The 144179-nt window shown below is 31.7% G+C and overlaps 13 protein-coding genes and 3 pseudogenes across 22 annotated transcripts; 9 read left to right on the top strand and 7 right to left on the bottom strand.

Moving 5' to 3' along the window:
* Window positions 1-499: 499 nt before the first annotated feature.
* LOC100798571 (hydroxyproline O-galactosyltransferase GALT2) lies at window positions 500-7136 on the bottom strand. The gene is made up of 7 exons (XM_003546022.5): window positions 5824-7136; window positions 4491-4723; window positions 3651-3941; window positions 2206-2334; window positions 1840-2013; window positions 955-1062; window positions 500-827 (listed from the first exon to the last, which is right to left on the bottom strand). Exons 1-7 carry the CDS (start codon window positions 6743-6745, stop codon window positions 618-620), a joined length of 2067 nt encoding a protein of 688 aa, XP_003546070.1. The 5' UTR covers window positions 6746-7136; the 3' UTR covers window positions 500-617.
* A 3443-nt stretch (window positions 7137-10579) lies between these two features.
* LOC100798042 (ubiquitin-like protein) lies at window positions 10580-11325 on the top strand. Its single transcript, NM_001349917.1, has 2 exons — window positions 10580-10923; window positions 11100-11325. Exon 1 carries the CDS (start codon window positions 10695-10697, stop codon window positions 10914-10916), a length of 222 nt encoding a protein of 73 aa, NP_001336846.1. The 5' UTR covers window positions 10580-10694; the 3' UTR covers window positions 10917-10923; window positions 11100-11325.
* LOC100803895 (BTB/POZ domain-containing protein At5g03250-like) lies at window positions 11094-15350 on the bottom strand (annotated as a pseudogene). Its single transcript, XR_003264795.2, has one exon. The product of XR_003264795.2 is annotated as a BTB/POZ domain-containing protein At5g03250-like (transcript).
* Window positions 15351-16825: 1475 nt separating this feature from the next.
* Window positions 16826-28573, top strand: LOC102660785 (protein PLASTID TRANSCRIPTIONALLY ACTIVE 12, chloroplastic-like; annotated as a pseudogene). Its single transcript, XR_005888864.1, has 8 exons — window positions 16826-17056; window positions 17272-17652; window positions 17684-17948; window positions 25172-25293; window positions 25924-25992; window positions 27354-27407; window positions 27523-27588; window positions 27852-28573. The product of XR_005888864.1 is annotated as a protein PLASTID TRANSCRIPTIONALLY ACTIVE 12, chloroplastic-like (transcript).
* Window positions 28574-53543: 24970 nt separating this feature from the next.
* LOC102660653 (cinnamoyl-CoA reductase 1-like) lies at window positions 53544-53906 on the top strand. Its single transcript, XM_006598261.1, has one exon. It carries the CDS (start codon window positions 53544-53546, stop codon window positions 53904-53906), a length of 363 nt encoding a protein of 120 aa, XP_006598324.1.
* Window positions 53907-64577: 10671 nt separating this feature from the next.
* LOC100796447 (auxin response factor 6) lies at window positions 64578-71377 on the top strand. 3 transcript variants are annotated; one of them, XM_003546018.5, is made up of 14 exons: window positions 64578-65432; window positions 65830-65942; window positions 66361-66459; window positions 66595-66651; window positions 66747-66902; window positions 67000-67084; window positions 67214-67304; window positions 67677-67841; window positions 67926-68048; window positions 68660-68735; window positions 68905-69052; window positions 69209-70356; window positions 70448-70638; window positions 70921-71377. In XM_003546018.5, the coding sequence occupies exons 1-14, from the start codon at window positions 65390-65392 to the stop codon at window positions 71117-71119; spliced, it is 2694 nt and encodes an 897-aa protein (XP_003546066.1). In that variant the 5' UTR covers window positions 64578-65389; the 3' UTR covers window positions 71120-71377. The 3 variants fall into 3 exon arrangements, with proteins under 3 accessions (XP_003546066.1, XP_006597509.1, XP_006597510.1); XM_006597446.4 differs by having other exon boundaries at window positions 69206-70356; XM_006597447.4 differs by lacking the exon at window positions 65830-65942 and having other exon boundaries at window positions 69206-70356.
* Window positions 71378-79407: 8030 nt separating this feature from the next.
* Window positions 79408-80844, top strand: LOC100795924 (60S ribosomal protein L38). Its single transcript, XM_003546017.5, has 3 exons — window positions 79408-79595; window positions 80120-80303; window positions 80596-80844. Exons 1-3 carry the CDS (start codon window positions 79593-79595, stop codon window positions 80616-80618), a joined length of 210 nt encoding a protein of 69 aa, XP_003546065.1. The 5' UTR covers window positions 79408-79592; the 3' UTR covers window positions 80619-80844.
* Window positions 80845-81935: 1091 nt separating this feature from the next.
* Window positions 81936-85546, bottom strand: LOC100802835 (pentatricopeptide repeat-containing protein At1g09900). Its single transcript, XM_003547146.5, has one exon. It carries the CDS (start codon window positions 85315-85317, stop codon window positions 82936-82938), a length of 2382 nt encoding a protein of 793 aa, XP_003547194.1. The 5' UTR covers window positions 85318-85546; the 3' UTR covers window positions 81936-82935.
* A 1530-nt stretch (window positions 85547-87076) lies between these two features.
* LOC100795398 (uncharacterized) lies at window positions 87077-90028 on the bottom strand. 2 transcript variants are annotated; one of them, XM_003546016.5, is made up of 3 exons: window positions 89402-90028; window positions 88560-88625; window positions 87077-87713 (listed from the first exon to the last, which is right to left on the bottom strand). In XM_003546016.5, exons 1-3 carry the CDS (start codon window positions 89573-89575, stop codon window positions 87213-87215), a joined length of 741 nt encoding a protein of 246 aa, XP_003546064.1. In that variant the 5' UTR covers window positions 89576-90028; the 3' UTR covers window positions 87077-87212. The 2 variants fall into 2 exon arrangements, with proteins under 2 accessions (XP_003546064.1, XP_006597508.1); XM_006597445.4 differs by lacking the exon at window positions 89402-90028 and adding an exon at window positions 89047-89143.
* A 1492-nt stretch (window positions 90029-91520) lies between these two features.
* LOC100794862 (MBL-fold metallohydrolase superfamily protein) lies at window positions 91521-96952 on the bottom strand. The gene is made up of 10 exons (NM_001255897.3): window positions 96647-96952; window positions 96423-96567; window positions 94713-94840; window positions 93727-93874; window positions 93533-93638; window positions 93126-93184; window positions 92490-92525; window positions 92287-92396; window positions 92052-92118; window positions 91521-91940 (listed from the first exon to the last, which is right to left on the bottom strand). Exons 1-9 carry the CDS (start codon window positions 96823-96825, stop codon window positions 92061-92063), a joined length of 969 nt encoding a protein of 322 aa, NP_001242826.2. The 5' UTR covers window positions 96826-96952; the 3' UTR covers window positions 91521-91940; window positions 92052-92060.
* A 1132-nt stretch (window positions 96953-98084) lies between these two features.
* On the bottom strand, window positions 98085-102049 carry LOC100794342 (serine carboxypeptidase-like 19-like). Of its 4 annotated transcripts, NM_001255874.2 has the most exon segments (14): window positions 98174-98353; window positions 98597-98642; window positions 98742-98855; window positions 98954-99072; window positions 99173-99244; window positions 99453-99602; window positions 99714-99800; window positions 99892-99990; window positions 100697-100734; window positions 100907-101009; window positions 101122-101244; window positions 101364-101440; window positions 101546-101691; window positions 101810-102013. In NM_001255874.2, coding segments are annotated over 14 exon segments (1458 nt in total). In that variant the 5' UTR covers window positions 102010-102013; the 3' UTR covers window positions 98174-98269.
* An 8351-nt stretch (window positions 102050-110400) lies between these two features.
* On the top strand, window positions 110401-115939 carry LOC100801771 (ABC transporter B family member 9). The gene is made up of 12 exons (XM_041010102.1): window positions 110401-110652; window positions 110863-110917; window positions 111079-111254; window positions 111665-111886; window positions 111973-112211; window positions 112352-112877; window positions 112980-113253; window positions 113353-113986; window positions 114070-114298; window positions 114383-114649; window positions 114736-114999; window positions 115110-115939. The coding sequence occupies exons 1-12, from the start codon at window positions 110401-110403 to the stop codon at window positions 115752-115754; spliced, it is 3783 nt and encodes a 1260-aa protein (XP_040866036.1). The 3' UTR covers window positions 115755-115939.
* A 6693-nt stretch (window positions 115940-122632) lies between these two features.
* Window positions 122633-127051, top strand: LOC100801225 (protein SRG1). The gene is made up of 4 exons (XM_003547143.1): window positions 122633-122893; window positions 123009-123253; window positions 123929-124250; window positions 126761-127051. The coding sequence occupies exons 1-4, from the start codon at window positions 122633-122635 to the stop codon at window positions 127049-127051; spliced, it is 1119 nt and encodes a 372-aa protein (XP_003547191.1).
* Window positions 127052-130721: 3670 nt separating this feature from the next.
* Window positions 130722-134601, top strand: LOC100793824 (serine hydroxymethyltransferase 3, chloroplastic-like; annotated as a pseudogene). The gene is made up of 12 exons (XR_418307.3): window positions 130722-130845; window positions 130972-131223; window positions 131638-131833; window positions 131949-132123; window positions 132213-132330; window positions 132422-132534; window positions 132653-132775; window positions 132946-133050; window positions 133194-133280; window positions 133703-133810; window positions 133926-133998; window positions 134139-134601. The product of XR_418307.3 is annotated as a serine hydroxymethyltransferase 3, chloroplastic-like (transcript).
* A 2037-nt stretch (window positions 134602-136638) lies between these two features.
* Window positions 136639-138714, top strand: LOC100793288 (eukaryotic translation initiation factor 4E-1). The gene is made up of 5 exons (XM_003546012.5): window positions 136639-137038; window positions 137164-137329; window positions 137820-137945; window positions 138282-138347; window positions 138453-138714. Exons 1-5 carry the CDS (start codon window positions 136746-136748, stop codon window positions 138501-138503), a joined length of 702 nt encoding a protein of 233 aa, XP_003546060.1. The 5' UTR covers window positions 136639-136745; the 3' UTR covers window positions 138504-138714.
* A 1031-nt stretch (window positions 138715-139745) lies between these two features.
* Window positions 139746-143367, bottom strand: LOC100800689 (transcription factor GTE12). The gene is made up of 11 exons (XM_003547142.5): window positions 143211-143367; window positions 141853-142705; window positions 141594-141654; window positions 141377-141523; window positions 141234-141298; window positions 141094-141151; window positions 140919-141002; window positions 140700-140821; window positions 140539-140605; window positions 140187-140308; window positions 139746-140106 (listed from the first exon to the last, which is right to left on the bottom strand). Exons 2-11 carry the CDS (start codon window positions 142570-142572, stop codon window positions 139855-139857), a joined length of 1698 nt encoding a protein of 565 aa, XP_003547190.1. The 5' UTR covers window positions 142573-142705; window positions 143211-143367; the 3' UTR covers window positions 139746-139854.
* Window positions 143368-144179: the final 812 nt, after the last annotated feature.

The following is a 144179-nucleotide window of genomic DNA, read 5'->3' as shown; positions in this document are numbered from 1 at the left end:
GTTCTGATTTCTTACATGTTTTTGTAACAGCTGATGCTTTAGGAACGATGCTCCTTCGTTTGTAGTTCTTTTAATCTTTCATACTGATAAAAGAAAAATGTTTTTTAACCTTTTTGGCAAGGTGGGCCAAATACATTTACGAAAGCTCAATGATTATTAAAAACAAAAACGGGAAGAAATGTGAGGACCAAAATCCAATAATTGCCTTGATGAAAAACAAAGCTTCATCACTTATAGGTTAAAAGCTTGGAGCGAGTTAACGATTCACATATCGTATGTTGTGTACCTTTAACCTTAATGCAAAGTTTTAATGATCACGAACACAATTTCTTTTGTTTTACTTTAGTTTTAAATACAATATCAAGATACTATACAAACCAAACTTAAAGACTCACGGTTTAATTTGATTAGTAAAATTCATTGATCGTAAAATACATTTTGGTTTGGCATGCAAAATTCATGGACAGTAAATTCACCTCCAAAACCAAACTAGACCAGATGAACAGCCAATGCTAAATTCTATTTCTTTCATATTGAATGTGTAATGCATTTTGTAACTTTCTCCAATACTAATCTATGTGAAGTAGGTACAAGAATGACAATGATACAATGGCAAATCATCTGAAGTTGCAACATCTTGCACGACCTCTTGTCAACTTGTCCCATAGACAGACCATTTGCCTTGGTGATTGATAATGTGCAGTGAAGTAGCCCTCCATGCATCCATACTGACAAAACTTCCAGTTGTGAGAGTACTGAACGGCGGCCACCGTGTTGTTAAATCTCTCAACCCACATTCCCATGCTTACATCCTCCATTTTAAAGAGCTGCAACCAGAAACAAATATTTCACCAATCAATATTATGTACTGATAAAGCAAACTCAAACTGGAAAGCTGTTATAGAATATGTATATAGGATGAAAGGTCAAGGGATAAAGTTTCCAGTAACAAACCCGCAGTCTCCTCTCCTTGTGTTGAGATATGATGAAAGTAACAATGTCTCTGGAAATTATGTATGCAGGGCCATTTGCGTAAGGAGGATATACTGATTCAGGCCACTCCTGTGCCAATTAATATAATCCGTTAGATAAGAGAAGGGAGGTTGAGAAATTATTAGATAGTATAGGCATATCATGGTCTACACTAATTTTTACATGATACATAATCAAGTGCGATTAATTTTTTTGTTGTAAACTGAAAAGATTGAGTACATGTCATAAACATTTATCAGAACCATAGACATGTGGTGTTCCCAAACTAACTCAATTTCTCAGGAAGGTGGGGAATATAGATAGTATATTCTTTGCATTCTATTTTGATAGTCACCAACTAGAAGACAAGGACAAACATGAAAAATGAAACTCTACTAAATAATGCAAAAATAAAATACGAAAATATTACTGCTAACAAGATTTCTCACATTAATCTATCAAATGCCCAAAAATCACATAGAACCAAAAGTAGCAATCTAACGCCATAGAGTAGTAGGGCCACGAATTCCAGTTAAAATAGAGCTTGCTACAAGTTTAAGAGTAATAGAGCTGATACATAGGTATCAACTAATCCATCTATGGTCCCAGAGAGTTGGTGATACTGGTACATAGGTATCAATGCAGAAGCCCTACATTTTGTTACCCTGCCTTTGTTTAAGACCCTATTTAGGCAAAACAAGTTTCACATGCATATAAGGGTCTGTTAAAATACACATACAACTAAATGCCTAATCCCTATTTATAAGCTTCATTAAGTGCTGAAAAACAACCATTTCAACAACCAAACAGAAATGTACACACTTGCATACTACCTACTAGTTCAACTAAATATGACAACTATCATACCTCAAAAGTAACTGCCCATTTTCCGTTTCTTAGAGGCCGATGCAAGAGATTGAGATTGCCCATATAAAGGGGCTTTTGCTCGGGTACAGCTTCAATTTCTTTTAAGACGGTATCAACCCTGATAAAAGTGTCATCATCACATTTCAAGACATATGCAGCAGTCACATTTTGAATCTGCATGAAAAAGAAAATTGTCTTATATAAATGGAGACAACAGAAAATGGACTGGGAGCCACAAGAGTTGCACATTTTGAGGGAGGTGCCAGACATTAGATAGACAAATGCAATTTCACTTACCCCCAACAGGTGTACAAAAATAGATAGAAGAAACACAAAAGCTAACTAAAGATTTAAAAGTGAACTCACCCCAAACTCACAGATAGCCATGGTTTTAAGCACAACAAGCTCATAGCGGTCCATAAAGGGCAAAATGACAATGTCACCAAAGTAAGCAGCTTCCTTCCTCAGCACCACATTTACTTCCTTCCTTGGATTCTTCATGTTGATGTTTAAAAATTAGAACAGGTACAAAACACAGAAAAATCAGCCATATCATTTGAATAAGAATAATTATAATAGAGAAAAACAGAAAAATAAAATACACAGAAAGCCCTTGAATTCCAAACAATTACATAACTGGTTGTGGTTAAATTGAAAAAAACTATTTTCTCTTCACAAATTGAATTATATTTCATAGAACTCTGATATATCTACATTTATTAACATTATTGTGTTACTCAGTCCAAAGGGAATTTTCTTTATAATAACCAATACAGGAGTATTACAAATATAAGAAGTAATTTGCACAAGCAACAAAAGGTACCCTTAAACCAACCAATGTAGTTACTAAAGGTGTATCCAAAACACCAATGGCATGCAAATATAAACTATTTATATCAGCTGTAAGAAATGATGAAGATTGGAAAAATCAAACTTGTCTGAATCTTAATGCGAAGAGCTTTATGGAACCCAAAATAGTTAAGGTGATAACTAGTCTTAGCTTCCTTAGCAATACACTTAAATCGGTGGGTTCCATTGCCAATGTAGATCATAAATTGACTAGCTGTTCTATGAAGATAAATGCATGTAGTACCTAAGAAAACCTGATTCTAGAGCACATTTCATCTTCTTTTTTACTTTAAGTAGCAACCAAATTCTACTCGCATGTCTGCATAAGCTTTTTGGCCATCAAATTGAAGGTTACACAAAATAGCCCCACTTAAAGGTCAACTAAAAATTTGACATTGCCCCCTCAGGATTTAAATCCATACTTTTACCCCAAAACTTCAATACCCCAGAAAGCTTGTGTTTCTCTTCTCCATGAAAGCAGTTCTATGAAATTCTTGGTATGATGTAGAATAACCCAAGAGTGATTGATCTCTTGACAGGGTGACTCCCTTAATAAACAAACCAAAAGTACTCATTTTACAGAGTGTTCCTCCAACTAAAATATCAGAAACTCATTCTCTTTAAAAGAAGGAAATCCCATATCACACAAGTGTCTCAAATGTTTACTTTGAAGTAAATTAAACATCCTAGTAAAGTAAATTATTCCTATTCTGAGGTGGAATATGATTATTCAAAATAGAATAAAATACCTAAATAAGAAATAACAATAAATTATCCCAAATCAATAACCATTATTGTGACAATGAAAACCTAAATAAAATAACAAAGCTATATAATCCAATCTGCATCATGGTATCATGCATTTCTTCATGCTCACACCAGATTAAAAAATGGTTGTGTTTCTCCTTCATGAGTCACTTTTATGCTTCTATGCCGAATAAAAATAAAGCCAGCAGCCTTACCAATGCAACAAAGAATCGTACTACCACATCTGAAGACTTGACTGCAGCTGCTTGCATCCATGTTTTACGAACTGCCATACGTTCTGCAAAGTGATTTGAGGCAGAAAGAACTCCAATAAAAAGTTTAACAGCATGTTTAGGTAGAGCACTGGCTTTCCAGGTCTCCGACATTTCCAGTACTCTTTGAGGAGAGAAACTTGGATGTGAAGTAGGGAGAGAAGTAGCAAAAACTGAATGAACATCAAGGTCCCCTTTGACTACCAATCCTGTAGCATCTTCAAGTGTAAAGCCCTGATGATAATGTGGAAAAGAAAAATCAGCTGGACAAAATTCGTAACCAAAGCAGCATGCATTATAGAATACAGCAATTAATTCCAATTATCCTTGAAGTTTAAGCCAAGGGTGGCCCTTTGACAAATGGTAAGAGGGATATCACCATCAGTATAAATTATAATATGGCTGAGGGCACACCATAGACCAAAATTCTCTGTTTATAGAACCCACATAAATGCAAGAGGAATTCACAATCATGAAATTCATATGTTTCTGAAGTCTGTTAGAATATTAAATATTACTATTTATGCTAGAATATATAGTCAACTATGTATTATGCCAATTAGCTGGTAATTAGGCCACAAGTTTGTTGCTGATGATTAGGCTGTAACTTAGTTTCTAGTTATCTCCTAATTACCACCTTGATTGCTCCGGTGATTGACTGTAATCAAGCTATGAATAACATTTATCATGATTCATGAATAAGCTAATCACACAATTTTACTCAATCAAGATATTCAGTGGAAACATAAGATGAAATCATCTATCATGTCTCAATTAACTTACTGTTCGATATGGAAATGAAGTCATATGGCGCCCCCCAACATTAATATGGTATCCATCAACACCAGCACGTAAAGTAAGGACAAACATTCTACCCTCTGCAAAAGGAAATGGCCAGGTCACTTCTGGCTTCTGCTTACGTCCTATAAACCGCTTGAACCATGATGTTGTCTTGGATTCTTTTGAGTCTACAATGTCATTCCGCATCCATTTTTCACATCGCCTATACCCATCAACTGCTAGGCATGATCAAAAGATTTACTTATATATCAAATATCAAATTAACATTCACAAAGAAGATCAAAGAATTAAAGGATTACAAAACTCCATTATCATTATTTTAGACCTGATGCCATTCTATACAAAATTATTATCCCACTCCATTGTAAAATAGTCATACAGTCAAAAATTATTTTCTGTGTGCTTCCTCCATACTATTATTTATTATATATTAATAAACATCAAAATGATACCCATATTGCAAAATTCCTATTTTTTTTGTTTTAATCCTAATCTACAAGGATTAAATTCCGACTTTTTAATGTTCAATTATTTCAGTGTAATTATCATTCGAACAATGCAAGAATCACGTTCTGTAGGATTTTAATCATCATGCTCTGTAGGATTTGAACCTACGACATCGGGTTTTGGAGACCTGCGTTCTACCTAAAGAAGTTATATTAGTCTTCTATCCTTGTCCATCTAGTCATATACTTTCTTGTGATTCTACAAACTGATCTAGCTGCAGAATCATGTTGGGCATAAACTGCCAGCTAAAATATGTTGTCATGTCAACATAGTCCTAACATCCTGATTTTACATCAATGAAATCTGGAAATGGAACCTTGTATCTCTAAAATCTACTCAAGCAAAGACAATTTTGCATCTGGTGTGATTCTTAGTGTGTGTTTGGATTTGATCAATGTATACCCCAAAACAGCTTTTCAGCCAAAACCTCTTGCTGCAACATTTTGATTAAAGGCTTTTTAGAACACAAAACAAGCTAATTCAAACTTGCACTACCATATATTAATCATATAATATATGACAAGAATAAGCATTACATTTGCTGTATTTATATTAATTAATAGCATACAACAAACAAACAATAAATTTTCTTTTGCTAATCAAGTAATCATATAAACAACAAGGCACTCCTTATTTTCATGCTCATTTTGTCTTCTTTTTTCTTCTTATTCCATCAGTTCCAAGATTACTAAAACTATTTACTTTTCTGTTTTCTTCCCATCCTACATCACGACAATGGAACTATCCTGCAGAACTTTTTCCCTATATAGAATGCTCAAAATGAATATGAAACTTGATAAAATCGTACCAAGCATTTCTTCAGCATTCTCAGATGGCAAACCATCACATCTTTGAGCTGTTCCCCAGTGCATCCGATAACAGGTATTATGCTCAATAACTGGCCGTTTGCTCCAATCCCCTCTTAACCTAGGATTCAAGTGAAGAATCTTAGGAGGATCTTCCCCTTCCACTGACTTTAGCCCTTGTAATTCAACCACAAACTGTGAAACCGAAACCAATGCCAATCCATCACCTTTCCTTGACCTTGCAAGCATGGGAGCATACTCCTTGTGAGCATAATGGGGTGTCCCCACCACAGTGATTGAGGAACCAGCAGCAAGACCACAAGGAATAAACATCAAGCCATCCCCCTTCAACAAATCTGCCCTGCTCATCGATATCCAAGAAGGACACGACTCGGTCCTTCCTTCAATTATAGAGCTTTCTCCAACCTCCTTCTCACCAGCCTGCTCCAATTCTTTCCAAGCCTTCAACCCCAATGTCCAAGCCTCATCTGCCATTCTCTCGAGCACAGACAAATCACCAGTCCGGTTCCGTTGCCGCAAGATTTCCCCGGTAATCCTACCATATCCATCCGAAATCTGCTTCATAGATTCAGGGCCATGATCTTCCTCCTTCATTGGTTCCTCCTTTGGCCTCAAGGGAGCATCCTGGTCCCTACCATCCACTAACCTCCAATGAAATGCATCTTTATAAACAGAACTAACAAAGGGTTTGCTCAAATCTGCATCTTCAGCATCCCCAATAGTTGCTACCTTATCCGATCCAATTCCATTGTAAGTCTCATCCCCACTTAACGATGACACAACTTTCATAAACTGTGAAAAGTTACACGATATAAAAACCAAGTATAACACCCCAACACCAAACAAAAAATGAGACAACCTAAACCTCCTCGAACTGGGAGGTTCAGTTTTCAATCTCTTCATCTTCAAAAAAAAAAAAATACGTAGTCTACAACAAGCCCCTCAAGCAACCACAAAACGTGAAGGAAAAAACCCACCAATCCAAAGAAAGTGACGTGGCAATGTGTTGGTGGGTTTTGAGGGAAAGAATGAAAAGAATCAAACTTTCATGTAAATCTAATCAACCAATGGCGAAATGATTCAAGCCATTGCCATGGGAGGCACAGTGGTTCATCATGTGGGAAGCAGCATCTGCAGAAAATGGTGATGGGGTGAAATGTAACGACCCAGATCTTCGATGGTGAAAACAGAGGAGTGGAACGAACTGTACAAGGGGGGAAAATAAATAATTTTTTAATTCTTTAGTACTGGATGTGTATCTGCAAATTATGGTTAATGTTTTGTGTAGAAGACAAAATTTTGATGGAGTTTCACAAGCGTTGTTAGTATTATTTTTTTATATTAAAACTAGTGTAAATAAAGGCAAGTTTGGACTTATGAAACCTATTTTATATGAAAGATGTAATTGTGTTATGTGTATGGAAGTTAAAATAAATTGTTAAATAATTTATAATAATTGACTATAAAAGTGTTTAAAAGAAAAATGAAGCTATTCCTTTTATAATATTTTTAAATTTTACATCAGCAATTCACATAATACTACAAGATTCTATTATACGAGTTATCGAAATAAAATTTTAGTTTTAATTAGAAAACAATATTATAAAGCTGCATTTAAGGTTTTTTTTTTTTTTTTACATAGATAAGTACATGATAATTGATAACTTTTTTTTGAATGAAGGGAATGAAAGGCTCACACACCCATGAGGGGACAGATGAATTTGAAAGGCTGGATTGGGAGTTGGGACAGCAAATTAAATAACTTTAACTTTATACAGTTGCAATTAAGGTTTGAGTAAGGCTGTAATGGGTCATACTTATTCAAAATTAATCTTGCAAGAAGAAAAATTATTTTTAAAAGATAAAAGTTTAACTTCAGTTGATTTTGATTAACTTTAAAATTTTAAAAACATACTTCATAGTGTTTGTTTTACTAAAAAAAATTATTTTATATCTTTTGGAGCCTATGAAAATTTGAAGCTTTGTGAACGATTTTTCAAATAAACTCTTATATTTTGAGAGAAAATAGTAGATATATGTAAAGGACATTTTTTTTTCTTACAAAGCTTAACAATATTGCATAGTAATTTTGTAAAAAAATTACAATAGAGCATAAAAGTTAACAAAATTATAATAGAAGAGCCTATTTATATAGTAATTTTAATAACTTTTAAAATAAAAAAATAGGATAAATTTTAATTTGATTCTTTATTTTTTTATTTTGTTAAGTTTGTCTCTTATATTTTAAATTTTTTAGTTTAGTTCTTTATATTTTGTAAGTAGTTCAAAATTGTTTCGTTTGTTAATCTAAAGTTAGTGATGGTGAAAATTTAAAGATACTTGATAGTTAAAAATCACCACAAACATTATTATTTATGAAATATTTTTATAGTATAATTAATATAGTAATAATTTTTAAATGTTATTATAATATATAAAAAAAATTTAAAACTCCAATTCCAAATATCACAAGCCCTAATTTCATATCCATAAATCACAAACAAAACCCCTAATTTCAAAAATTACAACACAAATTTCATCTATTTCAACCACAATGTTTATAAACTATTTTTATAGTATAATTAATATCGTGACGATTTTTAATCGTTCCCATAATATATACAAAATTTAAAACTCTAATTCCAAATATTAGAAGCCCCAACTCTCAATTCCATATCAGTATACACAATCAAAACCTCTAATTCCAAAAATTACAACACAAATTTCTTCTATTTCAACCACACTATCAAATCATAAAATATTTAATGGTGATTTCCTCCGATGCTTTATTACATGCATAAGTAAAAAATTTAGGTAAATACAAAATAGTAGATAATTTTTTTTATAAAAAACTTTGACATTAACGAGGTTAGTACACTGTAAAGTCAGGATAGCAGTTAGCTATCGAGTGATACTCCCAGAACCAAGACAGAGCTATCTGGAAATTCACCGAGAATGGAGTGTACACTGTAAAGTCAGGATACCAGTAGCTATCAACAACCAGCAAGGGAATGAAGCTAATAAATTTGCTATTTCAAGGAGTTTTTGGAAAAACATATGGAAGGTCAATGTCTCTCCAAAGTGTATAAACTTGATGTGGAGGATATGCAAAAACATAGTACACCTATGAGGAAAAATCTCCAAAAGAAAATCCAAAATATTAACATGATTTGCCCTTGTTGTGGTGAGGAGGAGGAGTCCATAGAGCACTGTTTTCTAACATGCCCTGAGGTGCAGAGTATTTGGTTTGCAAGCCGGGTGAAGGGTGGAGGAAGAATCCAACATGTCCAGTTTAATCAATGGCTCTCCAACTGCTTTGAAACAGAAGATGGGAAATTTCTGCAGATGATAAATATGAAAATGGTCAAGGAGGGGGAGGACACAAGCAGATTTGGAGACCACCAACCCAAGAAGAAGCTATAAAGATTAATGTTGAAGAAGGTAGAGGCATAGGGATGGGGATGGCTTGTAGAGACCACGAAGCTAGGGAATATTTTAGCAACAACCACAAAGTTCATTGACCAAGGTTTCTCTCCAAAAGTAGCTGAAGCTTTAAGTGCAAGATGGGTCGTACAATTGGCTTTGGATCTTTGCTTTGACAGGTTTTCCATTGAAACTGATTGCTTACAACTCACTTAAGATTGGAGTGCTGGCCAAAAGACCCCACATCCTATTTCCAGGATTTGGTCCAGGACTATAAAGTTCTTAATAGAGGAGTTGCCAATTTCAAAGTTTCTTTTGTAAAAAGACTCTTCTCCCTTTTAGATAATGTGTGGATAGATGAAGCACCTCATCAGGTGAACTCCATAATCCTTTCTGATGTAAATGCTTTTTGTCAAATTTAAGATATTCACATAAAAAGAAAACGGGATCAGTACACCCCTAGCATAGCATGTATTGAGAATTTCAAACTGCGAGAGATGACTATAGTTTAACTTTTAATGGAGGTTGATAAACCCTTGGTAATTATCATGGGTTTTATCGTGTGTAGCTTTTGTGTTTTTTAGAGTTATTGGAAATTGTTAGTAATATGCGTGCTATAAATGATTTTTTATTTTATTTTTTGTTTTACCTTTCTAACAATTACAAGCAATGCATTTAAGAGGGTTTTAAGCCAAAGGAAAGAGAGAAAATAACTCTTGTTTAATCCTTTTTTCTTGTAGTGTGGTGAGCATAATTCTTTCTTATAACTTGTTAATTTATTTAATTATACAATTAATATAAATTGATTTTATGTGTTATACAAATATTTTTATTAAACTTGATGAATCGCAAACAAATATCAATCCATAAGTCATATAGTCATAGTTTAATAGAAATTTAGGTGTGATTTTTTACTTTGTTAATTTTGTTGAGCTCTAGAGACTAAAATGTGTTTTTTTTTTAAAATTTAAAGAATTAAAAATGAATTTATTCTAAATTTTAGAAACTAAATACATAAGTCTTTATGAAAAAATTAATACTTGAGTGAGTTGCAAAAAGAGAAAGAAAAATATACAATCTACTCAAATGAAACAAAATTAGTGTTACTTTTATCTTTGAATCTAGATGATGGAACTTCCAAGTTATGAAATGACATACACATTTTGTTGATGAGACTTTAATATATGAATATATTATTTATATATGTATGTATTTTAACTTAATTTAATTTCATAGGAATTTAAAATATCTATAGAATATAGGAAAAATGAATGTTATAAGATGTCAAACTTGGTTGATACGCAATGAGAGGCGGTGAAAATAACTATAAATACGATCTTTCTTATTGGAATACCCTCTGAAAACTGAAAAGTAAAGGCGAAAGACTTTAGGTTTGGAATTGGGAATTAGGGTTGTTCGCGTCACGAAGATGATCGAGGTGGTGTTGAACGATCGATTGGGGAAGAAGGTGCGCGTGAAGTGCAACGACGATGACACCATCGGCGACCTGAAGAAGCTGGTGGCGGCTCAGACGGGCACAAGAGCCGACAAGATCCGCATCCAGAAGTGGTACACCATATACAAGGATCACATCACTCTCAAGGATTACGAGATCCACGACGGCATGGGTCTCGAACTCTACTACAACTAAACACAAGGTCTATACCCATCTCAATTCTTCTTTTTATAGATACTAGCTAGGGTTTTGTTTTTTAGGGTTCCCAAATTTTGATTTGTTTTTCGGCAATAATCAATGGTTTGTAACGATTATGCTTCTTTTAATTCTTCGAGTTAGACAATAATAGCGTCAAATTTTCGTTTTTTGTTGTTTCAGGTGTGTTTTATGCATGATATATTACTATGATCTGGGAATGGGATGAGGCGCCAAATGTAATTTTGACTTGCGAAAGTCCCTATGATTTGAATAATGTACATCCCCGAATGATATTGGGTATTACATACCGATGACACCCTAAGTTGCTTTGTTATATATAACCTATCTGATGACTTGTTGCTAAGCTTCATTAATCTGATCGGTGGAAGTGTTTGATCATGTCCAATTGCTTTTTTAATTATTTGATTTTCGTTACTTTATTTTAATTCACTCTCAATGGATGTTAGAGCTTAGGACATGAATCGCAAGTTCACATGGCTGTACCAGTTCAATGCATCTGAAATTATACGCTCTATTAATTTAAAAGGGTGGTGGGATTGTATTTTCCACGTGGTTTAATTTGCATTAGATTGATGATCTACGTTGTAAATATATCAGCATCATTACTAAAATTGCTTTAGGAAAGGCTAATTGTAACTGTATTGTTTTATCTGCATTGAAAACAAATATAAGATACAAGTTGAAGTTCATACATGACTCGCTTTGTATTTTTTTTAAACTAATAGGGACATTTCATATTCATTACACATGAATCCTTGTATTGAAGTCAAAATAACATGTTTATCGGACCCGCTTCTCTTAAGGGCCTGAGCTTCTACTCTTGTAGCTGTTCGTGGATGGGTGATTCTTTATACTGATGTTCAGTTTCAAACATTTTAGATATGCATGGCATTTGATTACGCAAAGTCTACGACGTGACCAATAATTGACTCATTAATAAGCTCATTTCAATATTTTTCAAAAGATAATTTTGAACAAGCTCAGAGTTCATTACAAACTGGCTGGTTCTTTATTACACTAGTACTAACTAGACCAAACGCGAATGCCAACTTCTCACTGAGTGGATAAAGGATCCTTCTATAAGTTCCTCTTAAATTTCATACTCTCGTGAACTGTGTTAACTGTGTTATCCAACTGCAGCCAGGTGTTTTCATTACTCGATTATCTCCCACTCTGCACTTTGTTGGTTGCATGTAGCCCATTCCGGTCTTTGTTGGTTTCATTACTCGATCCTAGCGTGTTTTATCCTTACTTGTCCTCAAACACGCTTAATTGTAGAATTTTTATGTAATAAGGTACCGAAAAGTAGATGTATCTTGTTTTCATAGATAGTATCAATTAATTCTTTTAAATTATCTTCAGTTATGCAGTTCCATACCTTCATAGTCTTTGGATTCTTCTCATTCTAGTGTGATTTGATTGAGATGTTACAATAAAAATAAAGAACCATCTCAATATAACTATGGCTAAGGAAGTAGGCAGTTATTTTCAAATATCACTAATACTACTTTGGTTCATTCTTCCTCCATTTCAATTCTTTTTCAGAAGTTTTGATATCTATATACAACATCTAGTAAACAAAAAACGTAACACAGGATGTATATAACCAATTTTTTTGGGCAAGCTAGGATATCCAAAATGATCTAACCTTAAGGTATACATCTATTGCATGGTATATACCATCATCAAGTGCCTGAAACTTAGTCAAGTTCAAATTAGTATCTGAAACCACCTCAGCAAGATATCCATCAACCAAATTTGCCACCATTGTCATAGGTGTCAATGCATCAGCTCCAGCTATCAGTGCCCCCTGTTCAAATATACATGGAGTAGCTGATACGGATGCAGGCTGGTATATAGACATAATATGATCAAGAATCCTCTGAATGCAGTCTATATCATATAGTGTCGCTACCGAGTATCCCATATTTGGAATGAGAAGATCCACAAGCGTAGCCTGGTCTAGTTTAGCTCCTACCCTTTTCTCTAAATTTTCTTTACATGATAAGCTTGCACTCAATATCATGGCTGTGCGGAGTAGCCTAAGCAGATGCTTTGAGGATGTGACCCATCTCTTATTAGGAAGCAACTCCACAATTTCCTCCAGTAGAGCCCTTTGGTCTGCTTCAGAAGTATTAGGAATGGTAGCATGGCTTGTATCAGTGAAGCTTGATGGCATTCATCAAGGGGAGAAACCTTCTAAGATAATAATATATGAGAAATGCAGCAACAATCTCGGATTTCATTCCTTTTGCTTCATTGACTATAATCAGTCGCGTTTATATAGGGGGTGGCTTAACAAAGACACATCATAAAACCACCAACCATCACGTTGAGATGGTTTCTCAGAAGAAATTCCATTCCACATTGCATGGTGGTCTGCTTGATTTTGCTTGCAATTACGTCCGGGCACAGGCCAGTTGAATAAGTTTGGATCTGAACAAGCCTTCATAGCCAAGGAATCAATGCATCTTGAAACTATATGGAGATCTTCTGCAAAGAGTTGCACTTCCTCACATGTTTCAAGGGCTTTTATGGAATCTGGCCAATTGCTGAAAATTTCATTGAGAAAGGCCTCAGTCTGTGCAACAAGATTCCCTTCACCATAGTTTTCAGTCATTTGGAGGTACTCCGCAGCACATCTGAGGCTGACTACATTTAATGATGTGATTTCTAATTTTACACCATAGCAAAACCTGGTTATATCCTCAAATATTTTTGGCTCCACCAGGAACATCATGAAGTTGCAAAGCACAACTTGATCCATCCTCTTTTGAGGATTCTGCAATGAGTTTCTTCAGTAGGCCACTTCTAGAAAGCAATGGAAACTGCATCAAAATCATAAACGTAGAAACAAACTAAGGACCAACTTTAAAAGACATTCAAAGTCATAGAAGTTGAAGAGATGGGGAAAAAAATTCAAAAATAGGATGCATGAGATATGTTAGATGCAGTTCTTTAGAGGCTTTTGATATTATTCTCCTATATTGATTTTAATACAAACCTAAAGCATCTAAGCAACTGTATCTAAGTTTTGTCTTATGTTAGATCAAAACAAGCAACTTGTGGAGGAGAAAAAAGATTTCGCCGACTTCAATGGTAACATCACTTGGTAGTCCTGTTGTACAAACCCTGAATACAAAACAATAATTAGGATCAATGATCCAAAAATTAGGGGAATTTGCAAATAAAGTGATGAAAAAAACCCTCACCGTCCCACCATCCCAAAAGATGAAGGGATACAAGGTTACATTTTTATGAGGGAACATTAACAAATAACAATAAAATGAAGATCCATGGCATAATAAGGACCCATTAGAGCATTGATTTAGAAAGAGATGAATGATCACCAAGTTTGGCCTTCCCGACGAAAAGGTTCAGACTTTGATCCCAGCTTCATGAATGCCATATATATTTAGTTATGATATGTATACGCATTTAATTGAAATAGGATAACATTGTTGTTTGAAGATTGATAAAATGAGACATGGGAAATAAAGGTGAGAGTGATGATGCTCCACACACACAAGAAGCGAGTCTAAAGCCTAGTAACTGAAAAAGCGCGACGAAAACGGTTGACATGGCTATCTCCAAATTCTGCTTATGTTGTCTTTCTCTCTCTCTCACTCCATCTGGTTCTCTTTCATCCGATAATTTGTTAGCAATATAGCATGCATAATAATATCTTTTTTTGGAATGTTACTTACATGCAAGTCAAATTTACTAAATACAAGATATTGAATACAAGTTACTAATGTGCTGTAATACCAGAATAATCTTTTGTCAGTTTTTTTTTTTTGGCCGAGTTTCAAATTAGTTAGATTTTTTTTTTTCCTTGATGAACCGGGTTAAAAAAAAAAGAAGATAAATTCACAAAAAAAATACATGCAACTATGCAAGACAATGAAGACACTCCTCACAAATTCTCGTACGCGGCAACTATGAACTGGGGTAACAATGACATACATTAGGTAATTAGCAAAAAAAAAAAAAACATGCATAAGGTGGGACATTGTTGTTTGCTGGGAGTGCAGCAAGGAAGGTTATTTTCAAGGTATTCATTTTAAGGTGAAAATTATCTCATCCAATTATAAAAATAATAATTTGAGTTTCAATTTAACTTGACTTTGCTTTTGGTTAACAAATAAATAAATTTCACTAAATAAGAATAAAGTCTCAAAATAATGCATGTATTTTCTAATGACTGACTTTTCAATTAAGGAGAAACATTTATTATATAAAAAGTCAAATATATAATAAGTATTAAAAACTTAATTTAAAGTATTTTTTCACTGCAACTTAATTTAAAGTACTAATCACAACTTAATCTAAATATAAATCACAAGTCAAATTGAATTCAAATTCTCTAAAAATACAACTACATAATAAATTAATTGAATAATATAACAACTTTTAGATTAGGAAATTTAGGTTTGATTGAGGGATAAAATAGAAAGAAAAAGAATTAATACGGGTTTAGCATGCTTATAGTTTGGTTTAGTTTAGTTGAATTTTGAATATGAAAAAAAAAACTCAACCAAATTTCTAAATGTGATAAGTTATTTGATTTAATTTTTCAAAAATAGTATTAACTAGATTTTATATTATTTGTGATTGGACAATAGTGTTGACATATAAAATTGACTTAACTAAGTTTTCATGCCGCCAATTTTTTTAAAAATTATCTAACATTAATTTTTCACTCAGATACTTGAAAATTTTTACGTTTTATTTTAGTACTTGCGTTAGTTTGCATCCGTTAAGTGATGACGTGACACACAGAGTATCACGTCATCACACCTACTCACTGAACACGTAGGCACAATGCGCTTCCATGTCAATAATTTTTGTTTTTTTAATTTAAAAAAATGAAAGCCAAAAGAGGGAGGCAGCATCGTCCGTGGTGGTGTGGGAGGTGGCTCTGGAGCAACTCGTGCACAGAGTTATGGAAGTAACTAAGCGGGCGCAAGAGAAGAAGATAGAGACTCTTCTATGATCCATCCAGGTTAGCTTTGCCCTCAACTCAGCTGGCGTCTCCCTCCTTCCATCGACTTGGCCCACACCTGGTCTTCCACATCTACTTCGACAATCACATGCCCATCACGTGGAAGTTCCTCAAGAAAGTCATGTTCGTCAGACTCATCCCTCTCTTCCTAGCCCTCTCCCTCCTCTCCACCCGCGTGGTCCTGTAGCGCCGCCTCCACCCTGCTGCCTACACTCTTTACATGGACCTCCTGAGCCGCCACGCCTTCTCCCTCCATATCCACTTCCCCAATTACCACAAAGTCATGGCCTTCACCTATCACTTTCTTCACTTCTCCTAACTCTATTCCTCCCACGACACTCAACACGGCGTCGTTCTCATTCACTTTCTCTTCAATCTCGTCTCTTAGTTGCTCGAAGCCTCCTTGTCCAATGAAGGTTGCTCCAGCACACCCCCCGCTTCCTCCCTGTTAATCCCAATATTGTCATCGACAACAATGATGCCTTGCGTCGAAAATCTTTTCATTCTCGATTTGCTTCGGCACTGCCTCCCGCACCACCATTAATAGTGTGCCTCCCATTTTTGGCTTCCATTTTTTAAAAATTAAAAAACATAAATTATTGACGTAAATGCTTACATGTTTAATGAGTACACGTGATGATGACGTAATACTTTAACCGTCACATTATCATTTAACAGATGCTGACTAACGTTAGATACTAAAATGAAATGTAAAGTTTTCCAAATATTTGAAAAAAAAAATATTAGATCATTTTTTAAAAACAAACTATATTTAATGTATGAAAATTTTAATTAATCCTATAAAATTAAACATTTTTTTCTTACAAGTCACTTAAAAGTAACGGAGCAGTTTAGTTTATCCATCTGAAAAAAGTAAAAAGAGAAAATCGATAAGGAACCGATCACTATGGCAGTGTTGAGTTGAGTGTCTCTCCCTGTCCGCTACTGCAACTCTCTTTTTCTCTCTGCTTTTCCAATTTTTCTCTGAAACCGCAACGCAATAATCATAAACGACGCCGTTTGAATTTCCGCGAAACCCAGATTTCAGTGGGAGCTTATGGCTTCCATTCATGCCAATGTCGTCCCCTACTTGTCCTTCAATCACTTCCAGGTTACCCTTCTAACTTCAACTTTTCACCTTATCTGCACTTTACTTTTACACTTTATAAACCCAAAAATAAAAAAATTCAATTTTGAAGTGAGTGAGGTGACGAATTACACTACACATTTTTACTTCTCCTATTCAAGTTATTTACATTACGTGTGAAATGGAGCTAATTTAATTTGTGTTATTCAATGGTTGAAACTTGAATCCTCATATAATAGACACCACCATCATCGTGCCTTGTTGGTTCTGGTATTGTGCAACATGGAGTTAGTTTGAGCAATTATAGAAGGAAGGTTCCTTGCATAAAGTGTGAAAAGAAAGATGATGAGGAAATTCAGCATGTGTCAGTTGAGCGTCCACCCTATTACAGTTACTTGGATTCCACCTCCGGCCAGCTTGAGCCGGCTTCCGGTGCCCGAGCGAGTATTCTGGGCCAAGAGTATTGGCCTGAGGGAACTGCTAGTCGTATGAGGGCTGCAAGGGCACCTGCTCCAACCGCTGAATCATCAACCTCTCCAATGTCTCCATCTTATGGAGCCAAGCCTGGAAGTAGGAGGAAGAATTACAAGACAACTCCTGTAGTATTTTGTCTCATCACATAATTGGATCAATTAAAAAACTCCTGATTTTTGCAGGCTTCAGACTGAGCAAGAGAGACTGGAAAGAGATGGTCCAATTGCATACTATTCAGAATGGGTGAACGCATGGAAAAGGGACACATCTGGCAAAGCTATTCTGAAGCATTTTGAAGAGACCGGAGAAGATGAAACTACACAGCTAATTGAAATGTTTTGCCATGGAACTGACCGAGAGTATCGCATACTGATTGGGACTGATGTTTGAATTCAAAGGGATCCTTTAGCAATGCGAATGAGGGAGGATCAAATAAAGCAAAGTACTGACTTTAAAACTTAAATATTTGTGTCATGACTGTATATTTTTTAGTTTTTAATCAATTTATGTCATATTTGTTAGAGACCCACGTTATGTATGTGCACGTTGCACATTCCTTTATATTTTATTATTTTGGAAAAATTTGTTACTTCTGAATCTGGTCCATTTTCCATCCACATTCATCCCATATCTTTGCAAAATATATTTGCAACCACCTTCAGTAACAAATCACGTACCCATCATCTCACTGATAACTTCTTATCTCACGTCTGATAACTTCTTATCTCACGTTCTGATAACAAGTTGAGAGAGCTCTGTGATGGACAGACTCTATAAATAGGATGGGGTGCTCTCAGTTTTGTATCACCAAACCCACTTCTCTATTCAGAAAAAAATACACCATCTATTCAGAGTGAGTAAGGGTCTGGAAGAACAAAACTGTCTTTGAGGTTCGTGTGTAAGCCGCTTCCCGTTCGATTTGCAATGGCTGGAGGTACGCTTGTAATTCCTTTTAATTTCCGCTGTTTGATCTAAATATGCTATTTAAATTTATTTGCATGTTTAGATCAGTGTATGTATATTTTTACATTTGGTATCAGAGCCTATTTGTACCTCTGTCTTGCTTATTGGGTCGTTCCTATGTGGAGTTTATTTTCTGAGTATATGGGTGTTATGTTTTAAGCCTCCTTAATTCAAAATAACATCAAAATTAGGAATGATGTGAGTTTTCTAATTTTTCTATGATTTAGAACGTATTTTTGGGTGTCTAAAATGTATATAATGTGTGGGTTTTTCGAAATTGAGGTAATAATATTTTTTTTTTTTTTTACCACTGCTGGAGGTTGAAGACGAAGTCTTGTGGGTTTTGTTTACTGTGTTGGAATTGTTAATATACATTTTAAATTAACAATATTAAACAAAGCACGACTTGGTCTAGTGGTAAATGTGATGTGTATTACCTCATTGTTCTGGGTTCGAATCTCGTTGCTGCCCTTGTTGTTTGTTTTCCTTTTAATTAATTAAAAGGAAGTATAAATGAAACAAAAACGCCTTATGCTGGTTTCGAACCCTCACCCTACAAGCATGAAAGGACTCCCTTTGCCGCTAAGCTACTGCAACTTAATTGTTTATTAACTGCAGTTCACGTGTATTTATAACTTCTTAAGGATAAATCATTTATGCACAAACTATTTAAAAATTGTTTGTCTCTTAAGTTATGTTGAACATGCAATATTATGTTAAATACTGGTATGCATTGGATTTAATCCTTTAAAGTTTATTACATGTTGAATGAATATACGTGCAATGTTATTTTGAATTGGTATACATGTAATTTTTATGATTCAATATTGAGCACATTTGCATTATTAAGTATGTTTATGCAAGGTTTATTTTTAAATGTTAAGTGATTAATATAATTTTATTAAATTAGAGAATAGCCACAGCATCTTTAATTGAGTAAAATTATATACTAAATTTATAATCACATTAGAAATATTAATTGTGATTAATCATATGTAATGTGATGAAATCTACCCACATGAATTTTGTTATATTTGTATGATTAATTAGGATAAAATATTAAATTATATTTCTTAATTTACCCACAGGAATTAAGGAAAAGAACATGATTTAATAGTTTTATCATAAAGTTGCATGATGAATCTAATTGAGTAGGACTTTAGCCCACAGGCAAGTTTTGTGTCACTAGATTCATATATTGAGACATGATTTGCATTGGCAAAACATGACATTTGTTTAGTCTCAAATTTTCTTAATGAGCATGTGTGTTTGTTTGCAGTTTCACAATCTATGAATATTTCTTGTGACCTTCCCATTTTGAAAGGTGATAATTATAAGGTTTGGAAGGAAAGAGTTCTCCTTCATTTGGGCTGGATGGATATTGACTATGCTATAAGGAAGGATGAGCCACCGGCTATTACTGAAACTAGCGAACCTGATGCTGTTGATCTTTATGAAAAGTGGGAGAGATCTAATCGTCTCTCCGTTATGTTCATAAAAACCAACATATCCGCTAGTATCCGGGGTTCAGTTGACCAGTATGATAAGGTCAGAGATCTGTTGAAAGCCATTGATGAACAGTTTACAACCTCTGAGAAGTCACTTGCTAGCACACTCATTATGCAATTCTCTTCCATTAAGCTTACTGGAACGAGAGGTGTGCGTGAACATATCATGCGCTTAAGGGACATAGTGGCTCAGTTGAAAACCTTGGAAGTTACCATGTCTGAATCCTTCCTGGTACATTTCATTTTGTGCACCCTACCTCAACAGTATACACCCTTCAAAATCTCCTACAACACACATAAGGATAAATGGTCTATTAATGAATTGATGACCATGTGTGTTCAAGAAGAGGAGAGATTGATAATGGAAGAAGGTGAGAAGGTAAATTTGACTACTTCTAATTCTGGAAAGGATAGGAAGAAGTCTGTAGGCACCAATAAAGGAAAGATTCCGACTCAACCAACAATTAAAAAGGAGTCAAAGTGTTTCTTCTGTAAAAAGAAAGGACACATGAAGAAGGACTGCCCCAAATTTAAAAGTTGGTTTGAGAAGAAAGGTACACCATTTGCCTTTGTTTGTTATGAATCTAATATGATTAATGTGAATCATAATACATGGTGGATTGACTCTGGTTCTACAATCCATGTTTCTAATACCTTGCAGGGTATGGAAAGCCTAAGGAAGCCAGTGGGAAGTGAGCAGTGCATCTACTCAGGGAGTAGGATGAGCTCACATGTAGAGGCCATTGGAACGTGCGTCTTAGTCTTAAGTAGTGGCTTTAAATTACATTTGGAGAAAGTTTTTTATGTTCCTAGTTTCTGTAAAAACTTAATTTCTGTTTCTAAACTTGCACCTTTGGGATTTTATTTTAATTTTACAGACTTTGGTTTTAATTTACTAAATAAATCTGAAATTATTGGTTGTGGTCAATTGGTTGATGGTCTTTATTCGATTGAATTGCAAAATGACGCTACTTCTATGCACGTTTCTGTTGGGTTAAAACGATGTATTGTGAATGAAGAATCCTCTATGTTGTGGCACCGGAGATTAGGACATATCTCTATTGAAAGAATCAAGCGATTAGTAAATGAAGGAGTACTTAGTACTTTGGATTTCGCTGATTTTGAGACTTGTGTAGATTGCATTAAGGGTAAGCAAACTAACAAGTCTAAAAAGGGTGCAAAGAGGAGTTCTAATTTATTAGAAATCATACATACAGACATATGTTGTCCAGACATGGATGCAAATAGTCCGAAATACTTCATAACCTTTATAGATGATTATTCACGATATATGTATCTCTACTTACTTCATTCTAAGAATGAAGCTTTAGATGCCTTTAAAGTTTTTAAGGCTGAAGTTGAGAAACAATGTGGAAAACAAATTAAGATCGTGAGATCAGATAGAGGTGGGGAGTACTATGGTAGATACACAGAGGATGGACAAGCACCAGGTTCATTTGCGAAATTTCTTCAAGAACATGGGATTGTTGCCCAATACACTATGCCTGGTTCTCCGGATCAGAATGGTGTGGCAGAACGAAGAAATCGAACCTTATTAGACATGGTGAGAAGCATGAGGAGTAATGTAAAGCTTCCTCAATTTTTGTGGATTGATGCTCTTAAGACGGCTGCGTATATATTAAACCGAGTTCCAACCAAGGTTGTCTCAAAGACACCTTTTGAATTATTCAAGGGTTGGAAACCAAGTTTGCGACATATACGCGTTTGGGGATGCCCGTCTGAAGTAAGAATCTATAATCCACAAGAGAAGAAACTAGACCCTAAGACTATTACTGGATATTTCATTGGATATGCTGAAAGGTCTAAAGGGTATAGGTTCTATTGTCCATCCCACAACACTAGGATTGTGGAATCAAGGAATGCAAAGTTTCTTGAAAATGACTTGATCAGTGGGAGTGATCAATTTCAGAACATTTCTTCTGAAAGGGATCACTGTGAAGCTGAACCTTCTGGGACAAGTAATAGGTTGGTAGTCATTCCCACCCCTCAAGTTAAAATGGGTGTTAGACAACCAGTGATTGAAGTTCCACAAGCTGTTGAAAGTGATCATGTAGATCGAGTTGTTTGTGAGGAACAACATGATGATATTGAACAAACTGATGAAGAACCAGTTGAACAAGTTCCTCAGCAAGATGACCAAACAACATTAAGAAGATCTACTAGAATAAAAAAGACAGCAATTCCTAGTGATTATGTAGTGTACCTACAAGAATCAGACTACAACATTGGAGCCGAAAATGATCCTGAGACGTTTTCACAAGCCATGAGTTCTAAGGAATCAAATTTGTGGTATAATGCTATGAGGGATGAGATGGATTCTATGGCATCTAACCAAGTTTGGGATCTCGTTGAGTTGCCTGTTGGTGTAAAAGCCATCGGATGTAGATGGGTCTTCAAAACAAAGAAAGACTCAGAAGGCAACATTGAGAGACATAAGGCAAGACTTGTTGCTAAAGGATTCACTCAAAGAGAAGGAATCGATTACAGAGAGACCTTTTCCCCTGTATCTAAGAAAGACTCTCTTCGAGTAATTCTGGCATTAGTAGCTCATTTTGATCTTGAGCTGCATCAAATGGATGTGAAAACGGCGTTCCTGAATGGTGATCTAGAAGAAGAGGTTTACATGAAACAACCTGAGGGATTCTTATCTAGTGTTGGTGAGCACTTAGTCTGCAAGCTTAATAAGTCCATCTATGGATTGAAACAAGCCTCCCGCCAATGGTATTTAAAATTTCATGAGGTCATTTCTTCATTTAGCTTTGAAGAGAATGTCATGGATCACTGTATATACCAGAAGGTCAGTGGGAGTAAGATTTGTTTCCTTGTATTATACGTAGATGACATTCTGCTTGCGACTAATGATAAGGGTATGCTATATGAGGTGAAACAATTTCTCTCAAAGAACTTTGATATGAAGGATATGGGAGAGGCATCTTATGTCATAGGCATAAAGATCCATAGAGAAAGATCTCGAGGCATTTTAGGCTTGTCTCAAGAAACCTATATCAACAAAGTTTTAGAGAGATTTAATATGAAAGATTGTTCACCAAGTGTAGCTCCCATTGTGAAGGGTGACAAACTTGCTTTGAGTCAATGCCCCAAAAATGATTTTGAGCGGGAACACATGAAAAATATTCCATATGCTTCAGCAGTCGGAAGCCTTATGTATGCTCAGGTTTGCACTAGACCTTATATTGCATTCGCTGTTGGAGTTTTGGGAAGATATCAAAGTAATCCAGGTATTGACCACTGGAAAGCTGCAAAGAAAGTGATGAGATATCTTCAAGGAACAAAAGATTACATGCTCATGTACAGACAAACTGATTGTCTGGAAGTGATTGGCTACTCCGACTCAGACTTTGCTGGTTGCGTTGATTCACGAAGATCAACATCTGGTTATATTTTTATGTTAGCCAGTGGAGATGTATCTTGGAGAAGTGCCAAACAAACCTTGACTGCTACTTCCACTATGGAGGCTGAGTTCGTTTCTTGTTTTGAGGCTACCTCGCATGGTGTATGGTTGAAGAGTTTCATATCTGGCCTTAGAGTTGTGGACTCTATTTCTAGGCCATTAAAGTTGTATTGTGACAACTTTGCTGCGGTGTTTATGGCTAAAAATAACAAAAGTGGAAGTCGAAGTAAGCACATCGACATCAAGTACTTAGCCATAAGAGAACGTGTTAAAGAAAAGAAAGTGGTCATTGAACACGTCAACACTGAGTTAATGATTGCTGATCCTTTAACTAAAGGCATGCCACCAAAGAATTTTAAGGATCATGTAGTACGAATGGGACTTGGTTCCATGATGTAATTTCATTGTACGTACATTTGTTATTTTCAATGAAACTCTTATTCAGTTAGATATTTTCTCATATCGTTTTGTGCACATATTTATTTATTTCGAGAAAAATCATTCGGTTTAGATATAGAATAAACATATGGTTTATTCATTAAGTTGAGAGCTAGTGTTGAGAGACTTGATATATTGTGGTACATGGAAGATACTACTCATCATCAGAGGACCTATCGCCATGACTCATATATTATGTTTCTTGTTATGGTTGATGTTGAGTTAAATGGACCAAGTGGGAGAATGTTAGAGACCCACGTTATGTGCACGTTGCACATTCCTTTATATTTTATTATTTTGGAAAAATTTGTTACTTCTGAATCTGGTCCATTTTCCATCCACATTCATCCCATATCTTTGCAAAATATATTTGCAACCACCTTCAGTAACAAATCACGTACCCATCATCTCACGTACTGATAACTTCTTATCTCACGTCTGATAACTTCCTATCTCACGTTCTGATAACAAGTTGAGAGAGCTCTGTGATGGACAGACTCTATAAATAGGATGGGGTGCTCTCAGTTTTGTATCACCAAACCCACTTCTCTATTCAGAAAAAAAATACACCATCTATTCAGAGTGAGTAAGGGTCTGGAAGAACAAAACTGTCTTTCAGGTTCGTGTGTGAGCCGCTTCCCGTTCGATTTGCAATGGCTGGAGGTACGCTTGTAATTCCTTTTAATTTCCGCTGTTTGATCTAAATATGCTATTTAAATTTATTTGCATGTTTAGATCAGTGTATGTATATTTTTACAATATTTGCCATTCTTCTTATTTTTATGATTCTAAGTTTACTTCACTTTATTTAGTGTTGTTTGTTGAAGAACCATTTAATAACTTTTTTTCCACAGGAAACAATACTATGTATTTAAAAGTATTATTGTGCTGTTATTTGGACCTAGTTTTGAATGTATTTAAGAAAAAAAAGAAAAATTAATTGAAAAAATATATTAAGAAGGATATAGTTGACTTCCATTTGTTATTATATCTACTTACTGATCATCTGCTTTTCTTCGTATGTCTGTTTTTCTTGTTCTTTCTTTTATTTTCTACATCAATTTCATAATAGTTAACTAGAAGTCTTCAGCTTCTTACATTTTGTTTTGTCCTGGACACTCCAGACTTACATTTATTTCCTGTTACTTTATTAAATGACATCTGCTTTTACCTCTAAGTATTAGTGTTAAACTAGTCACCAGTTACCCAGATATTCATGATAATTTATGCATTGGCATCTACTTATCTAATAATTATGCTCACTTTCCTGTAAATATCTGTAATTCAGAATAGTAGTTGAAAACATTTTCTTCTTTCTTGCAGTTTGGGGTGGAGATCCAGTTTACCCAACTGTGAACTATATTCAAGATCCAAATGAAGTGATTGACTACAGGGGGCCAGATTTTCATGAACCAATGCCAAATATGGTGGCTTATCTGAAGGAGGTTATTGACTCTAAGCTCTTCCTTGTTTTCTTATTATTCATTCTTTCATTAAAATGGGAGTAAATTGGAATAGTTAATCTCTTGGGATGAATATTAACATATCTCCAGGATGGAGTGCTAAAAAAAATTGGGGATAAATTTTCTTACTCTGTAAATGATGTGCTTGAATACTTTTTATCCTCGTTCATATGGTAATTGGTGGTTATTTTTATCCACCTCATAACTTTATCATTACTAAATAATATCATGGTTCTAACTTCTACAGTATCTTGTCTCACTTTTTCTTTCTAACTCAGGGAAAAAAAAGTAAGACAATTCTCCCTGTTGGTTGTAAGATGGAATTGTATCTGTTACTGTTAGATTTGTTTGTGTTCTAATCCTTTCAATTTAATTGTTATTTGTTGCTTCTATGAGGATAATCCCCGAAGCACTTGTTACAACTTACAAGTGTCATACTGTAGTTACAGTGGCCAAATTTTGTTCTCAAATATATGATGTTTTCGCCTTGTCACTGATTGTTGAAATTTTCAATTTTCAGGCTTACATAATGGCAAGACCAAATTCTTAATAAAAATTGTGATTATTTTATTTATGCCACAATTTCTGAACTTCTTTTCATTATATGATCAGCAAGGAAAACTCACTTCAAGGGAGGAATTTGACAAGATTATGGCTAAGGAAAAGACTGAACAAATTGAGGTAAGGAAGTTTGAACTTTATAATACTAATTGAGTGGATTATTTTGCAAACAGATGAGTTGCATACAGGGAGTTGCTTTCATGAAGAGATTTATTGTTTAGTTTTATATGATTTGCCTTAACTTGGGTGTTGGAAAGTGAAATGCAGACATTTGCATTGTTCAGGTCTCTTGTATAATTTAAGAGGTGCTAGCCTTTTTGGATGAGGTCTATTGTTTTATTAATAAAAGGTTATCAGTTGGAAGGCTTGATAGCTTAAAGGTTTTATAGAACAGTGATGTTTTTGTTCTATCAATTTGTTCTTCTTAGTCCTGATATCTAGACAGCCTTATAAAAAAGGAATAATGTCTTTCATAAACAATATTTCAAACTAACATGCATCAACCATTCATTGCCTTACGTGGAACTTCTGGTTTCCTTTCCTTTGCCTACTTTTATATTGCTAGCTTCTCTTCCGGCTTCTTTGAAGCTGATAAAGAGCAATTGGGATAAAGACATATTAACATAATTTGTTTTTAAATCAAAACTTGTAAAATGCAATCCCAAAATTCCTTTTTTTTTTTTTTCCTTTAGTCACTTGTGAGATAACTAACTTATTTGAAATAAAAATAAACTTAACAAAAAGATTAAAATTAAAGAAAAGTGAAAGCTGGGGACTCTACCCTCAACTAATGTTGTTGAGGGGCAAGAGGTTAGAGTTTCCATAGACCCAAGCATGGGAATTTTAGTTGGCTGTTCTGAACTGAGTTTAGTTCACATATCAAATAAGCAAAGCTTCAAACCAAATTTTGCTTTATAAATAATGACATGGTTGGAGTTGGAAGCACCAAGGAGGCAAGGAGTGTCATTTACTTGTCTTTCTGCCAATCTAATATACCAATTTTGCTTAATGGGATGGGAATTGTCATTTTATTGGTAACCTTAAATTCTCTTTATTCTTTGATTATATTTGTTAAAGTTGAGCCATAAAAGGAGGAAGAGCCATTTCAAAGTAAATATTTAGTAAGAGTAACTTTTCTCTTTATCATGCCAACCTATCATCAGATCCTTATATCTTGTCTATAGCAGGATAGATCATAGATATGTGACCTTTTTTAAATCTTTCAAAAGTTATACATGGATTTATAATTCATTGACAACAGAATTCTTATGGAGTTACTTAATATTGTGTTGGTTTTTTCACTTGAGCTTCATACTTTACTCAAAGTGTCAAGTTATAAAGAGCTTCAGATAATGAACCTCTTAAACAATTAATTTCTTCTTTGCATCCAACTCCTCCATTCAAATACTACCATTCAAATACTACCTTTAACCTGTCATTCTATTATATAATCTGATACCCTTTATTTTGCAATATGGCAGTTGACGGAGATGGATGAAGCTATGGCCAAAGCTGTTGACATTTGAGAAAATGATGTGAGCTTCTGTTCACCATCTTTATAGGATGTCATTTACAGTGGTTGTCCAGTGAGTTCTATTCCTGAATAAGTAGCATCCCCCCCCCCCCCTTGTTTCTCTCTTTATTAACCAGGATGAAGAGGATAGTGATGTTGATGAGGGAGAGGGAGAGGAAGAGAAGCTTAGTGATTATTGGAGTGTGTTGAAAAGTACTCCTGAGCTTTGCAAGTCAAAGATATTCTTGTAAATCAAACATTTCCTAGTAGTTTTGTCTCTGCTGGTGTAATCTGTTTTCTAGCTTAGTAGCTTTATATGGATCAAAGGCTTTCTGGTATCTCCTATTATTGGGATGACTATCAATCAGAAGTTTTTGAAATATATTTTTGTATTTCACATGCTTTATACTTTATCTGTAACAATGAGTAATCGGCAAAACATCCCTTCCTCTCCTTGAACATGCAGCCAAAACCAAAGAAAGAAGGTCCTTTGTCACTGGACGAGGCTATGGCAGAGTCAGAGAACTTGACTGATTTTCTGATGGACTTTGAAGAAGAAGAATGACTTGCCTCCTTGTGAAGCATTCCATGTCAAGTGGTGTATTGCATTGTAGACAGAATAGAAGGCTTGGTTGTTAGTCTTCCTTGTCAAATTCTTGAACTATCCGTAACTTCTTTTAGGCATTGCTACAGTGGATGGGGTGGTCAAGGCAATAAATATTGGCGTGCGATTCTGAATGCTACTTCAAGGGTTCTAGAAACATTAACCCAGAGTTAAGTACTTGTATCCAACACCTGTCTACATACACAATTTTGATATCTCAGTCTTCATACGGAGCTTGGCAGATAAATTAACTAGGAGAGTGACCATTCCAATGTGTTAAATATATTGGTGCTTATTGTAATTTTGGTGCAAACTAGAATCTAATATATCAAGTCACGTATCTTCTTTCTCAAGTAGTTCAAGTAACGATGTCCTCGTTTATTGTGATTTACAACCTCCCGAAGATTTTGCCCAAAGCATGTAGAAGACGTCAGATATTGTAAACTTTCGTTTGTGAAAGTAAATGAGTTGCTTGAAGTTCTTAAAAAGTAGATGAGTTGTTGTACTTGAAGTTTTTAATATACATACAATCATTCTTTTACGTATAAATAAATCTGAACTGAATATTGTGTGAAGTTTGCAAAGAGGAATATATGTGTAAGTAATCAATCATGTCTTTAACGTTCTTATTACAAAGTTTGAGAAGGTTTAGGACACGAAAGATGAAGGGATTTTTTCTTAACCTGCTCATTAGATGAAGGTATATTTCAAGGAAAAATCTGTTTAGGAATTAAATTCAAGATTTAGTGAGTAGATTATCGACAAGAATTAATGAATTATTGAGCAGAAACAAGAATTTCCGTTGCTAGTGTTTGTAAAAGAGAGATTAAATACGAAGATATTCTTTCTTTCAATATTACTGCTTGGAGTTAAAACATAGACAACAAATTTTATTACTGCAAGGAATTATAACCAAACTCAGGTATGACTATGAGATTGAGATTTGACTCCTTCAATGTAGTTGGGTGCAGCACTTTTGTTTTAAGTCGTTAGATTAATTTTATTTAATTATGGTTCATTTGAATTTTTTTATCAAATGTGGCAAGCCACATCTCAAATATAGGGCATTGGTACACCCAAATGCCAAAGTGAGAAGGTAAAACTGTAAAAGGGAAGCTTAGGATCAAGTGCACATTTCTTATTATAAAGCACGCATGTTAACATAACACCGAAACAATAACTTGTTTTGCCAAAATTTCTTCTATTAGTAGTGGAAATCAAGCTATGAAATGTGGACAACTTTTTCTAGGGGAAAGGAGAGATTCGCATGTTAATATGTAATATGTATTACCCTTTTTAATATCCATTTTCCGAAGTTTTATAAGAGTAAAAACATCATATAATGTGATTAAAAATAAGTCACTTAACCGTAAAAAAAAAATCACTTGGAAGCAAATAGGCCCAAAAGGGTTACCCCAACCATCCGGAGTGTCAACAAAAAAAGATATTTTTCTCTTAAACTTTCAATAGTTCAAAAAAAGAGGCACATGGGCCGAAAGGGTGGAACATTGAAATCTTATATACGTATTATTGGGCTTAGTTAAGTTGTACATTTTCAATGTTCTTTTGGGTAAATGATGTATATAATGCAGCCGAATCCATATTATTCAATGATTTCCTTGCGTTGCCTAGGCAAATATATGTATAAAAAATAGAAGCATCAGCATACCACTACGTAATAATTAATGAAAAATGACTAATTAATTTCACTACATTGAACAAAGGAAAGTCGATGACTCTTAACTCAATCCGAGGGTTAGGTATTGGGTGCTTATCCTCAAATTTGAAATCCTATGTGAAATCCGGGGGTCTGGAATTTTTTGTTTTTCTACGATTTTTTCATCTTTTAATGTTGTCGTAAAATTTTGTTTAGTTGCTTAGTTAGTTTGTCCGTAAATCATTTATTTTTATTAATTTAGTAAAACATAGAGCTTTTTAATAAAATATTAGCATTTATGTATTTATTTACTTTTAATTCACAGCAATTGTTATTTTACAAATCTGACAATGATATATAAAGATACAAAGACGCAATGACCATTTTTTTTAATATTGTTATACTTTCAATTTTCAAAGATGGACAAACTTAAAATTCTAATTGCGGGTCCTAATGGAACTTATTGACTTACTTTATAAATCGTATATATCACCTTGGAAGCACTGTGTGTGTTTGTGCGCGTGTATTTCGCTTTTTGCATACACCAGCAAATAACTATTTTGGCTCTCTTGGTGATAATTTCATGTTTGACTAAACCATGTGCTGCTATTGCGTTATACGAAGCACTATTGATCACATTATAAAACTTGTCACAATCAGCCAAATAAATAGAGGCCAAAATGAGCAATAATTGAAAAAATTTACACCCTCAAAAAGTGATTCCAGCTTAAGGAGATTGCAGCTATTGAGAGAGCCTTTCTCAACCTAGCTTCACTTCAATTGTCTCTTATAGGATCACATTAATAATCTCTTTATTTGTTATCAAGAATAAGCACAGCTTTTTTTCTTTTTGGATCTTAGTGACTTCCAGAGCATATTTGAGTAAAATCTAGTCCAGTTAAAACCAAATCTAATAAAAAGCCCAGGTGTGTTCTTCTCTACCCCTAGATTGCAATATTTTATTCTCTCTGGCCTACACTATCCAACTGATTCTTCTCCTAGATCTTAAAAGTGCCCTATAAACTAAAATATCATTCGTTCTAGTAATATTAAATTCCAGCAATCGGTATTCTATTGAAAAGTATTAGCAATATTATAATGAACTTTTCTAGTCATAACTCTCTACAGAATTAATAGCATCATTGATGTCTAACATTTTCTAAACCAAGAAATGTGTCCAACCCACTTGCCTTGCTTAGAATGTGGTCCCATTGATAATAGATGGATTCCTACTTGGCCTTCATATTCAAATGCATCTTTGACACAATTTCATAACATGAAAGCTTTCAAATGTATCTTAAGGGATACTCCAGTAGTTTTAAATTCATCCCCTTGTAGAATACCAATATCCTCGAAGCTATATTCAAAGGAGAAGAAAAAAAAATGTTTGACCATCCCATCTCAAGTGGTGTACAATTTTTTATTTATTTATATATTCAACACTTATTTTATTCCCAACCCCTACCCAAAACATCCTTAGTAGAGGTGCTTCAAAATTTTCCCCACTACATCTCTCACTGTTCAAGGGGAAAACACAACATTGACATCTCCTACACCATGGGAGAGACTCCTGTGGTGCATGCTCATGTAGCTACATATTGTTGATTCAATGAAATTTTGCCACTTGTAGATGTGCATGAGACAAAAAGGAGGGAAATATAATTTAGAGGTTAGGAGAGTGGAAATATTAATCTAATGACAAGGAATTTGAGATTTGACCTGAAGGACAGAATGTTTATTGTAGGGGGTTGTAGGTCCATTTTCACTAACCAAGATGATATAGAAATGATTAGCAAGTGTGGTGATGAGCAAACATATGTAGTTATTATAATTATAATTAAAACAAAAACTGTTAATGGGGTTTATTATGTTTGATCTATTGGAGACCCTATGTCACCCAAAACATGGCCAAGAAAAAATCCAAAGGGTTGCTGGCTTGCTTCCATGCTTTGCTCCCTTTGAAAAATGGCAAACAAAGAGGGTGAAAACACAAACATTTTGGTCAACATGTTTCATTCGTGTTCGTCTCTCTCTAGCAATGTTTATGCTCTTCTTTCTGGGGGGCTTACGTCTGAAAAGAGAAACTCATGGCTAAACCCACACCCCCCCTTTTGATTACTAATAATTATGCTTAGTGTGACACTATCAACCTTTCTTTATCATTAATTAGTCGCATTCATGCTACAGACCAAAATGATTAAGATATGGGTCCACATTATTATTCTCTTCCTTTTGCCTCCCCTCTTTAGCGCTGTATTGTTTTCAAGTTTGTCTACCTTCTACTTTCATTCTCTAATCACCACTTTACAAGTTTTTAATTTTCATAATTAGTACTGTAAAAATAATTATAACTAGATTTTAAATCCGCACGGATTTACTTAACTTGTAAATTTTTTATATCTCTATTTAGTCATTTTAAAATAGGTTTAAATATGTTTTTAATTCTTTAAATTTAGATAATTATTTTTATTAATTTTTCAAATTTTCGAAACACTATCTTTAGTTTTTATTTGTAAATTTTGTTCATGATTTCATAATTTTTTAGATTTTTAACCGTCAATTTTTTTAATTTACTTTTTAATTGCACTGGTATCATTGATGTTGTCTATTTAGTGATATTTGAGTTTTATTATAATTTATTGTTTTTCTAGTAATAATAGTGATGCAACATTTGTATGAAATTTATAAATAAAAATAAAAATATAATACATATTATTGACATCTATTTTTTATCTTTATGTAAAATTTCTTTTACTTTTCTCCCTTCAACTATAGAGATATTAATATAATATTATGCTGAAGTTAATATTAAATAAATCAATAAAAACATAGAAAATAAAAATGCTTACCAAAAGACAAATAGAAAGAGGTAGCGATATGTAGACCACTAAAATAGAAAAGAAAAGAAAATTACTGAAATAAAAAAAAAGAGAGACTAAAATGCTTTTAAAAAATAATGAAAAATATAAAAGATATATAATATAAATAAATATGTGTAACGCATAGGTATCAATCTAGTTTTTTCCCATGATATATACCCATTTTCTACTTTGAGCTTTATAGGATGTGGTCATACCAAATTGGTGTTAAGTACTACACATCTAAATACTGAAACGTAAATGTATAACCAAATTTCAGAAGCCACTGTAAAATTAATGTATTTGAACTTTGAAGAATTAATTATGATAAATGATACTCACCATGAATTTTTCTTAATAAAGCATGGGCCTCCACATCAAATTTTAAGGAAAGATGTGTAGCTCTTCCAACATTATAATTAGAAACTACTGAAACCAGAATAAATAAATAAAAACAGTTAGCTCAAACTTATATGGAGAAAATTCATAAGAGTTCGAAACAAATCCAATATTCAAAAACAGAGAAACCAATGATTATTGATTTATTTTTCTTCTTTTCAATCTCTCTTCTCTCCTAAATTCGACGTGATTAAGAAAAGATGGAAAGAAGATTTTTTTTTTTCAAAAGCTCAAACCAAAAATTCTAATTAAGAAACACTTGAAACAAATTTTAGCACCATAATTATATCTCAAAACAATAATACTAATAATACGCCAATTGCAACAACCGAACAACTAAAATGAAATTGGATTCATTTCGGTAGATACCCGAGGTTAAGAAATTGAAAGGTTTATTTTGAGTCTTAATATTCCAAATGATCATCATGAGCATTTCATGTGTTCCATGAAGCCAAGTGCCATTGTTTTATTTATTTATTTTATCAACGGTTTCCTTACTAATACTTGGTCGTTGCATAAGCTATAATTAGATAGATGCGTGTATTTGTTTAATGGCCAAGTGTTAAAAACGGTAATATAATATTATTATAAATTAATAGCTATAAATAGTATTAAATTTAAAGTTATTTTTTTGTTTTTAATATCATCAAATACTAATTTGCTATAATTAAATCTGATTAAGTAAATAGTTTATTAAAAAAACTACTTAAAAATATAATTTTAATGTTATTAATATATATGTACAGTAATAATAATTTTTTAATTCCTTTAATGAAAATTATCCTTCAAATCATAGTTAAAAATATAATTTTGAAAATAATAATTATTTTATATAAGGATACATTTTTATTTTAAAAATAAATTTCCTTGATTACATTATTTTTATTTTATTATTTTTCACGTATTCTATTAATAAACATGTAAAATATAGTAATTATAAACATTATAATATCTTAAACAATATATAATTTGTATTAAATCAAAATTTCAGATTCCTTTTTTAATACACCTATTAAGAAAAAAGTTAACTTTACATTTTTAAAAAAATCATTAATTTAAAAATTAATAATAAGAAGGTAAAATTAAATAATTATTTTTAAATATAATTTTAAAATTTTAAATTAATACTTCATTATTTCTTATTTTATTAATTTTCTCTATTTTTATACAAAAGATAATAATTATAGCAATAAAAAATATTATTTTAAAAATTAATAATCTTTTATTAATCTTTGATCAAATTAACTTTCATCAACTGCTATTGTTAATAGTAATTTTTTATTAGTAGCTAAATATGATCAAATCAAATCAATGATTCTTATTAATTTAAAATTTTGATCAATGACTATGAAAGTATCAAATCTCCTCTACATACATAGATGTAGATAAATATTTCGATCTAATGATCACAATATTTTCATTACATAAATTGAATCAAATCAATGATAGTAGTAAAATTAAAATCTTGATCTAATATTTCAAAGATTTCTCATTTACATATAGTGTATAAATATTATTCTTTAATTTTAAAATTCACATGTTAATTTTTTTTATTGATTAGAACGGCTAATTATTATACGATTAATGTGAATAATCTAATTAAACAAGATCAACGGTTGGTTGTTGTAAAATTAGAATTTTAATTTAACAGTTATATATATATATATATATATATATATATATATATATATATATATATATATATATATATATATATATATATATATATATTTGGAAAAGATAAAAGTTTATTGGTTTCATAGAAATGTTTCCATAAGGTTATATGTTAATGAGTTAATCCAATTGGAGTATTGGGATAAAAATCTCTTCAAGGCTATAACTAAGACGTTTCCTTTAGGATTCCATTTCAAACCAACTGCAATCATCAAAATTAGAACTTTCTATGAGTTTATTTTGATAGACTTAAACTCAATGTTCATCAAACACTTCAAAGACCCAAATGATCCATCATTAAACACCCATTCAACAATTCAAATTTTAAAGGTCATGCAACCCAGACAATTTGGACCCAATTTACATGAAATCAAAAAAAAATTGTACCTTTTGATCCTAGAGGTTACACATATTGGGATTATATGGATGTTTGAACCAAAGTATTTTGGCATCAAAATAACAAATACAAACATTCATGACTCATTTACTTCAAGACTAACACAATCTATTATTTTCCAAATTGGTTCCTCCAATGGTGAGACTTTTTTGGTCCAATTTCAGAAATTCATCCGGAGCAAGTTCAACATGGATTTGCTCAATTCAACAAGATGTTTAATTCTCAGGAATCACGAATTCTCGTAAATTTAAAATATTTTTCTAGTTTTACTTTGTCTTGGATATTTTCATGGCAATACAAGTATACCAAGACAGAAAACAACAAGCAATTTTAATCCCTGCAGCGACATGCATTTGTCAAGTGGTGGAATCATTTTGATGCTTCAAAGGTTGAACCAGATCAGGTGAAAATCTAGTTTAAAGCCCATCTAGAGTTCTTAATAGCTGTTGATCCAGAGACTTCTTTATTTCTCAATCAGAAGTTCCAACTAGCTGCTTTCCTGGCGGGATCCAACTCCAAGGAACACCTCACCAAAAACTTAAAGGAAGTTTTAAAATTACTTCAAAGTCAAGAAGAAAGGAGGTCTTCCTCAAAGAAAGAAGACACCAACTCTTCTGAAAATGATGATGATTTCTACTAAAACGAAGACGATTGTTTTGGTATTTGTTTAGATGATATATAAATCTTACCGATTTCTGTAGACATAGTTCCGATTTTGTAACCTGTACTGTTGCCACAGTACATCAAAAATTTCTATAAAAGGAGTCCTCAAGTCTATTGGGAGGCACCCTTTGAGATAGAATAGTCAGATAGATTGTAGAGAAAGAAGCTCTTGAAAACACTCTTTGTAAGTTTTTCTTTCGTTAATAAAATTTCAAGTTCTTTCTTTCATATCTCTTCTCCCTCTTGACTAATCTTGTGCGGCTTTGTCGTCACTTCAATTTCTTCTCTTCCTCCCCCTAACAGATCCAGTGTGGCTTTGCCATCGTTTCTATTTTCTTTTTAATGTTTTTGTTTTAAATCTTTGAATATTTACTTAATTTGTCTTCATACCATTTATTTTCTTCATATTCTGTCTACCTTATTTGTTTATTGTTCTTACTTCTCATTTGTTCGTTTGATCCTTCTCCGTTGATCTCTAATATCAGAGTCTGATGGAAAAGTAGGAATATAGTCCGTAAGGAAATATGTTAATTGATTTCATGGATCTGAAATTTTGTACAGTAAATATTTTCATTCATGTATAGTACATTTAATCTAAACAGTATGTGTTCGAACAATATTCTTGAAAGTACAACAGTCTGATATTTTAGTTAAATGATATTGTAGCAATAAGTCTCATGGATAAGAAAGGACAGTAAGGCTAAGGTGTATTGTTCAAATAAAATATTAAAACATAATATACTGGTGGCTATAGGAGACATGTTTAAACTGTATTGAAAAAAAAGAGTTAAAATTTTTTATTTTTCCAAATCCAAGAAACTTAGTAACATATAACTTTATGGAAACATTTATATGGAACCACATGAAGGCAAAGATACTAGAGGATGAAAAATAATATGTCTCGTCTGTTACGATCATTTTCTCGTATTTCTTTCCATACAAACTCTAGCTCAAGAAACTTAAATTTGCTCACTGAGCAAGACAATCAGACCCACGAGGTCACTCCAAAACATAATCTCTTCAATGAAAAAGTTTGATTTGAGGAGATAAACCAAAATATGGATGACTGGAGTATTTTAGAAAATCCTTAAGACACATTGTATGTTCCTGAGACAATCAAGGATAAACACAGTTTTTTATTATGTAATTAAAACTATAGAAAATAATATTCCTCTAGTACAAGACATAGGGAAAGAATTCTATTTATTATCAAAAAATTCAATCTTCGAACATAGCAGAAAATACAAATATCTACACATAGAATGTGTCCAGGTAGCAATTAAACCATTAACTGATATGGGTATAGATGCTGTTGTTTTAATGCATCTTAGAGATATTAGGCGCAATAAATTTGAAGATTCTTTAATAGAAACAGTAGAAACAAGTCTAGGACAATGACCAGTCTATTTCAATTGTTACCCAAATAAAACGGTGAGTTTGATGGATAGAAACATTATTGACTCTCTGTTCTTAAATATCCACTTTCATGAACTTGACATGAAAGAAGGATCAATTCCAACAGTCTTAATTTATAGGATTTAGTATAAGGTCATGAACATTTGTGCTTCAAGAGTCTTCTAAAACCTCAAAGAGGAGAGACAACTTTGTTTATCTCTGATATGACAAAGGCTAATGTTTCTCTCCCAAGAACCATAAAATGAGATGAGGTAACTTTTCCTGAAAAATGAGTAATGGACAAGGTCACACCATCAGTCCCCAAACCCGTTCCAACCATAGAATAAATCAAGCAGGATAATTCCAATAAGGTAGAAATAACTTTTAATAGAAGAAACTCTTTCTCATCTAGAATAGAAGCCTCAAGATCCGAGTATGAATCGACAAAAAGGTCTTTCTCGATAAGAACCTGATTAATTCTAATAGGATTATCTAGATCTGAGTCACATAACCAATTTCCTAGTATAAACCTCCAAGGATTAATTATAACTTCTAGTATACCTAGAATTACATATAATCAAGAACAAGAGGATGACCAAAAGTCAATCCAATCTCCAATATATTCGTGTATGCATGAACCTTATGTGACAAATTTAGCATTGATAAGGAGTAAGAACAATAAACTAATAAACTAATAAAATCAACCGTTGGTAGTAAATTAGAATTTCAATTCAAGGGCTGATCAAGCGTCAAACTTTCTTTATATATACTATATTAAATAAATCATTTTTGGCAAATTAAAAATTTGATACTCACAAAAATTCAAACTTCCTTCACATATAACATATAAAATAAATAGATTCTTTTATTTTACTAACATCTAAGTTCTTTTATCAACTTTTTATTTTAAAAAATTTAATAAAAAACTTTATTTTAAAATTAATTATGCGTTATTGTTGTCTTTGACTCCATCTCATCTTCAAGTTCAAAATATATTTTACGGTATTACCAATGGCCTAGATTAAAATCAGTTACATTCTCACATAATCCGTTGCAAACCCACCAATTTGTCCACCTTTATTATTGTTATATCCTGTAGATGGCTTGCGCTCGTTTATTTGCTTTTTCAATGGATAATTCAAGTGTTTTGACATTTCTATTTGTCTGATTTGAAAACTTTATTATTTTATTTTTCAAGTTCAATGTGAAAACATAGTAAAAAAAATATTAACGGTTTTTCATTTCATCTGTCTCCATTGATATAAATTTGCAGAATGGAAATTAAATTATTAGTATACATATAATAGATTTACACCAATAGTATGATATATCAAATATCATATAAATAGTATAATAAAAGGGTAATATATATTAATGAGTTAATTTTCATATATTGGGATCTGAAGAAATTGCACGAAACTAAGGCCACATGAATATAAAAGTCATTCTTGTTTTCTTGACTGCAGCTGAATTTATTCATACTTATTAAGCAATTTTCAATAATTATGAATGAACTAAATTGTTTATTTTCGTCCCTTATGATCGGGGAGGCATTAGAGACACTTCAGGGAGGTTAAAAATGAATTTCTTTTAGCAACAATATAAAGTGCAAACATTGTAATTTCTTTCAACTACCTTTTTTTTTTTACTTCGTTTTTTCTAAACCTCGTATCCTGATTTGTTGTCTATATTAAAAATAGTTTCAACCAAAGGAGAGATCTTTCCTTTCTTTTGTTTCCTTGTTTAACTCAATTTAATTCAACTAGCTGAAGTTCAGTCAATTTCACAAATATTGCAAATAAGAAAAAATTTCCAAGGATTACTGGTGTTTTTTTAGGCCGTATTGAAACGTATAGATGGCGCATTAATTAAACCGAATAACAGGATATATTTTTTTACATTTACTTATTGGATTTTAATTTAATATGATAAAGATTGGACATTAAGACGATAATTAAAAAGAAACCTATCTAAAGATATATCCATCATTCCACTCGAACAAAAGTTACGTGACCAATTAAGTTAAGTTAATACTTAAGTTACGTGACCATTTAAGTTGTTTTTTTTTCTTCTGATAATCATTTAAGTTGTTACTTACGTCTTTTAAATTTAAATCACAAAGTGGTAATTTAGTTTGTGTAACATGCATGATAAATTGCATAAAAAAACATGCATGATAAATGTTTTTTCATGTAACTAAAATATATAATAAATGAATATTTTAATATATAATTATATTACAATTAAATTTAATAAATAAACATTTTCAACATATAAATTATATTTTAACTTTATGATGAATAATTTATATTGTGACTGAAAATTATTTTTAACTATTTGATCATTTATTTTAAGATTGAAAATCAGTCTAGAAATAAAGATGAAAAGGATAAATTAAAAGATATAAGTGTTTCAGAAAGAAAAAAAACAAGTATAGATAAAGATAAAAGGAGAATGGTTTTCCATAGTTAGAAAAAAATTAAACTAATAGTTAAATCAAATTATTTTTAAATTTAAAATCAAAATTTAAAAATAAAATTGGAAGGAATAAAAAATAAAATAAAATTAAGTGTTCAATGTATATGATATGAGGACCTATTAGGGTCAACTTAGTGGCAAAGGTTAGGATAGATCCATGAGGACTTAATTAAGTTTAATCTTGGTATTATCGTCATTGTACGTACACCAAAACAATGTTGTTTTTTTTTTTTTTTTTTACATATGTGACTTAAATTCAATACCATATTAAAAGAAAATCAAATCAATGCCACTTAAATATCATTCATTGATTATTAATTACTTATCTGTATAGTTATTAATTGTAGCTTTCTTAACACACTTAGATTTCTGTAAAAAAAAAAAAAAACACTTAGATCAACTCTCAAACTAGTGATGGTAATTAAGTAATTCCTTTTCAATTACGACTCTAACATTTAAATATCTGATATTATAAATAAAATTCATACAAAATCAGAGTTTATTTTTACTGACACTTAACACTCCAAAACAAATGAGCAGATTGTATGAATCGTGATATTATTATTATTTTTTTTGTTAAAATCAGCATAATCGTGTCGTTTTTATATGGACAAATCAAAACCAAAAGTACGGATTTCTTGACATAGAATAAAATTCTCACTTCAGCACATGCAGCGCTTTTCTGAGGTTTCAATCTTAGAAGGACAATGTTTCATTAACAGTATATTTTTTATTACAAAAAAATGACAATGTAGGATCATGTCACCTGTGTATGGAACTATCTGATCACCATTGCAGGTATAGATATCATATGATTGGCATAGAAGAAAAATGTGAAACATATATATCCTATATCTCTTCTCTAACAATGAAGCATTATTTGAGAACAATTTTAATGTAGTAACAATATATATATTAATGTTATTCTTAAAATATTATTTTAAATTTTACTCCATAATTGAGTGATTTATAATATCAAACTACTTTTGTATAATTAAATTTTCAGAGATTAAACAAATAAATTATCCTCCGCATGCTTAAGCCTCAAATTTATATTTTTGATGTATAATAGTCACACTAAGATTAAATCCTATAACCTCACATATTATTCAAACTCCCCACTAATATATTTATCTATTGTAAGTAAGTCTCAAATTTATCTATTATAATTAAACAAAATACAATAGAAATTACTTAAAAGCTATCTTATTAATTTGAATAACTAAGAATTTAATGTAGCGTGTCGACAACCATTCATTAGGTAAACTTTTAAGTGTAGTTTGACGTATGATACCTATGTTTGCTAAGTGACAAGAATTCACGAGTGGAAAAGAAACTATCTTAGCGTACATATTGGAGTCACAAATTCCGCAAGATCCTCGAAATTATTGTATATTGAAAGCCACCCTCCCCCACAATTATAACATGTCATTTTTTCGTCATCTACACAACAATCAATGTCTTCCAAAAAAAAAAAAAAAAATTGGCACTAGGCGATTATCTTGAGTGTGATGTTCTCTGTGTAGTTTCTTTACATGAGTTGTCTCTTTGCTAGCCATCTTCATTTGCATTATTTGTCCCTAAAATGGTTGTACATAAGATTATATTGTACATTCGTATTTTTAGCTTTATTTATTGAATCCCAATTAGTTGTACCTGTTTATTGAAAACCATAAGTCTATAAGATGTGACTAATTTTGTCCAAGAGCCAAACGCCTATGAGATATGGCTAATTGGATCTCTAAGAAGATATTACTAGATTTTGATCAATTAAGTTCAAGCACAATACTCAAATTATGTGGATGGTTTTAAATGAGCTGCAAAACCCCGATGGAACTTACAAGAGATTTAAGTTAGATTGATTTAGGGAGAATTTCACAAACGCGCATTGTTGTATTGAGAAAGAGAATAAATTATAGAATGATAATTTTTATTATTGTTATTAATTCTTAAGATTCTCCGAGAGAGGTGATGATTTGAGATGTCATTGTGAGTTTAGGGCCAAAGTATACATGTTGATAACAAACAAATCCAAATAGCGTATTCTATGTCCGCTCATTGTTTAAGGTTATGTTTTTAATGGTGTTTTGTATGTGTGTGCTTGCACACATGTTGAATTGTATTTTCCAGATTTTGAGTATTGATTAGTTTAATAATCGTTGGGAGAAAATGGCATCATATGTAATTAATTTTACGGTTAAATGATGATGAATTGAACGAGTTAGGATAATGGACTTGAAGTACAATAGTATGCAACTGAAAATCGATGGTATGAAATCATGGGTATTTTTCTTATATCTGAAATGCAATACACCTACTTTATCATCATCTCCAAATTAGGGAAAACCAATGGCATTTTATGTGACATTTTCAACATTGACAAGAATGGGGAGTGATTATGGTGTAAAAGTAATGAGGCAGGGATGAGAGGTTCCTCACAAATCTTTAGCTAGAGATATATGAAGAAATCGAATAGTATGAAATAATGGATATTTTTATAGATGAAATACAATTCACCTTCTTTATCATCCTCAAATTAGGAAAAACCAATGGCCTTTCACGTGACATTTTCAACATTGATGAGGATGGAGAATGATCACGGTGTAAAAGAAATGAGACACGAACGAGAGGTTCCTAACAAACTTTTGGCTAGGGATATATGAATAATGCGAGAAATTTAGAAACACGGGTTATGTAAAGTATTTTTACACTTTTATCTCATCGCAAACCATTTTGAACAGTAGCTTATTAATTTTTACAATAACTATTTAAAAGTCATACTAATGATATTTTTTAATTGGTTGATGGTGAAATTTTTTTATATTGACATTATATTGGTGTTAAACTTATGAAACAATCCTTAGATGCATGTCTAATGATTTGTCCTAACACAACACTTATTAGGATATGTTTGGATTCGTAAATTAGACTAATTATAATTTAAATCATGAATATATATATATATATTTGAATGGACATGGCTTGGTTGGATGATCAGGACATTACTCACGTCATTTTGTAATCGGATTGCAAGGTCGTTGTAGATAAAATCAATTTTGAGTATGTTGATAGGTTCGAGCTAGGTGCAATCATTCTTCAATGTAAGAATTTACTTGTTCATAAACCAAACTATAGAATTCAGTTTGTTAGGAGAAAAGCAAATGATGTTACTCGCTTCCTTGCAAGGGTGGCAACTTCTCATACTAGGCTCAAGTTTTTCCAGCATATCCCCTCTTGTATTTTCTCACTTATCATGAACGAAATACCATGAGGTTATTTTTGTAAAAGAAAAAAAGAAAAAAATAGGTTTCTTTTTTGTTTTTGAAAACATATTTTGAAGAACATTTTTTTATGTTCAATTTTTACATAACAAGGGTGTATTTAAGTTTTGTTTCATCTCTCTCATGCATGATAGATATTAAGCATGTGAAATGTTATAAAAGTAACAAAATAATGAAACAGACATAGATCTAAAACTTATACAAGATCAATCAAGTGATGTATATGAGAGAAAATGATCATTTTTTACATGTACAAAACTTCTTAGCATCAAATTTGTATGAATTCAAAGAAGTAATTTTTTATTGGCTAATTAATTAAACAATTTCAAAATAACAATTTTAATGATTAACTATTAATTTTTTTTAACTATCATAATTAGAATCCTCGAATTTATAATAAACCTCAAGTTTTATAAATCACTATCCTTTATGTGTTAAGTTGACCATAAAATTAATCCTTAATTTAAGATGGAGTCACACTTAAAGTTATTTTTGTCTCTATTTAAATGTATGTTATGCGGAAATCAGATTTAAATTCTCTCACAATCATGTGTTTTCAACTTAGCCGTGTTAATTAAATAGAATTGACTTCATGTTATACAGGCAAAATTTACACGCACACCCAAACATCTCCAGCTCAATTTAAATATAAGATGGAAAAGGGTATATTAAATTCTTCCCAAACCAAGGCATAAATGGCATATATGTGCCAGAAGGAGGGAGTGAAGGAGAGTGATGGGAGTAAGGGGTTGGCATTAGGAATGTAAATGTAAACATTAGAAATTTAGATTTGACTTATGGGAAAAAAAATAGATAATTTAATTTTAACTTATTTAATTAAACGAGTCAAATTAAAAGTTTCAACTTGATTTGTTTAAAAAATTAAAACTTAAAATTGGTCTGTTTAGCTAATTTTCAACTTGACTATTCTCTATTTTTTGAGAAATTATCTTAAAAGATTTTAACATTATCAATTTAATATTCAACGAAACATTTAATACTCCGTAATAATATAATAATATAATAATGTATTAAATAAGTATTATGATATCTATGTAAACGAAGTGCTCATGAGTTATTAATGTGAAATTTATGAAATTTGGACTTAACTCATTTAAACGATTATGTTTAATTAGAAAATTAAATTTATTTATTTAATTAAATAAAAAAAACATAATAGAACTTTGATCGAAATAAGTTGAAATAGGACACACAAATAAATATAGGCTCCAGAGATGATAGAGTAGAGTCCCACCACCAATTCCAATTCCAAGGCAAGGGAAGGCTTGGCGTCAAAAATGGAAACTAGGAAATCCAGAGAGGGGAATTTGGCGGGACCCTCAAATCTAAGCCATGAGGCATGAGCTGTTGCTTTTTTGACATTTCTCGCTTTCCTTACCCCTCTCTCTTTCTACGCACTCACCGAGAAAGTGACCATGAAAATATATGAATCAAAGAAAGAGAATGTACGAAAATGAAATGGTAGCTAGCTAGCTAGCTGTTCATGATTCATGCAAATACATTTATTAAAAAGTGCATCCATCTCCACGACCTATAACCTTATCCTCCTCCACCCATCTTCCTTTTTTATAAATATTTTTCCTCGCATTTTTACTCTTCTTCTTTTGGTGTTATTTATTAGTTAAGGATAACTTTGAATATAAATAACGTACTATATAGTGTAGTTGGTCGTCTTCGTCATCGTTAATAATTAAGGACCCACTAGTTGTTGAGTTTCAATCTACTTGCAAGATTTCTCAAATTAATATTGGCCCATACAGGAATTAAGATTGTCTACTGCACTCCACGGGCCTACAGCAGCCCCATATATATTCTTGCGTTTAGATTAAATTGAAATTCATGTATCAGAATCCAGTCAGAATCTGTCTATTTGTTTGCACGTGTGAATGGTTCGTATTTCTTTGAGATTAGTGCATCAGATAAGCTTCTTCCTTATTCTGATGTTGAAGTAAGAAAGCCACTTCTGGTTTAATGAGATTCACCTGATGATGATATTATAATTGAGTTATACATACGAGATAGATACTTAATTGTATTTTTAAATTGTTAGTACTAATCTGTTTTATTGTGGAACTTATGTTTTCATTGAATTGATATATATCTTGTCATCACAGACAGAGCAATAATAATTGAAGATCAAAATCTAAAGGATCGAACTGACCACCTGTTTTCAGAGTTTGAACATTCAAATCTAAAACTATAGATATTAAGTTATATTTAATGAGAAAGCCCATTTCTATATATGGAAGCTAGGTAATTGCTTTATGGTGACTACTTTGACGTGGAAACAAATATATATTGAACGAGATTAAATTAATTAATAATGGTTGGTTAGCCGCTAGAGTTCTTAATTTGCATTATCTTAATTTTTTTCTGCTTTTCCACGTATCATCAAGATTGGCACATTTAATTATAGTAATCTGCAACAACGAAGACTTTATGGTTGCAACACAAGACCTACTACTGCGCATGCAAATGTATGGGTTTTCAAAGGTTATTCTGTTGTAGATCCTAAGATCAACAGGACCACAACGGCTTAAAGGGTGTCTGGTACTGGCTTGACACTCTTATGTAGCAACTGTCACAATCAAAAGGGATGCCCAAATTTTCGGATCTAAGCCAGCCCGTGCATCTTTGTCTCAGTCACCTTAACCAATACCAAGAACATGTTTGATTTGTCATTCAATTTGTTGTGCTGAATTTTGAGACAAAATCTAACTGAAATTGAACGCAAAAGGAAGAATGTAAATATTTTTACAAAAATTCTTTTACTACCAACGTCCGTTCGTAACGATAAACCAACCATGTTTTAAGGAATTTTGTAAATAGCACTTTAGGGTCTAAGAGGTGTTTTCTTGTGCGATTCAGAGCATGTTTGATTTCCGGTTTGTCCACCTCAAACATGCTTTTGAAGGACTACACTCAGTTTGAACATATGTTTGGATGTCCATAAAATTATTATTTATTTATTTTCTTTTATCTTTTTTATCAGTATTTATAAAAAATACTAAATTAACATTTTTTTATAAGAAAAATATGTAAGATATCATGCAAGTAAAGAAAATTTTACCTAAATAACACTTTTAATAATAATAATTTTTTAGAGCATGTATATATATAAAAATATATTTAAAATATTTATTGACATGTTTTTTTTTTTTTAATGCATTGACATATCTATTAACATATTTTTAAATATATTAAAATTTAAAATAATATAAAAAATTATTCCTATAAATTATAAAATATAAATTTAATTATCGTATAAGACCATAATACTATAGTTCTATATAAACAGAGATGAAATCTTCTCAGTGTTTCTAAATAAGTAAATACATATCCTTGTTGACTAATATCCAAAAAAAAAAAACAAATTGATCTATAACACTTTACTCAGATTTAATGCCTAAATTCTGTATCATATATCATATAAAGATATATATATCTTAATTTGTCTGTTCTTAGCTTCTATGTGAGATAGGTAGGTATGCAGCCAGCTATACACCTCGTTGAATCTATGAGGCTTTTTGACTCTTAACCAAAAGGGAAGAAAATAGTAATACTTTTAAATCAAGCCGAATCTTTCAAGGTAAAGGAGATACTTCTTTTTTTTTTTAAAAAAAAAGGGAACTAAATATTCCTGTCTACTTGTTTCATAGAATATTAAAATTGTTAATCATTCCTTCATCAATATGGAGCTTTAAAGCACAGTTTTGTATACATTTCACATGAACTAGCTAGTCTATTATTAGCCTTTTGAATACTTGTCATATACCTTTTAATTAATACAATTTTCATAATGATTTGGTCTAAAATATAAATTAACTGTGGTTTTGTATACCGTATATTTCAATATCCACATTCGATCAAACCCGAATCAACGTGCACATCAGTAGTTTTTTTATCCGTACGTCAGTAGTATTGTATACAAAGTCTCTCTAATTATAATAAACAAACGATATCTCTTTCCAAATTCTCTGTCAAAAGCTATCTTATCCGAAGTCAGTATATTGATTAATATTACAACCGTCAAGGTTAATTTGACTCGATAAATTCTACTTTCACTTATATTTTTTACGAATTTTTTCTAAAAAAAAAAGAGAGGGAAAAAAGAAAAAAGAAAAGTATGAGACAAAATGAATATTGTGATGTAATTTTTAAAAGAATAGAAGTAAAAGTAAATTATAAAAATGTGTACGAGAAACAGAATAACACCTGACTAAATAGGTTACTTGTGTATATTTTGAGATTTATTTTATTGTGCAATAAATTTCAAGGTAATTATCTACTTGCAATTTAGTATGGGATAGATTTGGGAGTCTCTCCTCGTAGGAGTTTTCATAGATGGGATTGGATTGAATTTAATTAAATTGATGACTCAATCCTCTAAATTTGACTGGTTTGGGTTGAATTTTTTTTTGAATTTTTTTTTTTTTTGTAATACTCAACCAAATCAAGGTGTGCGTGAACGGATTGAGTTGGATCAACGAGTTAGAATGTTTAAATTTATTTATTATCTTTAAAAATTTAGTATTTTTTAATAAATTAAAATTTTATTAGAATACACTTGAATTCATCTCCTACAAAACTAATATCGTATAACATGGGAGTATATATCCCCTACCCAAATTCCATTATCCATCTCTGTCATAGTATTACTCAAAATGTGTGTCTCATCTTCAATTACATTAATTTTAATTGCAAGTTACAAACTCTCACTTTAAACTTTTAATCTTTCGTCAAATCATCCTTTTGAGTTTTTTTTTTAACTTCACGGAACACAAGAAATACTAAAGAACTTGAATTCTATAGAGATGCCCAATCATTGTAGTTGTGTAAGTGTAATGTTAAGTGTTGCTCCTACTAGCCACTATTATGACTAATAGTCTATGAATAATAATATTTAATATTTTCAATTTAAATTAAACAGCAGATTCACAAGTCAATAGGTTGTAAATCAAAAGTCATGAACCGACCCTAAAGCCAATGGATTCAATGAGTTGATTTGGATTCGACTAGACAAAATATCCTATCTAAAATGCTTGAGGATTATTGAAGTTTGAAATGATTGAGAGATAATTTTTTAGCTAGTTGTAAAGAAAAGAAAAAGTATATATTCAGAATGAATAATTGGAAAAAAAATCTCAATCCCTAAATTGTACTTTTTTAATTTATAATAAAAGTGGATGTAATATGATTGATTAAACGTATAAATTAACAAAGTTGGTGGGATCCACGGATACAATATTATAGCCTTAAATATTTATGTTAACCCGAAGAAGCCGATCGACCCTAGGGTGGGGAACCTTTTATAATATGAAGCTGGATCCTTTGCCCCACCCCCAATCCTTCCAATTTCAAAATTTTATTATCTATTATGACTATCAAATTAGAACACTTGTTTTTAAAGGCACATGTCGTGGAAGTCCCCCATACCACATTTACTCGCCTAGCCAGGCTAGCCTTCTTCAGGTCTCCACCGGTCTTTTCCTTTTATCCTATGTTTGGAACGAGGATAGATACCAGAGGAGAGAAAAATAAAATAAAAAAGTGGAAAAAAATAAATATATATATATATATATATATATATATATATATATATATACACACATAATATTTTTTTCTTGCCTCCTTAAATTCAAAGTTCTTCCATGCAGTACCAATAATATTGTCCGTTAAAGAACGATTGAAGCATTAATATGTTTAAAAAGTTAATTCAGCCATCTTGAAGGCGTAATCCAAACATGAAACCTCAATCTTGGGTTTCTACTGCATTATTCCCTATCCGTACTTGTAAAGTTGCCATCGACAATGGTCCACGTTATATACAATTGAGGAAAACACAGTAGATCATGGGCATTGTCCGAAACCACACGCTTGACACCCTTCACTTTTGGAGTGCACTATTGTGTTGAACAAATTCCGTGTACTCAATTGTGATTTCTTCCATGAAGACAGACCATATGTTGGTTGCAAAAACTGAATTATGAAGGCCTAGGGCTAGCTTTGCTAAATTCCCAACGGGTTTTTTTGCCACTAATGCCCTAGACAAAAGCTATGGCTTTTGCAATTAGTTCGGTGTTTTGGTTGCTTTGCACAGTTGAAAAAAATGACATAAAAAGCATATATTATCCTTCTCTGAATGCGAAGAAGACGCGGCTGTGCAATGGATATTGATGTTTCAACTAATAATGTTTGTGTTCTCCAATTCACTTCTATTCTATGAGCTTGTACTTGATATATATGTCATAATTCAATATATATGATATCATGAAGCTGACTCCACAATGTATAATTTGTTGGCATCTATTCAATAGTCTTGGAATACTTGCATACACCGAATCTTAAGAAAATCGCGCATGTACGTACGTGGGTTACATCGGTTCTCGTATAAATATCTACCGTATAAAAGAGGATGAAAGAATATAATTTTTTTATCAATAAATATTAATTATTAGTTTATTATTTTTTTTTCTGGACAAAAGATTAAATAAGTAATTTTTTATTTCTTTTCTTTTTACTTAATCACTCAATCAATTTTATATCTCCTAAAAAATATAATTTGGTAGGACAAACTTCATTGAAGAGAACAAATTCAGCCAGATTTTTTGAAAAAAATAATTATTAATAAAATTAATAAATATTTCATATTAACTGAGAAAAAAATTAATTTGTGTACTATATTCTTAATTATTTGCATGTTGGTTATCTTTCTTCTTATATCTCTATTTTTATATGAGGTCTTGTACGTAGCACATAGTATTCGTACACCATTTTCAAAGAAAATTATAGATTTATAGTTGGAACATGCTATGACAAGATATATGTGCACCCTAGAAAAAAAAGTGGTAGTTACTTTGTTGTCGTAGATCTAGTGGATACTGCGAGACGATAATTTCCTACTAATTTTGTAAGCCGATACGAGGAAATGTACTTGAATAGATCCGAAGAGAATTACGTGATTGTGAGTGCAGTGCATTTGAATTAATTTAGTAAAAAAGTTTACTGTATATTTCTCCGCCGTTTACTTGTTGGCTATTGATTTTAAATTGCTTTTTATCCTTTGACTAAGATTCATTAAAAATGACTTATCAAAATTAATAATTTTTTATATAATATATATATATATATATATATATATATATATAATTCTTTTTAATTTAACCTTCATTATCTATTGTGCAATGCTCTGACACAATCTTTTATAGTTAGCATAAAGTTTAAAGATAACATAAAAACATGTAGATTTTCTGTATAAAAAAGGTTATACCATCGTGAAGCTAATGAAAATCATTGTATATAATAAATTTATTGATGTTTATAATAATTATATTAGTAATATATTTTATTAATTAAAATGGTAATTTTTTTACACATTAACCGTGCTTGATATTAAACTCTTAAATTAAAATAAATTTTATGTATAGGATACAAAAATATTTTATTAATTTAATTTTCTTTTATATGTTGTAATTTATTAAAAAAATTGTTATTATAACAATAACAAGATGCAATGTTTATTTAAAGCAGCTGTATATATAGAATTTTTAAAAAATATAAGAACAAAATTTAAATAAGGGTTATATATGTACAAACACAACAATATATTAATAACTACTGGTTGATAAATTATTATTTTTACAAACAACGTAATAAGGTATTGAAACATTAAATATTGAAATAAAAGGGTATGAAAACATATTGAGATTATGCGTGTAAATTGTTATTTATATTTATCTATATAAACATCTTAATCTAAAACAGAAATATCGTTTGTGGATTAAAGGGAAAAAAATATAAAGGAGAGGGAAAAGAGTAAAAAAAATGAGATGTATATAGATCTGGGTTCCTTTCGTGAAGTTTGGTATAAGAAGTATTTTAATATTTTACAAAAGGTAATGTGATTTTCTTATAATAAATAAAAACTGTTTTAAAAAATAAAATATTTTTAAAAATATTAATTTCTTAATAAGTTATAAAAACTCACTTATATAGGTAAAAATAAAAACCTCTTGTCATAATTGAATCCTATTTTTAAAATTTTCTTTTTCAAAAGAAAGTAATTTAATTTATAAAACAAATTCTATATAAAATATCGCTATCTAGGTCAACTGCAAAGGATGTAGGTATGCATCTAGTGGTCGGTGCATATTCTTTGAAAAGATATTATCATGATTTATTTTAACGTTGAAAATAAATGAAAGATTAAGACGTGTACATTTGAAAAATAACTGTAAAAGATCATTACACGGATGCAGATACTTTAACATGAATGATTTGGACAAAGTGGATGCATGGATGCCACATGTGGCAATTAGTGATGATAAAATTATACATATGAAAAAATAATTATTATAATAAAATATTTTTATTCTTAACAATAAAATTTTAATTTTTTTATTGAAATAAATATTAGAGATAAGATTTTTAAAATTATGACTGAACTTATGTTATATTATTTCAATATTTTATCTTAATTACAATAAATAATAAAACTTCTTAACATGAATGAATATTTTTGCATAACAAATTATATATTTATAATAATATAAGTTATTTCAAATATATGCTAAAGATGCTCTTAGTTTTTTTATCCTAAAATATATATTAACATGATTTATTTCATTGGTCTTACGCCTTTACCTACCAAACAAATAGATTTTTTTAATCTAAAAACATCAAAGCATTCAGGACGCCTTCTAGCATGCGTGGGGTGAGTAAGTGATGCACCGTGCGGAAGTTTTTTGGACCATTGGATGAAGGAGTTCATTCGAGAAGTGCTGGAATAGACTGCACCGGATGGAAGTTGTGCGAGACAGACCACAGGATCAATAACGGACCCCATTCATGCTCTCACTGTGAGATCTCTCATTTTTTTCAAATGAAAGGTTAAGATTTCTTGAACTTTTATCTTTATTTTTTCTTTTTTCTTTTCTTCGCACTTCCCAAATTATCCTTGTCTTTTATCCTACCGCATGACCTTTTCTAGTGTTGTGAGAAGAGGGATTTGGTTCCTACGTATTTGGCAGCGCAATACAAAGAAGTGATCAACAGAGACGCGTAGTTGACGACGACAGGGCAAGAGTTCGCGCTCATGACAGCGACCACTGTGCACAGGACGACAATCGCGAGCACGAAGATGATAGTCATGAGTATAACAAGACAACGAAGATGAAACCTCATTGTGGTGATGTGGAGTTTTTAATCCCATTCTTTGTCATGTTTTTGTTCATATCTCTTTGGTTGGTCTTTTTTGTTGTTTCAAGGGTAAATAAACATTTTTGTTTTTTAATGTGTAGAATGTTGATAAATTCGTTTCTGAAAAATAAAAATTTAAATTTTAGTCCTCAAAAATAAAAAAAGTGTGAGAAATTCATATATTTATTAACTTTTGTCTGTTATTATTAACGAAAGAGCCTATGTAACACGCGAAGACGAAAATAAGTTTCCATTAAACTAAAATGTCAATAAGTTTTCATTATATTAATTTGTTATACCTCAAATTTCATTTCATTTAAGGATAAAATATGATTTAATCTTTATCTTTTCCCTCATCTATTTTTTTATCATTACAAATATAACACTACAATAAATACTTAAAAAAATAGGAAAGCAAGTATAAATTAGAATAAATATAATAATAAACATAATATTGATTAATAATTACTTACAAGTTTGGTCTAACTTATAAAAAAACTAAGAAATTAAGTTAATCCTTACAAAACAAATGAGATGACATTATGCTTATTATTATGTTTGTTCCAACTTATGTTTGCTTTCCTATTTTTTAAGTGTTTATTGTAATGTTATGCTTATAACGATAAAAAGGGAGGGAAGATGAAGATTAAAATATATTTTACCCTTAAATCAAATGAAATTTGAGACCTGACAAATTAGTCTAATGAAAACTTACTGACATTTTTGTCCAATGAAAATTTATTGACATTTTTGTTCAACAATCATGTTGATAATCATTTTTGTGACATTTTCGTTCATTTGTGTCACACAAACTCTTTCATTAATAGTAACGGATGAAATTTAACGGATGGATAAATTTGTCGCACTTTTTTTATTTTTAGGGACTAAAATTTGAATTTTCATCTTTCGGGGGTGAATTTATCAATGTTTCACACATTCAGGAATGAAAATGACTATTTATCATAGTTTTAATCTGAATATTGATATAATCATGTTTTGTTCATGTGGGTGGAGTGCGCACGAATAATGGGTAAGAAAAAAATCTACGCCCCGTTTAAAAAATAAGAAATATTGGAGTAGTTCAGGTTAACCTAAAATTTTAAATTTATTTTTTATAGAAGATAAAGTGTGCTTCACTATACTTACTCCTTGGCAATCTCCACCTTTAGTTAAAAGCAATCTTATAAAAATTGGTTTGGTCCTGTTGATCGGACTGGTCCAATTGGGATTCGATGACCTAATTGGGTTCGTTTTGCTATTGGATCGTTCATGCATTTGGCTCGGGATGATCCGACCGATTTTAAGAAAACCCAATGACCCAACCAATTTTACAAACTGGCATGGCCTCCCTTTGCACCCTTAAGGACCACACCATCTTCTCCTTTTCTAGCGTCTTCCACATGGCATGGCCTCCCTTTGCACCCTTAAGGACCCCATAGACCCCTAAACAAACTTTCTCAAACCCACAACTCAGGGCACCCTAAACATCCTAACCACCACAAAGCCGTGGTGCTCACCTCCTCGATCTCCGTGATGGTGCTGAACTCGGGGTGGACGAGGCGGGCCACAGATGAGGTGTCGTCGACCGACGTGGAGTATTGTAAGGGAAGGGGGAAGTGGTACTCGATGGCGAATATGGAGGCAAATAGGGTTGTGTGGGTGTTCAATAGCGTGGAAGTTATGGTGGTTCTCCCGACAACGTGTTTAGGGTTGTTGTTGCAACTAGAGCTCAACACGAGCTTCGTTTTGCTACAGGAGCAAATGATGGGATCGAGGGAGACACAAGAGTATCACTGGTTGGGTGCAATGCATGTGAAGGAGATTGTTAAAGCTTATGTTTTGTTATATGAAACCCCCGTTGTTGCTAGTAGATATCTCTGCACCAATGACATCTAGCAATTTTCTAGTTATGCTACCATGGTCTCTTAATTGTATCTCGAATTCCTTGTTCACAAGTTTGTTTTTTTTTCTTAATTTAAGTTAAATTAGTGTTCAAATCTTATTATTATTAATTATTATTTTAGATTTTTGAGTATGAATAAATTTTTATTAATCAAATAATATTAGTTATATATTTATATATAATAAACACATATATAATTTTAAAATTTTTAAATATATCAAATCAATTATTGATTCAACAATTAGATTACTGACTCACTATATTAATTGGATCAATGTTCAGATTAATTTTTATATCATTGGTTAAAAAACCTCCTATATCAAATGCTTTGCAAAACTTTTAGACAATGCAACACCTACTTACCCCACACATGCTAGGAGGCATCTAGCATTCAAAATACAACAAGATGTAGATACCTAGGTGCTTTGTAAGTTTTGGTTCACTATTTACCTTTAAAAATAAAAACAGAAATATGATGTTATATTTATTAAAAGTACAAAAATTATGTCAAAACTTATAAATTTATTTTACAAACTATAGTTAATGGTAGTGAATATAGATTACAATGTCAGAAAGAAAAAGAATTATAATCTCAAGATTTGTGAATTTTTTAATTTTTCAATTCAAGTAAAAAAGTATTTTTTTACAGACGTAAAAAGTGTTTAGTTTGAGTTAATCTTGTGATTATATTTACAAATATTTTGTAAAAATATAAAGTCATAAATTAAGTAATAAAATTTATAAAATAAAAACTACAAAATAATATTTTTTGAGGTATAAATTTTCATATTTCATAAATTTAAATTGAGGATAAATGTACTTGTATTTTGACAAATTATATACTTATTCATTTTGGAGAAATTAGATCAATACGTGTCAGTTTAATTTTGTTTTGTGAAGGGCGTAACTAGGTTGAATGGTGGGAGCAATAAAACGCGTGGGATCATGGGAACTAGGCATTGCGTGTGGTTTGCTAGCTGCTCCACGTACAACTTGGACAGTGACCAATAAAAAAAAGTGCTGTAGCACTACATTGTACTGTGCACCGTCTTGTCTTGTCCCATCACCAAATCTTTTCTCCATTGGGTCCCATCATCCTTTTACTCTTCTACACTTCAACAGTCAACTCTTTTAATTACTTTTTTTTTTACCACTATAGATGCACTAATTTTTCTTTTTAACATTTACAGGTTACAATTCACAGCAACCTCTCTTATACAAAAATATAATGTAATAATTTTTAAACAATTAAAAAAATAATATAATGCATTCAGAGATATTGATATAATGTTATTCAAAACATTTTTAAAAAGTTAGTATAACAGTAAAAAATTAATGAAAAAAAAATCTTTAAAATAATTAGTCTAATTTATTCTAATATTAAATAAAATGCCGGCCACACAAAAATCACACTAACTCTTTTCTGGCAAATTCGTCGTTTTTCCCGTTGCACAATTTTTACATATTTTTAGAAAACAAATCACGTTGCGCAAAAATCACGTTTTTCCGTTTCTGGCAAATTGAAAAGCATGATAGCCATGCTTCCATACATACTGGTGAATCAGCTTTCACAAATTTTATAGGCAAATAAATGATATAATACATATTTAATTTATTAAGGTCATTATGGTTAAAAAAATCAATATTTAAAGTAATCAATGTTTAAGTGGTAAATATATTGTTTACAAAAATCTGTTTTTTTTGTTGTTGTCAGTACGAACATAACAATAGGATGAAAACTTTTAAGTGGGAGCAAATACAATATAAATTTTTATATTAGAAAACAATATGATATCATACAAAATAAGAATATTCATAGATAAAGTTTAAATTTAGTATATTCCACTGAAGATATAGGTATTATATTTCTTACTTTAGGCGCAAAAATTGTGTTAATTGAACATGGGTCAATCGATGTGACTAAGATGGACTGAATCCAACATTTTCATAACTGCCTAATTATTTGGATTTCAAGTATTTGTTATAAGGCATGTTGAGCACAACCTTGAAGAATATCCTCTATTACAAGCCATTTTCGTACAACTAGTAAAAACAAGATAAACATTTCTCAGAAAGGATATTGTACCTTTGTATTTTTATTTTTATTTTCCACCAAAAGCGGGCAGACACGTCAGAAACAACAATTGCCATGCTCTAAACGAGAAAATATCAACAAACTTTCACTCTCAATATAATCATCTTTCTAGTGAAACCTATATACTCCTAGATTGAAACTTCGAAGATATATGGAAGTAACGAAGCATTCAATAATAGAACAATAACACCTTGATCCAAAGCTCTCAACAAAAAGCTCAATTCTTTGCTTGGCAAATTTATTTGTTATTATGTTGTAATTGCTTATTCTCTCTATGAGTTGATTTCTTTGTAAATCTTCCAAACATATCTGTTTAAGAAAGCTAATTAAAAGTAACTTTATGATCAAATAATACTAGACTTAACAATTTCAAATTCTTGATAAAAGATTGGTTTTGTGCCAAAAGTGACCTTTGAAAAAAAATATCATAAATATCGTATATCTTTGAAATTTTTATTGTATCTAGAGATATGTCAAAATAGGGAAATTCACTATCAAACTATAACAATTTTGACATTATTTTCGTTATTAATAATATCCTTAATTTCATTTTTTTCTAATTTTTTGGGGCTGAAACAAATATTTTGAAAGTTATTATGATAGTCATTTTAATGGATATATCGACTATTAAGAGGTGTAATGAAACTCTGTTTCCTTTATTCTCAATGTATATATATAATCAAACTTTTTTATTTTTTAATTTAGTCGTTTTTCATTGTGACTCATTCTTAGAAATGCTGTGAGAAGCATCATCCTCCATATATTATTGGAGAAAAAAAATGAGAAAAGATGAAGGAATAATGAAGGCGTTAATGGAAATGACAATAATTTGACGAAAGTTCAATGTGGTGTAATAAAATTGATGGAAATAACCGACGATAAATTAAACTGTGAGTTGCATGGGTGACTAAATTGACCAAATTAATACTTTAAAATAAAGAAAAAAACTACAAGTGTGTGTGCGTGTCTCTCTCTTTATTCTCTAGAAAATAACTGGTTACTTTTCTCGGATACAAGTTCAATTTTCAAACCCCTCCCCCACCTCCCAAATCAATTATTAGTTAAAAGCACTTATTATAAAACAACAGCTTCTTCTTCTTCTTCGCCATATATGGTCAATGCGGCCAATAATGTATGTGGATGCAACCAGCTGGTTTCGTTGTTAAAGACAAGCCACTAATTATCATGTGGTAATTATCGATGTCGGCATTTGCTGCCCATGAAGGAATTATCATGGTAAGCATGCATGTTGATGGAAAGGTGTGCATCGACTTGCGTTTTTGGTTTCATGTTCATCTATTCAAAATCACATTGAAATATTACTTAATTCGATTTTAGATAAATCTTTAATTTTGTATCAAGAAATTAATTTTAATTTGAGACAACCTTAATTAAGTATTTGGATAAGAATAAAAAGTGTGCATCTAAAATTCTATCTGCACGTCTGATTTTTGAAATACCCCAAAGCTATGGGTATTAGCTTCTGATTCAAGTGAATTGATTTTTTTCTTTTTTTCTTTTTACAAATGAGAGAGCAAACATGCTATAAGTGACTTTTACATTAGATACAAAAATTACATAATTTTTAGTGTTAATTTACTTTCAAAATAAAAAACATTTCAATACAAATACTTCAATTTAAAATGAGTTTTAATACTCTCACCTAAACACATACTTTTTTTAGGGAACATAACACATACTTAGACCATACAAATGTGATTTTTGTTTCAAATAATGCATAATTTTGAACCATATGCAATTATTTTTTTAAGCCATGTTTAGATTTTTTTTGGATTAGCAAGTCATGTTAGTTGAAAGTGAAATAAATATAACTTTAATCTTAAGTTTAGAATTTCATTTTAAGTTTTAATATAATTTTATTTTCGAGATAGTTAAAAGCACTTATTAAAGTTTAAACTCAAATTAAATCTAAATTAATTTTGTCATCAAGCCAAGTTCGTGAACACTTATATATAGACCCAACATACTCTTGCACAATGAGCTGGCATCTCCCAAAAAAGGTAACTATGAATTTGTCAAAAAAACAGCTCTAGGATTATTAATGATGGACGTGAATCGGCCATGATATTTTATTCAATATTCAAAGCTTACAATAATCATGATGGGCATGTCGCTCCAACTTTGGCACTCACTCCTAATAACTACACCAATATTTAGAACGCAAATGGTGACTTAATTACTCAGAAGGGAATAAACTGATTGAATCTGATCAGGGTGGCAGTGCCAGGGAGGAATGAGAGTGGTCTCTACTTTCTACTCTTTGGTTGCATGTCTGCTTAGTTTGGAAGTCACCCCCAATGCAATAGTTTTTGTTTTTAAATCAAGGAGATATAAGATTATCTTGTTGATGGTGAAGCTGGAACGAAAAGAAGAAGATGGTAAATTTGAATTCTTTTATTAATAAAAATTAATGTATTATCAAATAATATTTATTGATAAAAAAATGATGATATTATTTTAGGTTCCATATCATGTATAATGAGTTTAGAATTGTTCTATTCTGTCTTAATCCTATATTAATATAGACTGGTGAGATTCAATAAAATCTTGTTATCTTTGAAAAAACAAATGATGTTAATCACACTACAAATTGTAATTACTTATAAAGAAAGAAATATATTTTTTTAAAATTAATCATACACCAAAAGTTTACAGTAAATTTTAACTAAAGGTATATAGGTAAACAAATATATAAGTGATGTGATGAAGAGAAATAAAAATAAATAAATAAATATAAAAAAGTGATTATAAAATTTATCATATAAATAATATTACTGATGAAATTGATTGAAAATATTAATAATGCAGACTTACTCAAGGAGTTTCATTTAGAAGAAATTAGGTTAAATACATTTGTATTTTAAATTTTTGTTTAACTTAGTAATTTGTATTGGACTTAAATATCTTTCATTAGATTATTTAACTTTTAATATTTTTAGGTTATGTTTGAGTCTTTCCTAATGGATCTTAATAACCTTTTGGTTTATAGTATAATGGAGAAAAATATTGATCTTGTAATTAGTTTTGACTCATTTAGGAATGAAACTTTAAAGTTTTTTAAGAGAAAATTCTCTTTAAGTTCTTAGAAATTACCTTGTTTGTATCTTTAAATTTCTTAATTCAAAATGATAAATCTTTCCTCAATTTATTCATTTTTTTTTGAAGAATTGTGATGTTATTCAATCATTTCTCATCTCAATCCATATTTTATCTTTTAATTTTCATGTCTATTTTTATTGAAAGAATATCTAAAAAATTGGTATGTGAGATGCAAAAACATGATCCATAGAGCGGTTTGTATTATGTACACGATATATGAATTTTAATCCAACTATATATATATATATATATATATATATATATATATATATATATAAAGGTCTCCCTAGATAAACGGCTAGTAGCATGTTTAAGAAATTATTATTATAATAGAATAAGAATTTTTAAAAATATAAAATTTACCAAGTTTTAATATTTTTCTGACTAAAAAAGTATTTTTTAGCACACACTGTATTAATTAAGCATAAAAGAAAGGTTGCTAATTTCTCCATAAAAAAAGCTGACCATATCGAATAGGCAAAAGGAAAAAATAAGATGCCTAATATTTATTAGAATGGTACCGCTTGCTGATACGAAACGAAAAATAAAATGCTAAGCAATTTCAACCGATCACACGGTGAGTGTAAATACAGGCGATTAGAAAAATAAAAAATATTTTGTCTCTTTTAATAATTTTTTTCATACACATAATCAGAGAATTAAACCTCCATCATCATACTTAATAAAATCAGTTATCTATCATTGTACTGTTAAGAAAAACAGCATATGATTCTGTAAGAAAAACAACACACACATATCAATTATAAATGATAATTTATTGTAAAATTGTTAGTTTTATAATAATTAATTTAAAAATTGCATTTGAAATAAGTTTAATTGGCTGATAATATAAAATTTTTATACTATACATAAAAAATAAACTCGAAATAATAATAATAATAATAATAATAATAATAATAATAATAATAATAATAATAATAATAATAATAATAATAATAATAATAATAATAATAATAATAATAATAATATGTCATGTTTTGTATTATTCAACATTTATCTCATTAAAATGGCCAAAATCAGCAATCTAATTTCGTACTATGTTACCCTTTTTCAAGTCGAGGGACAAATGGAACCTCCAAGGTTACGTTTTTTTTGGTAGGTTTCAAGGTTTATGTTTTAATTAGTAAAAAATATAGCTCACGGAATAATTAACAAAAATACATTCAACCAAATATAAATGAGAATAGTTACCGAGAATAATTATAGTGGCTTAAAGTAGGCCTAACTTCGATTTCCATGTAAGAAAAACAAATTTAAACAAACAAAAATATTAATTCGTATGCACTATAGTTGAAACTTACATTAGGTTACATTAATATATAAGCGTCTTTATTTATATTCTTAGAATTCAGATGCTATTAGTGGTCAAACTTTTCCCCCCAATCACTTGCCTCCAATTTTTTTTAGATATTTATGACAATGTGAAAGAAAATGGAATTAGTGTGGTGAGGGAAAAATATCCAAAGAAATCATGCTATTCTCTCTAAATATAATATTTGATTGCAACAAACAAAAATAGGAGTTGAGAAAAAAATATGATAAGAGGAAACATTTTTTTTTTCATCACACGAGAACAATATGGAGGTCAAGAGGAAAGTTTAATTGGAATGACAACTTTATTTATCCACTTATCTTATTTATATATTATTAAATTAAAAAGATATAAATTCCACATATTATATATATTTATATTGTTTTTCATCTTTGTAAAAGAAAAATATTATTTTACCCTTTTATTTAAACAATAAAAAATAAATTTATTTTTATTTCCTTTTTCTTTTCCAAACTAACAAAAGTTTTTAAAATGTAACTACACTCTAAAAACAATATATTTCATGAACATCGTATTATTTCCAGTGCATTTTAAGTGTTATTTTAGTGTAAAATATGTGAAACAAGAAACACAAAACACAAAACACAAAACAGTGCTTCAATTATAATTTTTTAAAACTAAATTAACCCTATTTTGCTTTTACTATAATACTATGAACAGAAGGGGAAAAAAGTAAGAAAATATAAGGGTAAAATAATTGCGAGAGAATAGAAAGTAAATACATAAATGAATATTTTTATTAAAATTATTTGAAATGAAAGAAAAAAGAAGAAAAAGTTGATTCCCCTCCCCCCCTCGTATCTGGTTAGATGGATATAATGTCATTTGTATCTTAACAAAATAAGAAGAAAAAAAGTGCACCTCACCCTAAATGAGAGATGAATAAAATTTTTAAAAAAAGTAAAATTTTTCTTTGAAATTTAAATTTTGCTTCCACCTGAAGAGAACAAAAAACTGTGAGATTTATTATATTTTTTTCTTTATTTGTATTTTCTTTTCACAATCAAACAAGAGGAAATAATATTTTTTCATATTTCCTCTCCACTCAAATTTTCTCTCAAAACAAACAGAATGTAATTAATTGTCCCAATTTATGTATTTTTCTTACCTGTTTTGTCAGAATAAGGGTAGAGTCAGAAAAACAGCATATATTGAATAGTGAATACATTAATAATGAACTGTTTTTTCACCAAAATACGATGAATCAGCAGAAACATTTGTATTTTTAAAATAAGTTATTTTATTTTTGTCCGGAGCTTTTAATATTTAAAAGTTATTTTGAATTCTTATTAATTTAAATTGAAACAGATAAATTCTCCAAACTTTTTTTGGTTCATAAAATTAAATTTAAGGATATATTTTTAGTTGGTAATCTAACTGATAAAAACTCTCTACATAACTAAACATATACTCTTTAAAACATGATATACGTACTGTGAAAACTAGGGAACTAGTTTGATAAAATATAAAATTCCAAAGTTATAAAAATTCAAAATATCCAAAATATTAAGTTACATGGGGACCAAAGGGAAATTTCAACATGGGGTGGGTTAATAAAGTCATCCACACTGGGATTCCATTTCACATCAAAATATGACACTGTATCTTCCTTACCTTATGAATTACTATTCTCGGAGTTGGGTCATTGCATTGTAAAAATTAATGCAGCTGCAGTTAGATTTTGCGATTGGTCTAACTTTATCTTAAATGAGGCTTCCTGCCAAAGTTGGCCTTACAATTTTCAGTTTTTCACTATAACAGTCCAAGAAGTTCTACCCCCCACACTCAGACTATTCTTCAAAATTAAATTTATTCTTAACGTGAGTAACTTCCAATTTAATTTAAAACATTTATAATTTTAACTGATTAAAATTTTAAATAAATTACTTTTTAATTGCCTTAGAGCTATATTAATCTGAAAGATTTTTTCCAAACAGTTCCACCTTATAACAAAAAAGAAACATTAACAAATGATATTATAATATCTAGAGAACAAATATATTTTTGTATTTTTCTTTTGTATAACTTTTAAAATCTGGATCTGAGCTAATTCAATTCCTAAAACTACTGTAAAGCTATGTTCTTATTTATGTTTAAGATATAATTTAGATGCAATTCTATAGATAATATTTTATGATGTTTTCCAATAAAAAAATTATATTTTACTTTGGTAATATATGTAATAAATGTTTACATGAAAGAATTATGCAAATTATTAGAGTAAAACTCTAATTCTGAAAGGATAATAACACAAATGACATTTAAATAGCTGAATTTAAGTTTTATCTTTGTGCTTAAACTTTCATTGAATGCTACTAAGCTAGCCTACTTTTTTCCTAGTATCACACTCAATTGTAATGGAATGTGTGAGAACATTTTTACAAAACAAACACTAAAAGGTATGTTTCCATTATACTTGCGTTTAAGTGATTTTTTTTTTGTTGCATTATACGACAAACGTTAAAGGAAGAAAGGGGATTAATGGGTGTTCCATTTGAATGTAACATACATTTATACACAAACACACACAAAGAAGTGATGGTGGTTCACCACTTAGATGTATATATATATATTTTTTAACTATATCGTTAGTTAGCATGAGATTTTTAACATTTTTCTCTCATATTAAGGACTTAAGCATCTCAAGCATTTGTAAAATTAAATATTTGTAGGTAATTTAATAACAATCCAATAATGAATAACAACCACTTAAATAAACCATGATACTATATTAAAATTCAAGTTCATAAAATAAAATCTAATTTGTGACATATTTAAGAATAACTTTGATTAATGAAAGTTTAGTCCTAAATCAGGAGGGTGGGAGAGGAAAAATGTAAGGATGTTGTTGATGAATATCCTTGGGTATTGATTAAGAATTTTAAAAAATAAAATATTTATTATAAAAGTTATTGAAAAGTGTAAAAAAAATTAGAAATAACATAATTTTACATATTCTAATAAAAATATTTTCTTAAAAAATATCCTAAAGATATATTTGCCACAATGTAAATCTAAAATGTCCTACCTAGGTTGTCTGAAAATGAAATGGTGGGCATGAAAAGTAATAGTAATGATAAAAGGCTTAATTTTATATAATTGGTCCTTTAATTATAATTATAATTATAATTATGATTAAAAATTCATTTGAATCCTTAATTATTAAAATTTTCAATAAGATCCTTTAATTATTTAAAAAAGTGCAATTGAGTCCCTCAATTATTAAAAAAATTCAACCAAATCCTTTAATTAATTAAAAAAGTGCAATTGAGTCCCTCAATTATTAAAAAAATTCAACCAAATCCTTTAATTAATTCAATTAGATCCCTCAATCATTAAAAAGTTCAATTAGATTCCTTATTTATTAAAAAATTAATCAAAATTTATATATTTTAGACTAAAATACAAATTTCATCCTCTCTTATTTTTTCAAATTTGTGATTCTATTTTTTTTATTTTTTAATTGAAATATTTTATCTCTTACTTTTAAAAAATCAAGAATTTTAATCCCTTTATTTTTTAATCAAGATATCCTACACTTTTAAAAAATCTTTGATTTTAGTCCTTGTTATCAATTTGAGACTTAAGTATGTAGTTTTTAATTTTTTTTAACAAATTAAACTTATTAGCAATCAAATAATTTTAAAAAAATCATCTGAATAACAAATAGACATGTGTTAATCAATATTTATAAAATATAAATTGATGTTTGAATTTTTTTTAAAGTAATAGATAAAATGTTTCAACTAAAAAAATAAGAAATTAAAATTATAAATTTTTTAAAAGTGAAAATAAAATATCTCAATTAAATAATAAAAAAAGATAAAATTATGAATTTAAAAAAATAAGGGAAAAATTGCATTTTAACTTATATTTTATTATAAAAACTTAATTGTAATGCTTTAAATATTTAAAAGACCTAATTGGATTTTCAAATAATAAAGAGATCTAATTAAAGTGTTTTAAAGGATCAAATTTTAAATTTTAATAATCGAAGAACCAAATTAAATATTTTAATAATTAAAGAAAAAATGAACTTTAAAATATAATTAAAAGATGAATTAAATAAAAATGCAAAACCCCCTCACTATCGTCAGAAAAAATGTAACACTCGTACAGACTCTCTTTCTCTCTCCCAAAAATAATGGCGGTTGCATTGTGACTGATTGGAGGAGAGAGAGGGTAAAGCTATAGTAGCATTGCCACCAAGCTAGAAGTAGTAGTAGTAGTAACATGAAATGACCAATGACCATGACCACAAAGAATAACCATAAAAACTAAGCACAAACACAACCACTGCTACTTCTACTTCCCATTTTTCCATTACCGGAAATCTAACGAGCCAAACGCTGACTCTTGATTTTGTACTACTACTCCTTACCAACGCTCTTTCCTCTCTATCAAACAAACACTGATCCTTTCACACCCTCTCTCTCTCCTTGGATTCGCTGTTCTTTCTCTGAGATCTGTTTGCTTTACGACTCTGTTCCTCTTCTGGGTCTCGTTGCTCTTTCAGATTGTTGCCAAACTTGGCAGAAAAAGCCACTTGTACTTCTGAGAGATTCTGTTGTGCGTAACGAGGACTTTCGTTGAGGACTGGAACCTGGGGTGTTGGGGGTTAAGGAAAACTAGAACCGAATGAGGCGTACTGCAATTGTCTTTTCTTGTGACACTGGTTTTGGTTGAAGGTTCATACGTGTGAATATTAATGGATTGTAAGGGGCGTGAAGTACTGGTACAAATATAACAGAGAATGTTATTCTGCAGTGGGAAGGAAGGGAGAGAGGAAAAGGCTTGTTTTGTGGTGGAGGGTGTCATTTTGTGAGAATTTCGTTGCGTAATTGGTAGTGTTGTGATTGTGGACTCGATTTTGAGGTTACTAATTTGCTTTAGCCTTTTTTGCTCAAATGAGACTTTCTTCAGCTGATTTTAGTCCTCCACCCCAGGAAGGTAAACACTTCTTCTTCTTCTTATTCTTCTTCCATATTTCATTTCTTCTTTGAAAATTTCACTTCTCAACCTTTCTGAAAACTGGTTCTTGCAACCTCAACAATTCTCGGGGGATTAGAGTGTATTCTTTGTCTTAATATGTTTAAGCATGCCAATGAAGTCTTTTGTACGTCTAACATGGCTGGTTGGTGCTAATTTTTCTAGGTGGGGGATGTGGAAATTGAACCATTTGGGCCATGGTTTTCTCTTGTTTATGCTATAGCTCAGGGATCAGAAAAAAAGTTTTTGATGGTTATAAAATCTTGGATTTGGCAAGAGCATATGCCAAAATGAGTGTGTTTTTGTTGTGGGTTCTTTTTATTCCATGTTTGATGACATTGGGAGTGGGATTTTGCAGGGGAAAAACGAGTTCTAGATTCAGAACTTTGGCATGCATGTGCTGGTCCCCTTGTCTCTTTACCAGCAGTTGGAAGCCGCGTGGTGTACTTTCCACAAGGTCACAGTGAACAAGTGAGTCAAATATATATGATGCTTGATTATTGTATTTGATTTGCTACTACCCCTTGTGGACATTGTGGTAACATTCTCTTACTAATGTTGAGAGAATAAAGGTATAATGCGAATCTTGTGTGTTTCTGGGCATGAGGATGCTCTCTTGTCTCTCTTGTCTCTGTCTCCATATTGCTTCTAATTTGGAGGATGGGGTGGGGTTTACTGTTACACTTTTGTTTAGCAAAACCTGTTTTTTTTTTCCTTCACTCTGGGGAACCATGTGTGGTTTTATGCTTAACTGGTTCCCAAGCTCAATTCTTTAGTCTTCAAATGTTGAAAGGCTAATGAAGTAACTTCACTTACCTCCAACATGAACTTTTTCTGCATAAACTACATGCACATATATATCCTAACTCTGACACTTTTTTTTGCTCAGGTGGCTGTGTCAACCAACAAGGAAGTAGATGCTCATATCCCAAACTATCCAAGCTTGCCTCCTCAACTCATTTGTCAACTTCATAATATGACTATGCACGTATGATTTGTTTACAATTTTTTTTTTTATATAGTAACAAGTCTGGTTTGTTTTGGCCTCAGATTATTTAATTTTTCCATTGTTGATTACTGCACCATGTGTCTTTGATTATCTGTTTGTTTATTTGGGATTCAGGCTGATGTTGAGACTGATGAAGTGTACGCTCAGATGACCTTGCAACCTCTGAATCCTGTATGATAAGTGATAACACTGTCTTAACTCTTATGTGATAACTATTGTTACAGCTTTTATAGTTATCCAGCTTTTATCTATGGCCGTGTTTGCAGCAAGAGCAAAATGAGGCATACCTTCCAGCAGAGTTGGGCACTGCAAGCAAACAGCCAACAAACTATTTCTGCAAAACTTTGACCGCCAGTGACACAAGCACTCATGGGGGATTCTCTGTGCCTCGCCGGGCAGCTGAAAAAGTGTTTCCTCCATTGGTAAACCTTTGTGAAAAAGACCATATTACAAAAAGTTAACTTATTCATCGAATCTGTTAATTTCTCAGGTCTTAAATTTATAATTATGACCTTGCAGGATTTCTCTCAACAGCCTCCTGCTCAAGAATTAATTGCAAGGGATTTGCATGGTAATGAATGGAAATTCAGACATATCTTCCGGGGTGAGTTATAAAGCTGAGTTTCCTGCAACTTAGTTGCAAATGTGGGAATTTTTCTTTCAGTATAAGACTTCTATGTTTCTTTCTTGTTTACAATGTTTGAAATTGGCTTTTATTTCTTTTCCCTTGCAGGCCAGCCCAAAAGGCATCTACTTACAACCGGATGGAGTGTCTTTGTGAGTGCTAAAAGACTTGTTGCTGGTGATTCTGTGCTGTTTATCTGGCAAGTAACTTTATTGTTTCCTGCCCCCCAAAGTGGCATGCTGCTATATTCTGGACAACATTAATATTATTCTGCATCCCCACCTTGGAGTTTCTCATCATTTCAGTTTAGAATTTTTCCTTTGGCTGATTGACTTTTCTCCTTTAACCAGGCCATGTGACTTGTATGTCATTTGGTCTGGCCATTCAAAAAAGAATACATCATTACACTGAAAACATTCTCATTGACTTGTGGCTCAGCCTTTAAGATGTGTCTGCTTCTTATTTCTTATATCTGATTGCTTTATTAATATAATATGCTATGTGATGTTAATTCTGTTTGTAATTATGTAATATGTTATCTTGTGTAACTCAAGTGCATTTTCTTCTATAGGAATGAAAAGAACCAACTGCTTCTTGGCATTCGCCGCGCTAATCGACCACAAACTGTGATGCCTTCTTCAGTGTTGTCAAGTGATAGTATGCACTTGGGGCTTCTTGCTGCAGCAGCTCATGCAGCTGCAACAAATAGTCGTTTCACCATTTTCTATAACCCACGGTAAAATTAGTACACTTTTGTTAAACTTTCAAATCATGGAAATATTTTCTTTGAATGACATTGTTTTCTTCTTCATAAATTCAGTGCTAGCCCTTCAGAATTTGTCATACCCTTGGCGAAGTATGTTAAAGCTGTGTATCATACTCGAGTTTCAGTTGGCATGCGGTTCAGGATGCTGTTTGAAACAGAGGAGTCAAGTGTGCGGCGGTAGGTTTTTAAAACTTTAGTATATACACTTTCTTTTCTGATGTTTGATATTTTAGTTAAGGATACAGTATTACTTTATAAAACAAACATGGTTGTCTTTTCCTTGTTACAAGGCATAAATTTATAGAAAGTTTTGGCTTCTTTGGAAAAGTGATTGTGATTTTTTTCATGGGAAATGCTTTAAATCATATCATTATGAACTTAAATTACAGACATTAAATTAGTGAATTTCAATTGTACTTGTTCTGTGCTTCAATTCATTAAACAAATGGGTTTTGTTCTAACTTCTAAGGTGTGGAATATAGTGTGTAAGATGTGACTGTGTCTAAAAATAAGGCAATATTTGTATCTTGTTTGTCATGGCTTACCAAACATTGGCACATGCCACCCTAAAGTATGATCATTATACTGAAATGTAAGAGAGATGAATCTCAGTGTCTCTGCTTGATTGAACCTCTGATCCTTAGTAATGCATGCCCTAGGTGAATCAGCTGAGTGTTTGGTTGAATAAACTCTTCATTAACAGGAAAAATATGGCCAACCATTTAGTAAAGTTGGTGATACTTATTATTATTGTACTTCTGTAATACTAATATATCTTTCTTGTGCAGATACATGGGTACAATAACTGGCATTGGTGACCTGGATCCTGTCCGGTGGCCAAACTCACATTGGCGCTCAGTCAAGGTTTGTAACGAAACACTATTGATATTTCATTCAAGTTTTATAATTATATTGGCCTCAATCTTACATTTCAGGTGTAAAATTTCTCGTATGTTGTCTGTTGTCATATACAGTTTCTCTATATTTAGGAAGGATTTTAAAAATTAAAACATAGCTTTGGCTTGGATTGCAGGTTGGCTGGGATGAATCCACTGCTGGAGAGAGGCAACCTAGAGTGTCTCTATGGGAAATTGAGCCGTTAACTACATTTCCTATGTATCCATCTTCATTCCCCCTTAGGCTTAAACGACCATGGCCTCCAGGACTGCCTTCATTCCATGGTGAGCTTCTTGCCACCTTTAGGGGGCTGACAACGTTCACTATTTTTTTTTTAAATTTTTCTAGCTAATAAAATTTCAAAGAGTGTTTCATTTATGCATTAATGGAAACTCATTCTCCTTGCTCTCCCCAATTTTTCTTGCTTGAAATGCTAGCAGGCATGAAGGATGATGATTTTGGCCTGAATTCACCTCTGTTGTGGCTCCGAGACACCGATAGGGGGCTTCAGTCTCTTAATTTTCAGGGGATTGGGGTTAATCCTTGGATGCAGCCAAGATTTGATCCCACCGTGTTGAATATGCAAACAGATATGTATCAAGCTGCTGCTGCTGCTGCTGTTCAGGACATGAGGAGTTTAGATCCTTCCAAACAGCTTTCTGCTTCCTTACTTCAATTTCAGCAACCACAGAACTTCCCAAACAGGACTGCTGCTTTAATGCAGGCCCAGATGTTGCAGAAGTCGCAACCTCAGCAGATTTTTGGAAATAATCAAGAGAATCAGCATTCACCACAATCTCAGCCACAGACTCAGGCTCATCTTCAGCAACATCTACAACATCAACACTCATTCAATAGTCAGCATCATCATCACCAGCAGCAACAACAGCAACAGCAAGTAGTTGATAATCAGCAGATTTCTAGTGCAGTCTCTACAATGTCTCAGTTGTTTTCAGCTCCTCAACCTCAATCACCACCTATGCAAGCTATCTCTTCCCTGTGCCAAAATTTTTCCAATTCAAATGGGAACTCTGTGACTACTATTGTTTCCCCCCTGCACAGTATCTTGGGTTCTTTTCCCCAGGATGAAACATCTCACCTCCTGAACCTTCCTAGAACAAGCTCTTGGATTCCTATTCAAAATTCAAGTGGGTGGCCCTCGAAGCGTGTTGCAGTGGATCCTCTCCTTTCTTCCGGAGCCTCCCATTGTGTTCTACCTCAGGTGGATCAGCTAGGGCAACCACATAGTACCATGTCTCTAAATGCTATTACATTACCACCTTTTCCTGGTAGGGAGAGCTCAATAGACCAAGAAGGGAGCAATGATCCACAAAACCATCTCTTGTTTGGTGTTAATATAGACCCCTCGTCCCTTCTCATGCCTAATGGGATGTCAAGCCTTAAGGGGGTTAGCGGAAATAATAACTCCTCAACCTTGCCATATCAATCTTCTAATTATCTGAATACTACCACAGGCACTGATTCTTCATTGAATCATGGAATGACACCCAACATAGGCGACTCGGGTTTCCTGCATTGTCCGGAAGATGCAGGACAAGGAAACCCACTGAACAAAACCTTTGTGAAGGTGAGTTTTTCCAGTGGGATTATATTTTTTCAATTTAAAGAAAATAATTATTCATGTATTGCATTTTTACTTAATACATTTTTTGTTACAGGTTTATAAGTCAGGGTCCTTTGGAAGGTCATTGGATATCACCAAATTCAGCAGCTACCATGAGCTGCGTGGTGAACTCGCTCGAATGTTTGGCCTTGAAGGCGAGTTGGAGGACCCTGTGAGATCAGGCTGGCAGCTTGTATTTGTAGACCGAGAGAATGATGTTCTTCTCCTTGGTGATGGCCCCTGGCCGTAAGTCTCCCATACTTCACATGCCTTATTCTTTATTCCTCTTCCTTTTCCCTTTATATACCAAATTTGAAAGTATAGAAAGAGAGGGACTTGTTTTGAATCATATGGTAATTTCCTCTTCAGAAATAATGGAATAGCATAAACTTGTATTAAATTGCTTTTTGACTTGGAAGTGGTGATGCTTTATATGTTTTGGATTTAAGTATCTTCATTTTTTTTTAAAATCTACGATCATGCCCTTTTTTTGTACATATTTGTCACACATTCCTTATCTTATGACAGGGAATTCGTAAATAGTGTATGGTGCATAAAGATACTTTCTCCTCAGGAAGTGCAGCAAATGGGCAACAATGGCCTTGAGCTGTTGAACTCGGTTCCAAATCAAAGGCTCTCTAATGGCATCTGTGATGACTATGTGAGCCGTCAAGACCCAAGAAATTTAAGCACTGGGATAACAACTGTGGGGTCTTTAGACTACTAATAGTCTGTACTTCTTCTATCATGTTTAATATTATTACCCTTGCTTCTCAACCCTTAGTGTACGGTTGGAAGCACCTTTGCCAAAATGTAGTTTATATAGCCTACTCTTTAGCCTTTGGATTTTGTTTTCCTGCTTTTTCCTGCTAGGACAATTCATAAACTAATACTGTAACTATATGGCATCTAGTCATTGTGCCAGCTACAATATATACGATACTTAATCCGTTAGGAAATCAATGCGTGAGATAGCTTCTCTTAACTTGTACGGAACTTTACTTTCTAGTTTGGTTTTGGCTTAAATGTTTGGGGTGTATGATTTGACTCATAGTATACTAGGCAATGGAGTGGAGGTGATGTTGACCCTTGAGTTTTTGTGTCATCAAGATATTCGTGTGGAGTATTTATTTAGTTTTGTTGATAATTAATCTTCATTAAAAAAATTTAATTAATTAGTTTTAGTTTGATTTTTTATTTTTATTTTATCTTTTCATTTATAAAACTTGAATTCGAGATTTTGCTCAAGGAGTTGTTAAACTTTGAAGAGTTTTGATTGAATTGTTTGGTAAAATCTATAATTATGCATGAAGATAAATAGTCCAATTAAGATGGTAGATGATGTTGGAGTACTTGACATGGTTGTGTAATGGATAAATGCATTTGAAAAAAAAAGGAGGATGTGACCCTTTGACAATGAAGAGGACACCAAAGCCATGTGATGTGTCTCTCTGATCATACAGGGATGGAAAACAAATCACCATGTCCTTCTATTAATGTTAAAGTGGCCCGCTTTTGTCGTGTTCTTGGTTTTGGACATGCACCCTTTCACCTTGGCTGGTAATGCTTTTGCTTCATCAATGGCAAAGTGAAAGCTGTGTGCATTTGTCCATTTCGATATTGCATAATCATATATGCCCGCTTCATGCTCTAGTGTCCCAAGTATTTGGAATATGTTAATAATCCAAATTCCTCGCTGCGTTGTCTATGTTCACGTTTCATGGAATGGAAAACATGCAGAAATATCATTGGTTCCTTAATGCATTGGTTACAAGTTGAACTTAATAGGATAATCATTGTTAAGATTAAAAAAAATTGAATTAACAACTTGTACTAATTGATTCAGGAATTGACTAGCCCATCATTAATGGGAACTGTAGGGGTGGTGGCTGGGATACCAACTGTACATGAGTTATATATCTGACTTTTTTTTATTCATCTTTCTCTTTATTAATGTTAGGTATAAAAGTGAATAAAATTCAATGAGAAACGCGGGCCTACCTCAAGATCTCAAGATCTCTCTATATAAATAAATTTTGCGAGTCATTGAATAGTCAATTTTATAATAACCATTAGATATTTTTATTTATTTATAATAATTGTATTTAATAAAAATTAAATTACTCACATTAATGCTATAAAGTATACAATTTTAATAATTAAAAATAATTTTTTTATATTTTTTATATTAAGCAATAACATGCTATTTATTATATGATGTTAATAATTAGATATTAATTTTGATAAATTAAATATTATATTGTTACCTATGCACATATTTTAAATTAGTTACTGTAAAACATATTTTAAGAAAAATAATAATTTAAAGTAATAATTTTACAAATACATATTTAAATTTAAAATAATTCATAACATTTAATAAAAAAGGATATAAACTAATAAATAAATTAATATGTATATGTATATATATATATATATATATATATATATATATATATATATATCAATATAATTTATTTTTTAAAATATATTTTTCAATCAAAATTAATTCTAGTAATGATTTAAAAGTAATGAGAGTAGTTGATGAGTATTTGAGTTAATTTATTCAAATCATAATTATTATTAGAGATATTATAATAATAATATATTTATTTTAAAAATAATGATATATCATTAGTTTTTTTCATTCTAAAAAAATTAACTTTCAAATGAAAATATATTTAACTTTATTATTTTATTTTATAAAAAATCTAAATATTTTATAGATATATAAATATATAAACATTATAATAATAACACTGAATGCTATATTAATATTTATTGTTAATTTTATTAAAATTGGAAACTTAGTTACTTTAAAATAAATTTTATAAAAATATTAATTAAAAGTACTTATTTTATAAATATGTTGTTTAGTGTAAAATAATCATAATTTTTTTATTAAGAACTAAGAATATAAATTAAGAAATAAATTATTATATATATAAGTATAATTTTTATCAAAGTAGTTATTAGAATATATTTTATGAACAGTTGTTACAAATAAGAAGTTTATATATATTTAGCTAATTTTAACATAATATTTTAAAAAAGTAATAAATTATATATATATATATATATATATATATATATATATATATATATATATACTTATTTTTGATATAGAATTATAACAATTATATTAATAATAATCATTACCTTTTTATAATGATAAATTAAAAAAATAGCGAATAGAGTTCTTTTAAATTCATATATAATGATCAATTTTATTTTAATAATAATAATAATAATTGATAAATTTCATTGTAATATTTTAATTTAAGTGGTAATGAGATTAAAAATGCATAACTTCAACAATATCTCATAGTCATAACTAATATTTTAAAATGATTATAATATCATTTAAAAATAAAAGTTTTATTTTTACAATAAAAATATTTAAAAAATATTAATTACAATCACACAAAATTTAAGTACATTTAAACATAACATTCACAATAACAAAAATAAATACTCAAATTTAAATAATTATAAACTTATATTATATATATATATATATATATATATATATATATTTAATACTTGGAGCAAGAAGAAATAAAAATTATTTTTAATAGGCTTAGTATTAGAAAAAACATCTTCTCAATTAAAAATATAATTAATTATCATCCTCAGTTTTAACAATTATATTTAATATTTTAAAATGAATTTTATTAATGTATATTTTTTATATAAAAATTAAATAATTTAATCAAGTATTGCATTATTCTATGCTTATGTCTAACGTGAGGATATTAGATAAAAGAAGTCGCAGTTAAATATAGGCCAAATTTTGAAAATTCTTATGAGATTTTAACTTAACAACTTGATTTTTTAAATGTTTTCATATTGTGAAACGTAATGTAAATCAATCCCTTTTTCATATGTAAAATATTCAGTGTAGAAAGTCAAAATGAACGGTTTGATAAATTGAATGAGTGAGAGTAATTCAGTTTTGAATTATTAGGATATTTTCTAAAAATTATATATGATTGATGGGGCTTTTTGTATGAGTCGTTTGTTTGAACTTAATAAACAAAATAAGTTTAGAAGGTGCTATTTTTAAGTCACGGAAAAACACAAACAATTTTCTTTTTTGTGTGTTTACCCTTATTGAAAAATTTAAACAGTTTTTATAGTTTTTTTAAAATTTATTTTAATTAATTTTTTCTTATAAAAAAATGAACAAATGAACTAACAATGTAAACACTAATTGCAGCATGTTTCTACATTTTTTTAAACAAATTTTAAGTGAATTTGACGTAAAATGTGGACTTTTGACGCAGATCCAACCACATTATTACCCAACTGGATACGGATTCCCTAAAGATGAATAAATAACTGCATGGATTGTTGTTCAATTTTTCACTATCCAATAATTTTTTATTATATTTTTCCATTAATGTTTTATTTAAGTATATATATTAATGATTGAGATTCTTGCAACTGAAAAAAAAAACTGCAGGAGATCTTGATCCTTGCCCAACTAGATTAGTAGATACACAAAATTACTTATATAAATAAAAATTCAATTTTATATGATATCGGAACAAAATTGAACGTACGTACGACCCCAAAATTTTACATATCTAAATTATTCTTTACCATAAATTTGTTGGAAAAAGAAATTCTTAGAACGTGTTGATGTCGGCAGAGATTGGACAGTGAGAACTTCATTCTCACACCGTACATATATGCAGTGCTAGCTATAATTCATTTAATCATTTTAGCTTCTACTAGCTTGTCTTTTGAAAATTGTTTCACATTTTGAATGAATGGAAGGAGTTAGGAAGGGGATGGGTAGAAGGAGCCTACTTTGGGGTTACCTTTTTTGAGTTGCGGCACTGGGAATGGTTTTTTTTTTTTTTTTTTTTTTTTAACTAATTAGGGCAAAATTTTACACAATTTTTTAATTGGGAGTATATTTTGAAAAATTATTCAAAACGGACTGGTAACAGGTATTACGACTTCTAACTCAACACCTGTTATGATCTTTTTTTTATTTTGTTTATTTATTTAACTAAAGTCGTAAAATTATTTACAACTCAGTTTAAATTTGTTTTTATGAGTCGTAACACATTTTTTTTCCTTTTTGTAAACCTATTTTTTTTTAATTTATAATTGTTTACGATTTTATTTTATTTTAAATAAAAAATTTATTTAAATATATAATAAATAATATTAAGTTAACTTACTTATTAGTATATTTTTTATGATTTTATTTGATATGTTATTATTTTATTTTAATATTTTATTATTTAAAACATGTCATGATGCAAAAAATCAACATATTACTATCTCGCATTATATTCGCATGTATATTCGAGAAACAGGAGAATTTGAGGTTCAATAAATTATAAATACGCGACTTGATCAACGAGTAGTGACATGCATTGTCAAATTGAATGAATGATCGTGTGATTGTGAACAATTTCAAGCACTTCGACTACCTTGCTCGCATGCAATTGCAGCGTGTGTTTTTTGCAATTTAAATTATGATGACTTTGTTGATCCTGTATACGAGTTGAAAAATATTTTTAAAGTTTATCAACATCATTTTCATTCCCTTGGAAGTGAAGACACATGACCTCAATATTTAGGTCCGTATTTTATGGCTGATCCTTTAAAACGACGAGACACATCAAGCAGGTCAGCCACTACTCGAATACATAATGAGATGTACGAACCAATTTTAATTTCAAATAGGTATAAAAAATGCTCATTATGTAGAAGTGAAGGACATAATCATACTAATTGTCCATATAAACAAGTACACGACTAAAATAATTTATAATTTTTATGTTTTTCTTTCATTTGTATTGTGCGTTTTATATTAATGTATTAATTATATTATTTTTAATTTTTATTGATAGATTATTTAAACTTTAAATAAAAAATATTTAAAGTAAACTATATTAAAAAAATATATAACATGTTTTAAATAATAAAACATTAAAATAAAATAATAACATATCAAATAAAATCATAAAAAAATATAATAATAAGTAAGTCAACTTAATATTATTTATTATATATTTAAATATATTTTTTTATTTAAAATAAAAATAAAACTATAAACAATTGTAAATTAAAAAAAAGGTTTACGAAAAAAACAGGTTTACCAACAAAAAGGTAAAAAAAATAAAATAGATTTACGACTTCAAAGTGATAAATCTTTAAAAAATTAAAAAAAGGTTTTACGACTTTAAAATCATAAAACCAAAAAAAAGAAAATTTTAAATTAATGAAGTCATAAACAATTTTATGACTTTAATTTTTTTAATAAAAAATTTACGACTTTAAAGTTGTAAAAAAAAATTTGAATTGAAGTCAATTAAAAAAAGTAAAAAAGAAAAAAAATCATAATAAATATTACGACTTACTCCATTTTGGATAATTTTTTAAAATATACCCGTGATTTAAAAATTATGTAAAATTTTACTCTTAATTAGTAAAAAAGCCGGAAATGGGGTGAGTGATTAAAGAAGTTGGAGTTGAGTACAATATAGTTGTTTTCATGCATGTTGTGAGGCTCCCTTATTTGTTGGAGCTTTTTTTTTTTTGTCTGGGTATGGAATGGTGACCAGGTAGGGCACTATCTACAATAATAATAATACTAGTAAAAAGGTAGGGTTTGCCTTTCCACCCCCAACGACCTAACGCCACCCTTTTTATTAAATTTTTAGGTGGGGAGTTAATTGTATTCTTGAACTAGCATAGCATAGCATCAATTCTATCATAACTCACCTCTTTTTCTTTTTGTTTCTTCGAACTGACTCTACTCTCTGTCTTTTCTCTGTCACCCACAATATGACCAAAAACGTTTTTACTAATCTCACTTAACACGTGCACACACATGCAATTTTTTTATAGTCAAAGACTAATTATTAGTATTATTAATTTTTTAGTAGAGAAAATCAAATTTATGACTTTTTTTTTCCTTTTTGCTTTCTTTCTTAATCATTATACCCATCTTATATTTCCGTCCGCGCACAGACACATGCCACAACTTATCTTAATTTTCTTGTTTTGCCCTGTACAAAATCCATGCTGCACCCCCATTCATGTGTCATAAAAATATTTCCTTAAGCATCCAATAAAGTTACGCAACTATTATATTAATTATATCTAAAAAATGTTTCAAGTTGTTTTGGGATGAATGACAAAAGTATAGGAAATTGGCAATGCAATAATATATGTTGAAAAGGTAGTGAAACAAATTGGAATAATGAGTCTTGTGTACGTACGAGAGGTACGGATTCTTGCTACGGAGGGTCCTTCTGTGGCTTAATTAAGTAGCAATAATGTATGTTATGGAAAGGATTGGCGTTTGAGAATGGGAGGCCAAAACATGTTACTTTGGGAATGTCATGTAATGTAGTACGTACCCTGTTCAAGTTATGCGATTGAGGCATTTCAATCATGAGTTAACTAAATTATGATTTACGAAAACTAGATAGCGATAGAATGTTATAAATCATTGAAAGAAATAAGAAATAATGCCAAGACTGATTTATAAAACATGTGAGGAAAGTTCAAACGCACTTCCGTGCGAGTTATACCTACTTTTACATAATTTAATAACTTTTACTTTATTAGAAAATTCTCTATTGAATTAAAAGTTCATATAATATAAATCTTGTATGCAGAATTTTAAATTATTTAGAATTTATTTGATTTGTTATTCATGGACATCAAAATTAATATAAGAGTTTAATCTTAATACATTCTCAATGTAATTTCTTCCCCACTGTCATCTAATTAAAATTAGTATAGAGATGACTAGTTATTATAGAAGTTAATCATTTCTAATTATATGCCAATGCGTAGTTAGATGGAATTTTTTTATATTATTATGTTAGTATATTTTAATTAAATTCTTAAGATTTGGAATTTCTAATATATAATTTTGAAATATATGAAATAAGTATCTTTTTAAGACTTGCCAAAAATGATCCAAGTAAATTTAATGGTTGGATCGATGAATACTATATTTTATACAAAGTTGGTGTTGATGTATATATTATATATACACGACTTATACCCATCTTATTAATTTTCATAGTTTCCTCTCACATGGTGAGAATTTGTGTACTTGGGTGCTTGTTACCTTGTAGTTTAGGGCTCTACTCCATCCCCATCCATTGGCATGGTCTCCCAATTGATGAACCAGGAATCCAATCTTATAATGCCAGTTTAGAGCCTTTGGGCCACAAATTTATGCAAAAACTCTTGAAAAAGAATACCCCAGTTGATAAAAAAAAAAATAGTATATAGGTAAGAATATCTTTCTTTTCCCTGCACGTATCCTCGTTCCGTAAATAATTTAATTGGAGACACGATTAAATTAAATGTAAACATTTCTTCCAATAAAAATTTAAACCTTGATTAATAAGAATATTAGTAATAACTTCAAATTTTAGTCTATTGATATTGCGATGCACTGAAAATTAAATTAAAAGTGATTTTTTTTTGGTATACAATGGTAGTATTAAAATTAGAATATAAGATCTTAAGTATATTACTCAAATTCTTCCGATACTAAGTCATCTTAATGGATTAATCAAACTGACCTTGTTTGGAATGAAAAGATTTTGATTATCCAAAACAAACCAGTTCTTCATCTATCAAATGACTCAAGTGGAGACATCTTGCAACCGTGAGAGTGATGAAATTGTGTTTCATTTAATGCAACAACGTTTAATCAGTGGAATTTGATCTTTTCATTGTTAAGTGTAGAGTAAAAAAACATTTGAAAAAATTTAATCAATTACTATATGGAGGGAAAAAAACAAGACTTTAAAAGTTTAAAGTAAAAAAAAAGATATAAAATTAATTTTTCTTAAATTAAATATTGGAAATATTTAATTAGAAAAAAAATTTAAAAGACCAAAAATACTCATAATTCAAACTCTAAAAACCAGAAACGTGATTAAATCTTAAAAAAAAGAAAAATCTAATTTCATGCTTAATTCCAAATTATAAGAAAGCATAGGCTAAAATTTTTCCTCTTCCCCTTTTACTTGCGCCTTCTGAAAAGTGGAGGAGGCTCATGGGCCACAAAGCGGTTTGGGCTTCCGGAAGACTGTGATTGTGTCTCTTGGGTTAGGGTTTATGAGGTGCACTTGCAATGCGTTTTACAATTTACATCACATTTCGTTGCGCCTCTGTTCTCTGTCACTGCTGCGTCTCTCGTAACCATGGTGATTACTCATTCCCTCTTATCATATAGCTCTCTTCTTTGTTTTCCAGTTTCCGTTATTCATTTTTATTCGAGTTTCTTCGGAAAATTGTTGGAACACCTATTTGAGTTTCGATTTTCTGTTGAATTATTTGGTGCGAATAAGCTAGGTGAAGGTAGGGTTTACATGTATGTTAGTGAAAGTGGAACACAATGTTGCTGATAGAAACAAAATTGTGAGTGGGGGCGTAATTAGATTCGGTATTTGTTGGGTTTTACTCTGATTTAGGACTTTGGATTTCAGAGAGATCAGTGTTTTCTTTCCCCCCGCAATTTCAACATTGGCTCTTGATTGTGCTGTACGATCTTTATTCATGGATGTGGTTGTTTGTTAATTTTGTGTAGTTAGGTTGCAGAGCTTATTGTTTTGTAACTGTGTTTTAATTTAGTCTTGGTTTGGGGTCAATGTTTATGGAATTATTTGCTTTTATATAGTGTGAATGTTTTGAAATTGCTGTTAATGCCTGCGTGGTACTTTCTACGCAGCCTAAGCAAATCCACGAGATTAAGGATTTCCTTCTCACTGCTAGAAGGAAGGACGCAAGGTCGGTGAAGATCAAGAGGAGCAGAGATGTGGTTAAGTTCAAGGTCAGATGCTCGAAGTACCTCTACACACTTTGTGTGTTTGACCCAGAGAAAGCTGATAAATTGAAGCAATCTCTTCCTCCAGGTTAGTGATGGAAATTGTAGTTTAGGATTTTATGTTTATGACAGAATAGGGTATCCAGTTTTGACTCTATGTATTCCAAATGCCAATGGTGATATTTCCATAACAATTGCAAAGAATTTGGATTAGGGGATTTGCATTCTTTAACAAACTAAATTTTAGACTGCTATTATGTAGTTGTGTATATCTTTTAGCAACAATTGTTGCCCTTTAATTATTTTAGTTTGTGTTACATGGTCTTGGTTATTTTCTGGCACTACAGCTTATAATACTGTTGATGTTTTTTTTTTTCCAGGTTTGAGTGTTCAAGACCTGTAAAGGTACAGGGCGAGAGACCAAGAAGAAGCAATTCATTGATTCTTCTGAACTTCGTTTCTCTGTAGTTGAAACTTGAGATTCTTTTCAGTTTCTTTTATTTTTAGATCATTGCTAGGACATGGTTGTTTTCATCTGTTTTGGAAAATGATACTTGAATTTATGTCTAATGGATTATTCTAGCGCTGTGGAACTATATACACGAATTTATTGTATGTTTTAATTTTAATTGGTGTTTTCAGTCAGGCTACAAGCCTACAATTATCAGATACCCTGCCGTTTTCTGTGATAACTTTTGGTGGATGGAAGTGGAAGAATTGAATAATAGCAACTAATAACTTAACTGATTTTCTACAAATAAATTTAATAGAGGCGGTGCATTAGTGTTTTCCCATCTAAAATTTGACTATGGTCGTCAATTGCCATTTAACTGCGAGATCTTTGCTTTTGCTGGGCAGTGGCACATATCAAGTAAGGAAAAGAATAAATATGTATTTTTAAAACCTACGTCCGAGTAAATCTTGTTAAATATGCAAGCAAACTTGTTTAATTCAAAGTCTCAAAGTAAGCTTTTGATTAGGTGTTAGATATGTTTGATCAACAATTCTGCGATATGGATTATACGCGAAGTACCACCTCGGGGATTTAATATTTAAAAATATAAGTGAGGATTTTTATGTGGGACGTTGATTGAACGTAATCCAATGCAAAGTAAACTTCCACACTGTACAATTGCTAAAGATCTCTTTGTTGTACGGATATAGTTATATGGGTGCTAAAATAATATTTGTTTTTAATTCTTTAGCACCTTTTATTTATTTTGGGAAGCCAAATTTAATCACAGAATCAAGGAAAGTTTAAGGTGATCAAATTCATGTTTGAGAGTCCTTCTAGCACCCAAACAAATGGTAGTACCATACACGAAACACCAAATAAGGCAAAATTTAGACACGGTTTCTTAGTTTTTATGGCCGAAATGAAAGGCTTTTTTAGTAATTTATGCTGTCTTTTGACATAAATCTTTATGATGCAGGTTACTTACTGAGAAAAAAATTGAATTCTGATTACAGAACGACTCCCATCTAAGTTTTATCTATCTTATTGTTCTTGCTTCATTTGTAAGACATCAACTAAATGCTACATAATAAAGTTTGCCTTCATCTTAACATATTGGCTCGCATTCATCTTAACATGTTTCTCCTAATATTCTTAGTATTTACCATTAAGTGTTGAGGAGCAAGCAAGACATCAACTAAATGCTAGATAACAATAAAGTTTGCCGAAATAGAAAGCTCGAGTTTTTTTTTTTAAAAATGTTCTTTGTACAATAGAGGCTAGGGATAATTAGGGACATAAATGAGTTGAGTTGAGCTTAATACTTAAGTTTAGGTTTGATTTGTGAAAAAACAAATTCTCCTACTTGAATTGAGTTTAACTAAAAACTTGAGCTTGACTTGTTACAAAAATATTAAGGTTGAGCCTTTCATGATCTGTCTAATTTGTGATTCTTATAATTAGGGCCGGAAGAAGTATCTGAGGCAAGCAAACTGTTCTTCACAAATTCGGCTTCCTTGAGCCTTGAAGGTGAAGTTCTGGTTGAGTTACAGTTGGATCCATCCTTCTTCCTATGATAGCGAAGCCCTGTAAGCTTCATCCTGCTGGTGTGCAATTAACCCTTCATTTGAGAAAATCTCCAAACTTTGGACTATATAGCTTTTGCCTAAACCATTTTTCCAAGAGAAAACTATGCATGACATAAACAATGGTCGGTTCCCACCAAAAGGCACACCACAATTACAACCCACAAAAGAGAAACAATGGTAAGTGAACTCTGCTCTTTTCTATGTGTCCATTTCCCTAATATCTTACTCCCTTCCCTACGCACCCAACACATAACTCAAGTCACTATAAAAATAAATGAACAAAAGGCAGAAATTTGAAACCGTGCAAGATAAAATTATGTTTTCGGGTGCATAAAAATTTAGGCTGAGGAATGGTTGATAAGTTTGAACTTAGAAGTTTAGGATAAAACCGAAAGTATGCTCTCGTGCATGGTATTCTATGCACATCTTTATCACCAGAAAAGAGAAAGCAATGTGAGTAATGTGACTGAACTTAAAAATGATAAAATTATCTAAATCGCATATATGATAGTTATACGAGTGAAATTTTCATTCTCGACAAAATCATTTTTTCCCCAAAAAATGCCTCGCCACATTTTAGGAAACAAGATGGAATACCAACAAAAGAAAATGATAAAATTGAAAACAAAATCATTGCTATGAGGCTTAAGCTTAGAAGAGCAGATAACTTGTGCATCTCATTTTTGTTGTATTCCACGCTCAACAAATCGTAACATAAGGTTATCAGCCTCCACCAACTTACCATCTAACACTAGCTTCTTGCTCACTTTCTCGCACAATTTTAAATCAGGAGTTAAATTACGTCTAAACATTCGACAAGCCACTTTATACGCTGATATGGCAACCCCTTTTTTCAGATAGCTTTCCATCAGAACATGGCACGTATTAGCATCAACTTTTGATGCTGTTCTCAATACTTTCCCCAGTAGTTTCTCAGCCTCCTCAAGGTTTCCAAAATCACAAAGCTTTTCAATAACCTGATTGTATACTGTTCTAAATGGCTGCCTTTTGAGCATTTTTTCCAATAAGTTCAACATATCATCAACTCTACCCCATTGAGAATAACGGTGGATAACCGACCTGTATGTTACAGGAGTTGGATCCAAACCTTTGCTGAGCATCTTTACAATCAACTCAGCTGCCTCATCCAGTCTACCTTTCTTTCCCAATGCATCAAACAATGCCGTATATGTGACAGCATCAGGATGTTTGCCGCTTAAGTACATGTCATCTAGCACGGATAGAGCAGCTTCCATGTCACCAATCTGACAAAAACCATGAATTACAGTAGTGAAGTTTACAACATTAATGGCACACCCCTTATTCAGACATTCCTCTAAATATTTTTTAGCTTCTACTACTTTCTGATTTTGACAGAGAGACTGTATTAGCAGGTTAATTTCAACTGGAGTAGGGAAAAAGCCTTTTTCAACCATTTCCCTGGTCAAATCACACGCCTCGGACAATTTTCCCTCCCTACGGAGCCCATGCATCACGGCACCATAAGTGATGGCATTTGGGGTCCACCAATGCTCCTCACTGACATTTATCATCTCTCTTGCCTCTAATGATTTCCCACTGTGACAGAGGCCATTCAACAAAGCTGTATATGATACCGTATTTGGCTTGCATCCATGTTTGTACATCTGCTGCAGGATCTTTTTTGCTTCATCTATCCTCCCCAAGCGGCAAAATCCATCAACAATAGCAGTATACGTAACTACATCAGGATTACATCCTCTTGAGTACATATCAATCACTAAACTCTTTGCCTCATCCATCCTCCCCTTTTGACAGAATGAGTGAACTATTGCACTATACCCAACCTTATCAATGTGGAAACCCTTGTCTTGTGCTTCCTTTAGGAAAGCAAGAGCATCATCTGCATGTCCATGCTTTGAAAGCATATGAATAAGTGTATTATATGTAACCTGATCTGGTATTAAGTTACTATTCCAAACCATTTTCTCCATTAAACACTTCACCTCTTCAATTTTTTTCTCCTTACAGAGGAAACCCATCACAGTATAATAACTAACTTTATCTGGAGGGCATCCCTTGGATGGCAATCCTGCAATAAGCTCCAATGCATCTTCAATCCGATTTAAATCACAGTAACCCTTGATCAAGCTGTTGTAAGTGACAATATCTGGTTTGATTCCAGTCACCTGCATTCGTTCCAAGAATTTCAGCGCCTTTTCCAATTTACCACCCTTCACCAAAACATAGATAGTGGTGTTACATATAGACAAACTAGGCTCAACCCCAGCTTTCTGCATCAAGGTCAAAACCCGCAACGCATTCCTCAACTTGCCTGCACGACTATAAGACACCATCACATAGCCAAAAGCTTCAGGCGGACATTCAATTCCGCGGCGTGTCATAAGCCGAAGAACACGCCTGGCACCTTGGCACAATTTGGTCTTGCTAAGGACATCCAGCATTGTGTAGTAGACAACAGGGTGATGACTGTAGCGCCATTGACGATCCGCCCAATAGAAAAAATTCAAAGCAACACGTTCATCAGCCTGAGAGCGCAAAACAGCACAAACAAGTGGGGGCTTGAGGCTTCTCAATAAATGCCTCAAGCGTCCTTCAAAATTAGGGTTCCAAGCAGAGCTCAGCGTGATTAACCTACAAACCTCCCTCACCACAGGGTGTCTAAATTCACTGTCACCAATTTCAACTCTTGCAATACTTTGTGTCTGTTTATCGTTTTTACCATGAAAGGAAGTGATAAACTCAAGACTCTCATCATCATCACTAGACCCCTCTCCTTCTTCACCCTCCTCTTCTTCTGCCCCATCACTAACACTTGCAGAAAAACATAAGCTTTCTTGAAAACCAGGACCCACTTTCCCTAAATCATCATTGATATTCCTAAAGTTACTGCATTTACTCTCAGTTTGATCTCTGAGATTAGCGGTTGAATAAGAAGCAGAAAAAACAGAATTTGTTGCAGAAAAAAGGGACAAAGCAACAGAGGAGAAATAGTTAGCATGGAAATGGGAGGCTAAAATTTTTCCCAGTAAATAGTGATTGAACCTCAGAAGTGGCATGAGTGAAATGATGGATGAAAACCGCGAACACTTACCTCTGATTGAAATAGGTCAAAATGAGTGTAAGAAAGAAAAGGATGAAAATGAAATCAGCAAATTGAGCAAACTAACATATTTTCGAAATAGGTGAAGACTGCGAGCGAATCAACAAACTCAGGTAGGAGAGAACTGAAGACAGCCAAAGGAATACTAACGTCAAATGGTTTAGTTAGACCTTAGACGGCATTTGTTGTTATTATTATTTTTTTTTATCAGTAACTTGCCCAATATAAATTTATTTATGTCTTAATTATGATTGTAGTACCTTAAATCAGGGTCTATAAATATTTACATTTTTTAGTCTTTTATATTATGACAAGGGCATTAATTTTTCAAATTTAAAAGATTAAAAAAACATTTTTATTTGAAAGATTAAAAACAAAAGAACAGTATCTCTAATTTCTTTTGGTTACATAAACAAATTTCTACTTTGAATCACTAAAATTATAATTTTTTTTCTAAGCAAAAGGAAAATTTTCTAAATGCGAACAAAACACAATCATTAATGACTAAAAATATAATTAAACCTTTATTTATTTTAAATTTAAATATATTTTTAGTCCTTTAAGATTTAATAATTATTTTTAGTTCTTCAAATTTAAAGTTTTTTTTTAGTTTTTGAAATCTACAAAATACTTCTTTTAGTCTATTTTCACAGCACATGGAAGAAAAAATTTGCAATTTGTGATAATTTTTTACTTCTAAAATTTGATTTTCTATTTTACATTTTAAAATGCACTTTTTGGTGATTAAAAATGATCATAATCAAATCATATAAAATCGTATTTTGTAATTTAAAATAAAAAATTAAATTATGGAGGTAAAAAAATGTGAAAAATTATAAAACTATTATTTCTTGTTTGACTCACACTTTACTAAAGGACGAAAAAAATATTTTACAGATTTTAGAGATTAAAAAAAGTAACTCCAAATCACTAAAAAAGAAAATGACTCTATTTATGAGACTAAAAATATATTTAAATCTTTATTTTAATTACAAGTTATTTACTTATTTTTCTACACTTTTTTTGATTTTAAATTACTGTTAATTGTTAATTACTAATTTGGGAAATGGATACATGAGTAGTAATTAAAATATTGAAATAAAAGAAATATTACACTCTTCTAATAAATTTTTTCATATATATTTTATTGTTGATTGACATTTGTTGAAAATCATAATTTTCTTATGAGTTTCATTACTTATTTAATTTTTTTTTGTAATTTATATTTTAAGATAAATTTTAATAAAAAATGTGTTGTTAGTACTCTTTGTTTGAACTAATATTAATTTCATTTTTGGTTATAAAAATAAAAAACAAATTAACATTTTCAACTTGTCTCAACCAGCTTTAGACGGTGGGTTGAAATAGTTCTAAAATCCAACCCACCTAATGATCTAAAAGTTATTGGTTATGGGAGTCCACTCATGGGTTAAAATATTAGGCAACACTTATTTTCACTTGCATTTAAATGAATCAAAAGAACATTTTTATTCAAACCTTGTATATTTTGAAAATGGCTTATCAGATCATTGTTCCTGTAACAAAGTCAATCCGTTTAAGCAACCCAACCTAGCTCAATCTCTACCTATCATAGTGAAAACAACTATCTTGCCGTATGATTCATACATTCATTGGAACTTAAGACCATGCAGTCCAAAGCCATACCCACACCAGTATTGCTTTGTTAAAAGTTGAAGGTCTCAGAGCATGGTTACTTATGTAAAATGCAATTTTGAGTTCTATTCTGTAAATTGAAGTTGAAAAAGTAATATACAATATTTACAGGATAAGAGGGGGAAAAACTTGAGCAAAATATGATGATTCTAAACTTGAAAACCCTTAGCAGCAGTCTCAGTTCTGCATAACCTGGCCTTGCCTACTACTCTCATTCCCATTTTCTAACATCTGATGAGTAGAAATGCAGTTAAGATCAACCACATTGTCACCACTAACATAGACTACTCGGAAAATATCATACTTCATGTCGATAGAGAAGCGTTCAAGATATGGCATCATCCATTTTCTGTGGTCAGAGTTGAGAATCCAACAGTAACAAAAATGGAGAGACTTCCACACATGAATGCACACCACTCTGGGCTTGCTTTGTCCCTTGAAGCAAAGGCCTGCGGTTATGCCTTCCATTTTCGCAAAGCGAGACCTTAAAATTGCTAAGACAGCGTAGCAGAGGTCATTGAGGTCATTAGTAGTGGTGACTGCTGAGTTCAATGATATTATGTCCCCAGTGGAGAATTTTGCAGTTGAAGAGCCATCTCTTGATTCTCCACCGTATGCTTCAAGGAAACTGTGTTCAATTAACACTGCCATGCTTGATATGCTGGTCAGCATTGATTTCTGTAAAGTGTCAACAACATAAATAAATACATAAAAAACAATGAATAAAAGGAAGAACTGATTGGTGTATGTCGTTGATTAATGTGAAAGATAACAGAAGAATAAGGCCTTTTTTTTTTTATGCCTCTATCCACACCAGTAGATTAAGTACATAAAAAACATCTGAAAAGAATAGAAATTCGTCTCAGTTCTTCCAATTCCAACATGTAGTTAGGAAGCAATCTGATTACAACTCTGCATAGTTCTTTCACAATTTTTGGAAATCAGTGTGGGATTCAAACTGTGGTAATCCCATGTCATATGGTATTCGTAGTCTCAAAATTTGGATTTGGGCCTAACTCGATCCAAAAAATAAGTTCAAGAGGTGAGAGTTGCCCCCACTTATATACATCATTTTGGTCTATTACTAGTCCATGGCAATTGCTAAACATTGTTAGAGCTCAAGCTAAACATTGCAACTGACAACAATCACATTATTTACTTCAGCTATAAAAATTGGCACAACATCTGTAGTATCTGTTTTAGATGTCCTGTCTAGTCTGGATAGTGGATAGCCTAACAGGGTTCTCTGATCATGACTAATAAAATAAGATGATATTTCCATACAGAGATCATTTTTCTTTGGCATGTCTCTTGTGCATGTCATAATACTTATAGATGTGAGAGCCAAATTCTTGATGACTAGTCCTTGAAATGATATGTATTTTTCTACTTTGTAGTGGATTTGGCTGGAGCAAATGCCACTGTTTTCAAATGAATTTTACTAGGAATAGGATACTTTGCCTATTTTAATGATCCAAGAAAGCAAAGAGATCACACCAATAGTCAAGTCATTGTCCAACTTACAAGGGTTGAGGTCAGCTCCTCTTTTTCCTTACTCGACCGCCTCTGCCATGCTCCATACCATATGATCTGATTACACAGCAGAAATATTCATATTAAGTTAATAAATCAAGAAAGATAAAGAACAATGGTTTATGATATGCCCAGTGAAAAGAAGATCAACCCAAGAGATTAGCACTAACACAGAATAGAACAGTACTAGTGGGACAGATGGAATGAAACCACTATATTTACTGAAAACAAGGACTGCATTGTTTTACCTGAAGCCAACAATCAAAAAATAAATTGGGTACTTAAATCGATAATTAAAAACCAGTACTGTAATTATTATAGAAGTTTAGAATTTTGTGGTTCTAATTCAGGAAATTGATTACTACTGATAAGCCACATGGTAAAACAAACCACTGAGTTAAGTGAACACAATCATAGATGTTTAACCTATATATCTATGAATTGATGGCAGATTCAACCATTACAGATGGTAGTCTACCATGGAGCAATGGCATCTGAAGTTGTCATTCACTGAAAGATAGATGTTCTTCATGAACATGAACTCGTGGGTCCAAAATCCCACGTGGAAAACAAATCTGAAAATAAGAATGAGACAATAAAATCAATGTAAGGTGCAATCTTTCTGTTATTTTCTTCCAGCCAATGGTTGGTAGTTGGTACTATTCAAGGATAAAAAACGGGTTTCATAAACTATAATCAGCAAAGTTTTAGAACAAATTGAAATTCATTGGGCAAAGAAAGATCATACACTTTCAGAATTGAGATAATTAAATTAGGAGAAATTATTTGAAATGAACTAAAAATTGGAAAGCTGAGAAAGCAAAAAAACTTACCATATTTCCATGGATGCTCCTAAATATAGAGCTTTGAACACAACCAAGGCTCTCAGTGGTTAAGGAGAAGGCTTTGAGTCCATGAACAAGGTCATCTATGATTACAATAGTAGGCTTGAAAACAAAGAAACTTATGTCCAAATTCTTGTTGTTAAAAGGGACAGAACATGCCATCTCTTGTGTTTGTACTTCGTATATTCTTAGCCTTCACTGCTACTAAATTACTAATGTTCGTTTTTGTGTGTGAGTCATCAAATATGAAAAACAAACCATAAGACACGCATACCCGAAGCTTCCATCAATTCTTCTAACTAAGGTTGCTTTCTAGAATGGTTCCAAATTGGTGTAGAGGAATTCAACTGGTTGTTTTCTTCTGCCTGGTCTTGTGTTGTTTCTTGTGAACGACCAAGTCTTATGAATGGAACCTAAACACCGTCCCGTGCATTGACTAGTTCAACACGTTCACATATTTTGCAACATAAACAAAAAGATGTTTTTACATCTAAGAAATTTCTAACGGATCATCGTTGCTATCCATATAGATATATATTATTACAATTTCTGGAAGCTAAGATGATAGAATTTGATTGAACTGATTTAAATTTCAGAGTTTTCCATTTTTTTTAATGTGAGAGGACAAATATAATATTAGACATGCAGAACATAATAAAGTTTGTTTAAGAATTTATAATATTGTTTTTTAATAAAAATCTAACACGTACAATGTTTTCTTAATCATATTGTGATCCTGTAACAAAAAAAAATCATATGGTGATATCATTAGATATAAAAAATGAATAAGGCTCTTCTAAGAACTTTGTCTTTAGCAGTAAAAAAAGAGAGAACTTTGTCTTTAAAGTACGAGTAAGAGCCTCTTTATCTATAACTTAATTCAACATAGATTGAAATTTCGATATAATAAATTACAACAATTAATAAGCTTATTTTTATTTACAAATGATATAACTTGAAAACAAGAATTTAATTCATCATATACATTTGTCAATGTAAAAAAATTGATTATTTTATTACATCATTTTATTCATGGCGAAAAATTGATTTCTTATTAGATGCTCGTTTGAAAATATTTTACAATGACAAAACACATAAATTAAATTCTTAACATAAAGGGGAGATTTTTTTGAGACATAGATTAGGTGTCTATAAAAAAAAAACATAAACGGGAGATTTACTGTTTTTCATAAGTAACACACTGTAACAGTTTTAACACAGACGTGGGATTCACTGTACTTTTTATTAGTATATTTCATAAAGTATTAAACATTGAAATGCTTACGGGTCAAATCAAAGTCTACGGCTAAACAGAAGATGACTGAATTCCAGCCGTGCAACCTACGGTAGCATTCAATTTCTGATTTATTTTGCATAGTTCAGTCGGTGCTACAGGGTAAGATATTATCATATTCGGTACGGAAGAATCACCAATATTATTCTTTATTCTTTTTTGATAAATAAGAACCAAGATATGCTACGAAAGATGAAATATTTCTATTTTTGTTCGTAAAATGCCTTTTCATTCTAAAATATCATTTTTTTTCATGACTATAACTGGAACATGAAATCTCAATCCATTTTAGAAGGCCAGATTGACAAAATCTTCATTCATATTATAATACTTTCTCTTTAATTGGCTATGTTTTAAATGAGGTTTTAAATTTCTTTAGCCAAAGCTCAAATTTATACATTAATCTCTTTTAATTGGCAATTTTTAGATGAAATTTTAAAACACAATGATATAAATCCCTAATAAAATGTTTTTATCAATTATTGTATTTTAAAAAATTTCTACTACCATTCATTAGTGAATTTTGAGTATTTACATATATAATACATAAAAAGAAGAATAATTTTATTGAAGTTAATCTTTATATGAAAAAAATGTTCAATGCCTTGATTTACATGAAAAAAAATGACATTCTCCCTTAAAAAAAAAAGTCATTCAGATTAACTTTAATTTTATTGAACATTTCTTGATTGTTATCTGTCACTGGTTAGGTAGCAAATAACCATATACTGTAATGCAAGAAGAATCCACTTTTGACTGGTGAAATATAGCCGCAACAGCAAAATAGAATGAAGATGAAAGAAGACAGTGTGAGCAAAACTCAATGTCAAGTTGACCAATTGTTATTTATAACAATTACCATACAATTGAATAATACAACTTTGTAGCCAGCAGATTAGTTTCATCGTAGAGTAACGCACAGTGATTGCAGAAGAAATTTAAGATGTGGATTTTTTTAGCTCTTAAAACTCATTGCCCACTCAATTTGTTTTCCGGCATCAAGGAGTCGATTATAAAATTATTCTAATACAAGCTTTCACGAGTTCAATAAGAAGAATTGGGATTTCCATCAAAGTAAGTTATCCTCTTCTCATATCCAGAAATGCGACCTCTAGCAAAAATGTGGCTTTTTACTACAGCAGAAATTGAGGATATTCTGTAAAGAATATTAATGCTCCAATCCAATCTAATTAAGATCAACAGTATGCGGTATACATTGTCACATGCTTTAACCTACAATAACATGATAGCACATATTTAGATTTAAGTGTATATTCATTGTTATATTCGGAGACAAAATACATAATTGGTGCTATCAACTGCAATAACATGAAGTATTATTACCTTCCCTTACTATAAGTTTATGGGGACTCTCAAACCATCATGAGCAAGCTTCACCGGAATTCCTTCCCTAAGTACAATAGCAGAAGAGTCAATTCTATCATTTTCTAAAATCTACAACATATTATAGAGTAAAAAAACATATATAGTTCCCCGTTAAAACTAGATTATCATGTCAGCTATTACTGAACGTATTTGCAACAGTTTCGACTTCTTTAAAAAAGAATAAGACATCTACCTTCTGGACCACTCCATCAAAAACTCATTGTCTTTATGGTGATCAAACTCGTGAGTCATGCCAATTAGTAGTGTTTGCTTTGGACACAACCTCTTCACAGTTTCTAGAGTCTGTAAAATTACCAATTAATTAACATTTCACCATGGGGTAAAGGAGACATGAAGTGTAAATATCATTTTTCTTTTGTAAAATGGAAAACAAACCTGTGGAAAACAAAGGTGAACATTGTGTGACCCAGTCTGCGATAACACAAAGAACAAAGAAGGAAACATGAATCACAAAAAAAGAAATATGAAAACTAAAAGAGGGAATTGACATGTATATGAAATTTCTCACTTCCAAATAATCAATAATGCAACTTGAAATTTATGTTTCTTTAAGCAATGAAAGGACACAGGGCTTTATTATTTTAAAATTGAAGATATACTAAAGTGCATGAAAATTTTAAAGGATTTAGGTCTAGCAAATCATATCATCAGCCTTCTTTGAGAAAATTGTTAAACGCACAACAAAATAGTGATGTCTGTCTTGTATAAGAAAAATAAAATTTACTCCTGTAAAGAGACACTAATATTCCACAAAACAAATTAACAAAAGATTGAATCAGATCAAGTCATAAGCAGCAACAGTTAAGGTAAAAGCACTTTTCTTAAAAATGATGCAACAGAAAAGAAATCAAGCATGTCAAGTGACAAGAAATCAAGAACTTTTCTTAAAATTCATACATTATCGAACAAATTCAGTGGCATAACATAACTGACATTATATATCTGAAAAATATAGCATGAACATCATATTTATATTTTAAACCCAAAAAAGTTGAAAATGGAACTACTGACCCTATATAAAGAATCCAATATAAGAAGATCCAACTGTCCAGCTCCACTTTTTGAGATGACTGTAAAAGGAAATTTATTGCTAGATATAAGATGCTGCAAATCATAATTCATCTGAGAGTTTTCTTATGATGTATAAATGCTTCAAATATGAAACTTGTCTTCTGGGATTGATGATGTTATTGCAATCTAAAGAGCTACACATGCATGCTGTCCAAACTACAGAATGACAGCATGCACTAAACTGCTAAAACGAACAATCCATGACTGATGTCCTTCTTTTTCCAGTGGAGAGATAAAGAGAGTCAGAATATATGATAAAACAGATAGATCATAGATGATTTCATATCTTAGACCACTTATAGATAAATGCATACGCCCAAGAATGAAGAAACTAATTTAAAACATACCATACTCTGTACTAGCAGGAAACCGGGAAACATCAGATATATAAGCCACCCTGTTTTTCTCACCAAAAAGAAAGCCCAAACAGATGTAATCCTCTCCATGCATAACCTACATCCATAAAGAAAACAGTTATAAGTCATTATATATAAAGGAGTATCGCATTCTCACCATTAAGGAAAAGATTGTGACAATTAACTGGTAAAGGAGTGAATTTTAATCCCGACGCAAAAAACTGTTGATTGCAGTCATCCGCAATAATGTTCCAGTCAATTTGAGCCACCCTTCGTATTTCTGCTCCTTCCTTGCGCTTTTTCTGAACCAAATAAGGAAACTTCTCTGCTATGCTGTTGCAAAGGTCAAAACATGAATTCAACCACTGGAGAGCATAAGACAACCATGAAATCAAATGAAAGGAGCATAATTCTGAGATAGGAGTTACATTGCAATCAAAACCATTTTCCAGATATACAAGCATCAAAAGACAGTGGTTGAGAAGTGCACACGAAACACTGCTTTCATCTCAAAGACTCGCATAAATAAAATATTTTCAGAAAGGCTAATATTTCATGCATTTAATTGAGTTATTGCATATAATTATCCTGTGATAGCAACTTGAATCACATCATCCATATTGAAAATCAAAGAGCCATACTGATCAATAGAGAGCCTTCTAAGTTTTAACTGACTGACCATCACAGCTAGTGGTACAACTTCTTCCTTTTGTGTTAATTTACTATAAAATACACATGATGAGAATAGTTTGAAAATACATGTAACAAAATGTTATGTGTTTATCTATATCTTCTTAAAGAACAATAAGTTTATCTAGTGTGTAAGTGATATGTCAGAACTTCTAGTTTAAGCATGTAATACAAAATATAACTAATATCAATGGTAGCAATGGTCCCATATGGGATGTTTTCTAAGCCCATTTGTTGAAGTCTCGATATTTAGGGTATTTGACTAAATGATTTTGAAATTGAGCCAGGAATGATGGTTCTGTTACTATTTGATGGTTAGGGTTACATGGTAGTAGTGCCTTATTAAATCTTAAGAGATGTGTATGAAGGTTTTTTGAAAATAGAGGGAAGTTGCCTGTAATATCATCAAAATCAGGTATGTATTGCTAATATTATCAACATATTATTTAATTAAATAACAAGAAGCAGCTACTGGAGATACCTATCCATTGAATGCTGACTCAAGTATATGGGTGTGGGATCAATATCATTTGTTGGACTAAAAGCCTGCACAGCACGTATATCATCCAATCCAAGGACTGCATCGGCATGTTCATGAGTTAAAATAATCTGTAATTCAAGCACAAATTAAATTTCTTTTTTCAGAGAATGTGAGTTTCGGGTGAATACAAATTGCATGGAGGAAATAATATATAGATAAAGGAAGTAAAACTATGCTAAACAAAGAATAGTAATCAATCCGTGTTTTAGAGTTTCACAGGTAAAATATAATTACCAAACTTCATGGTTTATAAATAATTTATATGTTGTTTTGCCCAAATCAACTTTCTTCCCTGGAAGAATGCAAAATTTTCTCCGAACCTCAGGATTGCTGCTGTGAGCAATTTTATGTGTCTTTACGGAATGGCACCATACATTCAGATTATGATCAGTCAATGGCAACTACAAATCTTAAGAGGCTCTGCTCAAGTTGCTGACGTTCTCACTAAGTAAACTAGAAAACTTCAAACTCTGATTTTGTTGATTAGTAGTGGCATAATTCATTGCTTTGTCTGCTCACAATACCAATTATATTAGCTACATAGAAATGGAAACATTACTGAATTTTTCCTTTCCTAAGATATATTTTGATATTTTCACCAAGGCTCCGCCCTCTCTCTTCACGGCATACACTGGATATCTTTACCAGCATATATCTGAAATGGAATACACCTTAAAAAATAAGGTGCACTAATCTTCTAATATAATAACCTATACTCGTATAAATATACTCACCACAATATGACCCTGATTTTTAAATTTTTTTTTTATCTCGGATAGTGATAAACCTTCATCTTTTAACTTTCTGCACTCATCTGACAGACTGAGTCTCCTAATGAGATTGTGAAGCAGAAGCAGAAGTAAAAGTAATATTAAATTTTATTTCAGGGGCATAATTTAAAATCTCCATTTTCACCATTCCAAATGATTATGGAAGACACATTCCAGAAAGAGGAAGCTAAAGGAAACAGAGAGATCCCAGTACTCAGACTAGTATGTCATGATATTCCTAGGTTGAGTATCTTTTAAATCAGTTCTTTTAGAAAAACCGCAACAGAGAACAGTGTTCAAAGCATCCGTGACACCATTCAAGAAAGGACATTGTCTGTAGCCCAAAAAAAATATGTATTCAAATACTTGGAAGTTGAGCACCAGTTAACAAATGTTCTTATATACATGATAAAATTTCATTGAAAAGAGGATTATGGGATAGTTCAGAAAATCATATATAAGAAAGAAATCTCATCCACTCTGCTTTGCTTCAGTTATGATGCGACAGAAGCTTATTCAAATTACAACAGGCAGACAATAAATAGCACAAAACCTACACTTTTTTGTTAGATAGGCCAAGCCAATGAACCATGATACAATAAAGATTTTCAGATTCACAACACACATTGAAAGGAAACACGTTGATTCCATACATTGTGCCAAAACATCAATCAAGAAAAGCCATGCTAGGGTACAAAATGCAACATCAGCAGAAACAAACGAATTTCTTTTTCATTCTCATTTGATGTAATCATCAAAGTTCGAAGCCATTAATAAAAGGTATGAAAGCCAAATTGAACTGTACAATTCAATAACTTGCGCACAGAAGGGAAGTATCTCTAAATTAAGAAGGCAGGCATGTTGAGAAAGGTGAACTCACAGAATCAATTCTGGGAATCCGATGGGCAACGAACCACCTAAGCACGGTCTCCCTGAACGTCTTGCCGACATCGATCAATATATACTTGCGATCGCCACCGTTGGCGGCGGCGGCGCCGTAGTCAATTAGGAGAGACGTATTGCACCTGCAAATCGAAATCTTGAGGCAAATTCTTGAAAGGAAAGGGGAGAAAGCGAAATGAAAAGAAAGAATAGAGGTGGGACCTGTAATTAGGGTTTCGTTCGGGAGGGATGGACAATGACTGGACGCAGACGGGGCAGGGAGGGTCGGAAGGCTGAAGGAGGCACATGAGGTTGGGAACCATGCTCGAACAACCGGTGCCGAGAAAGATCAATGCAGATTCCGAGGGAGTGCCGTCGACGAAGCCATTGAAAGTGGCCATGCCGTCTGTCACGACGGATCCAGAGATTGAAACCGAAAAGAAAGGAATATTCCGATGAGGTGTGGTGTGGTGCGTTCTGTGGAAGGAAGATTCCGATGGGGTATCCTGTTTATAGCTAGATTCAGACGCGCCAAATTCAACACTTTTTCACTTTTATTTCTCTGTTTTTTTTTAAATAAACTAATTTGAAAAGATACAGACTTAAAAAGAACAATAAATAAACCAAAAAGTGTCATTTAGTGTTATAAGAATAAAAACAAAACAAATATAATTTATAAAAATAAAAAATAAAAAAAATAATTTTATAAGAATGGAAATAAAAATATTAAATTATAAGAATTAAAAATATATATAAACTTGTTTTATAACTCCTTACGTGGAGTTAATAGTTATTGTTATAGTTGTTTTGGGTAGATCTTGATATTGTATACATTTGTGTACTTCTATTTTGACCATGCACGCGTATAAGTGTATTATCTATGTCATCTTTTAATGGGCAGCAAATATTTAAAAAAAAGCATTAAAATTTTGACTATATATTTTTACAGAATATGTTTTCATGGCTGGACTTAGAGGATCAAGATGCGCCGAAACATATCCTTGCTTTGATATGGACAATGTGTGGATTTTTCAGAACAAACAAGTGAAAATTCGTCCGATTTTACTCTCTGTTGTATAATGATCATGTCAATGAACCATCCTCAGTAGAAGAGATTGAATGCACTTGGAAAGCACCACCTACAAATGCTGCTGTCCAAGCTATAGATGTTTCTATTTTGAAGGATAAAGGAACGCGGTATGCTGCGGAATTTCGTGACCATGAGGGCCAGGTGCTCGCTGTTGCAACGAAGAATTGCACTCAATGTTATATGCTGCAACAATTGTGGAGGCATTGTGTTTCAACTTTCAAGTCTGCAGAATTATCCTTACAACAGGTGATGTATGAGACTGGTACAAGAGTGGGAAAAAGAAGCAATGCAGGCCACGAAATCATCTCACTGCGGAATATTTGATGAATGCAGAGGTTACTGCCCAGCAATTGTCTTGCAGATAAGCTCGCTAAACTTGCATTTTTTTTCTTTCAAGAAATGTATTGGATAGAAGAGTTGCCTCCGCAGGCAATTTCTTTCAAGAAATGTTGTATTTAATGATTCTTTAATTAGTGTCGTCCTTAAACTACCTATTAGCCGGAATCAAATTTTTAAAATACAGTAGTTGATTTTAGTTTAGGCAGTGAGGCAAATCCCAACACCAAAGCATTACATAGTTGAATATTTTAAAATCTACTTGGAACAAATCCTATTCATACAGTTTTGTATTTTTGGTTGACAAAGACACACAAATTTATTTTTTATTAGTGAATAATCTACCCTGTGGCTTTATTATGCAAAGTATGCCAAGTTTAGTTCTTGCCAAGAGAGAACATGAGTTTTATTAGTTATTCCTACAAAGCCTTGTTAGATATCCATCTCCTGAACATGGCCAAGCATTCTTCAGGCTTGTACTCCGGAGCTGTGTGGCCTCCTCCCTGAATACTCAGTAAAACAAAGAATTCCATCATTCAATCTAGACTCTAGAGTTCATGAATTCTAATAATAAAAAAGTGCTTATTAAATTTCTACCAATGATAGGTGGACTTAACCATTCAAATTTACTTTGTGTATATAAGATCCAATAATCTCAAGGCCTAATTCACCTATCTTGAATATACTCATCAAACGGAATCTGTGTGTGTGACTCACAAGTGCTGCAAGAAAAACAAAAGACTCACCTTCACGGTGGCAAATGTCATACGATTGGAGTAAGTCCTTGTGTATCTACTTACACAAAAACAAAAATCAAGTACATAAACTAATTAGCTTTTTAGATAAATTAAGCCTGGTTATTATAATATATAACTACAGTTAGTGGAATACCCTGCAACTTGGCCATCTGTATGCCATTGCCTCCAATCATCCACAATGGAATAGTTCAAAGAGCTTATCCATGCTTGAGTTTCCAAGAAAGGAATTTTCATGTCATGATCCCCGCTGTTAGCAATATACAAAAGTTATTTGCTATGTAAAATTCAAATTAGTTCATCTGTGTTACCTTAAGCAATACATGAGCATAGAGAAAAAATATTGACCTGTATATCAGTGAACGATAGCCTTTTCTACTGAGATTTACATGATACTCATAGCTGCTTGAGATGTCCTCCTTGTTAGGTATATTGAAGGTACAGCGACGCCATTTTCCTATAGTTCCCTGCAGCACATGCAGCCAAGCTTTATGTTAATTGTTATATGCAGTTGTATTGCCAACTAACTATATGTTGGAAAATTACTGTCACTTGCATCAACTACACCTTACGGATATGCAGTGCACTGCGAACACTATCATCATTGGCCCAATAACCGCAGAGGAAGTATGCATAACTCTAATTGTGGGAAGGAAATAAACATCAAGTTAACATATAGGTGGAGAATTCGGCTGCAAATTCAACTATGTGATGACTGGATAGTTAGTTTATATATGGTATATGAAACTACAAATGCATGCATGATATAGTTAGAATGTCTTTGCAAAAATATACAGAAAAGAAGCATTGAGTAAATATTTATGATTCAATAAGGCATGAAGATTACCCGACAGTTTAAGGATGGCAATTTGAGATGAGTATTAAGGAAATTCTTTCTCGGATATTTCTTAAGTAGAGATCTCCTCCAAGATGTTTCAGTATCAAGCCAATCACATGACGGGTCCAAAATATTGACCATACTAAGTCCTGATGTAACCTGTGGCAATGGAACAATGGTTGATTTTATGATTGCCTGTTTGACTAGAAATTCTAATAATGAAAATTTACAAGGGAAGAAGGAACAGAGGGAAAAAAAAAAGATGAATACCTCATTGAATGTCTCGATATTTCTAGAACATAATACATTTTTGGTGTCTACATTTATGTACTCTCCTTTACAATTTTTTTGCAGTGACTGTTCATTCAAATAAGAGAGATCTGTTAGCATTTGACTTTTGTTTCTTTAACACAATTTTAAGAATGGCTGTTAAATTTAATGAGATTACCCTGTATAGTTCATCAGAAATAAGTCCCATTCCATGAGCAAAGGATATTCGATAGTTTTCATGCCTTCGAGTTGTTGCTGGATTCCCCAGCAGGTATCCCTGAAGAAAAGAACATTTCGTAATCAATCTGGAGCTGTTATATAAATACCATGGCAGGTTCTCAAACCAGTGGAATACAAAACCAATGAACAAAATTCGCCATTCAATCTATGGAGGGGTTACTTTGATTTTGTTAAGGGATATTTCTCATTAGCTGCCCAAAATATTATCATATAACCAAATTAAATTCGCATTGTATTCCACTTTTCTGAAGCCATTTATACAAACTCATTTTTTCCCTCGTAGAAAGCCTCTTGTTAGTTTACCATTTTGAAAAGAAAAAAAAAATGAAGAACATCTTTTTTGTATCAATGCACATCTTGGGCAAGTGATATATGCTCCAAGGGTTACATTATACTCAATTATTCAAATCAGTCTAAATTGAACAATTTTATGTTTTTGGTATAGGCGTATAGCAGTCTGTTCGATCAAACTAATTGAACAATTTGTGTTTAATATTAATTTACTACTTGGAATATGGTCAAGTAGTGACTAGTTTTAGTAGTTTGCAAGAGATCTTAAATCCAAATTTTCATTGCTTCTTCATGCTATCATTGTACAAAACAAACAAATGTAAATTAGAAATTTTCAATCCTGACTTCCATTTTTTTACCTTACCCTGACTCTCGCCCCAGGAACATCATAGTACTAATTGGAAAAAAAATAATAATTTCCTTACATCAAAGAGATACTTTAAGATGCTAACCTGGAGATTTATCCATGGTTGGAGCCCTTTTTCATTTCCTGAAAACAAGAGAATTGGCCAATAACTAAACTGTCAACATGCTATTGCAACTTATATAGTAACCCAATGACGCTATGGTATATATATCACTCTTCACCAGACAGCCAACTTGTACATATGTTTGTCATTCTAATTTTGCAGTACATGTTGAATCACATACGAGTCTTTTACCTAGAGAAATTTCTTGAACAATTGCTGGAATAGTAATGCCAGAGTATGAATCGCCACCAATGTAAACATCAGTTGACAAAAAATTTGGATGTTCAATCAACCACTACAAACATTTAAGCATGATTGTCACAATTTAATTGACCAACAGATTTGACTACAAGGAAAACTGAAATCATTAGATTATGAAATAAAAACAATAAAATTTGGAGGAACACCTTCCTAAGAAATTGATGGACTTGGTGAACTTGTATCCAGTCGCTTCGTTGAGTAGCAAACTCTGTTGTGGCATAAGTGAAGCCCGTGGAAACAGGCAAGTCTACAAATATAATGCTACTAACCTACCAAAAATAGTTATGATAAATACCAGTAAATAAGCATAACATAATCAGTGAATAGAAACAATAAAAGCTAAAAATATCGATTTCAGCCAACAAAATATTAGATGCATACAAGGCACCTTTGTCCATGAGTGTGGCCTCAAGACCAAATTGGGCAGGCTCCCATTGTATTCCTCATTTTTAAATGCAATTGGACCTGCAACATGCAAATAGAGTAAAATTTCTAAGTCTCGGCTCTTGTCACTTGGTACATACATAAGTATGGAGCAAAAGTAAAATTTGGAAACAGAGTTGGTATTGCCTATTTCAATGACAAGGCCAGAGAAAGCTGAGCAACCAGGGCCACCAGTGAGCCAAAGCATGAGAGGATCCTCCTTTGGATTGTTCTCTGACTCAATGAAGTAGTAGAATGCCTGCACATCCTCTGATTCACCCACTCCCACATACCTATTCAACAAAAATAAATAATGTAACATGTCTAAGATATTCAAGCAAATTAATGATTTTAATCCCATAAATTAAAATTTAAAACCATAGTCTTGCTAGCTAAGTGTAACTAACCCACCCGGTTTCAAGAACAAAAGGAAGGGGTCCCTCTAATCCAGGAAGGAACTTTACTATGGAGCCACACCATGCAAGTTGAAAGAACAACTGTGATAACAGAAGAAAGGGAAGTAGAACTCCAAAGTGAACAAAATCAGAAGTACTGTAACTTGAACTAAACTTTCCCATTTTCAAAGCACTCTCCCTTTTCTCTCTTAGCATTCATGGTTTTTGATTGGTGGTTTTTAGTCCTTGATATCATCCGAATTGCAGAGACACTGTTCATTATTAATAACTAACTTTCAACGCGTGCAACGCATGGGTTTTTTTTATAAAAAATTATATATATATAATTTTATATTTATTTTTATAAATGAAAATAAAATTTAAATATTTAGTATTATGTCAAACATAATTATATTATTAATGAGAAAGTTGACTAATTATTTTTAATTAAATATTTAGTATCATGTTAAACATAATAATTAGTATTTTTTATTTCATTCCTAGAGTACTCATTTTCAAATGGAAGAAAAAAAAAATGGATTGTTATTTACTTTCTGATGTGAATCTTACGGGGTGGATCCTTTAATACAGGCTACGAAAGTTTGGATGACGCCACCGATGAAGAAAGATAAATCAGGGTAGACGCCACTTTTAGGAAAATAAGGTAGACGTCACATGATATACTTTTACCAAAAAAAAGTGCTAGCATCTAGTTTCCTAACATATTATTTTTACTAGCTTCTCGAAATTTGTTCAAAGCTACAAAATTACATGTTAGTAGGATTTATTAATAAGGAGTAAAACACACATAATTTTATATTTTTTTAATAAATTTCAACTAATAACAAAAACACATGTTAAAGAATATATTATTAATATTTCTCTTTAAAAAAACAAAACATAAAGGTGAGCTAGCCTGGGATTGCAAGATCATCTAAAGAAAGTTAGCAATATATTTTTTTAATATTTGGTAAAATTTATTATACACAAATTGAATAATATATCAAAATACTACTTTATTAATAGGTTTTATGTGAATTTTATTTAATAATAATAAATATAAAAAATAGTATATCAAAATAATTGACCAGCATTTTTTAATAATTTAAAACTTGAAACAAAAATTATTGACTAAAAAACCAAGCTAAAACTACTCCACTCAAGTAATAATATTTTCTATAGAAACTACATATGTCTCTTTAAAAAACACAAGACAGTTTATTCCAAGCTAGTTATTTGTTAGGTTAGATCAAACTGTACTGAACATATATTTAGCAAAAAGCCAAAGACTTTTAAAATCCAATCTACATTTTAATTTGTATTAATTCGTGCTTCTAGAAGTCATGTAACTAACTGTAGTTATTTTATCTTGCGCCAAATGCCGCCACCTATATGATTATATCCGTTTATTGAAACTTTTTGAGTTTTTCCCATTAATTTTTTTTATTCAAACTCAAAAGTCTAAGCCGTCAGAGTTTGTCTCCCTCAAGAGCAAAATGTAAACATCACTGACTCTTCCCTCTCCAATACTATCAATTTTTTATATATTATTTGGGTGTCAAATTATTTCATTCCAGCCTAATATGTAGTTTGTGAAATTCTTAAGGCGCACTTAAAACTTTTAACTCTGAAGGACCAATATTTTTTTGTATAACATCCTATAAGAGAAAGAAAAAACAAAAAATTACCGTGTGTATAACCAATATTAGTCAACGATAATGGAGAAGTAACAAGTTATGGCACCGCACCTGTCATGATTTTTTTTATACTCGATTCCATGGTTAATAAACTTGTACGAGATTTGGTCAAACTTCCCGGCTACTTAATTTTATTTTATTTTCCTTCTTTGGGTTTATCGGAGTTTTTCTTCTTCTTCATGACTTGGGCTATAGCAACTAGCAAGACTCTAAGTGCTGCCCGAAGTCCTATTTTCAATAAAAAAAATGATTTTAAGCCTTCTTATAAATTATTGTTTAGACTATAAACTATTTTTCACATAATTTTTTTAAAAAACATAATTACCTTTTTTAAAAATATAATGATAATATCCTGGAATTTAAGGGGGTTAAATAAGGCTAGCAAAATTAGAGAGGTTAGCTCCCGCCTCTTTTTGTTGAAGCCTCATATTGTAGTTATGTTAGAAATTAGAGTGAAGAATAACAAGGCTGGTAATGTTAGAGATAAACTTAAGCTCAAAGGTAAATACCTTGATAACTATGTGAAGCATAATAATGGTAGGATATGGGTATATTGGGATGACAACATAGTGGATATCCAGGAGGTCAATTGCACGGCTCAATTAATCCATTGTAAGGTGTATGATGCAACTGGATACTTTATGCAGTGGTTGACTGCTATATATGGTTTCAACTATCTTGAGCAGTGCACAGATTTATGGCATGACCTTGAAGCTATAAACAAAACTCAGCAGGGCCCCTGGTGCTTAATTGGGGACTTCAACAATGTCCTTAAAACTAATGACAGGGTAGGGGGCAAAATGGTGTGTGAGAAAGAGTACAAAGATTTGCGTACCATGATGGACAACACTGGGCTTGCTGAAATGGATAGTAAAGGGGATTACTACACCTGGAGTAATAAGCAAAGTGAGAACATTATCTATTCTAGGATTGACAGAATCCTTGGTAATACGGAGTGGTTTAGCAAGAACTTGAATCTCAGCCTTACTAACATGACACCGGGGATCTCAGACCATGCCATGCTCTGTCTGAGAGATGACAGTGTTCCTGTTAAGAGGAAGGCCAGATTTAAGTATGCGAATTGTGTGAGTGGCATGGATAACTTCACTGAAACTGTAGCTAACAGCTGGAATTCTGCTAGAAGGGGAGGGCCGCCTATGAAAATGTTATGGCATAAACTCAAGAAGCTTCAGCCTGTGATTAACAATTTGAGCAAACCTTTGATTGGCATTAAAGTTAAGCTGCAGGAGGCTAGAGAAAAGCTCACTCATGCTCAGATGGAGCTAACTTTAGACAGACTAAACAAAGACAAAATAGACAGAACCAACGACTGCACTGAAGCAGTCATTAAGTGGACTGAGATGGAAGAACAGATGTTGCAGCAGAGAGCCAAAATTCGTTGGCTTAGGCTTGGGGATGGCAACAATGCCTATTTCCACGCCTCTCTTAAAGCCAAGTACAACCAAACGTCCATCAAGAAGCTGTACATGAATGATGGGAATTTTGTTACCACTCAAAAAGAGATTGAGGATGAAATTATGCGGTTCTATGGGGATCTTATGGGGAGAGAGGAGCCTAATTTGGACAGTGTGGATATCAATATAATGAGAAAAGGCTGCCAGCTGAATTTTGACCAAAGGAAGTATCTTATTGGTAGAATTACTGATGAGGAGATTGACAAAGCGCTCAAGAGCATAGGGGATCTTAAGGCGCCCGGGATTGATGGCTACGGGGCAAAATTCTTCAAGGATGCCTGGAGCATCATTAAAAGTGATTTTACAGATGCTATTAGGGAGTTCTTTGAAAAAGGAAAGATGTATGAGCCCATCAACACTAGCTTGGTTATCCTTATCCCCAAAAACCAGGAGGCAAAGTATGCTCGTGACTATAGACCGATTTCGTGCTGCACAACGATATACAAGGTAATCTCTAAAGTGTTAACTACCAGGCTGAGTAGAGTCATAAAGAGTATTGTCCATCAGAGTCAAGCAGCGTTTGTTCCGGGCCAGAAAATCCATGACCAAATCCTGCTTGCGTACGAGTTAATCCAGGGGTACGAGCGTAAATGAGGTACGCCGCGGTGTATGCTTCAGTTAGATATCCAAAAAGCGTATGATACAGTTGACTGGAAGGCTTTAGAGCTCATCATGAGAGAGGTAGGCATTCCTAGACAATTCATTAATTGGGTGATGAAGACGGTTACCACAGTAACTTACAAGTTCGTGGTGAATGGAGAGTATACGCATAGTCTGAAAGCGAAGAGAGGCCTGCGACAGGGAGATCCACTTTCTCCTTTACTGTTTGTCATTGTCATGGAATATCTGCACAGATCCCTCCAAGAGTTAAGATATACCCCTGACTTTAACTTTCATGCTAAGTGCGAGAAGTTAAACATCATTAGCCTCAGTTTTGCAGATGACGTTCTAATGTTTACTAAAGGGGATAAGATTTCTGTTGATCTACTTATGCAGGCTTTCATGAATTTTTCTAAATCTACCGACCTTGTGATAAACCCTTCCAAGTGCAAAGTGTATTTTGGTGCAGTGGAAAGTTGCATAAAAGAGGAGATTAAACACATCACTGCATTTCAGGAGGGATCTCTCCCATTCAGATACCTTGGTGTCCCTCTCACGGGGAAAAAATTATCGGTTAACCATTATATGAGCTTAATCGATAAAATTGTTGCTAGAATTACTCATTGGAGCGCCAAGTTACTTAGTTATGCAGGTAGGCTTCAACTCATTCGGAGCACCACCTATGCTATAACTAACTATTGGATGACTTGTTTCCCATTCCCTAAGAAAGTGATTCAAAAAATCAATGTCATCTGTCGATCATTTCTCTGGACTGGTGGAACTACTATCTCTAGGAAATCCCCCATCTCTTGGAAGCAGGTTTGTACCCCAAAGAATCAAGGAGGTCTTAACTTGATTAATCTGGAAATCTGGAATGCAGTAACCATGATTAAGCTTCTTTGGAATGTGTGCAGTAAGAAGGACAGTCTATGGATTAAGTGGATAAATTGTTATTATATGAAAAATGGCGACGTGATGTCAATGGGAATAAAAGATTCTTGCTCTTGGATTTTAAAAGGTATTCTGAAGCAGAGACAAAAGATTCAATCTCTTACTAGCTGGAGTACTTTGTTGCAAAAGGATAGATTTGTGTCGAAGATAATGTACAATGAATTGCAGGATGTTTCCAGTAGAGTTCCTTGGAGGAAATTATTTTTCTCCAACCTGGCTAGACCCCGTGCAAAGTTTGTTTTCTGGACTGCCTATCATGGCAGACTTGCCACTAAGGTTAGAATGATGAAATTTGAGCTACTTAGTGATACCAAATGTAACTTCTGTGATCATCTTGAAACAATTGACCACCTCCTGTTTGAATGTGCTGAAATGAAGGATGTTTGGATTCAGATCTTGGAATGACAAAAGATTAACCACCAGCCAAAGAAGTGGATTGAGGAGCTTAGCTGGGCGATGGCGCAGGGTAAAGGAAATGGGCATAGAGCAACTTTACTCAAAACCGTATTAACCGAGACTGTGTATGAGCTTTGGAAATATAGGAATGAAGTGAGTTTTGGGGGTATAGTCAATAATACACACAAAGGAAAAAAGATTATGGATAGTATAGTTTATAGAAGTTGGACTCATAAAAAGATGAGAGAATATATTGCTAGGCTTCTGATTTCTTAGTGTTTTGTGTTGTTGGGCTGGATCCGCGCGATCGCCTTGTTCTCATTGTTTTTTGTTTTAATCAATTTGATTATTTCAAAAAAAAATATAATGTAAACTTATTTTTTTTTTAAATAAAAAAAGTTTTTATTTTTTTGTTGTGTTTGTTTAAATTATTTTTGCTTTGAAAAATAGTTTTGTAATTTTTTAACAAATTTTATCTGATTCTTTAAAAAAATTAAAGAAAATCACAATTATTTTTAAAATTTAAACAAACACAACAAAAATTAAGTTAATCCTATAAGGAGTAGAAAGCATTGAAAAATTAACGTGAAAACTCGTGTTCAACTCGAGGTCGCGTGAAAATTAAGTTAATTCTATAAGGAGTAGAAAGCATGAGGAAAAGATTGAACCTACACCGGGACACCACTCCGAAGTCTCAGTGAATACATCCTAAGGAAAACTCTCTTTCTATGTCCATTATCCCCTTCTCCTCTATCCATCTCTCTTCTTCTATCTATTAGCCATAAAGTATAAAGTCTCTTATGACAATGAGAGACAAAATCCCATTGTTGAGAGTCTCGCATGCCAACTATTGTAATACAACTATTTCTTATTATCGATGCAATCCTGTTTCTATTACTTTTTTTTTTTTTCTGTGCTTACAATTATTTATTATGGTCTGACCATCCATATATTGTTTAAGGGATAATGCATTGAAAAAATGGTTATTTTCTAAAGAACTTAGAAAGACTATCTAAATGAAATCATTGCTAGAAATAGATTGATATTCTAACTACTTTACTACTTTAGATAATTTAGTGCACTTACCCTGAGTTAACAAAATTCAAATCAGTTCATCTGTGCTACCTTTTTCAATATATGAACAGAGAAAGAATATTGACCTGACCTGTATATCAGTGAACGATAGCCTTTTCTACTGACATTTACATGAAACTCATAGCTGCTTGAGATATCCTCCTTGTTAGGTATATCGAAGGTACAACGACGCCATTTTTCTATACTTCCCTGCAGCACATGATGCCAAGCTTTATCTTACAATGTACAGTTGTATTGCAATGCTAACTTTTTGAGAAAATTACAATCACTTGCATCAAGTATACCTTACGAATATGCAGTGCACTCTGAACATTATCATCATTGGCCCAATAATTGCAGAGGAAGTATTCATAACTCTAACAATGGAAAGGAAAAAAACATCAAGTTAACCCAAATATTTTTGAGAATTCAGCGGCAAATGCAACTAAGACATTACTGGATAGTGAGTTTACAAATGGTATAGCAGATAAAAAAAGAGTTCAGAAATGGTACATTAAACAACAAATGCATGCAAGGTATAGCAAGATTCTCATTGCATAAAGATGAGTAAAAGAAGCATTAAGTAAACATCTCTGACTGAATAAGGCATGAAGATTACCCGACAGCTTAAGGGTGGCAATTTGAGATGAGTATCTAAGAACTTCTTCTCAGGATGATATGGGTTTAATCATTTGCTTCAATGGTGTCAAAGAATGAATTTAGATTTGATATATGGAATGTAGTTCAAGAAATTAGCATGAGAAAGTGGTGGTAAGGACGAGTTGAAGCTTTTTCTCAATTTGTAATAAGGCGAGTCAAAACTTTTTTGACTTGAAATTGAAGAAATCACTAGAAGAAGGTGGTGGTTTGGGATGAAATTTGATTTGGATTCAGATTTGGGTCTTGCGATATTTTGCAGCAGAAGAGTGGTGAATCTGGTAATGGTACGAAGGGGTTGAAGAAATAATAATAAAAAAAACTTAATTAAGTTTTCCATACTTGAAATATAGTTCGTTTTTAAAAAATTACCTAACATTCATTTTTTCTCCAAATACTTGAAACATTTTTGCGTTTCATTTTAGTATTTGTCCTCAGGCTGTATTCGTTAAGTGATGACGTGACGATCCTTTCCAAAGTTCCTTCATATGCTTCCAAAATTTCAACTGCTTTGAATGAACTAGTACACATTCAAAGATAGGTATTACAAACAACCAAGAGAACAAAATTATGATATTTCAACAACATCCATTTATAATAGCAAAACAAGAGTAATGCTTGATCCAAAGGTTCAGGGTAAATGAAATGGAGGACCTTTTGGTAAAACATATGATGCAATTGGTTTCCAAAGAAACAAAAATTCTCCAACCAGTTCCTCAAATGAGGTTGTTATGTCGATGAGGATACCACCGGAGCGAATGGCAGAGAAGGTGCAGGCGGTGGAGGAGGATGGAGAAGAGGTCAGAGAGGTAGCTGACAATGGAGAAGATGACGTTAGAGCGAGCAACAATGATGTGGGGGTTGAGAAGTGGGTTCCAAGGTCGAGGAGTGGTTAGGCCGTGGAAGGGATGCGATTCAAGATGGTAAGGGGTGCACTTGATTTAAATTTCATTTTTTAAATATTTAAAAATGAAATTTAATGATGTGAAGGCATGAGCTTACCTGGTTAATGATTAGACGTAATAAAATGACACTTATTTAAAAACAAATTATATCATTATTTAATGGATACATCGCACGTATTAAAATGAAATATAAAATTTTCTCAAGTATATGAGAAAAATGAATGTTAAGTAATTTTTTAAAAATAAATTATATTCTAAGTACGAAAAACTTAATTAAAAAAAATAAAGAAATTTGTAATGAATTAAGATTTAAAATTTGAATGAAATTGAAAAAAGATAACAACCTAACTTCTCTCAAATTTGAAATGGTGACAAGTTGGTTCAGTTCGTTCTTGGAAGGGAGTGCTGAGACAGTTGCAAAAGAGTGGTGGGAAAGTTGACAAAATAAAGAATAAGGAAAAAAAAATTTAAATGTATTTTAGAAAATACCGGCCAAGTCAGTTCCCTTTCTTGGATCTTAACCCTTAAATATTTTATAAATTTATCTAATGGTAAAAATTAGTGCTTCACCGGTGAGTATGAAATTTTAGGACTTCACCTTAGAATTCACCGTACAAACTTGTTCCCCACACAACTCAACAAACTTGTGGCATGCATCACTCCCAATTCCCTCGTTAAGATAATAAGCATTGTATCAGTTTAAATAGAAACAGATCCTCCTCCTAAAAACCGAATCTTGTAATCTTCCACCTTATTCAACGAACACCTACAACACCCTAGCTAGTACGTACGTACGTCGTCTCTTCTTCTTCTTCTTCTTCTTTGATTTGCTCTTTCTCTTGAGGCACAACCATGGCACACAACACAGAGGTGCCACCTTCTACGTCTTCACAACCTCATGAAAGAGACAAAGCCAACCAAAAAGTTCCCTTCTACAAGCTCTTCACTTTAGCTGATCGTCTTGACGTGGCATTGATTACCATTGGCACGATCGGTGCCATGGCTAATGGGTGCTCGCAGCCTCTCATGACACTCATTCTAGGCAAAATTATCAACACCTTTGGCTCCGCCGATCCATCAAATACTATCAAGGAAGTTTCTAACGTATGTATGCATATTTATATTTGTTGAACTTCTAAGAATAAATTGGTGCATGCAATAATGAAAGGGCTTTGTTAGTAACCTTATTTCCATGTGAACGCAAGAAAACTATTCTTTATTTAATAAAACCCTATTTACTATTATGATTCTTACGTCAAGAGAATTTGCATTAACTTATTGTATATGTCTTGGTACTGTCACTTCAAATTTCAGGTTGCGTTATTATTTGTTTACCTGGCTATTGCAACTGGAATTGCGTCGTTTCTTCGTAAGATGGCACACCCTTCTTTTTCTGCTTATTTATTTGTTAGAGACTATTATGTTGTGTTAACTTCTTTTTGGTGAAGTTATGTTGTGTTAACTTAGTATCAGATAATTGCAGCATTTTGATATAATTAAGGATTACGGTGGTTTTGTTGAATGGTGCAGAGGTAGCATGTTGGATGGTGACAGGAGAAAGACAAGCCGCAAGGATCCGTGGATTGTACTTGAAAACTATATTGAAGCAAGACATTGCTTTCTTTGACACTGAAACAACAACTGGAGAGGTTATTGGGAGAATGTCTGGTGACACCATTCTCATTCAAGATGCCATGGGAGAAAAGGTATCATACATATATACTCCTTCCTTGTATCAAAAAACATCACAAGATAACCTTCATTGTTATTATGTAAGTGTCATGGTCCTGCACGTATTATATTAGTGCACGAAAGAACCAGTGCATGGTGATGATGATGATAATAATAATAATATAATTAATACTGCAAAGAACAATGATGATAATTACCAAAAGATGTATACCTTCAATTAATAGTCTTAATATATATATATATATATATATATATATATATATATATCAAATGGTTATAATGAAAACTGAAGAGCATGTAATCCCAATGTCTAGTCACTTTAGTTATGCTAATCAGCTAATGTATACAAATGATATTTCGTTCTCATCATTTTCTCACCGATCTGGCTTGTACCTTATGATCTAAAACTTATATATAATGACAGGTTGGGAAGTTTATACAACTCGCTTCGACTTTTATTGGTGGCTTTGTGATTGGCTTTGTAAGAGGATGGCGTCTCGCTCTTGTTTTGCTCGCATGCATACCATGTGTTGTTTTAATTGGTGGAGCTTTGTCCATGGTGATGACTAAAATGGCCAGTCGTGGGCAAGCTGCTTATGCAGAAGCAGGAAATGTGGTTGAGCAAACAGTGGGAGCTATTAGAACAGTAAGCCACAATCGCACAAAAATTAATTAATTTTAGAAAAACAATGAATTGAACGATTTGCATTTTAATAACTGAAATTTAATCAGGTGGCATCTTTCACTGGCGAGAAAAAAGCAATAGAAAAGTATAACACCAAGTTAAATGTTGCTTATAAAACAATGATTCAACAAGGTTTGGCCTCGGGGTTAGGAATGGGAGCACTTCTGCTGACTATCTTCTGCACCTATGCACTTGCCATGTGGTATGGTTCTAAACTGGTCATTGAGAAAGGATACAATGGTGGAACCGTCATCACTGTAATAGTAGCTCTTATGACTGGTGGAATGTAAGTGATAAAATGACCCTTGATTGAATAACTGGCATTGGCATGACATTGTTTAGGCATATAAAGAATTTTTCTATGTTGTACTTTGTCTAACGTTTCTAATGGAGTACTGCAACCTGATTAATCTTTCTAACACATAGGTCACTTGGTCAAACATCTCCAAGCCTAAATGCATTCGCAGCAGGCCAAGCAGCAGCTTATAAGATGTTTGAGACAATTGCACGAAAGCCAAAAATTGATGCTTATGACACCAATGGTGTTGTCTTGGAAGACATAAAGGGAGATATTGAACTCAAGAATGTTCACTTCAGATATCCTGCAAGGCCTGATGTTCAGATCTTTTCCGGATTCTCATTGTATGTTCCAAGTGGCACAACTGCTGCTTTAGTGGGCCAAAGTGGAAGCGGAAAGTCTACTGTGATCAGTTTATTGGAAAGATTCTATGATCCTGATGCTGGAGAAGTACTCATAGATGGTGTGAATTTGAAGAATTTTCAAGTTAGATGGATAAGAGAACAAATTGGGCTCGTTAGTCAAGAACCTGTCCTGTTTGCAACTAGTATCAGAGAAAACATAGCCTATGGAAAAGAAGGTGCAACTAATGAGGAGGTTACAACGGCAATAAAACTTGCCAATGCTAAAAAGTTCATTGACAAGCTGCCTCAGGTGTTTAATTCCAAAATCCAAACTCTTACCTTACGCTAGCAACTATTGCTTCAGGTTGCTTTCTTTTATCAAGTTAGTTAGTGTGTTTTATTCTGTTTGTAGGGCCTTGAGACAATGGCAGGCCAGAATGGGACTCAACTTTCTGGTGGGCAAAAGCAAAGAATTGCAATTGCAAGGGCAATTTTGAAGAACCCAAGAATCCTTCTTCTTGATGAAGCAACAAGTGCATTGGATGCTGAGTCTGAACATGTTGTCCAAGCAGCATTAGAACAAGCTATGTCAAAAAGAACTACTGTAGTTGTTGCACATCGCTTGACAACTATTAGAAATGCTGACACCATAGCAGTGGTTCATGAAGGCAGAATTGTAGAGCAAGGTTAAACATCCATCTTTAAGTGTGTGTATCAAAAGCAGTTTTATGAAAACCCGTTTTCTGTAAGGTATTCACTTTTTGCATGCTTGCTTTTATATGTAGGAACTCATGATGAGTTAATCAAGGATGTTGATGGTGCTTATTTTCAGCTTATTCGTCTACAAAAAGGAGCTAAGGAAGCTGAAGGTAGCCATAATTCTGAAGCAGAGAGGTCAAGTAGCAGTTTTAATTTAGATATTCACATGGCTAGATCTTCCACCCAGAGAGCAGTTTCAATAAGCAGAGGTTCATCAGGTAGACACTCCCAGTCACATAGCTTTTCTCTTTCTCATCAAAGTGGGGTACATGAATCTGGAGAAAGAGCCGGCGGGGATGCTGAGAAGCCCAGAAAGGTTTCTTTAAGACGTTTGGCCTACTTAAACAAGCCTGAAGTTCTTGTCTTAGTGCTTGGGTCCATTGCTGCAATAGTTCAAGGTGTTGTGTTCCCTATGTTTGGCTTCTTGTTTTCCTCAGCAATAGCTATGTTCTATGAACCTCCAGAAAAACAGCGGAAAGATTCTAGTTTCTGGGCACTTCTATATGTGGGTTTGGGTATAGTTACTCTAGTGATTATACCAGTGCAAAATTACTTCTTTGGCATTGCTGGTGGAAAATTAATAGAAAGAATTCGTTTACTGACATTTAAAAAGGTTGTGCACCAAGAAATCAGTTGGTTTGATGATCCTGCAAATTCAAGGTACGTATGTTAACATGACATTTTAATTATGTAATATAATTCCTTCTACTCATCAAATTTTAAGGAAATGAATCTCTTTCCAGTGGTGCAGTTGGTGCAAGGTTATCTACAGATGCTTCAACAGTGAAAAGTCTAGTGGGTGACACATTGGCTCTCATTGTGCAAAACATATCAACAATCACAGCAGGTCTAGTTATATCATTCACTGCTAATTGGATTCTTGCTTTAATAATTGTAGCTGTGTCACCCTTGATCTTTATACAAGGAGTTCTTCAGATGAAGTTTCTTAAAGGATTTAGTGGAGATGCCAAGGTTAGCCTTACTTGCAACTTTGTCAATTCCATTAATGAAATTATGCATTATGGACATCATGAGAATATTTTGTCTGCTGTGTAGGCAAAGTATGAAGAGGCAAGTCAAGTGGCAAATGATGCTGTTGGTAGCATCAGAACCATTGCATCATTCTGTGCCGAATCAAAGGTGATGGATATGTACAGGAAGAAATGTTTAGAGCCGGAAAAACAAGGTGTTAGGTTGGGGCTTGTGAGTGGTACAGGATTTGGCTTCTCTTTTCTGGCTCTATACTGCACAAATGCTTTCTGTTTCTACATAGGATCTGTTCTTGTGCAACATGGGAAAGCAACTTTTCCAGAGGTTTTCAAGGTGAAATCAATCAATCACAGCCTTGGGATGCTCTATCTTTATTCGATGTTTGTTTTGATCTAGTTCTCACCACAAAATTTGTGCAGGTCTTCTTTTGTTTAACAATCACAGCCATAGGCATTTCCCAGACTAGTGTCTTAGCACCAGACACTAACAAGGCCAAAGATTCCGCAGCTTCAATATTTAAAATTCTTGACAGTAAACCTACCATTGACTCCAGCAGCAATGAGGGTAGAACACTAGAAGCCGTTTCTGGTGATATTGAACTTCAACATGTCAGTTTTAATTACCCAACTAGGCCTCATATTCAAATTTTCAAAGATTTGTGTCTAAGCATTCCAGCTGGAAAGGTAATCAGTTACTATTTTCAGGTTCTAATAATCAAGCTTTAGGGCTGTACAAATCTACTTATTTGAGAATATGTGATGTAACTACATTGTTGATATATATGTCTTTATAGACTGTTGCATTGGTTGGAGAAAGTGGCAGTGGAAAATCAACAGTGATCAGCCTCTTGGAGAGATTTTACAACCCTGATTCTGGACATATACTACTAGATGGAGTGGATATAAAAGAGTTCAGACTAAGCTGGTTGAGGCAGCAAATGGGTTTGGTTGGTCAAGAGCCTATTCTTTTCAATGAAAGCATCCGGGCCAACATAGCTTATGGCAAAGAGGGAGGTGCCACAGAGGCAGAGATAATTGCAGCAGCTGAAGCAGCCAATGCACAGGAGTTTATAAGTTCTCTTCCAAATGGTTATGACACCAATGTTGGAGAAAGAGGCACACAATTGTCAGGAGGACAAAAGCAGCGCATAGCCATTGCAAGAGCCATGCTGAAAGACCCCAAAATCCTTCTGCTGGATGAGGCAACTAGTGCACTTGATGCCGAGTCGGAGCGTGTAGTTGAAGAGGCTCTAGATAAAGTTAGCGTGGACAGAACAACTGTAGTGGTAGCTCACCGGCTTACAACAATTAGAGATGCTGACCTCATAGCAGTAATGAAAAATGGGGCAGTTGCTGAAAGGGGAAGACATGATGCATTGATGAAGATTACTGATGGAGTATATGCATCATTGGTAGCTCTACATATGAGTGCAGCTTAACTCCTAAGATTTCCAATGAAGCACATAGCTTAGAAATGGTTCTTGGACACTTTTTGTTTTTGATGTTTTAATTTATTTTATCATTATTTTGAGTTCTTTTACGGATAAAAGTAGAGATTATGATTAGAGAAAAAGTTGTAATAACCCAACTGGATCAAAGTTAGTTTGGGTTGGATTTGACATTAAACCCCTAATGTCTCTTTTAATTCCAGTGAAATTTCCATCGTAGACGAATATGTCTCCACAATACACCATCATCGACACTGTGTATTAGTGTTCCTCTTCTTTGTCGACACATGCATACTTGAAGGGATTGGGTTCCTACGCTTTAATTATTGACTTATTGCATGCGGTGGAGTTATTAACATTGTCTGGCACGATCCATCTCCTTTATAAGAGTGAAGAAACTACAAAATAATGACGTTTAGGGAGTCCTATTTGGTGTAGTTCTTAACAAATTTATCAACCCTTTCTTAGAATTTTCTATTCCGGACTAACATTATAAAAACAATTATATTAATTATTTATTATTAGTTAATTTTATTTTATATAATCAAATGATTCAAGAAGTTAATTTTAATGATTATTGATATTTTATAAGAAACTCCTAAAATAATTTATTTCAAAAAGTTAATTCTATAAAGCATTATAGCACTTCCAAAAAAGTCTTATAACACTTCCCGGAAGTAGTTTTCACAAGTTTTAAAATTTTAACACTTTTCAAAATTTTGTTTCAGGAAAAGGATAATTAAAAAAAACAAAAATATATAAGAAGTTGCGTTTAGTAATTGCCTAATCCCAATGGCCATCCAACTCAACCCACTAAAATGTGGTTTTGTTATATTAATTTTTTTTGTATTTTAATTTTTCTCTTATAAAATAATTAGCAATTATTTCGTGTATTAGATGTATAGTGGGTCTATATATGCGTGAAATAATTTATTACTTTCAGTTTTAATTTAAATTTTATGTTTTTAATTTTAACATAATTGTTTAAAAATTTTATATTGTGCTAAAATTTTGTTTTTCTTCACTGATTTTAACAACGTGTACTCTAAAATTAATTTCTTTTTAAATTCTTCACTTTTCATTAATATTTTCTCTTTCTTTCGTAACTAATTAATTCGAATTCTTCACTGCTCTACTTTTCTCGTGTATTAAACAGCAGTAAATTAATAGTGATTTAATCTTTTACTTTCCTTAAGAAAATAACACTTGTTATTTTTTACTTGTCTTTGTTCACATTTTAAATTTATGCATATTTTATAACTTTAATTACTTTATCTTTAATATTTAATTTCAATGAACTGGATATGTATCTTTTATAATATTGAACACGTTTTGAATATTACTCTTAATTATATTTTTGTCTCTTGTGTCTTGTAATTTGTAATTTTGGTTCCCTCAATTCTAAGTATGCCTATTAGGTTTTCATGTATCATAATCATACAATTTTAGTTCCTTCCTCAATCTTTTGTTAAATATTTGATAAATTTTATTAACATGATGTCATTGGTGACATGTAAATTAAGTGATAACTCTATTAATTGAGTTTGACACATGATAATGTGACTTATATTTTTAACTTTTATAACATCACAATTACAAGCAACTAAAAATATAATCAAGTCTTGTCAATAATTATATTGAGAAACATGTCAATTGTCATGTTATTATCTTCTATCATGTCAGAAAAATATATTAAATAAACTTGTGATAAAAATCCAAAAGTTCCAATAAGATTTGTAATATGAATATCTTACATTTTGAAGATATATAAGATGAGTAGTGACATTTTAAGATTTTATTTTTCAGTTTTGGGGCCAAAATAAACTTCTTCCACCATCTCTCAAGATTATGTTCCAAGATCTTTTTATCATTTATATTTATCTTCGCACTTTTTGTTTCATTACAAAATATAAATTATATAATTTTTTTAAAATGAAAGAAAAAGATTATGTATACTGAAATAGAGGATCAAGGTGACGTAATTATAATATTTGGAGAATTTGATTTTTGCAATTGAAACTCAAAAGAACCAAAATTTCACAATTACAATATCTAATAAACTAAAAGGGCAAATTAAGCTTTTATATATATATATATATATATATATATATTTGAAAATACGAAACAGTCAATGGACATGTTTATATGAATTATAATTTAATAAACAGAACAGTCAATTAACACGTTTATTTAAAACTTAATATTCTCACAATTGCTATCATCTGTATAAACTAATATTTAATAAACAAATAAGTCAATAAGCACGTTTCCTTGACTAGAAAACATGTTTCTTCCTTAACAAGCAAGTAGTGCGGGTAGGAAAATTAAATGTGTGATCTATTAATTTTTTTTTTTTCCATCCAATCGATATAAGGTGTGTATGATAACGTTTCAGATGCACATGGTCAAGAAAATAACTCTATGAAAGTTAAGCTTGACTTTGATTTTGATTCACTATTTTTTTTTTACAAATACGTAATATTATTGTACTAATTTATAAATAAATTAAATTGTAATAATTAATCTTATAAACTTAATTTTCTTTCCTGAAATTAGCTTTTCATAATATTATTCTATATTATGATCTTTTACATCAAATCTAATCAATATTTTTTCTTCTTTAATCAATTAAATGTAATATTCTCTGGAACTATATATATTCATATTATAAATTGAGTAATTGACAGGTAACTAAACGGCAGGGCAGGAAGGCAGGAACTGTTCAAATCGAATATGTGTCCCCCACTTTTATCACCAAAGAAATAAATATATATAAGCTGTGACTATCAGGAATAAAAGGTTGCATAAAATATCTAATCTATATAATTGAGAAAACTTCTGCCTGTCTGTTATTGATTAGGTTTATTTATAATTGAAACGTGTTATTTATGACACCCAGCAAGTGTGACACAAATAGATTTTTTTTTCAATTGGAGTTTTTATTTGACACTTAATCATTTTCCTTCTACCTTGTCTATCTATTTTAAAGTAAAATGATATTTTTATATATATTTGTGATTCCATTTTAAAGTTGAGAATCAAATCTTAGTTAAAGGATTCAAGTTTCAAATCACATGAGCCAAAAAAAAAATTATATTTGGGTTTTTAAGCATAAACAATACATGCGAAAAGAAGAATTATTCTTTAATTTTATAAAAAAACAAAAGAATTATTCTTTAATTGATATTCAACTTTTTTTTAATGATTAGTTTTGATGACTCTAATTTTTTTTTGTTTTTTAAGAAAAAAAGACATTTAATTTGATTTAATTTAAGTATCTACACATTTAAAATTTTATATTATTATCAAATTACAAAAGTACTTCCCAATAATGTCATATTGAAAAAAAAAAGTGAATAGTGTTTTCTCATCTAAATATAGAAAGAATTTTTATGATAATTGACTATATAGTTCTCATAATAATTGCACTAAATACATTTGTAAGAAAATATTTGGGAATAAAATTATTCTTAAAAAGTCAAGTAATAATTTTATAAATATTTTTAATAAAATCTCTCAAGCTCTTATAAAAAAAAATAGTTATCTGAAAATTATTATTTAATTGATTTTGTGGTTCTTTTCTCTTGTAAAAAACAAAGTTTTAATTTTGGATGTCTCAAAGGTCACTTCTTCGATAACTAGTTGTTAGCTTTATATCAGAAAGAATCAACGGTACTATAACGGTTTACGGAAATATCAATCATATCTTATAAAAGGATGATGTAAACATAGTATAGGGATTGGCCACCCAAAAAATATGGTATAGGGATTGACTGAGAATTCAGAAATATTTTTTTTTCATAATAAGATTTGAGAAATTTCATTATCAAAACTAAATTTGTAGTGATTTGTCTTTATCAAAACAAAACTTGTGAAGTAAGACGATTTATTTACACTTGACTTAATTAAATTTGTTTTATCTTTTCATTGTGATATTTTGTAATTTTAATTTTTAATTTTTGAATTTTTATAATTAAATCTTTTTTATTAATTTCTATTTAATAAAGTCTATAAATTTTCATTTTCTATTCTGTCAAAAAAATATTTTCTATTTAAGTAATTAGATATTTAAGATTAATTTGAGATAAGAAAACTGGTTTAAAAGTTTAATACTAAAAGAAATTCGGAACGTTAAGGTTTTAAAAGTGAAAAATTGAGAATTTTTAATTTTGGATAAAATATAATATTTTAATTGATTGGTTTCGAGTGAAAGGCAACTTAAAAGGGTTTAATGAATTCAGTTAATAGACATTGAGGAAAAATAAACTTTTGATTGTACTTTTAAGAGTAAATGATTAATTTTTTTGAATTTGTATTTCACGGTCATTCTAGTCTTTCAAATTAAGAAAAACTCAAATAAATTCGTGAAAAGAAAAAGTTAACTTTTTGGTACTTAAATGAAACCCTAAACAATTTTTGGAATTTATTTGAGTTTTTCTTAGTTGTAATTAGGGACTAAAATATAACATGATATAAATTTAGGGATTAAATTAATCATTTTATTCTAGTTTTAAAATAAAAAAAACTTAGGTGTATTTATTTGATTATCATAATATAAAATATTTATCAATTTTATTTATGATTAATTTTAATAAAAAACCTAATTGGTGAAATGATGTGATATCCTATCTTAAAATTTGGAATTAAGCTCTAATTAAAACTAACAAACTTTATAGAGTATTAGTTATTTAATCTATGTGAATCAAATAGTGTTTCAAAATCTATATCATGCGCGCATACACTTTGATGTTGATCAATATATCAATTAAAATAAGGAAACAAAACATATGCACGACACACATATTTCATTAAATTATGCATGAATCCATGTCACTTTCGTCACAGTGACATGCTGTCACAAAATTTAATAATTCCAATTTTTATATATGTATTCAATACTTGGTCAAATAATGTGATATGCTAATGTTAAAATTTGGGATTAAGCTCTAATTCAAACTTACAAACTTTATAAAGAGAGGATTAGTTATCTAATCTATGGAGATCTCAAGTTCTTAACACACCCTCTCATACCTAAGATTGAACATCTATTGCATAAGAATATATTTAGACTTTAGATATATAGATACAGATGATTCAGTTACGGAATCTGAAATAGACCCTAATAGTGTATTAAATAAGGGCCGGAAAGCAAACCAATTTGTTCTAACCCACTGTAAACTCACCTTAAGCAAGGGTAAACAAGTTGAACCACCAATAAAAATGGATTAGGAAACATAACCCAACCCATTTAAAGGAGGGATATAACATATATACTACCCACCAAAAAATAGAATGAAATGGCAGGTTGACTTGCCAAAACTCACTAAAAAATAAATAAAAGAAATATCAATTAATATATTTCAACACATTACTTATTTTATTTTTATATATACATATTATATGTTTTTTATTATATAAAATATAAAATCATTTAAATTTATCGTAAAATATTATTTAGCTTGTGCAATATATACATGATAAATATTTAATTTATATATTTAAGAATTACAACAAGAAAATACTTTTGAATATATATAAATTATAATAAATTAAATTTTAAACAAATAATTTTTTTAACTTATAAATGATATTTTAGATTTAGGATAAATGATTTATATTATGATATGATGTTATTTTTAACTAATGATATTTTTTTAAAATTTTAAAAAAAATATTAAAACAAATTAAAAATAAAGATAAAAAAATGTATATTGAAAGAAATTAAGAAAAAATCCTAAAAACCTTTTCGTTGAAGAAAAGCTTAAAAGATACTCTTGTTAAAAAATAACTCATAAAAACATTCTCCAATATATATTAATAAATCAAGCAAAACAGGTTAAACAAATTTTCAGTAAAAAAAAAAAGAGTTAAACAAGTCAGTTGGATTGATCTGCCTGACCCACGTACCTTCAACCCGGCCGCCACTGGTTAAGCGGGTTAACATATAATACACCTAATTTTGTCTAGAACAACATTGTTTATTACTAGGAATCTTCAAAAAAAATTTAACCGTGATGCACTAATTTTTCACCAACAGCAATTGTGATAAATGTCATATTTTTCTTTGAACCTAATTACAGGCAGAAATTGAATAAGTACGACAAAAACACATGCATGACGTGTATGACTATATATATGGTTCAGCCAGCAGTTTACTAGTTTAAGTGAAGTGGTTGGTATAATTAATATTCAAGGATTTGGAGTTCATTTTTATTCTCTTCATGAAATGCAGACATCACTAAAATTTCACTCGATGGTTCTTAAAGATAGATTTTTTAGCATTTAGAGGTTCGTTGAGAGGTGAATTTAGTAATTTTTTTAGCGAACCTCTACTGATAATTTCAGCGTGTCATTGACAGTTTGACACATTATTAATTTGACAGTATTGAGCTATCTTTCTATTCTACCATTTTTACTCATAAAAAAATGAAGTGCTAACAACATTAGTTCATGTTATGATTTCCATTTGGAGTACTCCAAACTCAAATTTAAAACTAAATTTAGTTTCATGTACATATTTAGTTATTCATAAAATTACGTTTGTACGTACGCTTATATATATTTTGTTTGAAATCAAGTTTTCATAACAGTAAAACCAAAGGTTTCTTTTGAATTAGCTAGATTGCAAAAAATAAAAATATTTCAAAATTAAGTTTGTCAACTTTAATTCATATTAAGGGCTCTAAATGCATAAATTGGTATAAACTTTTTTATACTTATTTTTTATTCTTACAGATAAAAAATTTGCTCGTAACATGATAAGGGTAAAAAAGAAAATAGGATTCAAAATTACAACTGCCTGCGTCTATAAATTCTCAGGATTTAATATTGCAATGACTGTAAGGTGTGCTAAGAAGATCAAAAGAACAATGGCATCCTCAATAAATTCAGCAAGTTGTGAGAGTTCTGAAGCACTGTTGAGTGTTCAAGAGCTGATAAAGAAACCCCTCACTTCGGTTCCTCAACGCTATATTACACGACTACACAATCATGAACCTTCATCTGTTCAAGATGAAACCCTCTCTCATGCAATCCCAACCATCAGCCTGAAAAAATTGATTCATGGAGGAGCTACAAAAACTGAACAAGAGAAATTGAACTCAGCTTGTAAGGACTGGGGTTTCTTTCAGGTTTGCAACCGGTTTTTACACTTATCATTCTATGTTTTGTAAGCATATTTAGTTATTCTTCTTTTCTTTTTCTTTTTGTCCTGAATTGATTTATACGTACTTAATTTATATGCAGTTGGTGGAACATGGAATAAGCCCACAAGTGCTGAAAACGCTCAAAGATGAGATTGAAGGATTCTTCGGGCTTCCCTTGGAAGAAAAGATGAAATACAAGATAAGGCCAGATGATGTTGAAGGCTATGGAGCTGTGATTAGATCAGAGGATCAAAAACTTGATTGGGGTGATAGGTTATATATGATAACCAACCCTCTTGGTAGAAGAAAACCATATCTTCTCCCAGAACTCCCTTCATCCCTTAGGTTCGTATGTATTCTCTCTAAATTCTAATTTCTGTCATATTCACTAGTCAAAGGATGCAACCATTACTGAGAAAGAATATAGTTTGGTGTATATTAGCCTTTTCATTTATATAAATTTTATGAATTTACACTAGCTAATAATATAATTAATGTATCTTATTAATAGAGAACTTTATTGGTATAGAAAATCCATACATATATTCATTATACATCAAGTTTTAATCAAAAAGTATATTATATTATTAGTATGAACTCACGATGTTTATATTAATAGCTACTACAAAAACTCAAATAATTAGTGGCGAAAATTGTTTTTTCATCACTAATAATGGGAATCATAAAAAAAATTATGACTAATTTTTGAAAAACTAAAACTTACTTTATATATGCAAAAAAAGTTGTTTTGAGATTCAAGCTCACACATAATTAACCTACCAAAGTGCAACTATACTTTACTTGTTTTGACAAGGCTAACACTCAATTTTTTTCATCATCGCTAATTTTAATTTTTCTTATAATTAAATTTTTATATTGGATATATAAGAACTTTACCAACAAAGACAATTCTAACACACCTAATTAATATTTTTAATCCTTAGAAAATAATAATATTTTATTTTTTAGAGCAATAAATTAATTAATATTGATTAGTTCAACAATTATATGTCTATGCAGGAGGATCTTAGAAGTGTACATTGTGGAGTTGCAAAATCTTGCCATGACATTTCTAGGGCTGTTGGGAAAAGCCCTGAAGATAGAAAAGAGAGAGTGGGAGGTGTTTGAGGATGGGATGCAATCGGTGAGGATGACATACTATCCTCCATGCCCACAACCAGAGCGGGTAATGGGCCTCACTGCTCATTCAGATGCAACAGGAATCACAATTCTCAACCAAGTCAATGGAGTGCATGGCCTCCAGATTAAGAAACATGGCATTTGGATTCCAGTCAACGTCGCCTCAGATGCTCTTATTCTCAATATTGGAGACATTTTAGAGGTTTCTTACCTTCCTATAATTCATATTTCGTTCTATATCCACATCCATGCATAGAGAGAGGGACACTAGCTCTCTCTCAATAGTACTTGATTAATTTTGTGAACAGAAGAAAGAAGATAGCTATATCAACTGATCATATATATTTAAATAATTAAGACTTGAGATTAAAAGACAGATTAATATGCATATATAATTATAAAAAAATATACATAACATTTTTAGATAGTCGTGTAATTACTAAATAGTTTTTATTTTGATCATTTATACATATGATTATATATGACCTAAACTATAGTTCTATTTCAAAACATAAAAAAAAAAAAAAAAAATTTGACTATATAGGTGAGAGTTTTCTTTACCAAATTTTGTCTTGCGTAAAGTTGTCATAATACACTTAACCAGCGTAACTCATTAATTGGTCATAATTTGCAATGAAATTATTTAAGGAATATCGCATTATTTAAGGAATCCTCAATGTTATCGAAATAAAGGATCGTTAATAAGAACATCTATAACAGATAACTAAGATGAAACTAAAATTTCATCTGGGTTCAAATCTTATAGAGAGATTTACTAGATATTATAAATTATTTAAAAAATAACAAAAGAAGCATTTTATTCTTTCTAGTAGATCGAAAAATAAAAAAATAATAAACTCATCCAAAATAATTATATAATTATGAAATATCATCTCAAATCATCTTATTTCATTGTAATTGCGATGTGATGTATTTCTAAAGGGTGAATTTGATAGTTTCAATAAGATTTCAGAATAAAAATATAAGAGTTTGAATTGTATATGTTAATTGTTTGTACTAAAAAAATTTACAATATTAATCAATCAATAATTATTATTAATACAATTTTTAAGATAATTAATATATATATAAAGTTAATATAAACTTAATTAGCATATAGTAATATGTAATTCAATGATAATATAAAAATTGTTTAAATTAATTAGTACATAAATTATTTATTCTAAATGTAAACTAATGTTAAATTATATTTAAATCATTAAAATCAAAACATAAATACATAAAATCTTTTAAATAATCATTTTAATTACTACTTAATTAACTTTTAGCAATATTTCTTACACAAATTAAGTTTTAATTTATTTTAAAATTGACTGAAAATTTTAATATCATATACTCATTTTTGTTCCAAAATAAGTGTCTCAATTTGAGAAAAAAATATTCTAAAATAAATATCACTTTATTTTTTCAAATGTAATATTAATATAAGATTAATTTTATAAAATTATTATTCTTTTTTATATATTTATTAATTTTTTTATTTATTAAAATAACTTTTAAATCGTAATTTATAACTAAATATTACAAAATGGAATTCTTATTAAAATGAAATTCAAATTATTTCTTTTATAAAAAAAATTATTTAATTAAATATTTAATTAAATTAAATATTTAAATTAATAAAATTATTCGTGTTTTATTCGATTTTTTGAATTGGTCTTTTTTTTTACAATAATTAATGTTAGTCACCAAACTTAGTCAATGAGCTAGAATGGATTATAAAGATATCTATAGATGGTATTTATTTTGGAACTAATGAAATATAATTTTTTAATCATTGAATGTAATTAAAATATTTGTCTAAATTATTCTCAGTAACTAATTTTATATCGCTGATAGGAGCAATAAATTTTGTATATTTGTGAAACCCTAAACCCTGACAAGCACTGAGTTGAACTTGGTCGTCGGGTAAGAAAGGCATTTTAAAATACATTTGTGGATATTATCAAATCTTCAGCCACATGCATCATAATTCACAATAGAAAATGTTGTGTCTATAGAAGTGTCATTTCACTTTAAATAATGTTGACTTATTTTGTGAATGGAATTGAAACATGTGTTAATTATTGACTTGAGTTATGACATGACATGAGAGTTTAATTATTATGGAAGATACAGTAATAAATTAATAAGAAATGTTATTTGTACAGTAATGGGAGTATAATAATATTTTTTGTGTTTATCTTTTTACGTAAACATAAAAATACTTGTATAAACTATTGTGTAAATTATTTTATGTGTATCATATCTATATTTTTATTTACTTCGTGAAATCGTTTCATATGCATGTTGACATATATTCCATCGATCTTATTTCATATATTCAAAGTATCTCTTCCACGTAATTTTATATGGAGCCGAAGCGTTAGTTTTATTATTAATTGTTTGGAAAATTTTTGCACTACTAGATTTGTGTTCCGAACAAATATATAAACAGAGCATTATAGTAACACCAAACAATTATCGTAACGAAGCGATGTGTAACTTTGTAATTAAACTGTAAAAAATAGTGTCTATAGATTATAATCTCAAGAATGAATATTAGTATCATTGAATAAAAAGAAAATATATAAAGAAAAATACCAAAAATAAAATGAGACTTGAGTTTACAAAATATCATGATATTAACTTTTATATATATTGCCTACTAGCTTATTGATTTGCGATACTATATAATGCTTGAATTTTCAGATTATGAGCAATGGGTTATATAAAAGTGTTGAACACAGGGCAATAGTGAATTCCACGAAAGAAAGGATTTCCATTGCTATGTTTTTTGCTCCCAAGTTTCAATCTGAAATTGAACCTGCAGCTAGTCTCACTGGTCGAGAAAATCCCCCCCTGTATAAAAAGATCAAAATGGAGAAATATGTTAATGATTTTTTCACTCGCAAGCTAGATGGAAAGTCTTATTTAGAGCATATGAAGATCACAGATGAAAATGCTTCCAACGTCATGAAACTGAATAGCTCTTGCAATTAATCATCATATTATATTATTGTTATTAATATCATTTACTAATATGTTTGCTTGTTTGATCACTGTATAAAAGACTAAAAAAGCCTGTCAGTGTGCTTTCCGAGTTCTAAAGCAGGTACCACTGTAAGCTCTTAATTATATGTGAAATATTTGCCAATAAATAAGAGCTAGCAAATATATGAATGTCTATATATTTGTATTCGTTACAGCTAAATCTGTCCTTTCCATGGTATGAAGTTTTAAGTTTCTGTGAATCTTTAAGTTAAAATTATTTATTTCTCGTATTTAATTTAAAAAGTTACATTTTTAACGAAGAATATTTTTTGAAAATGATTTCTATCTATGTTTCCTACAAAATTATTATCATTAAAAGAGGTGAGAATTTAATTTTTTTTTGAGTTAATTTTTTCAATATAATAAAAATATCATGTTATTTTTATATTAGATTATTTAATATGATAAACAATTAAAGTAGTTAATAAAATATTATGTTATTATTTGATTTTCAGGAAACTTACTTTGTTCATAATCATAACGCTCAGAATTTATAATTTTCGAATATGAAAAAACTTTTCTTGTACTAAACACCTCCATAAGAAAAGCGCTGTTATTTTACCTTTTTAACATAGAAAGAAAAATAAAGGATAAAATGAATGGAATATCTTCCGAGTTAAAAGTAACTTATGCACATCAGCTTTGGAGAAAATTAGAAAGGAGAACTTTTATAAAAAAAAATTAAATGCATTAGTTTATTTAACTTATTGTTAGAGAGAAATTTGATTTATTTTATTTTATTTTATTTTCTTCTTTGGTAAAGATTCGGAGAGAAATTTATCTAATGGTAAATGTTAATTAGTGATAGGAAAAAAAGTATTAGGATGTAAAAATGTATTTTTCTATGGTTTTTAAATATGTTCTTACATAATTAAAAAAATATTTTAATTTTTAATCAGTGTCCTAATGACACTATTTAGCAAGACTCTTATCTAAATATAGGGCCACAATTTCTTTTCTTATAAACACGTATTAAAAGTAATTATTAAAAAGTTTATCCAAACAACAAATTAAATTAAAAAAAAAAACATTGAACATAGTTTCAATATTTGAAGAATTACATGCAAACAAAATAGTTATTATATTTAATGAATTCGTTTAATTAAACTAAAAGAAGAACACATTATATCTAGTAGTGGTTGTGTGCAATTAAAAAAAGCTCAAAGTGTGCAAGCATAATTTTCTCTTAAAAGAATTTATATATTGTTCAGAAAATTTTAGACAAACTAATTTTCTTTTGTTGTTAATATAATTTTAAATTTTATATTAAAATAGGGCAAGATGGTGTCTAATCATTTGCAAAATTTGACCTTATTTAATTTAGTCATTTGCATGGCCTCGGCAACCCATTCTATGGAAGCACTAACATTTATTTTACATCCTATGATTCACTAATATGGAGAGCTACCAATGAAGCATAAACTCCACCATCAATCTTCATCAACTTCACACTCACTCTATCTAGAGCCTCTTGAACCACACACTCTGATTCTGCATCAAGTGCAATGGTTGCAATGGTTATGCGCTGCTTTTGTCCTCCTGACAATTGTGTGCCTCGTTCTCCAACAGAGGTGTCATAACCATGTGGAAGAGAACTTATGAACTTGTGTCCATTGGCTTCTTGTGCTGCTGCAATAATTATCTCTTCCTCTGTGGCACCTCCCTCTTTACTATAAGCTATGTTGACACGAATGCTATCATTGAAGAGAATAGGCTCTTGAAACAACTACAAAAGTCTTATCCTAATTTATTAAAAGTCTAAACTAGACTTCATGCAAAGCTAAATCATAGATCTTTATCGAAGAACTTGGCATATTCTCATATCCATTAAATTGGAGATTTAGGAAGAAACTTTTTAAAAAAAAACTTAAGCTTTTAGATAACTATAATTTTAACTGTTGCATTTGCATATATAGGATAAATCATTTTTATATATAATTATTTAACTATATAAATTAAATTTAATTTATTATATTCTTTTAATGAATCAAATTAATTAATATGAAAATATAAAAAAATATATTTAGTTTGATTAGAAATTAAAACGATAACATTTTTAAGACAACAGGATTTTTTAAAACAAAATAAAATATGGTGTCAATTAAATTTGAATTTGAAGCTAATAACATACATACTCATATTATAATAACAACCATTTTAAATTTTAAGAAAGTTGCAAAAAAAATAAATAAATAAATAAAACAATGTCACTCTCACAAGTTGTGTTTAGTTAATTGAGACAGTAGAAATAGTGAAAGTTTCATTCTCCAAAACAAGTACTTAAATTTACAGTATAGGAGTTACTTTTATATGTTAAATTATAATTTGTTTGGATAATTATAAAACATACATTATATTATTTATATTTTATGTTCTAATTTTAAGAAATTATTAAATAATAATTATAGTGAGTTAAATAATTTCTCTTTTCGTTTTCCTAATCTCACTATAATTATAAAAAAAATCTTATATTGTTTTAACTTTGTTCTATATTTTTAAAATTTTATGCAAAAAAATACTAAAAACAACAAATGTACAATTCTTGGTGAAAACGTATAACTAAATGAAAACATGAAACAAACTAAACATGGTTTCTAGTTTTTACCTTTCTTTTTTTTAGACGTAAAAAAAACCTTTATTTTTACAACTTTTTTTATAAAAAATACAATGATATGTTTGTAATTGTGTAAGAAAAAAAAAACATAAAACGATTTCTTGCATCAAATAAACAGGGCATTATCTCTTCTTAAAACAAACCTGTGAACTGTGATGGTTCTCCATGCAAAATTTCCTTATAAGTTGTAATTAAATTTCTCCTTTATTATATATTTGGTTTGCCGTTGAAAATACTCTGTAGTACACATTCCAATATAAATCCAACAGATTAAAAATAAAATAAACATAAAGAAGTCCAGTGGAATTACACTGAAACACACACCCCAACAATTTTAACAATAAATCAAACATGTCCTTAGATGTTGTAATCTATACATAAAGACCCGTGTTGGTGTGTTAAACCAAATCGAAGAGAATCGAGTGATTTTGGTTTGCGTTGTTGTTGCGAGTGAGTGAAGATGGCGTGCTTGCACGACCACAGTTGCGAAGACCATGACTGTTCCTCTAACTGGCCTCTCTACAAGCACATCGACCTCTCCAAGGTTTCTCTCTCGTCATTCACATCAATTCATACCAAAACCACGTTTAATTGCATCATGGTTGAATATGAACCTGCCTCTATGAGTTTGATTACTTATCAAATGCAGTTTCTGTATTCTATAGAATTTTTAATTAAAAAGGAAAAAAATAATTATAAAAATTATAGATTTTTAAGAATGTATAGATAATTTTTAAAATCTATAGGTAGTTTTTAAAGAATGTATAGATTTTAAAAATTACAGATTTTTTAAGAATTTAAAATCTATACATTCTTATAATTTTTTTGAAAAAAATTATCTTTAAAGAATGTATAGATAATTTTTAAAGAATGTATAGATTATTTTTTAAAAAAATCTATACATTCTTATAATTTTTTAAAAAATTATCTTTAAAGAATGTATAGATTTTAAAGATAATTTTTTTTGTTTATTTTATTTTGTTTCCGCCTTTTAAGCTCAGTCATCTCAAACTTTGAAATTATTAAAACTCCTTACTGGTCTGAGTCAAGGAACTGGTCTGAGTCAAGGAGCCACCTTGCAATTGTTCTCCCTCACCTTCTCTCCCGGTTTTGGTTTCAGCTTTATTTGGTACTGTGCCAATATCTATTCAAAACAACATGTATCCATGTTTTTATCATATTTATTCTCTCAATTCTTATTTGGCACTAATATCAATCTGTCACTCTTTTTTGTTCTTACTGTGCTATTATGCAGGGCGGGGCTGTGACGCTGACGTGTAAGTTCTGAAGACAAAGATGCAGGCTTGTACAATGATGAGTTCTTTGCAACAACAACCTATTTGGACCAAAGGGTTGAATTTCCCTGCAAAAGGGTATGGCAGCAATAACGGCTTTGTAACTCAGTTGAGGTTCTGCAATATTAAGCCATCCAAAGCTTCTCATGTTGAAGCAAGTTTGGTCGCTGGGAAGCCATCATCTGTGTCTTTCTCTGTGCCTGAAATTGGAGGTAATTGTAATCGTCAGCCATCTGCTTTAGAAATTGTCTTGTGTGAATGACCAGTATGTTTTTCCCCTTTTGAAAGATTAAGGGTGATTCCGAGCTAGATAGATTCCTTTTCTTTTTATCTGTGATTGCGAGTGTTTTATCTTCTGTGTCCTTTGTTCTTCCTTCTGTCTTTATTGTAGATATTTGGCAGTGTTTTAAAAATGGCACTCAGTTTGGTGTGAACATCAAGTAATATACGTATGAAAATATTAACATCTGTGTATGATGTATTTGATTTGTGGTTGGCAATAACAAAGTAGCTTTGGAGTTATTGATTTTTCTGTTTTGCTGTTTAGTATTTTTATCTGTTATTTGAATTTATGACTAAGAATGATCTATTTTGTCCATGGAATCACATGCAATTGCAAATACTAGGTGATGGAAGTAGCTTCCTGGACTATGGCTTGAGTGAAGCTGATCCTGAGGTTCGTGCAATTATTGACAAGGAAAAGGATCGGCAATTTAAAAGTCTTGAGCTTATTGCTTCTGAGAATTTTACATCCAGAGCAGTGATGGAAGCAGTTGGTTCGTGTCTCACAAACAAGTACTCAGAAGGATTGCCGGGTAGAAGGTAAAGGTCTCTTTGATTTAAGAAAATGTTTTTCATTTTCATTTTTTCAAGATTTAGAAAACATGTTTTTGATTTATTCATTTTCAAAGAATTAAAATTTCATTGTACATGTAAGGTACTATGGTGGCAATGAGTACATTGATGAGCTTGAAACCCTATGTCAACAAAGGGCTTTGGCTGCATTTCATGTAGATGGAAACAAGTGGGGTGTTAATGTTCAAACTTTATCTGGTTCCCCAGCTAATTTTGCAGTATTCACTGCTGTTCTTAAACCACATGACCGAATAATGGTAAGTTATTTTGGCCGCACTTGATTTTGACTATTCCAATTGGCAGCCCATTATTGCAACTGTTCTAATATACAATGGAATGTTACCAGGGTTTGGACTTGCCTCACGGAGGACATTTGTCTCATGGATTCATGACACCTAAAAAACGTGTATCGGCCACATCAATTTATTTTGAACCTATGCCTTATTGACTTGATGAATCAACAGGTGTTTTTTGTTTTCTCTTTAAAATTATTACAAATATATTGGCTCCTTTGTGAGATAAATTATTCTTTAACCCACATCCGAATCACAATAGGTCTTATTGATTATGATATGCTGGAGAAAACTGCTACTCTCTTTCGACCAAAACTCATTATTGCTGGTGCTAGTGCTTATCCTTGAGACATTGACTACCCTCGCATGAGAAAAGTATGTTTTGTACTTATGCATTTTCTGGAATTATAAATTGCTCTTGATCTAATATGTCTCTGCATTATATGGTTTTATTCTTGGCAAAAAGTTAATTACATCTTATACGCATGGAAAGATTGCAGATGAAGTAGGTGCTTTTCTTATGATGGATATGGCTCATATAAGTGGGCTTGTTGCTGCATCTGTACTTGCTAATCCCTTTGAGTATTGTGATATTGTGACCACCACAACCCACAAGGTTTGCCTTGAGATATATGTCACACTTTGTACTTTTGCATTCAGAGTGAAAGAGAGGAGAAATCAGATTTATTTGTTACAAACTTCAGGCTATATTTACTTGAAACTCTGAAGTAAATACTTTTGCTTGCTATACTTAACACCCCCGTGACTTAGTCTGTTTTCTTCCAGTCTTTAAGAGGTCCAAGAGGTGGTATGATATTCTTCAAGAAAGATACCGTGCATGGGGTTGATCTGGAGCCTGCCATTAACAATGCTGTTTTTCCCGGTCTACAGGTAAATTGGGAATGCCCCTCTATTAGTTCTCTTGTAACTATTCTAATTGAGGTGCATGGATCCTATGCACCCATGGATTTAATATGCATATGTCTTCTTTACCTTCCTACTTTTGTGATTTTGATAGTGTTAGAATTGTCCAGGGAGGTCCTCATAACCACACAATTGGAGGACTAGCAGTTTGCTTGAAGTATGCCCAGTCTCCAGAATTTAAAAATTACCAAAATCAGGTATTCCAGTAGCCCTTTTTTCATCATTGGAGGTAGGGATAGTAAATAGTATATGAATGCAACCAATGCACAGTTTGTATTGACATTCTTTTAGAAACTAATTTGAGTTTAACAGGCATTGTGAATGCTTCTTAATTTGTGCACATGGTGTACATTTTATGAGGAGACCCTCTTGAATCAGAGGGTATTGAAGCTAGTTTACTTTATCACTGAACTTGAAGTGGGCAAAGATACATTTTGAAAAACCACATTTGGAAACAACTGGTTTAAAAACAGTTTGAAACTGGTTCAGTTTTCAGAACTGGTTCATTCAAGTGATTCGATTTGGTTCAATTTTTTTTAAAAAGACTAAACCATGTGTAGCGCTAGTTAGAGTCTGGCATAAGGCACTTACTTACACTCATTAAACTACCATCCTGCAGGTGGTTGCTAACTGTAAAGCTCTTGCTCAGCAGTTAATTGAGCACGGATATAAACTAGTTTCTGGTGGTAGTGACAATCACCTGGTTCTTGTTGATCTAAGGCCATCTGTAAGCTTATTGCTCCTTTTTTTTTGTCACAAAAAAAATATTTTCCCTCTTTTCTTCCCCTCATTTTGTATGATCCTTGGATGTGTTTCATATTAATTAACACCACATCCTTTAGGGTCTTGATGGTGCTCGGGTGGAGAAAATTCTTGACATGGCCTCCATAACCCTCAACAAAAATTCAGTGCCTGGTGAGATCCTATTGTTTTTTTTTTTTGGTTAGCAGTGAGATCCTATTGTTTTTCTGTTTGTGTGCTTCAGTTTGACATTTATACTTATTCACCGTGATATTTTTTGCCCCATTGTTACTGACATGTGCTAATTATAAAAGATGATAAGAGTGCCCTAGTTCCGGGAGGCATTCGAATTGGGACACCGGCAATGACAACAAGAGGACTTGGTGAGAAAGAGTTTTCACTAATTGCAGATTTCCTTCATGAGGGTGTGCAAATATGTCTTGAAGCCAAAAGTTTGGTCTCAGGAACGAAGCTCCAAGATTTTTTGAAGTTTGTATCATCTTCTGAATTTCCTTTGGGAGAGAAGATATCAGAGTTGCGTAGGAAAGTTGAAGCTCTTACTACTCAATATCCAATACCCGGAGTCTAAGTGTACCTGCTTAATGAGCACTTTAAACTAAGACGCTGTCGAAAAATTTTGTATAATTAGCATGCTTCGATGTGTGTTGCTAATAATATGTCGTAACATTTTCTGGCAAAATGTGTCTGCTGCTAAAGCAGCAGCTTTATGGTTATCCCATTTCTAATTGGATGAAAACCTATCCTTGATTCTTCAAATATTCTTTATGGTCATGGATTGTTTAAAAACAAACCTTTACTAGGCGTAGCTGGATTTTGCTTTAGTAGTAATTAATGTTTTGGATAAATGGAAAGTAAATTGGTAAGGAGTAGGCCAACTTCGTGTCTTGTGGTTCAAAAACTTTGTATTTGTATTACAATGCCACTTCTAGACTTTAGATCCTTCAAAGATTTGCTATCAATTTTTTTTTAAAAAAAAAGTGTAAAATGTTATAGCATTTTTCATTATGAAGAATTAAAGTAGTTACATAAGGCGTATTCACTTGTAATTTTGAAATTTTAATTTAGTCATAAAAAATTTCAAAAGATTAACATGGTGATATGAAAACTTTTAAAGGATGAATTTGAATGTTACTATTGAAACTTTCATTATAATCTTCCTTCGGAAAGGGCAAAAGGGAATTCCAAACAAATCTAAGGATATAAAATAGAGAAAGTAAGAAAACGGAGATTTTAGCTTCTATCCTGAGATCGGTCATTGATGATGGCTTTGTTAGTTTGTTTAGAAGATAATACCATAAAAATATAATTTGTTCTTTTGAAAGAGTCTTACTGTAACTTAAAAAAAAAAAGATTTTGACTAATTTAGAGTGAAGAGCTTTATACTATGGTTGATTTAAGGTGTATCTCTAGTTGATTTAACTAAAATAATGGAAAGTAAACTCTTACTAACACTTTCTCTGTTTACTCAATCAATTCTATGAAATATATTAAAATGCCATTCTTCATCTTTCTTTTAAAAACAAAATAGTTTACACAATTGAAATATAAATACAAATATTAAACTACGTGCTTATACTTAAATTAAGATTGCATACAAATCTAATTGTTAAGTTTCGAATAAATTCATTTGTTATATTCTATAAAATTATATGTATAATTTATTTATTTAATTAAAATTTTACCACTTTTGTTAAAAAGTTTTTTAGTATATTTCATTTAAAAATTCAGTTTAAACATATGTATCAAATATTTAATAAATGTATTTAAAACCTTAATATATAAAGCTTAAACTAGCTTGTAATCAATTAAAAGAACCCTATTATTAGCTTAGAAATGCTAACAATAATTTTTTATAACATAAATGCTAGCAATATTGTACTCTGACAATTTTTGTTAAAATTTTTTATTATTGACTAATTTACTTTGCTTATAAATTCCAATCCATATTAAAGTAGGTCAGAAAGTGTGTGTTAGTGATTTCCTGGTTGGTATTGCTATTAGCACTATTACTTTTACTAATGACACAACCTATGTGAGTGCATTTTGCTCATATTTCAAAACTATATCCTGAAAAATTGCACAATAGAATCATATTTTCATGTTTTCATTTGGGGGTGAAAAAAATACACCACAAAAGTATGTTTTCATTGCACAAGTGCATAAGAAATTGTGTTTCCATTGTGTATTTTTCACCCCCCCCCCCCCCCCCTCTCCCTACATGGTTTAATTTTTCATCATCCCCAGATAACACAACAGAATCATGATTTTATTTTGTTAATCAATGAAATAAAAGTATGATTTCATTATGTTATTCATCTGATAACACAATAAAAATGCACTTTTGTTTTGTTGTTTTTCAAAACAACAAAATAACACAACGAAAGTATAATTTTGTTGTGTTTTAGGATGAAAACTACAACAAAATCATAATTCTATTATGGTGTTTTCCAAAAAAAATGTCAATGGAATTACGATTTCATTGTGATTCTTAATCCAAAATACAACAAAATCGTACTTTCATTATGTATTAAAAAATGAAAATAAAAATGCAAGGGAAGGAGGTGGTGAGAAGAACGGGGGAAGAGGGAAGGAGAAGGGGTGAGAAAAATGTGTAGAGGGACACTTTTGTCTATTCCCACTACTCTTCAAAAAGTGGCTATAGAAATATCAACTCTCGTGATTCCCTCAACCTCAATTACAAAGATGGGCCTGAACCCAATCCTTGTGAGTGACAGCCCAGCCCACGAGTGTCTTTTCTTCTCTCTTATTTGTTTGTTTGTGTTTAAAAATGCCGTATCAGTGAAATACTAACCAACGCGTCTATACTATTTGCATCTCATAAAACACAGAGCTGAGAAAGGAAGAAAAAAAGCGTTTGTGAGTGTGAGAGAGTCATAACAATGGTTGTGGAAGATGCCCAAAAATCAGCCATCACGGAGGACCAAAACCCTAGCAGGGTCGCCAACGACAACAACGACGACGAAGATCTCGAAGAGGGGGAGATCCCCGACGACGGTGACGACGGCGCCTCCGCCACATCAAAGCCTCCGTCCGCCCTCGTCCGCAACCCCCACCCTCTCGAGAATTCCTGGACCTTCTGGTTCGACAACCCTTCCGCCAAGTCCAAACAAGCTGCATGGGGCAGCTCCATCCGACCCATCTACACTTTCGCCACCGTCGAAGAGTTTTGGAGGTCAAGCTTCGATCTTTTCCCTTCCTTTTCCCCCAATTTTCCCTCTTCTGGGTCTTAACCTAATTGCTTCTTTCTTGATTATTGGAAGTTCTGACCCTTGTTTTTTTGTTTTAAAATTTGTTCAGCATTTACAATAACATTCACCACCCGAGCAAGTTGGGTGTGGGGGCGGACTTTCATTGCTTCAAGCACAAGATTGAGCCCAAGTGGGAGGATCCTATCTGCGCTAATGGGGGAAAGTGGACTATGACCTTCCAAAGGGGAAAATCTGATACCAGTTGGTTATATACGGTATCGTTTTACATTAACACCTGCTTTTGATGCAAAAGAATTCAATTATCTGTGGAGTTTTATTTATCAATTTAATTAGAATGCACTAATGTTGTCACATATTGTTGATTTTTAATGATTACTTTTAAAGTCATGTCTGAATTTGTTGATAGTGTATAAAAAATTATAGTAATAGGGCATGGAAGTTGGACTCTGTTAGTTAATTGGAAGATTTAGTAAGATGATAAATCCTATAGGATGTTTGTGTGAGTGCATATAGATACTCATTTCTTTGTCTAGTTTAACTTATGAATGCAAGGTTTTAAAAATTGATCCGTTTTTTAGTGTCTGAAACTGCAATTGTGGCCACTAGTGAATTGGATTGTGTAGGAAAGTTATCATCATATCCTATATGATGTTTGTGTGAGAAAAATTTACACAAGTGCATATGATTAAATTCATTCTATCAAGCTAATAATACTATTTTTTTTCTCTTTTTTGTCCCTTCAAGTTGTTGGCAATGATTGGAGAACAGTTTGATCACGGAGATGAAATATGCGGAGCTGTTGTGAATGTCAGAAGTAGGCAGGAAAAAATTGCTATTTGGACTAAGAACGCTTCAAATGAAGCTGCTCAGGTAACATTCCTATTTATTCAGTTAGTTTTGGTTTGTTTCTTTTTTTCCCTTTGTTTACTATTGTGCTGCAGGTGGGAGGGAGTGAGGGAGATTTATCTAGCCTCTTCAATAATGTTGTGAGAAATATTGAGGAATGTGTACTAGGCATACCCCATCTAGTTTGCTCTTAAACCTGCCAAAATTGTCTTTCTGTGGTTACACTGAATAATAACATTAAGACAACTCCATTATATGTTATATTTTGTACTCAACTCATGATAAATCTTGCTGTAGTTGTACTCTAAAGATGTGTTTGGGTGATCAACATGAGGAATATCTAAACTATTCTTCTCGCAGGTGAGCATTGGAAAGCAGTGGAAGGAGTTTCTTGATTACAATGACACAATTGGCTTTATATTTCATGTGAGCAGAATTACTATCTGTGTGCTTATGCATTTGTATAATAATGGTTTATCTTGAGTCGGGCTAACTTTTGGTTTGTTTTTGTGTGTTGCTATATATCTTCAGGAGGATGCAAAGAAGCTTGACAGAGGTGCTAAAAATAAATACGTTGTATGAAGTTTATAGCGTTCTTAACTGGAAGCAAATGAAGGAATGCAGTACATTCCTTGAATGAAGTCGCATTTTGATGCCTGGTCTTTCCTCTCCTACATGTAGCTGAGCTTCTTAGCCCTTTTGACCTCATCTTATTAGTACTTTCATATTCGATGTGGACGGAGAATATTTCATACTGAGATGTTTCATCAATAATATAGAGTGATTTAGCTAATTGCTTCTACCATTCGATTGAAAAAAAAAAACTTTCGTCGTATCATCTGATATTGCTAATCCAATATTTCACCGTTAAATCCAATGACTGCAAAGTACCGGGTTGTGATCATGGCAAACTTGCTGAGTCAAATTAAACAAGCTAACACAGCCACCTCTCATGTAGAAAGACTGGAGTACCCAAAAAACATAGCACTTGATAACTGACCGCCTCTCGATAATAAAAAAAGTCATCATAATTTGTTGCCAACACTGCCACATCAGTTACTGAAATCTTTGTCAAATCATAATTTTTGTATCAAGTAGTACACTAGAAAAAAGGGGACCAAGATAGGAATGTTATGATAATTTATTGCATGTGAACGCGTACACGATGTATGCCTTGCGCTGGACATCAGTTTCATCTGGACTGCCATGCCATACTCTCATAAGGCTATTGACTGAATTGGATATAGAGAGTCCTCGATCACAAGTTTCTTATTCTTATACGCAAATGAGATCGAAAAGATGTTTATTGTTTTCCATTTGAAGGTGAACATTTGTGTCAATCATGATATTTCACAGGCTTCTCCCTCTCCATACTAAAGCCAAGTTCTATCTTATGTGTGAAGCTTGTAGTCATAAAATATATAAATTATCACTAATTTTAATCCATGTAGGAGTTTGTATGTTCCACCACATGTGACATGTCTATAATATACAAATAAATAAATACAAGTTAAAAGTACACGGAACCTCTAACGTTGATTCTCTTTCTCAACTCTCCCTACAATAGTTCACTGCTCGAAGCACTCGCTTGTACCTACTCAAGTAACACTAACATGTGGTATAAACAAAATATTTTGGTAACTAAATAAAAAAAATTCCTGTTTTTTGAGACATTTATATTAACCTATTTACATCGAGACAAAGACACATCACGTCTATTAAAGAGTTTTCTACGTTTGCTCGAAGGAATGCTATAATATTGTAAAACAAAATTGCAAGCGTGTAGTTACCTAATTCCCAGACAAGAGGTAATTAAGGCAGATATAGTCAAAAGACTAGATTCCAAACAATATGTGCATTTACAATAATTGTCTGTTTCCCTGTCTAAAAGGATATAAACAGTTAGCGCTGGCAGAACTGCATGAAGGTGTATTCAGTTAAAAATTTCCCCTTCTTCAAAGCCTCCGTTCAAAACCTCCTCATCTTCATCTGCGGTAAAGTCTTCCTTGATAAATAAACCAAGCCGCTCCAATGGGTTCTCAAACTGAGGTTTATCCAATGTCTCCAATGCAACTTTGTAGCCATTTCTACAGCCCACGGCTTTATAAGATAGCGTGCATCCACTCAAACTTTCAAGTTCTTTAATAATCTCCACATTATGTTCTATATCAACGGTTCTTTTCATCTACAAAAGACATCAAATTAAAAACTCATTTTAATAACTATACAAAAAGTTACAGAAAACACATGACTTAGGAATCAAACCTTTTCTATAGCTGCTCGAGCAGCTTCTCTTTCCTTTTCTCTCCGCTGCCTTGACTCTTCCTCGGCCCTCATTCTAGCAGCAGCTTCAGCAATTTTAATTTGGGCTTCGATCCTAGCTCTTTCTGTAAAGCAAGCAGCATATCATGAACAAGGGTTGCCAATCAATAAATTACACAAAGCACCTTTGTATTTAGAAATTAATAAGTTACACATAGAGAACATTCGGAAAACAGAACAGAGACAAATAAAGTTACTGATGAGCATTCAAAATTCAAAACAAGTACATAAATATGCTTCTACCAAAGAGTTTCTACAAAGTCCCAAGTAATAAATACTAATATACTATATTCACCTTCACGCTGAATCCTTTCCAACCTCTCCTTTTCCTGCTGCATTTTTTGAGGATTACCTTTATCACCCTAATAAACAGAGCAATGATAATTAGGAAACCACAATGCATTCAAAAGTACCCTTAATGCAAATCAAGACACCCTTCAAATAAATAAGGCTTACATGATCAAGAAGGGTCTTTTGCTGTGCTTTCAAAATGGTATCTGCAAAGCGGCTTTTAAGCATAGCAGCACGAAGAGCCTTTTTAGGAGAAAGCTGGACAGGCAAAACAGGTGTGCTCCATACTAAAACAACAAACAACATAGAAATTAAAGTCATTAAAATCCACATACAAGAGGTACCAGCAGCTAACTGAAGCATAATAGGCAGAGAGAAGCTGACCTTCCCCAGAAGAGGCATCAGTAGTAGGAGTTACATGCTGAGAACTAGGACAAACATGTTCACTGTCCAAAGAACTTACAGCCCCTTTGCATAATATCAACATCAAATATACAAAATCAGCATGAGAGCCAGAGGTAGAACAAAACTTATCATCACAAGTCTAAACTCTTCTCACCATCAGAATCAGGATCAGATTTCTTCTCAATAGGTGAAGTACATTTAGTCGGGCAATTCTGGAAGTAGACATATAGTTTCTTAGATTTGTAGGCTACAGCTAATTTGGCTAGTGACATTTGATAATACTATGGTTAATACCTGTCTCAAAGAATCAGCACCACGTGTAATTACATCCCCTCCTTCAGATCCTTCAGATGATATATCTAAATCAGGGCACAGATACAAGTCAATAAAGAAACAAATGGCACATCAGACAAGCAACCATAAGATTGTCTAACTACCTGATGACACCTGTATTGAATTGCTAGGAATTACACAATGGCATGTGGTATCCCCACAAATTCTACACTTGGATGTGACAAAGCATACTGAAGAACATGCCTTTAGAGAGCCAGCAGGCTGTTCCACATCATGATTACCTTTGTTGCCTATAGAATACACAGTTATTAGCTCCTTTAAGAGCCAAAAACCTGCACAGTACTCTTAATGCATTCATACCTTTGTGCATGTCTTTCTCAATCAACTTGCAAGGAATCTGTGATAATTTAGATGGCTCCACCTACAAGTGAAACATTGCCAATATAATGACATTTTTTTTAAAAATACACCAGAAAACAAAATAAACATGTGGCCATACTATGGTGCAACAGAGAAGAAAGTAGGTAGATACCAATTTTATTTCATCAATTCCAGTAATTATATTGTATTCTTTAGTATTACAATAAGACTTTTCTCCCTCACATACAACAACACTTACTCTAGCATCTTTTGTTGCCAATGATCTAATCTTGGGCATTCCTTTGTGTTCAGATACTTGTGTCTTTTTGGGCAAGGAATCTCTATGCCGGGACAGCATGTCAAGACTTTTTCTCCCAGTTTCCTTAATTGTTTCAGATTCGCTTTTATCATGCTCATCTTCACACTTCCATTTCCGACCTAAGTCTTTCCATTTTCTGTCAAATATTTTGCTGAGTTCCTTTGCCATCAAATGAACATCATTACTGGGAGGATTATATTTCATAGCATTTGAGAAGGTCAGTCTGACATCAGCTGCAAACTCCTCAGTGCCAGAATAAATATTTTTCTCCAGCTTAGATTTAATTGTGCCCAAATCCATTGGATGAGATATGATTGTAAAATAATCTGGAATACTCAACGCTATAGGGTCCACTGGCTTACTAAACACCCAACTATATGTGTGAGACATTAGACTCTTAAGTATTGTAGCACACTGCATCGACCCTTTCCGATCAATCCTCTGCCTTTTCTCCTTTTGGCCCTCAATACTTGTGGGTGGTCCCCTCTTGTTGGAATTCAGTGCAGAGGATTTTCCATTCAAATTAAAGCTCCTGTTTTCGTCAGTGTGAGACACTTTCTGTCCAAATTCATATTTTGGCCCAGACTCAACCTCCATTCTTTTGGTTGAAAACTTGATCTTCAATTTTGTACTCGGCACTATAGTTTCAGTGGCAATCATGGTGATGAAATAAAACAGGGAGTGCAGGGGCACTCTCTAAATCTCCAATCCCACAAAAACCCAGAAAACTCCAACTCCTTTGAGACAAAGGAGTCCCTCAAGCAAGCAATGTTTCCATGTGAAGACAAATCACCTGGATACCACAACAAAAATAAATAAATAAAAGTTGCCTGCAATCTCAGCACAAATAACATACGTATTTCGATACCATCAGGAAAAAAAAAACACTGCATACAAATATAAGATAAAAATTCCTTACCATTGAAATTAAAGTCTGTTAATTGATAAACTACAAATACAAATAGATCATGCACACTATACGATATTGAAAGTGAAAAAACTGTCACGGTAAATTAAACATTCCCCCAAAACCAGAATTTAATTGAATTGCACCCAGACTACTGTAATTCACCAAAAAGAGAAGAGAAAACCAACAAAGAAATCCCAACGCGAATAATAACCGACGCCATTCACATCGAACAGTTATCATACAAATATAACGAGCTGCGAAACACGAAACATACTATCCGGCTCTTCAAATCAACACAGAGAGCAAAAGACTTCGCCGCAAAAACAACACAAAGCAAAGCGTGGAATTTCAGCATTAAAATCGAGTTAGGGTTTGGAAACGAACGAACCTGAATTGCAGCAGAGAGAGAGAGGGAGGGCTAGGAAGCCCCTCTCGCAGATCGAGCCGAGTCTAAGGAACGAAGACGAGTTGCGCTGCCAAAGCCACAATGTGTGTGAGAGTATCAGTGTGGTTTCTAGGGTTTTTACTTATCGACGCGTCATCTTGACTTTTTGTTTTTATTTTTTTATAGATACGGCTTTTTTTGTTTTATTTCTTGGGCTCTACTTCACGTTTATTTATTTAAGGGCGAAAATATAGTTATTGTTGTGATTGTGATAGGATGAATGAGAGTCCAAATATCTAGGTCTGATATGATTTAATGAGATTAGATTAGATTACCCTAAAAAATTATATTAGATGTGTAAAATATCTGATAATAATTAATGATTAATGAGATCTGGAATTACGGCTACTTGGGCTTGCTGCGGCCCGTTTGAAATTCTGAATAAGATATGCGCTATCTTTATAGGCTTTTGCATTTATGGCCATGTTACGAAATTGAAATGTTATTCACCACTGGGTCTCGGGTTAATCACGTAAAATCCAATATAGATTTTTAATAAATTGGACATTTACTCCTCATTGATTCTCATTTTGCGTAAAAATTCTTTAAATCAGCAGTAATTATATGTATTTCAAGCGGAATTAACCTTCAGTGACTTAAAAAACACTTATAATCTCTAATTCAAAACAAAAAAATATTCTTATATACAAAAAATAACAAAAGCATTTATCTAAAAATTTATCTAATATTTTAGTAGATACCAACATGTATTTATTTGATATTTTAGAGGCACCTACATGTATTTATAAAAGAGTAGTAGAAACTAAGTTCAGCCAATTGACTGATTCAAGTACCACAACTTGTACCAATCTTCTTCGAGTTGTTGGTGATCGTTAAAATCACCATTAACAACTTAAAAAACAATTTTACTCACTAAAACAATGGTTCATTTAAATCATTTGAAATTGAAAC

Source organism: Glycine max, chromosome 15 (genome assembly GCF_000004515.6).
Source record: "Glycine max cultivar Williams 82 chromosome 15, Glycine_max_v4.0, whole genome shotgun sequence".
NCBI lineage: Eukaryota > Viridiplantae > Streptophyta > Magnoliopsida > Fabales > Fabaceae > Glycine > Glycine max.
The sequence above is the reverse complement of the archived record's forward strand: the minus strand, read 5'-3'. Positions and strand labels throughout refer to the sequence as shown.

What these genes read in the sequence shown, in the direction of transcription:
- LOC100798571 (XM_003546022.5), bottom strand. Translation starts at nt 6,745, where the DNA reads ATGAAGAGATTGAAAACTGAACCTCCCAGTTCGAGGAGGTTTAGGTTG. An exon ending in GAATGCTGAAGAAATGCTTG is followed by an intron (nt 4,724 to 5,823) that starts GTACGATTTTAT and finishes CATGCCTAGCAG; the next exon opens with TTGATGGGTATAGGCGATGT. An exon ending in CTTCATTTCCATATCGAACA is followed by an intron (nt 3,942 to 4,490) that starts GTAAGTTAATTG and finishes CATTATCATCAG; the next exon opens with GGCTTTACACTTGAAGATGC.
- LOC100798042 (NM_001349917.1), top strand. Translation starts at nt 10,695, where the DNA reads ATGATCGAGGTGGTGTTGAACGATCGATTGGGGAAGAAGGTGCGCGTG.
- LOC102660653 (XM_006598261.1), top strand. Translation starts at nt 53,544, where the DNA reads ATGGTGCTGAACTCGGGGTGGACGAGGCGGGCCACAGATGAGGTGTCG.
- LOC100796447 (XM_006597446.4), top strand. Translation starts at nt 65,390, where the DNA reads ATGAGACTTTCTTCAGCTGATTTTAGTCCTCCACCCCAGGAAG. An exon ending in ATTCAGACATATCTTCCGGG is followed by an intron (nt 67,085 to 67,213) that starts GTGAGTTATAAA and finishes TTTCCCTTGCAG; the next exon opens with GCCAGCCCAAAAGGCATCTA. An exon ending in CTTGGTGATGGCCCCTGGCC is followed by an intron (nt 70,639 to 70,920) that starts GTAAGTCTCCCA and finishes ATCTTATGACAG; the next exon opens with GGAATTCGTAAATAGTGTAT.
- LOC100795924 (XM_003546017.5), top strand. An exon ending in GAAGCAATCTCTTCCTCCAG is followed by an intron (nt 80,304 to 80,595) that starts GTTAGTGATGGA and finishes TTTTTTTTCCAG; the next exon opens with GTTTGAGTGTTCAAGACCTG.
- LOC100802835 (XM_003547146.5), bottom strand. Translation starts at nt 85,317, where the DNA reads ATGCCACTTCTGAGGTTCAATCACTATTTACTGGGAAAAATTTTAGCC.
- LOC100795398 (XM_003546016.5), bottom strand. Translation starts at nt 89,575, where the DNA reads ATGGCATGTTCTGTCCCTTTTAACAACAAGAATTTGGACATAAGTTTC. An exon ending in GGAGCATCCATGGAAATATG is followed by an intron (nt 88,626 to 89,401) that starts GTAAGTTTTTTT and finishes CTGTGTAATCAG; the next exon opens with ATCATATGGTATGGAGCATG. An exon ending in AGGAGCTGACCTCAACCCTT is followed by an intron (nt 87,714 to 88,559) that starts GTAAGTTGGACA and finishes GACACTTTACAG; the next exon opens with AAATCAATGCTGACCAGCAT.
- LOC100794862 (NM_001255897.3), bottom strand. Translation starts at nt 96,825, where the DNA reads ATGGCCACTTTCAATGGCTTCGTCGACGGCACTCCCTCGGAATCTGCA. An exon ending in TTCACCTTTGTTTTCCACAG is followed by an intron (nt 92,397 to 92,489) that starts GTTTGTTTTCCA and finishes GTAATTTTACAG; the next exon opens with ACTCTAGAAACTGTGAAGAG. An exon ending in TTGATGGAGTGGTCCAGAAG is followed by an intron (nt 92,119 to 92,286) that starts GTAGATGTCTTA and finishes TATTGTACTTAG; the next exon opens with GGAAGGAATTCCGGTGAAGC.
- LOC100794342 (XM_041009446.1), bottom strand. Translation starts at nt 102,009, where the DNA reads ATGCTAAGAGAGAAAAGGGAGAGTGCTTTGAAAATGGGAAAGTTTAGT. An exon ending in TGCCATCCTTAAACTGTCGG is followed by an intron (nt 99,245 to 99,452) that starts GTAATCTTCATG and finishes TCCCACAATTAG; the next exon opens with AGTTATGCATACTTCCTCTG. An exon ending in TGACATTTGCCACCGTGAAG is followed by an intron (nt 98,354 to 98,596) that starts GTGAGTCTTTTG and finishes CTGAGTATTCAG; the next exon opens with GGAGGAGGCCACACAGCTCC.
- LOC100801771 (XM_041010102.1), top strand. Translation starts at nt 110,401, where the DNA reads ATGGCACACAACACAGAGGTGCCACCTTCTACGTCTTCACAACCTCAT. An exon ending in GCTCTTATGACTGGTGGAAT is followed by an intron (nt 112,212 to 112,351) that starts GTAAGTGATAAA and finishes TCTAACACATAG; the next exon opens with GTCACTTGGTCAAACATCTC. An exon ending in CTTTTCCAGAGGTTTTCAAG is followed by an intron (nt 114,650 to 114,735) that starts GTGAAATCAATC and finishes AAATTTGTGCAG; the next exon opens with GTCTTCTTTTGTTTAACAAT.
- LOC100801225 (XM_003547143.1), top strand. Translation starts at nt 122,633, where the DNA reads ATGGCATCCTCAATAAATTCAGCAAGTTGTGAGAGTTCTGAAGCACTG. An exon ending in GAACTCCCTTCATCCCTTAG is followed by an intron (nt 123,254 to 123,928) that starts GTTCGTATGTAT and finishes ATGTCTATGCAG; the next exon opens with GAGGATCTTAGAAGTGTACA. An exon ending in ATATTGGAGACATTTTAGAG is followed by an intron (nt 124,251 to 126,760) that starts GTTTCTTACCTT and finishes TTGAATTTTCAG; the next exon opens with ATTATGAGCAATGGGTTATA.
- LOC100793288 (XM_003546012.5), top strand. Translation starts at nt 136,746, where the DNA reads ATGGTTGTGGAAGATGCCCAAAAATCAGCCATCACGGAGGACCAAAAC. An exon ending in ACCGTCGAAGAGTTTTGGAG is followed by an intron (nt 137,039 to 137,163) that starts GTCAAGCTTCGA and finishes AAATTTGTTCAG; the next exon opens with CATTTACAATAACATTCACC. An exon ending in CTTCAAATGAAGCTGCTCAG is followed by an intron (nt 137,946 to 138,281) that starts GTAACATTCCTA and finishes TTCTTCTCGCAG; the next exon opens with GTGAGCATTGGAAAGCAGTG.
- LOC100800689 (XM_003547142.5), bottom strand. Translation starts at nt 142,572, where the DNA reads ATGATTGCCACTGAAACTATAGTGCCGAGTACAAAATTGAAGATCAAG. An exon ending in TTCAATACAGGTGTCATCAG is followed by an intron (nt 141,299 to 141,376) that starts GTAGTTAGACAA and finishes GCCCTGATTTAG; the next exon opens with ATATATCATCTGAAGGATCT. An exon ending in CTCGAGCAGCTATAGAAAAG is followed by an intron (nt 140,107 to 140,186) that starts GTTTGATTCCTA and finishes TGTCTTTTGTAG; the next exon opens with ATGAAAAGAACCGTTGATAT.